The following is a 144,179-nucleotide window of genomic DNA, read 5'->3' on the forward strand; positions in this document are numbered from 1 at the left end:
ATTTCTCATTTTGTTCTTGATCAATTTTGTTAGGTGTTTTTATCCTTTTTTATTAGTTTCCCCCCTCCCCCCAGAGAACTAACTTCTGGTGTTACTGACGTTTTTCGTATTACATATCTGCTATTTCATGGGTTTCGTGTTTTATCTTTTATTCTTACAATTCAGTGTTTTTTAGTATATTCTGTTGTGTAACCATCACATCTATTCTAGAACATTCTTATCACCCCAAAAGAAACCCCTATACACTGGCAATCATTTCCCAATTCTGCGCCTCCACTCTGTCCCCATCCTAGGCTCTTGTGACTGCTAATCCCTTTTCTGTCTCTATGGTTTGCCTATTCTGGACATTTCACATAAATGGAATCATAATGTGTGGTCTTTTGCAACAGGCTTCTTTCTCTTAGCCTGTGTTCCAGGTTCATCCGTGTGGTTGCACATATCAGTAATAATTCTTAATTTTCAAATAATTTTTCATTGTATGTATATAGTACATTTATTTATCCACCCATTGGTTAATGGACATTTAGGTCGTTTCCATTTTTGGCTAGGATGAATAACACCACTATAAATATTTAAAGAAAAAATGTGTGTATATATGTTTTGCTTCTCTTGGGTGTATACCTAGGAGTGGAAATGCTGGGTCATATGCTCACCCTTGATTTAACTTTCTGAAGAACTGCACTACTGTTTTTCTAAAGTGACTTCACTATTTTATATCCCCACCAACGATTTAAGATTTCCATTTCCTCCACATCTTTGCCAACACTCGTTACTATCTAGCTTTCTGATTTTAGACATCCTAGGGTAGGTGAAGTGGTATCTCATGGTTTTTAGTTTAATTTCCCTAATGACTAATTTTGTTAAGCATGTTTTCGTGTGTTTACTGGCCATTTATGTATCATCTTTGGAGATATCTCTCTTCAAATCATTTGCCCATTTAAAAATATTTTTAATTTTATAAGGTTTCTTTATATATTCTGGATACAAATTCCTTATGAGGTATGGTTTTCAAGTATTTTCTCCCATTCTGTGGGCTGTCATCTCACCTTCCTGATGGTGTCCTTTGATACACAAAGGTTTTAATTTTGATGAAGTTCAATTTATCTTTGCTGCTGCTGTTGTTTTTGGTACTCTAAGAAACCACCGTCTAACCCATTAGATGGATTTGATGATGAGGATTGTTTTTTCTTTTATAGTTTTAGCTCTTACAATTAGATCTCTGATCATTTTAAGTTAACTTTTACAGATGGTGTGTAAAGTCCAAATTTGTTTTGCATGTCAGTATCTCTTTTTATCTCATTATTTACTTTACTTTCAGTTTTGTTTTTGAGATGAAAGCTTATTTTTCTAATTTCCAAACTTTCTATTTTCTACCATATTTACTTAAAGTTATACATTTCCCTCTAAGCACTGCTTTATTTACATTCCACAATTTTTACTATGTACTATTTTCATTATCATTCAGTAAAAAATATGTTCTAATTCCCAGTGCAATTCCACTTTGACCCTTGGGTTATTCAGAAGTGTGCTGCTTAATTTCCAGACTTTTGGGGATTTTCTAAGTTTGTTTTATGGTCCAGCATATAGTCTGTTTTGGTAAGTGTCCCACTTGGACATGAAAAGAAAATGTATCTGCAGTTGTTTGTTTGATCTCAGTTAGATCAAGCTAAGGTCCCAGTCATGCCAGTTGTTGTCAGTTAGATCAAGCTAAGGTCCCAGTCATGCCAGTCATATGAGTTAAGAAACCTACAGTTTCCCAGCTGGGCCTCCAGATTGAGAGGCAGATAAGCCATGCCCACTGTATTCTGTTCAAACTCCTGAGCCACAGGCTTTGTAAAATGATTATGTTGTGGAATTTTGGGATGGTTTGTTATGAAGCAACTGTAAGGAGAAATGACTACACTGTAGGCTCAATGTCTGAGAAGAATCTATGCTTTTTCATAATCCTTATGGAATTTAGGACCAGAGTTAGAGATTAAATCTAGTATAATGTGTTTTACAGCCATTTGGTAATAGGCAAGATGTACCAAAAATACACTTTACAGCTGTAACTGTAGTAGCTAGTATCACACTCCTGAACACAGTGCTACCAAAAGTTGTTATATATAAAATTTTGTGCTACTTTTTTCCTATGCTAAAATCTAATCATTGTGATTGTTAATGTCTATAAAAATATAAATAAAACCCCCAAGAGACTTAGAGAGGAAATACATATTCAACTATACTGTTGAAGGTAAAAGTTCAGTTCTAAAATTCCTAAGAGGATATCTTGTTGGCTTCTCAAGTGAAGGAAAGAAAGTATTTTCTGGCTATTCACATCTCAAATTGCTGGGCAACAAACCTATCATCAACATATATAGTAAATCTCTCTCAGTGAACAGGATGGGGCTTCTGCAACTTTGTCCACTGATGCAGACAGCTGCCCGTCAGGTTCTGGTGCTCCTGGCTGTCTGAGGAGTTACAGAAGTCCTAGGTAAGCATAAGGTTTGGTGTCCCTGTCGAGGGGTCGTGTGCATCCGGTAGGCATCTGTTCTATGCTGTGCTCTCAGGGTTACTGGGCAGAATCATTTAAAAGTATTTATTTTGAGCCATGAATGTGAAAAATCAAGGATATAGTTGAAGAAAAAAAAGTGTTTATTTAGGCCATCCACTAGGATCATAATAAATAATGCAATATACTAATGTAATAACAGATGTTCTCATGCATTTATCACATTTAAAATATACAAGAAAGCTGGCTTACGGGGCTGTTAGGACAAATTTGGAGAAGTGTATTTGGCAATACAGTGAAAGCTGACAGTCTAAGACTATCAGATTCTCTTTCCTCTATATGTCTGTGAATAAATGGTAATGTTCCCTTATAGCTTCTACTTTTTATAAACATGCCAGAGCTAAGCCAATTGTCAAAGGTCCAGGTTGACAATTTGTTATTTATCAATGTTTCTAATGGAAACCAGATTTTAGAAAATAACAAAGATAGATAAACTCTTTTGCATTTCAGTGTGGAGGCTGATATATTGCATGCCAGAATCATTTAAACAATAAACTGTGCCTGAATGAAATAAAACCCCAAAGTAGAAGTTTATAAATAGTAACTTTGATGCTCAATATAAAAATGTTATAATACAATGCTTGATAAATGACCAAATTATCTGACTGCAACAGTGATAAACTTTGATTACAGCTTAGTTTTGCTAGTAAATTTCACATGAAGAGTTTAAATAGGGTAACCTTTAACTTAAAGCTTTAAAACAAATAATTTAAACATATCTTAAACACTGAAAATGTGTTTTCAATTGTTATTTACAGTTAATCAATGATACCAGTGTATAGCTTAATTGAGCCAATCGCCAGTCTTTCATCCCTCTTTCAACATCTGCTATTACAATCTTCCTTATAAATACTTCGGCAAATCAGTTTAGTGAAGGAGACCGATCTGTGGTCCAGAGTAATTCAATGTATGGCCATTTGGTTTGGAGACAGCGTTTAATAGGAGTGTCATCTGTCTGTAGCATGGGATCTTCAAAACCCATAACAACTGCGGTTCCTTCCACATACATTACCTGTTGAACAAAATAAAGCCACAAGGTCAGTCAATCAATATTCTTAGCAAAGTCTTGTGAGGGATACAGAGCTTTTCATAGGCTACAAACAAACAGGGCACTGTGTACTGTTTCATATGGAACTTTATATCTAGTTTTATTCTGATAGAAATTATAAGCTAGAATATCAGCTTCCTGATTAATGTGAAAATAAATCTGGAAATGAGATGGTGAAACAATTTTAACTACTAGCTGAATTTAGATTGTAAGATCATGATTTATAAGAAGTGTATGCAAATCCCAAGAACATACTATTTCTGATAAAAGAAAAATCATTCTTCCAGTAATATATTTTCTTTATATAACAACATTTACTTAGTTCCTATTGCTTTAATATGGAGGCACTCAGCTATATATTCTGAGAAGGACTTATTTTCTTCTTTCAATCTAAATGTTGAATTTCCAGAGCTGCAAGCAAACTGGATGTTTGTCAATGAAATTTTCTATTATTGTACTAAATACTTCTGAAATACTATTCATGAATATACTTTGTTCTGCATGAAAAATCATGGAGAAAAAAAATTAAAGGACGTCAGGTCAGAAACAAAAATCTCTATATGTAATGGCAATGACTATTAAAAAGATACACTGGCAGGTGGATAGATGTCAGAAAAGTTTTATTCTGATTTCTTTAAACAACTTTTAGAAGTCATTTGTGAAGTAACATACTAGCTAAAGCCCTACCTCATTATAAGTGCCCACCGTATACATTAAAGCATTCAGTCATGAATTTCGCTTTGTACCAAGAGAAATTCTAACTGCATAATTTAAAAGGAACAGATACAGACGACTACCCTCTTCCAAAGTATGTGTAATGATTTTTACACTCAGTGGCTGATACACATGATTGTAATTACGTTCTTCCAAGATAAAAGCTATAAACTATTTGACCAAGGAGCCAAGAGAAACAACCTGATTAGCCTTAAGTTGGAGTCTCCTTAAAATACATTAAATATGGGAATATTTTCTATTGCTAGGCCAGATAATTTGGTTTCATAAATCTCTTTTTAGGAGGCTCTAAAGACATACTTTAATGTGAAACAAATACTTTTACTTTTTTGCATCTGTACTTCGGTTGCTGTAGTACTTTCTAGTTTTGATGGAATAAATTTACTATTAGAACTGTTAAGTCATGCTTTTCAGCTCTCCAAAGCAAAACTTTTCTCTGAAAATCCCTTGCTCATGGTGTTAGAGCAGACCTGCTTGGGTGGAGTACCCCGACCTACCTGTGTGGCCTCCCTGGCCTGTGCCCCCTGGTGGGTCACATTCCCTTCCGCTTGGCCAGCCTTCTGTTGTCTGTTTCCTCAGATACTTTTAGTAGTACCTTACTCTGTGGTCTACCAGATTTCTAGCTCCTGAGTAACTTTACGGTATACCTCTGCAACTTAATGGCATACATGCTTCGTGTTAAGAGTGCTTACATACTACTGTCATGTTAATAGTTCATCTTTGATTTCTGACCTCTTTGTTAGTATGTCAGACGCTTGTCATGAGCACGACTTGAAAACTTACTATATACAGGTAGCGTGGTCAAGCAGACCAAGGACACGATTGGGAATCAGGAACTCAGTTCCAATCCCTGCTCTGCCAATGACTTGCTGTGTGACCCTGGGTGAGTCACTTAATCTCCCTGTCTCAGAGGCCTCATCTGTAAAATATGGATAATATGTGACTGACCTACCTTGCAGGGATTGTATGGGCAAGGAACTAAGTAGTGACTATAAAGTACCTTCTATGACAAGGCTACATAAAACTTCAAACTCTAGAGGAAGCACTCATTCACACACATTAGAACAGAGCATACAAGCTGGCTTACTGACAATTTATATTTTGCTATAGATATCAGTCAATCATTTTACTATGAAAAAGATCTTCAAACCTAATGTAACAAAAGTTCTAATTTATATTGTTATGAAAATAAGTTTTAGTCGCAGGTTTAGATTTGCTCTAACTGAAATTATGCATCTAATATGCATTATGATCTATTTTCTCTAGCCATCCCCAATTTAGATACATCTGAAACCAGCACGGGTATTTCAAATTAAAAAGGCATGTTAGCCACCAAATGTGAAACAGCTAGTGGGAAGCAGCCGCACAGGGAGATCAGCTCGGTGCTTTGTGACCACCTAGAGGTGTGGGATAGCGAGGGTGGGAGGGAGACGCAAGAGGGAGGAGATATGGGGATACATGTATGTGTATAGCTGATTCACTTTGTTATAAAGCAGAAACTGACACACCATTGTAGAGCAATTACACTCTAGTACAGAGGTTAATCGTTTAAGGTATTAAAAACGGAACCACTTGCTTCAGGACAATGGGGCCAGTTGCTGGCACTGGAAGAAGACACCCCCTGCCACAGTATTTCAAGACACCGGAGGCCATTCGTGAGGGAAGTAAACAGCGGTTCAGCACCAACTGTCTCTATGGCACCTTCCAACTCAAAAGCCAGTGGGAGCTCCCAACTGTGAGGGGTGAGTCTGTTGACGCTGCCGGGAATCGCCCTGCTCTCTGAAACACAGCGTGCTCAATTATCACCCTTTCTGTCATCATTTGTTCAAGTCTTCCTTTACTCCCTTAGTACAGTTTTATGGTTTATTATTTTATTTGTATAAATACTTGGTTTTTTGGTTTGGTTTCTGCTTTCTGAGATTTAAAAGTTATAGTAAAATAAAGGAATAACTTCTGTATTCCCACACACACACACAAAAGGCACGTTAGGCTTTACACCTTCTAATATTAGCTATAGCTACTGTGACTGTTACTGGCATAAATGCAAACACAGGAGCTGTATCTTAGGTGTAGGCAAAGCTCATTAATCAAAGAGGGTGAATGGGCGAGACCAAAGTTTTGATTTAAAGCCGGTGCGTATATCTGGACGTGAAGCACTGATGTGCCTTTGTCCGTGGAGCAAAGCACAGCGGGTGAGCCGCGGGCTCTAGCTGCTTACCTCTCCCATGCGGCAGTTTCCTCCACTGTAAAAGGGGGATATACAGGCAATACTTACTTCATGGGATGGTGTTAAACTTCAGATAAAACAAAGTGCTTAAGCCAATTCCAGGTAAATGCTCAATAAATGCTAGGTGTTATGGATGTTAATTTAAATCCTTTAAAATATTTTTCTAAATCAAAAATCTCACTCTTACCCCTTCTTTCTCCATAAACAGATCAGTAACTTTCAGCACACTAAACTTGATTTGGTAGTATCTACAACACCCAAGGGTAACAACATGTATGTAGATGGAGTTATCTTGTCCCAGTGACACTACTGCTCCAACATTCCAATGAAGAGCTCACTGAGTCCAGGTCTAAAATATGCTCTGATAGTGAAGAGACTCCTAGAATAATCTCCTTCCTGAGGTGGCAAGTTTATGGGAATCAAACACTGTTATATACTCCTATATTTTATCAAGCCAGGTGAAGACAAATTACAACGTGAGTTACCATACCTTTTCATTGTAATTTGATTGCTTCAGTCCATTGTAGTGGTAGACAGTAAAAGACTCTGGACCACTGGAACCCTGTTATAAACAAAGAACAATTAAAACTTTAAATCTTTATATCAGGCAATTTCTAATTAGCAATTGAAATTAAAATGGAAGTTTCTTAATTCCACCTCCTTTGATTACGGAATCTGACAAAGCAAGACACTTAGACTTATGCAGTTAACTACCATAAAATCTAAAAGCTGAAATTTGCTTCTGGGGAAGAGACTGGAAATTGGGGGAGTGCTGATTTTTAAGCTCTTCTACAGTTTATATTTTTAAATAAGTGCATATATTACTGTAATTTTTTTTAAAAAAGGACACAGTTCTAAAATGCAAAAAAATTTCCTAAAATGTATCTCTGCTTTTTTTCTGCTTATAATTTGTTCCTCTCAATAAATAGAGAAAGGCAGTGATACCACTTTCACTCAGATTCCAAACATATGCACCAATACTTCCAATTCGGTCCATAGTACCAAATTGGGGGTTTCCATCCCCACAAATATCTTCTGAATATTGTGAACCTTAACTGTGAAAAGGAAACATAGGGCTGAGAGATTTAACATTCAATAGAGAAAGGAAACTGAATAAATCATTATACTAACTTCCAGAGAAAGTGATCATGTCATTCCCACTGTTCTTTGGTTCTCAGTTCGCTAAAGCTCAAGTTCACCTCCCTAAATGTAGCCTTGAAGGCCGTTAACGGTCGGGCCCCCTGCAGGTGCCCATCCCCCTTAAGGATCTTCCTGGCCATATCTGATTGTGACAAAAGTTGGTCCAGTGTCCCTCCTTGGAATTTTTTCCAGTTGGAAGCAAGAGAAGGAGCTCCTTTCCAACGAGAAGGGATGAGACTCCTTCCAGCCCCAGAGGCTCCTGGCACCACCTTCCAGGCGCTGCTTCCTCTGTCCTCCCATTGCTGTGAGCTACTCCTCCCAATTCCTATCTTTCTGGCCCACGTCAGGCAGTTCAGGCTGGGATTTGCAACTAAGAAGCCTAAACTACAGGACCTAACCTACCCTTCCAGTCTTATCTCCAACCACTCACCTTCCTGAATTCTGTTTGAGACAAGCATATTCTTCATCTTCCCATGAAGAGACCTTTGGTTGTTGGCTCTTTGCACATTTGTGATTTTTCTGAAGTCTTTTCTCATTTTTCAAGATCTGGTTCAAATCTTACTTGGTAAAGTTTGCCTTAAACACACTATTTGGGTTCCCTATTACTTTGGGGTCTTTCTAACAATCGTCTCAATTAATTGGTGAATCATATACTACTTTGCATTATCTCTTCAGCTGTTATTTTGAAAGACTGTTTACATTTTTAAAACTGTTTTCCACTTTTCATGTCTAAAATCTAAGCTCTCATAATTTTTTGTATCCCCTTCAAATGCCTTACAAAATAGAAAACTCTAGAATTTATTCAATCATCTTAATTGTACACGTGAGTCAGTGCAATTAGTCGCTTAGATAATTTGGCTGTTGATTTTCAGAGTTAGTTAATATACTTTAACCTACAAAATAAATATTTTACTACAATTGAATACAATTTACATATCTCCAGTTCTAGTAACTAACAACTGATATAAAATAAATAGCAACGAAAGGTAGTGTAAAACAGTGGTTAAAGTACTTTGTCTCTTTGCTTGGATAACCTACACTGAATCCTGAATTGGCCTCATGCTAGCAGTATGACGTTAAACCATTTTCTTAAGTTCTCTAATCCTCTGTTTCCTCATTGACAAAAATGGGGGGAAAATAATACCTAATTTGTAGGGCACACGGTGCCTGGGTGCATAGTACATGCTCAATAAATGGTAGCTGCGCCCGCTAGTCTTACCATAAACCATGCTGGTATCTGATGAAATGATCACAATACACCTGGCTAAATAATTTGGGTGGGTGGTAAAACCCTGCACTCAGATAGGAAGACAAGCCAGGTGTAGGCTGTAGAATTAGCCAATGACACAGACATAACCTGAGCATACTGAGACGGGTATAGATAGATCCTTCTAACTCAGCTCCTTCACAGCCAGTGGAAGGCATGTCCCAGCACGAAGCAGCACAGCTCCACTCCAGTAAAAGGCTTTCCTTTTTACTCAACTAAAATTCTCCTCGAACTTACACTGGTAGCAGTTCGCACTACATGCAGGCTCCTTTACCTTCTTTGCTAGTATTTAGAAAGTTCTAAAAAGATACATACCAATCAATTAACAACAGTTACCCGAGAGAAGGAAAACAGGGGTGGGAGTGGTTTAAGAGAATCTTTCGGTTTAAGAGAATCTTTCTCTTTTTACTCCACAAACTTCTGAATTTGAATCTTCCTTTAGAAAAACAATATCAATGTGTCTATATTGGTGTATATACTCTCTTCCACCACCCCTGTCCCCCAAAGTTTTGTGTTGCTGTATTGGAACACACAACTCTTCTATCCTCTCTGTTGGGAAAGTATTTACATGATAATAGTGCTTTATTAGTCTAATATCTGCATGTGAGAACATTTTTAACTAGTAGAAAAAAATGCTGAAACAATCATAATATGATCCTCCCAACAGAACAAAACAATAAATATATTTCTTCAGCTATGTTACCTGATCAGGAAAAAATTCTTGAAGAAATGGACCCAATAATATGATTCCTAATCCTTCTGGATCTAATTTATTCTTCATGAGATTTATACTATGGGGAGAGAAAAAAGAAAAACAGTGGATACCAATGGGAAAAAAGCTTATTTTTCTTCTTCCATGATTAAATTACTGTAACACATCTGACTGCCAAAAATCCTGACAGCTGTTCTTTTTAAACCCTTAATGACAAATACACAGGATGACATCTAATTTGCCAAAACTTGGTTATTTTTAAACCAGAGTAATCTGTTACTATTTAGAATTTAAATTATGATGATGACTTTGGAATATTGTTCCTTATTAGGTAAAGTAACTTAAAAACCCAGGCTTGTGAAAACAGGCTTTTAACCTCCCAAAGGCAGTCTCTTTGCTTCATGGCTATGCCTGAATTTAACTATCAAAAGAGGCATTTAACTTAAAATAAACCTTTTTTTTTTTTAAGCCCAAAGAGAAAAAGAAACAGCATCGAAAGCAGTGGTACATCAGATAAACAGAAACATCTCCGAAAAAGCTTACTTTCAAGAACCAAATGAGGTGGAGGCTTAAAATTCTTACAGTGTAAACTGAAGGTTAAAAAAGGTAAGATAATTCTCAAAGAGCTGAAGTATAGGTGTAATGATCAGGTGTAGCCCAGGCTGCTGACAGGTATTATGTGTGACTAGAAAGAAGGCGGAGAAAAGTGGACTGCAGTTTGAAGAGAGTTTTAAAAATGAAAATGGTCTTTGCAGAAAATTTTCATTCTCCATGTTATCTTTCAAACTATAAATGTCAGGTTAAATACAACTTATTATACAGTTGACCCTTGAATAATATGGGTTTGAACTGCACAGGTCCACGTATATGTGGATTTTTTTTTCAATAAATACATACATGTACCATAAATAAATTCTCTTCCTTATGATTTTCCTAATAACATTTTCTTTTCTTTAGCTTACTTTAAGAATACAGTAATATAATATATATAACATACAAAATATGTGTTAATAGACTGTTTGTTACTGGTAAGGTTTCTAGTTAACAGTAAGCTATTAGTAGTTAAGTTTTGGGGGAGTCAAAAGTTACACACGGATTTTCATCTGTGCGGGGGTCAGTGCCCCTAACCCCTGTGTTGTCCAAGGGTCAACTGTACAACATGCAAAGGATATGACACTTTAATGGGTCTGAGTAATGCCAGGAGGTTATGACATGAAACAGAGAAAGGCAAGGTCATATTATATTTAATATAATTTACTAGTCCTTGATAATAAGGCCCTGTTAATGGGCCATCACATATTATAAACGTGACTAGACCAAAGGACCGAATAAATAACTCAGTGCAATCTTTCAGCTACTTCTAGAAAAACAATTTGACTCTACTGTGCTAACTTTAAAATTCAGGGTATGTTATGTATTCTGATAAAACAAGGAAAATTAAGTAGCTGACATATAGGCATCTACGTAAGAATCTGAAACAAAAAACCAACTTTGCCTTTTTCCTCCTTCCCATCTTAAGAATTGTTAGTAACCAAAATTACCTCAGTTCAATTTCCTTTTGCATATTAGAGCAATGTAAACAAGGTCTCCACTTGGAAATCAGTTAAGAAGTACGGTAGTTACTATTATCTCATTTATTGGACTAGTTCAACTGTCTCTGAATTTCTCCTCTTTAAGTTGGAATCAACAATTATGTCTACTAAGTAAGGGTAACATCACAGCGCTAGGTACTGACATTGAGACATATTAATTCAGATGTGATTAGTCTGCAAATGTTTATATGTATTTCATACTTTTGAAGAAAATACACGCTAACTATTTAAAAGCAGAACAGGATCAAGTTCTAAAAACTGTGTACCAATATGTTTTATGCTGCTTTTGCTGAATCCTTTCCTTAAATGTTTGTAAGCTAAAGTTTGTTCACTGTCAGATACATTTTCAGAAGGGGGAAAAAACAAAAGACAACTGTGCAGAAAAAGGAAAACATAGTGTAGATCAAATGTGATTTTTAAATCACCTATATTTGATTAATATATTATATATTTGATTACCATATTTGATCAAAAGATCTATCCACTTAACCAGAGAGAGCTTTTCCCATGGATAATAAAGATCCCAAATTTATGGAAGAAGTTATAGATGTAATAATGTACATTATTAACGAAGACAACGACTGATATTAATGTTAGGCAATACTGAAAATTATATTCTGTAACATACTGGGGCCACTTGCAAAGGTTTCAGATCATTTAGAATGTTCAGGGTCTTTAAGACTGAATGTCAAAGGCCTGCTGGTTATTTAAGCGGGACGACTAGCAATACAGACATTCTACATACCTGTCACTACTTTTGCTGAAGGTGCTAAAGACATGCACAAAATTTCAAAATACGGAAGAAGTTTCACAGTGAGAAAAATAAGGAAAAAGGCATTTACATTTTTAGGACCCTTTTTAAAAAACTAGACTGTAAGTGCAGAGTGGAAAAGGAAGCTCACTTTAAGTAAGTCAAGTCTCTGCTATAATACTGATTGGTCTGACTGCTTCCTAAATCGTTGCTTAATATCAAGTGCTATGCTTCATATATGCATAAACACTTAGATGTTTTAAAAAAGGCAATAATGTGTGTATAACGTTTTACATTTAAAAGAATCAAGAGTTGGTTAAGTAATACTTCGTATGTAGCTTACTATTCAGGATCTGAAACAAGGTCCAATGCTTTCATCACATCTTCTAGGAGTGAATCAGGTATGAATCCATTATCTGGAAAAGAATTACAGAAGCAATTTGGATTAAGTTTACTTCAAGAAATGCTATTATTGCTGCTCAGCCAGACTCCAGTGGAGAATCACATAAGAGGGATACAAAGAATCAAGAAACAGCATATTAAGTTTATTTGGGGCACAATATTATTATTAGGTACTCTCTTAGTTTTCTTGGGCACATAGGTAAAGATTTATTTTCAAGGTTAGTTTTCTAATACAAAAATGAACCACATGACTTCTCCCTGAGAACTCCAAGGAAACCTGAAAGCCAAATTACTTCTTAAACAGGCTTACAAATTTAAATGAGACAAGTTTTTTCCTACTTAAGGTTTTAGCAGTTATCCAATTAAAATAAATCTTTACCAGTAAATTCTTTTTGTCGCAATGTTATTTTAGCTTCTTGCAAGAATGTTCATGAACCACTGTTATTTAGATCTCTGACAATATACGATCAAGAAGAGATATCTCCTGACTTAAATCAACAGACCTGATTTAAATAAAAGCCATAGATTTAATAGCGAAAAAAATTCAAAGTTGGAACGCAGAGTAGAATCAAATGTTGATGCAGAGTAGTTTATGGAAAATGTTCCTTTTCTTGGGCTCGATGAGGAAATAGCATTGGTAAATGGCCCAAACTCAGATGATGCAATAGGACGTGATACACACAAAAAGCTTGTAGGGCAGTTTGAAACCACAGTACTTATAAACAAGCAACTTGATTCCCTTAAATGTACAATTCCCTTAAATGTACAATTCCTCTACCCATTTATTCTTTCCTGAAGACTGTCTCAGCTTTAAAGCAACTTCCAACACAATAACCTTTTCAGGGATTAGGATAATTAAGGAAAAAAACCAAAAACAACCTTGTCCTGGAGGACAAGATGCCCAAAAGCCCTGCTTCTATAATCAAACCATAGAATAAAGTGGAGTTGCTCTTTCTGCACACAGTGTGTACGCTATCAGCAAGGAAATAAAGTTAAGATTTTTTTGAAAGTCTTTTCTTAAACCTCATAAGCACATGCTTACCCATGTGAAGACAGATTGGCTTTGACTAAAAGGCTAAGAATCATTTAGGATAATTAAAAATTATCCTAAATATAATTTTAGAAAGTGAACATTTAGAATAATTCCAGTTTGTCAGGTTACCAATAACTGAAGGTATAGAGAATAAAAAAACTTGTTTGAAGGCACCTGTGAAAAACATTCAAGCTTTGTAAGCCTCGGCTGATGAGTCTGAAAGGCAGAAAATTACTCCTTTTGCTTAGTTAGGTCACAGCTAAAAGCTTAGCATTTCCGAATGTAAAACAGGCTTTATGTGGCTACTGGCGGCCAGCAACAGTTATCCGGATAGGTTTCCATGTTTACGGGCTGTCATGTATATCCACTTGACAGAAGCAGTGTGTATTACAATATTCTTCTGAAGCATTGAATGGCAGGCAGCCTTATCTCTTCTTACTGTAACCCGAGACTCAGCTCCCATCCCCAGAAAGGGCTAATGGGCTGTATACGGACACAAACAACAACTAGGAAAACAACACAATGACCTCCTTAACTCAAACGTGATTAACCTCAAGCTTAAACATTCCAACACATTTTTAAGGGGCCTAAGAGATTTACAACGTGTACACACGGACATTCTGGAGTACAGCAATGACTACACCAAGCCAGTGACGCTAGTTTTTGTACATACAGTATTTTATAACTAGAGACTGCAGAACCATTTTTTTCAATACCTCAAAGACTTTTAATACACCCAAGATTAGAAGAGGAGATTTGGAATTACTTTTTAAAACACTAATTTTGAAATTACTTTATTCTTTAATAATCATACCTGTCAAGACAAATTCTTTAGAAAAAGCAGCCTTAAGTCTAAGCAGATCGAAACTCACTCCATCTAGTATTTAGTCAGCTGGTTCCTCAGAGAATATGGAAACAGAGACACAATGATAAGACCTCAATACCAACAGCAGAGGAAATCTGAGCGTACAATTTGCTGATTGCTCAAGCCGACCTAAGAAGCACCAAAGGAAAAAGCAGAACTTAAATGCATCGGTAATTTAACCACATGAATATAAAATGGCCTTGTACAGGCTTTCAAGCTCAGAAGAACGGGGAGGATGGGCGGGGAGGGCAAGGAGGCAGTGCCCGCGGTTGTGACGGTACGCAGCTACGGTGCCAACATTCACATACAGTTAAATTGTGTTTAAGACATTTGAAAAGGAGGAAAAAAGCTGTTCGTTTATAAATTTAAAAAAGAGGGTTTTTTTTTGTTTCTTTAAAACCCAGTAAACAGACGGCAAGAAGCGCCCAGCTCCTAGAGCTCGGGAAGAGGAACTCTGCGCAGAGCAGCGCTGGGTAGGGGCACAACGGTGAAGTGAGTTAGCAATTTGCTGGGTAGGAGGACCAGTTCAGAATAGTGAAGAAGTCGAGCTGGCCTCGAAGGAGAAGGAAGGACCCATCGTGATTCCCATTTGGAAAGACGGTGGGGAGCTTGGCAGGCCTCCTAGCAGAGGCACCAGCTGAAGGGAGAGCTGCAGGAGAGAGCAGGTGTCAGGAAGCCACAGCGGGACAAGAAACAGCATGAGAGGAGATGGGGACCCAGCAATGGGGACCGTTAACGTTTTCAAACCCCCGTAGGTGAGAAAGAGTACAGTTTCTTAGGAACAGAGGAGACAATCAAGATCAAGTTGAGAATTTAAGTGCTGTTGTTTTTAGTAAAAAATTAACAAATTATTTTATTTTTACTCAATGTTGTATCATACTTTACCTAGCTATTATTATTGACGCTTTAATAACATATCCCTACAATTTAATAGAACTGTTAGTGAAAAAAAATATTTGGCTTTTGCCCAGAGGCAAGGTTAGGGCATTTTCGTAGTCGCGCTTGCCCTGGTCTCCTGGCTTGTGTCTCTCTGCTGCTTCGCGCCTCAGGCCCCGTAAACAGAGGCCACGGACAGCAGGGATGCCATGACCCAGGGGCCGAGCACGGTGCTTAACACAAGTAGCTGCTCAATAACATTTGTTACATTCAATTATTCAAGCTAATCCTAACTTCAGATTTAAACAAACTGCTCTGTTCAGGCACCATGGTTCAACCAAAAACAGCTCTGTGAATTGTACCTAGAAAGTTTACAAAGAAATGAGTAGCTGCTTTACGGCCTGTCCTGCAGAACCACTTCAATTATGTGATGGGAAAGTTGCAAACCAAACTAAACAAGGTGCACAGGATAAAGAAAAAACTATGGCTGGGGCAGCAGGAAACGGTGATGAGAATGGTACAGCAAGGTGAATGGAAGTGACGGAAGGGATGCAAAGGTAGAGAGAAGACAACGTGATTTAAAAGGAAGAGAAAAGACAGAATTAAACAAAAGGCAACTTCTAGATAATGTCTAAGGATGGGTGAATACTAAACTATCTACAACAAGTAAAATTATTCTTAAAGATGAAAAAAATGTACCACACTGAAATCATTCAGACAAAAGATGCTCTCAATATATTTTAGCAACCTACAAAGAATACAAGGGCTCTTTAAAATTAAAATATATATCCCTTGTCCAAACAGGGTTGATGAAGTCTACAACGGGGCGGGGTGAAGAAAGAATAAGAGGGAGAGAGAGAGAAGAAAACAAAACAAACCCCATTACGGGTGATGCTAAAAATTTCAAATACCATCTGTGTAGAATTCAGTTCTTTGGAGATTACTGAATAAGCTCTATGCTACACAGTTTTGGATTTTTTTCTGTTTTAAACAACAGTATGGTCAACTTATTGAGTACCTGAATAATGATGTAAAGTAGATACAAAGGCCATCTTACAGCTGAGGAAACTGAGGTTAAGGAACTTGCCCAACATCACACAGCTGAGTTTACAGAGGTGGGATTTAAATCCAGGTTGTCTGATACCCACTGGAATGCTTTTAGCATTTTAGAAAGCCATTTTCTGATACCTGGAGGCATTCCAAAATTCCTCTCTTGTCCAGTATCTTTGATCACATTGATCAATTTACCTCTGTCCCTACTCTTTTGTTTTTAAAAATTACTATAAAATATGTATCTGAATACAAACCAAATATCCAAACTTTCCCCCACAAAAGAGATGTAAAAACCAAAATGAAACGAAACAAAACGTAAAAACAACGCCACCCCCCAACCCAAATCCCCAGGAAACAAAACTATGGACTTTCTCTAAAGCCCATATGTAACACTTTATATAGGACCAGTACCTGATTCTCTTTAGGATCTGAGCACACACACTAGTGTTCATTTCCATTTCTGAATTTGGGATTCTTCATTAAAGGGACCATGTAATTAGAGATGGTATGTCAAGGTCCTGCTTGAAATTAAAATTCTGGAAGTATTACAAAGGAGAAACTAACAGCTAAAAATACATTTTTGAACTTATTTTATATGTACGCGTGGCGTCAAAATAATGATTGAGCTCCTTAGATCCTAAAGACTCTGAAGTAGAGACTAACTGCTCAGTGGGAATGACAGTCAATATCATATCCTTATTCCAATAAATTAAAAATAGTTAAAAGTAGACAAAGAGGTTAAAACACAGCTCTTTATGACCTCAGCCTTTTAAAAAGGTACTGGTAGTGGAGAGAGGGGGAAAGATTGCTTGACCTTCTGGAAGAACACCTCGAATCTGGTCTCAGTTCTCACAACTAGGCATACAGCTCTGAAGAAGTGAACTAAACCCTCACAAGGTTGGTTTTTCTTAAGAACAAAATGGTGCTGGTCATCCCTGCTTATCTCCTAGGTTTATGGTAAGGTTTTAATGAGACCACGCAGGTAAACTGCTTTATAAACTGTGATGTTTCATGCAAAGGCCAGCCATCATGATTATTACTATTTTTAGACAGGTCCTCAGTTACTGATGGTCTTTTGAAACCTAAACCTGATTTATAAGTCACCTGTTTAGAACACTGAACATACAGTCTCACGGAGGCAATGCTGTAAATGGTGATTAGCCTGCAACTGCATTTAATTCATAAGATGCCTAAAGCAGGAGCTAACAGTGCTGATTACAGGTCTACCTACCTGACAGGCACGTGCAGACACCCGGGGTAGGAGCGAGGCTGAGGTGGGGAGGGTGAGACAGACACCAGAGTACTCACGGGTACCAGAACTTGGATTCTCTTCTCTTTAGCTTCCCTCTAGGTCAGTTTTTCTACAAATATTCTAAAGAGGGTGACAAACGGCAACTGTCACCACACCAGCCCCGGCTAAACGGAAACTGGAACTACCCAGAAACTTGTAAGTACTGTTAATATAGTAAGTGTTCTGAGAAAGCCAGATCTGTTCAGATCCTGAAATATAAGTGTGCTATGTTGGGGAAAGGGGGGATCAAATCAGTAAATTAGCTGATTAGTTTGTGACTAAAAATGAAGAATTTTCTATTTTTAATCTTTCAGCTTCCTAGAGTGGACTGTCAATAGCTAAACCATGAACAGGGATATTCAAATGAGAAAGTGGAGTTTATTTTCTATGTAAGTCATAGACAGAAAGAGATAGCTTTTCTAAGATGACCGAACAAGTTTTGTTTGCTTCTTAACAATTCAGATTATAGTCCTGCTAAGTTGTCACACATAAAACTATATAGATGAAAACTAATTTCTTTAATCAATAATTTTCTCTCTCTAGGAAAAACACAGCAAATTTATTTTCATATGTATTTCTCAGGACTCAATTCTGAAAAACTGCCACTGATCATAAATTGTTTTAATATTGCCAATAAGATAATTTTCCTTGTAATTTAGTAGACAAAATGGAGCCTGCTACCTCATTAATGATTTTAAAAAACTGAAATTGCAAAAAGCAAACAAATCTACTACTTGTGACTATAAGATACTAAAGTTTAGTTTTAGTATCTTTATTCCTGACGGAGTTGTTTCAAACTGGCCTTCTAGATAACATCAGGCTCTTCAGATCCACGCCTCCTACGGCTGTGAACACTCCTTCTTGCTCTGAAGGCGTTTCTCTATGCCTTTGTTCCTTCACAGTTATTATCTCCTAAGACATTCTGATACTCTCCTTGTACATTTCCTTTCTCAAGAAACTCATTCACTTCCAATTTCAATTTCAGTTCTAAAATTCTCACTAAAGGAACTAATGCATAGGGATCCGAAACGCCAGATTACAGAAAAGCCACACGTTTGATTTGAGAATGGCCTGTAGTGGTTACACTGGGGTAAGAGTATGCTTGATATCTGGACAATCATTTCAAATCAAAATTAAGCAGCACTATAAAGACCTGACTGGAAACTCCGGAAAGACACCCAGCTTATCCACGCCACCTTACATACTTCATCCTATAATGCATTCCACTCTAGAAGGACTCCTCCTCTCATACAGTAATTACTATCAATATGGGTAGAAACATGTCACCTAACGTATCTTGAAACACAGCAGGCATTTACATATGTATGTGTATACCACTTCACGACCACTCTCCCCTGGGATGTGAGGTATAGAAAAGGCAAACATCTAGAAGCGGGGTGAGAGAAGGCAGGGGGAAAAAACCTAATACTTTAAATATATCCTTAAGAGGAGGGTATGCCACAGGAAATCGCTTGACTCATTCTCTGAAATATATTTCTTTAAAATATAAATCCAAGCCTTGACCGTTAGTTTCCTTGATTATTCCAATAACCATCACTTCTCTTTAGTACATGCTACATAATTATTTTTCTTGTGTCCTGTCTTTCCATTCAAGTCAAACACTTTGCTGGCTATTCCTGGTATATAAATTTCTACCTCCTACCTTGTGTTCATAGGTATCATTTTCTCTTCTTTGTGCTTCCATTTGCCAACGTGATCGTACCTCCTCAGGTCTCCATGATAGCTCTCTAGCTAATCTCAGTTCACTTTGATCACATTTCTTTTAATCTTATGTTATTTATATCAATCTTATTTTCATTATAACTTGCTACAGTTTCCAAAAACTGTACTTAAGTTTGATCCTAACTCAAAATATATTAAAAGCATTTAGGAATAGAAATGATTTATTTTCTATCTTTTCCATCAGAGGATTCATATTGGTAAGAGAATGACTGTATTTGTCACCCTCCATGACATAGTTCAATGTGCTACATATCCCAATGATTCCAGCTGAAGTTGTTAACTTACTATAAGACGAATTTCATTCAGTGGTGGGAAGATATAAAGAAGTAAATTACTTTTACTTCTAAAGACTTAGAATGAAATGTTATTGGAATGAAATGTTATTGGAAGTTTAAAAGATTATTAATTCCAAGAAGAAAGCAACATTTATTTTTCTTAAGTTAGGGAAAAGGCATAGTGGAAGAAGCTAACTGAAGGTCAACTCACCAATACCAGCACCAATTAACTTGAGGTGTAGAGAGAGAGGAACTCACATTTATGAAGTACCTACTATGTGTTAAGGACTGGGCAGGTGATTTCTACAATGCTATTCATTTAATCTTCATAAGGACTCTCAAGAAACAGGTGGTTATTACCATCTGATATATAAGAAAACAGATTTATAGACTGAAAAGTAACTAAAGTTATATGGTTACTAAGATTCCTAGAATTTCTATGACTGAAATTTTTAGAGATGGAAAGAGTATATCTCCAAGAGTTAAAAATCTCAAGACAGAAGAAAGTGTGTTTATAAAGATAACTGAGTCCATTCAGGAGTTGATAAGGATTAACCCAACAACGTAGGTTCCTTCCTGGTAATTTACAATGGAACATAAGGCATGGCTCGGTTTTAAAGTTATACTGGAAAAGTCAGTGAGTCAGCTGTCATACTTTAGTCATAACCATTATCGAAGTACATAAATGCAAAGATGATTAAAATAACCTAGCTAACAGTGACGGAGTTGACACTGCAGTGACATATATGTGAACTTTTAAGACCACCTTTGTTAGCGCGGTACAGAGGCTGAGCTCAGGCTCAAGAGAACCCCGAAGACGGTTTTTCTTATCCTTCCCCTGTATTTTCTTCTGGCGCAATCAGTCACACAGAACTATTCTGGGGAGTGGCGCCAGCAAGATGGAGGGCTAGGAGACCCCAACTCATGCCTCCCACACAAGAAGCCAACAAAACAATAAACAGCACAAACTGAAGAAAACCCCCCAGGGAAAGTACTGGGCTACAAGGAAGCAGCAAAAAGCCCTGCAGAGCTCCAAAATAAATCAAGGATAGCTGCACAGGACAGTACAGGAGGTGTACTACCCGAGTCAAGCCATCACCCTGTCAAGAGCAGCCTGGCACCAGGAGGGATGGCCTCAGAGGACGTTCACCACACGGGGAAAAGGAGAACCCCTGCAGGCCTCTCCGCTGGAGACGTGTGCAGCCTCTGCTGCAGTGTCTCCTACCAACATTGCTCCCAGCTGACGGAGCTGACCACAGTGCTTCCCAGCCCCTGCAGCTACTCCCAGAGGCTAGAGCTGTCGCTCAGGAGACCTGCCCTCAGGGACCCCAGTCTCTCTCTGGAATGAGGCGCGCCTCAGCACCTCACCATGTACAGGAAGAGCTCTGGGCCTCAGCCTTGGTTTCAGGGTAGTGGCTTTGTCCCACAGTTACCAGCACAGTGTCTGCTGCCCTGGGCCCCGCCTACTGGATACCAGGTTATAGCTCTGACCCATCATCCACAAGGATGCTACCATCACTGAGCCCTGCCCCCCCCTCCCGCCCCCAGGTTGAGGCTCTGACACATCAGTGCTGAGACTGGGCAGCACTGCCCTGAGCTCGGCTGCTGAAGCTCAGCTTTAACAGATCAGCACTGCAGCTGTGCTGCTGCTACTGCCTTGTGACTGCCGCATGGGGCCAGAAGTGAGACTCCGACCCACCATCCCCAGTCTATGCTGCTACTGCAGCCTGGGCCCAAGCCGCCACCACAGCTTGTCATCCCAGGGCCTGTGCCACTGTCACACCCCCCCACACCCGTAAGCCACTGTGGGGAGCCCCTGAAACTCAGGTCCCAGGTCCACGGAAGAGCTGTACGTATGTATACCGCAGATATCAGTGCCATACCTGCAGCAAGTGCACCTGTACCTCAGGACTACTGTGGTAGTTCTGTACGCACCGGATCCTAGGACCCTGGCTCTGTTACCCCGAATGAATAGCCAAAACGATCTTGAGAAAAAAAGAACAAAGCTGGAGGTAGCACACCTCCTGATTTCAAACTATATTACCAAACTACAGTAATCAAAACGGTATGGTATTGACCTAAAAACAGTCACACAGATCAAAGGAACAAAACAGAGAGCCCAGAGATAAACGTACACTTAAATGGTCAATTAATTTACAACACAGGAGCCATGATATACAATGGAGAAAGGCCAGTCTCTTCAATAAGTGGTACTGGGCAAACTGGACCACTATCTTACACCACACACAAAATTTGATCTATTTTGAGTTAAGACTTGAATGTAAGACCAGAAACATTAAAATTCTTATTATGTAGCAAACACAGGTGGTAAGCTCCATGACATCACTCTTGGCAATGATTTTTTGGATTTAACACCAAAAGTGGGGGAGTAGGTGAAATGAGTGAAAGGTTTCAGAGGTACAAGCTTTCAGTTATAAAATAAGTGAGTCATGGGGATGTAAGGTACAGCATGGTGACTATAGTTTATAATACTGTACTGCTTATTTGAAAGTCTCTAAAAGAACAAATCTTAAAAGTTCTCATCACACACATAAAAAATTTGTAATTATGTATAGTGATGTTAATAGGCCTACTGAGGTGATCATTTTGCAATACATAAAAATATAAAATCATTATGTTGTGCACATGAAAGTAATATAATATTAAACATCAGTTACACCTTAAAAAATAAAAATCCTGTGGTGGTGGTGTGTAAATCACTTTGAACTCTACCATACAGGCTAAGAGACAAGGGTTAAAAATAACTACATCTACAATATTATGTTAATGGATACACAATATAAAGAGATGTATACTGGGACATCAAAATAAATTATGGAGGTCACGTAAATGCATTGAACTTTCTTATGTAATTGAAGTTAAGCTGTTGTTAGCTTAAAACAGTTATAAGACTAAGATGTGTTACAAAAGCCTCATGATAACCAAAGAGCAATAGACAAACCATAAAGAAGAGAATCAAAGCATACTACTATAAAAAAAATCAAGTCACAAAGAAACCAACAGAAGAAGAAAGAAACTACAGAACTACAAAACAATTAATTAACAAAGTGGCAATAGTAATTCCTTACCTATCAACATTTACTGTAAATGTAAATGGTTTTATTTCTCCAATCAAAAGACATAGAGTGGCTGAATGGATAAAAGAACAAAACCCAACTCTATGTGAGTATAAGACTCACTTATGCTTCAAGGACATGGATAGGCTGAAAGTGATGAGACGAAAAAGATATTGCATACAAATGGAAAACAAAAGAGAAGCGGGGTAGTCATCCTTATGTCAGACGAAATACCTTCTAATCAGAAACTGTAACAAGAGACAAAGAAGGTCATTATGTAATGATAAAGGGATGACTATATCAGGAGGCTATAACAACTATAAACATATATGTACCATATATTGTAGCTCCTAAATGTACTAAATAATTATTAACAAATCTGAAGGGAGAACAGAGAGCAATGAAATAAAGTAGGGGACTTCAATACCCCACATTCAACAACAGTTTGATCATGCAGACAGAAAATCAGTAAGGAAATAATGGATGTGAATTACACTTTAGACAGCATGTACCTAACAGACATATACAGAACACTCCATATACCAGCAGCAGAATATGCATTTCTTCTCAAGTGTACGAAAAGGATTCTCCAGGATAGATCACATGACAGGGCATAAAACATGTCTTACCAAATTTAAAAGTATTGAAATCACACCAAGTATTTTTTCCTACCACAATGACAGGAAACTAGAAAAAAAACCACAGGAAGAAAATGCAAAATATATGTAGATTAAACAACATGCTCCTGAACAACCAATGGGTCAAAGAAGAAATCAAAAGGCAAATCAAGAAATATCTTGAAACAAATGAAAACAGAAGTACAATGTATCAAAACTTAGGGATGCTGCAAAAGCAGTTTTAAGAAGGAAGTTTATACTGATAAATGCCTACATTAAGAAACAAAAAGACCTCAAATAAACAACCTCACGTTACACCTTAAGGAACTAAAAAAAGAAGAAAAACTACAACAGAGATATATGAAATAGAGAACAGAAATATAGAAAAAAGCAATAAAACTAACAGCTGATTTTCTGACAAGATAAACAACAGAATTAAAGAAGAGACATTGTAACTGTTACCACAGAAACACAGAGTCAGAAGAGACTGCTATGAACAATAACACACCAACAAACTGGACAAATGAGAAGAAATTGATTAATTCCTAGAAACATAAAACCTAACTAAAACTGACTCATGAGGACAAAGAAAATCTTAATAGAGCAGTAACAAAAAGGAGACTGACAATGTAATCCAAAACCTTCCAACAAAGAAAAGTCCAGGAACAGATGGTTTCACTGGTGAATCTATGAAACAACTAAAGAGGAATTAATGCCAATCCTTCTACAAATCATCCAAAAAAGTAAAGCTGAGGGGATACTTCCAAATTCACTTTGAGACCAGCATTACTCTGATACCAAAGCCAAATACAGACACTACAAGAAAACACATGAGTTCATCCCTGATGAATACAGATACAAAACATTAGCAAACTGAATTCAACAGCAGATTAAAAGGACCATACACTATGATCAAGTGGGATTTATTCCAGGGATGCAAAGATGGTTCAACATATGCAAATCAACAGATCTGATATACCACATTTATAAAAGAAAAAAATTGTATGATCATGTCAGTATGCAGAAAAGGCAGTTGATATAATACAAAATCCTTTCATAATAAAAACACTAAAAAATATGGTACAGAAGGAATGTTCCTCAGTGTAATAAAGGTCATAAACAACAAACCTACAGCTCATATCATACTCAGTGGTGAAAAGTGAAAATCCTTTCCTATGAGAACAGGAAAAAGACAGGATTGCTCACTTTTGCCATTTCTATTCAGCATATTATTGGAAGTCCTAGCCATAGCAATTCGGAACAAAAAGGAAATAAAAGGCATTCATATTGGAAAGGTAAAAGTAAAATGATCTCTGTTTGTGGATAACTTGGTCTTATTATAAACCCTAAAGACTCCACTAAAAAACTGTTAGAAAAATGATTTCAGTAAATTTGGAAGATACAAAATCAACATACTGTTATCAGTTGCATTTCTATACACCAACAAGAACTATCTGAAAGTGAAATTTAAAAAGCAATTGCATTTACAATAGCATCAAAAACAATGAAACGCTCAGGCACACGTTTAACCAAAGAGGTATAAGACACTGAAAACTGTAAGACACCGATGAAAGAGATTGAAGAAAACACAAATGGAAGGATACACTGTGCTCATGGATTATATCAAGAATTAATAGTGTTAAAATGTCCATACTACCCAAAGTGATCTACACAGTCAATGCAATCCTTACCAATATTCCAGTGACATTTTTTCACAGAAATAGAAAAAACTATTCTAAAATTTATTTGGAACCGCAAAAGATACCGCACCATCAAAGCCATCTTGAGAAAGAAGAACAAAGCCAGAGGCATCATGTTACCTGATTTCAAGCTATACTGCAAAGCTCTAATAATCAAAAGAATATGCTACTGGCATAAAAACAAGCACACAGCCCAGTGTAACAGAATAGTAAGCCCTGACATAAATTCATGAATATATGGTCAGCTAATTTTTGATCAGAGTGCCACGAACATACAATTGGGAAAGGACAGTCTCTTCAATAAATGGTGTTGGGAAAAATGGATATCCACATGCAAAAGAATGAAACTGGACCCCTATCTTACAGTATTCACAAAAAACAATTTGAAATGGATCAAACACCTAAGTGTAAGACTTCAAACTGTAAAGCTACTAAAAGAAAATGTAGGGAAAAAGGTCCTTGCCATTGGTCTTGGCAGTGATTTCTTGGATAAGACAGCAAAAGAACAGCCAGCAAAACTAAAATAAACAAGTGGGACAGCATTAAACTAAAGAGGTTCTGCACAGCAAAGGAAATAATAAAACTGCAACCTATAGAGTGGAAGAAAATACTTGCAAGCCATGTATCTGATAATAGGTTAATACACAAAATATATAAAGCAAAATATATAAAGACCTCAAGAGCAAAAACACAAATAATTCAATTAAAAAGTTAGCAATGGACCTGAATAGACATTTTTCTAAAGAAGACATACAAATGGCCAATAGGTATATGAAAAACTGTTCAATATCACTAATCATCAGGAAAATGCAAATCAAAATCATAATGAGGTATCACCTCACACCTGTTAGGATGAACTTTATCAAAAAGACAGGAGACTGGATTTCCCTGGTGGTCCAGTGGTTAGGACTACACGCTCCCAATGCAGGGGGCACGGGTTTGATCCCCGGTCAGGGAAGATCCACACGCCACATGGCATGGCCAAAAAAAAAAAAAAAAAAAAAAAGACGAGATTAAATGTTGGTGAATTTGTGAAGAAAGGGGAAACCTTATGCACTGTTGGTGAAAATATAAAATGGTATCTCTATTAAAGAAAACAGTACAGAGATTCTTCAAACAATTAAAAACAGAACTACCATATGATTCAGCAATTCCACTCCTGGGTATATATCTGAAGGTAGTGAAATCAGCAGTTCAAAGAGACATCTGCACAATCACTGCAATATTATTTACAACAGCCAAGCTATGGAAACAGCCTAAGTGTTTGTCAGTGGATAAAGATTACAGTGTTTATGCTTGTGTACACACACACAATGGGATATTATTTAGCCATGACAAAGAGGGAAATCCTACCTTTTGTGACAACATGGATAAACCTTGAGGACATTATGCTAAGTGAAGTAAATCAGACGTAGAAAGACAAATACTGTATGATATCACTTATATGTGGAATCTAGAAAAGCTGAATTTGTAAAAACAGAGTAGAGTGGTGGTTACCAGGGGCTTGAGGTAGGTTAATTGGGGAGATGTTGTTTAAAGGTAGAAACTTGCAACTAGTAGATAAATAAGTTCTGGAGAACTAATGAACAGCAATGGTGATTACGGTCAACAATACTGTATTATAAACTTCAAAATTGTTAACAGATCAGATCTTAACTGTTTTCACCACAAAAAAGAAGTAATTATGTGATGTGATAGAGGTGTTATACCTAATGCTAAAATAGTAATCATTTTGCAATATATAAATATATCAAAGCAACATGTTGTATACCTTAAACTTACAGAATGTTATATGTCAATTATATCTCAATTATTAAAAAAAGAAATATTCTGAAACATTTATTCATCTGAATAAATAAATAAATGACTTAAGCTCTTTGAAAAGTTATTCAAGAGGTGGTATTTTTCCCTATTTAACACCATCAGAGATCAAGATTCAAGTAACCATAACTTTAGTACCACAAGAAACACAAAACCCTTACACCATGTGAGAATATGATGATCACTGAAGTTTCCTATTTTTTTTGGTTCCCATTTTCACCATTTCCTATTTAAAAATTTCAAGACATGCAAGCCTACATTTCTTTCAATAATCCCATAACTCTTTAAAAATAAAACTCAGGAAAGTATCAATATATTTCAAACATATGAAAATATAAAACAGAGGCAATGTTAATAAAAAATAAAATCTTTTACCTTCTGGATCGTAAGTTTGAAAAACTCTTCTGGCTTGTTCTGAAGGAGCCTCAGGGGCAACTAAAGCCATATCCTGAAAACATAAAAAAGCATGCTATCAACGAGCTACAATGTAATGGCATTGAAAATAATGACTGATAGTTTTGCTTTATATTATTGTCCAAGTAAAAAATCTAACTGGAAGCATACTCTAGTTTTCAAATATTTAAAAATTAAATCCAGAGATACGACAGCAAACAATTACATAGGAATGCAATTGAAATTTACTACTTTAGGAAGTATGTTACATCAATACCTAGGCACAGATCAATAATCAAGTTCTGCATGTTCAGAATTTTAACTTTTATTAAAGGAAATATCGAAAAGGCGGATTTCTTTTTCCCATAAAACTAACTCTCTATCATGACTAGTTTCTTTACAAAGTAAGCAATATTACAATTTACCAAAAATAAGCACAGAATTCACTGTTATCTTGGACTCTTCACAAACCTTTACTCCACATATATCAACCATTATGAAACTCTACACTTGACTGACATGAAACTAGAATCTAGGTTCTAATTGTTTTCCTCTATTCGTAAATCTGGTCCAAGCATCTGCCTGTAATTGTGTTCACTCAGACACACCTCATCAGAGAACAAGTTTCCAAGCATCGCTTTTTACCATCTTGAATCCTTTTTAAGAAGTGGGTATAAAGGGAACATATCTCAACATGATAAAAGCTATTTATGACAAATCCACAGCCAACATAGTACTCAAGGGTGAAAAGCTAAAAGCCTTCCCGCATATAAATTAATGAACTTAGAACACTCCCTCAACACCATACACAAAAATAAACTCAAAATGGCTTAAAGACTTTAATATAAGACATGACACTATAAAACTCCTAGAAGAGAACACAGGCAAAACACTGACATAAACCACAGCAATGTTTTCTTAGGTCAGTCTCCCAAGGCAATAGAAATAAAAGCAAAAATAAACAAATGGGACCTAATCAAACTTATAAGCTTTTGCACAGCAAAGGAAACCATAAAGAAAAAAAAAGACAACCTACAGAATGGGAGAAAATATTTGCAAATGATGCAACTGACAAGAGCTCAATTTCCAAAATATACAAACAGCTCATACAACTCAATAACAAAAAAACAACCCACTCAAAAAATGGGCAGAAGGGGCTTCCCTGGTGGTGCAGTGGTTGAGAGTCCGCCTGCAGATGCAGGGGACACGGGTTTGTGCCCCGGTCTGGGAAGATCCCACATGCCGCGGAGCGGCTAAGCCCGTGAGCCATGGCCGCTGAGCCTGCGCGTCCGGAGCCTGTGCTCCGCAACGGGAGAGGCCACAACAGTGAGAGGCCCGCGTACCACACACACACACACACAAAATATGGGCAGAAGACCTAAATAGACATTTCTCCAAAGAAGATATACAGATGGCCAATAGGCACATGGAAACATGCTCATCGCTAATTATCAGAGAAACGGATTCAGAACTACAATGAGATACAACCTTGCACAAGTCAGAACGGCCACATCATTAAAATGTCTACAAATAATAAATGCTGGAGAGGGTGTGGAGAAAACGGAACCCTCTTGCACTGTTGGTGGGAATGTAAATTGGTGCAGCCACTATGGAGAACAGTGTGGAGGTTCCTTAAAAAACTAAAAATAGAAGTACCATACGACCCAGCAATCCCACTCCTGGGCATATATCCGGGGAAACCCATGGTTTGAAAGGATACATGCACCCCCACGTTCATAGCAGCACTGTTTACAGGAGCCAAGACACGGAAGAAACCTAAATGCCCATTCACAGATGAATGGATAAAAAGATGTGCTGTATACACACACACACACACACACACACACACACACACACACACACACACACACACACACACACACACACACACACAATGGAATACTACCTAGCCATAAAAAAGAATGAAATAATGCCGTTTGCAGTAACCTGGATGCACCTAGAGATTATCATACTAAATTAAGCCAGAAAGTCAAATACTGTATGACATCACTTATATGTGCAATCTAAAATATGATACAAATGAACTTATTTACAAAACAGAAACAGACTCACAGACACAGAAAACAAACTTATGGTTACCAAAGGGGAAAGGGGTGTGGGAGGGATAAATTCGGAGTTTCGGATTAGCTGATACAAACAACTATATATAAAATAGATAAACAACATGGTCTTCTGTACAGCATGGAGAACTATATTCAATATCCTGTAATAAACCATAATGGAAAAGAATATGAAAAAGAGTATATATATTTGTATAACTGAATCGCTTTGCTGTACACCAGAAACTAACTCAACATTGTAAATCAACTATACTTCAATAAATAAAAAAAAAAAAGTTGTGGGGTATAAAAGTCAAAAAGAATTTAAATTGCTGTTTCTCTGTGGAAATACATTTTTGTAAGAAATGCACTAATTAACTTTTGTCCTAATCATCCTGCCCTTACCTCAAAGATGAATAAACTCTAAGAGTCAATTAGAGTAGTTATTTTTAAAAACTTAATTAATTTTTGGCTACATTGGGTCTTCGTTGCTGCATGCGGGCTTTCTCTAGTTGTGGTGAGCAGGGGTTACTCTTCCCTGTGGTGCGCGAGCTTCTCTTGTTCGTGGCTTCTCTTGTTGCAGAGCACGAGCTCTAGGTGCGTGGGCTTCAGTAGTTGTGGCATGTGGGCTCGGTAGCTGTGGTACTTGGGCTCGGTAGCTGTGGCTCGCGGGCTCTAGAGCGCAGGCTCAGTAGTTGTGGCGCACGGGCTTAGTTGCTCTGCAGCATGTGGGATCTTCCTGGACCAGGGCTTGAACCCGTGTCCCCTGCATTGGCAGGCAGATTCTTAACCACTGTGCCACCAGGGAAACCCCTAGAGTAGTTCTTACTGGGCCATGCCTGAACACCTCCTCAATAGTATGTTTGGTTCATATAGGAGTAGAAATCAAATGGATACGGGAATCAAAACAATGGAATATATACAAGCTCCTACACAGTTTTAATGTGTTAAAATAAATGATAAAGTACTTTTTAAAATCTGTTATTTTATAACATAGTAAAATTTGGTAATGTACAATTATTTCCCTTTTACCATCCTGTGTTAGCAACTTTTAGGGTCTCCTTTTCGTGCATTTTCAATGTTATTTTGTAGATAATACACATGTCAAAGGACATGCTTTCATCTGGTTCAACCTTCAATGCCTTTCTGATTTTATGATCCAGTCCTTTACTGCTGGACACTTGGATTGTGTCTAATCTTTTGCCATAACCAATGCTGCACCAAATAAACTTGAACATGTAATTTCATACATGAACAGTTGTATCTGTAGGACAGAGTTCCAGAGTAGGATTGCTGGGCCAAAGAAAGAAGGCATTTAAAATTCTGGTAGAATACTGCCAGATTCTTGGGTTAACTTTGTTCATTTAACCTATTTTTAACAATATTTCTTAAAGTGCTTTTCTGTGTCCACTACATCACCAGGACAGTCTTAGCTCTATAATTACCTTTATATCAAGGCTAGGATTGCAGCGTCAGCTCTCAGATTTAGGGAGCAATTACTAGCACAGGGCTATCGTTATTATTACTCCTTAGCTTCTTTTACCACTCCCAAACCTTAATTGCAAACATTTCTACATGGATTCCAGAATAAGCTTTAGCCCCCTGAACTATTTCCAACTCTCCTTTCTTTTTTCAATTCTTCCCTTTAGAATGGCTGTTGGAATTTGTGGATGAGTGCTGTCACTGAAATTCTCATGGAGGAGAAGGTATACAGCTGGAGATGAGATTTTACGCGAGGGGGAACATTTGGAGACACAAGATGAAGATATAGTCATTCTTCCTATTCACAATCTGTTGCATTTCAACCTTTATTACTAGTAAGTGATGAGCCAAAGTTTGAAATGAGTTTTAAAACATTACTTCAAAATTTCTAAATATTAATTAAAAGTATGATCTAAATAGTAGGAAAGGGAATATTGTTTTTCTTGGTCAAAATAAAACAAACACTCTTTTGGGGGAAGAGGTGGCAGAGAATATAAATGAAGCATCATTTTAATCTTCCTACAAAGTGAAGTTTTGGGAAATTACTACCATTTATAAAGTTGGGGGAACAAGGAAGATTCCATTTTTAGCCAGAGAAAAAGGTCTGCATCAAATTCTCTGGCATTAAAGATTTCAGAAAATGCAGGAGTGCAAAAAAAAAAAAAAAATTTAACGTGAACTACCTGATGCCTCATCTCTAAGTTCCAAGTGCTACAAATAAAAAATATACTATGCTTATGTAGAAAAAAATTAAACTTAATAAAATGTTCACTGCTTATCATCTGCCTCTGGTTATGAACATATAAAAAAAATTAGGCTTCAGAAAATGTGTTCTTAGCTCTTGTTCGAATAGGCCTGGCCTGATATAGAAAGATCAGTTGAAGGCTAGGGAAAACTCCAGGCATACTCTGGTTTAACAAGTGTTCATTTAGAGTAAGGGCTGCCACATGTTTTCTGTAATGGGCCAAAAAGTAAATATTTTTGGCTTTGCAGGCCATAAGGTAGCATGATAATACAATGCATAGGCAGCAAGATGGTACGATATATAAACAAATGCACATGGCTATGTTCCAATAAATTACAAAATAGGTGGTAGGGCTTGATTTGGCCTGTGGGCCATAGTTTGCTGACCCATGATTTAGAGAATATATTTTTTCCCCAAATGCTCTAACACTGAGTAAACATGCCTTCTTTTGACTCATCTGCAGATATAATGATATCTTAATCACCTTACTAGGTTTTACCAAGATGATATTTTGGGTCTCATCTGAGAGAGAAAAGAGGGTAGGAAGTTCTAGCTGGCAGGAACAGAATCATGAGAGGCAGAAAGATGTGAATTAGTGTAGCACAAGGGGAACTGACAGAGCTGAAGAGGACTGAGAACTGTGAGAGGCAAGGAGTAGTTAGGCAGGGAAATCAGTGTCGATGGGAGAACGAACTGACTCTGAACGTGCAGGGTTTGCAGGTGACGCACGTGGCTGTCTTAATGCTCAGCACACTACGATCACCCAGGGCTGCCCATCATAGGCTTCTCATGCGCCAGGAGAAAGAGGCCATGGGCCCTAGAGGAGGTCAAGGCTGGAGAGCCTGCCAGGTAAGACACGGAAACAGGTGAACACAGATTACTTCAAAGACGTCAGAATAGAGTATTTCCAAAAAGGAATTTAGAGAAGTTCTTGCTTGAAGCTTAAAAGTGTGAAACAAGTATCTCAAAACGCTGTGAGGAAACAACAAAAAACCTCCAGATGTAAACTACCAAAACAGAAATTCCTTTTTTCCTCTCAAAATACAACCCAGTGGTAGTGGTCAGGTTCCACATAATAAAACCATCAACTCTAAGTGTCATGACTAATAAAGCGAATTGTGTCTTGAACGATTAAGAAACAAAAATCTTGCTTGCTCCTTTGGTCTCAGTGATATACTAATAGCTAATAGGCTAAACTCCTTAGGAATTAACCATTCTTAATCATATCACTTATTTTAAGATGTGTTTATACAAGAGGGGTGAAAAAAAACAAAGGCCAAAACAAAAAAGATTACAGTAAATTCTAATGAAAACATTCCAAAAGTTTTCATCCACAAATCAAAACCAGTACAATCTTCCAAATTGATTATTGCTTGCTTATTCTGAATGTTTACAATGCTTTTTAGATTATTATAGAAAAAGATCTCTTAGTTAAAGCTTGTTTAAATTTATATAATGTTTAAACGTTTATAGATGAAATCAGGACAAGTTACGAAACCACCTTCTCTTCCCATTAAAGTGCTTCATCCTGAACTCCTTTTACCTTTCTAATTCGATTTAAAATAACAAATTCCAACACTCACTTTTACCAATTTATTTAACTTAAACACTTCTGAACAAGGCTTCCGGTTTAAGACCTGGAGCAGAATGATCCATGTAGTAATTTTGGTAATATATTAATATTATATATATTTCGTATTTGCATAGCAAGTTTGAACAGCAAGTATAGAATTCCATTAATTGAGAAAGAGTCCTTTACAACCTTAAGATATACAACTGTGTGAGATGTAACTGCCAAATTTTTCTCATTGCACATGAAATGATTTAACTAGAAAGGATAAAGTAAAATAGAACTCTTACGTAAAGACTGTGTAGGTGTGAATAATAATACAAAGAAGAGGATTCTACCCTCAGATTTTCCATTTCCAAAACTTAATATGGCAATAGCTTTCAGATTACATATTTATTTTTCCCATATAACTATCCACACGGCCATAATGTTTTGATACTGTCAAGCCTATTAGATGACATAAAGACCTAGTCTATACATTTAATGTCACAATCTAATGGAAGAGAGAAAAATATGTTCCTATGTTTCCACAAATATTATTATTATCTTAAAATTGCCTTCTCAAATAACATTCAAACATACATTAATCCCCCACCCTCAAAAAACTGTTGAGTTATAAATAAGTAGAGATTCCAATGATGTAATTCCAAATTATCTAAGTCAGCAAGGATACTTGTAAGCATTTTCTTTTTTTTCATCCCCAGTTGTAGCACTTAGGAGAAGACTTCACTGTGTACTGCACCTGAAACTCTTTAAGGTACTCCCACTAGCAAGAGATTCTAAACATGAGTCTAATATTTAAATAATATTTTAATTCACTATGCTTTTAAACTCTGATTTATCATCAACATTATTGTTAACTTTAAAAGTAGTTCTCTACATTAGTCAAATATAATCAGATGCTTTCATCACAGGACTGTTAGGGCAAACAACCCCTTCTCAGCCAATTTACTGGTCAACAGGGATTGCTAAACAATATAGTGTTTAAAATTATCTAGCCTCACCCAACTTCCCTTAACTGGCAAAGTGCTACAGAAGAGAAGAGGGGAGAAAAAACCCCCAAAAGCCAACAAACAAACCAAAAAACCACCAAGGTGTAACGGGACTATCTAATATCCTAGAGTCATGAAACAAATATCTTTTTCATGTAGCACTGTCTGTTCACCATAAACCTTTTAAAATGTTGTAAAATTAGCTACCCTTCTAAACACCTACAGAAATATAAGGAAGGCCCGTGTTCAGCTCGTTAGCTAGGTGTAAGTATGTAGCTCATTACTGGAAAGGTCTTTAAAGCTTATTTATTATACCTTTCATCATTATCAGGAGCAATCTGCTGTCAGGAGTAATCAAGGAGCCTCTGAGAACTTGTCTTCAGGAATGGTCATGCACACATAGATGACATTCTAGCTTGCAGACAACATCTGATAGTGCTACTAAGAGTCCTTCCAAAAAAATAATAAAGTTAACTGGTATATAATTTCCCTTTAGGCTTTAAGTAAAATTTTGCTTTAAAAATCACTTTATTGGGCTTCCCTGGTGGCGCAGTGGTTGAGAGTCCGCCTGCCGATGCAGGGGACGCGGGTTCGTGCCCCGGTCCAGGGAGATCCCACATGCCGCGGAGCGGCTGGGCCCGTGAGCCATGGCCGCTGAGCCTGCGCGTCCGGCGCCTGTGCTCCGCGATGGGAGGGGCCACAACAGTGAGAGGCCCGTGTGCCACAAGGCCCGTGTACCGCAAAAAAAAAAAAAAAAAAAAAAAAATCACTTTATTGTATGTTCCATATTGACTCTTCACTACCTACCTAGGAAAATAATTTGGGAACCAGTGTGAAACATATTGTAAATCAGTTGTCAAATGCTCTCAAGTATATAATGTTCTTCAGTGCCAGTGTCAGAAACAGAATTCAGTTAATGCCATTAATTGAAAGTAGGTAGGACAGTGGTCTTTTTTCTTACTCTTCCATGATTTCCCAAACAATGCGCAAAAGGCCCAGCTACTCCAAAACAGCCCACTGCTGACTTGTGTTGTGTCAGCAGAGAAGTCAGGGTAGGAAACATAAAGCAAAGCCCTTTGGGATTCTTTCTACACAGGAACATACACTCTAAATGTGTAAGTGAAATAAGGTAGTAGGAGGAAAGTCTCCGACAGATATGATCTGCCATGATCATTACAATTATTATAATATTAACCACTGGCCTTCTTTTTCTCCCTATTGCCACGACTGTACAACTCACAGTAGGGACCCCTCTAGCCTTTCTCCAGTGGTTTCTGCCAGAGAATTCATCCCTCAGGCCCAAGGCGTCCACTCTCTTATGCATCTAGAATCACTTTCTGTGTTCTCTCGTTTACTATGAAGAACCGGACGGAGAGAAGCTCTTTGCCATTTAACTACTGTATGTCATTAAAGAAACAGCTAACACAGCCATTACTCTCTAGGCACATGGACACCTACAAAATTCAAGAAAAATGATTATCTGACTTTTTTAAATGGTAGAAATTAATACTATATAATCACCTGGGCAAAAATCAATCTGACAGTCAAAAATTCCTCCTTATTTCTAGGCAAAGACTCTTTATATCCTTTAAATTAAACTCTGTTAAATCACGTGGACCCACAGTTACCCATGGTGGTAGATTTGGTACTGTTGTTCTCAATTCCTTGCGCTTCCCTGTAAGAGTACAATCGCTGCTTTTTGCTATGGGACACGTAGTACCTCTTTGTGGGTGTCTACTTCCTAGCCGCACTGACATCAGGGATTAGCCAGGTGCCTTTTTTGGCCAGAGAAATACAAGCGAAGTGACATTCTGCCAGCTCCTGGAAGAAGCTTTAAGTGTCATCAGTGGCTGGGCCAGGCATCTTCCTCTTCTCCCTCTGCCAGGAGAACTGCCCCTTCCTGACAGAGGCTACTCCTCGGTCCAGATCACCGCAGGGGAGAGGCACCTGGAGGACACGTGCAGCCAGCATACAAATTAAGAGAAAGAAGCTTCGGTGTGTGTGTGTGGGGAGAGGGCTATGGTGGGAACAGTGTGCCCCAGCACAGGCAAAAAGACGGTGCACTGTTTGCAGTTCAAACATAATAAAACTCACTTTGTCAAATTCCTCTTTATCATCATCCCATGCAGGCAGTTCTAGACAATTTCAGTGGTCAAACATCCCACCTACTTGGGGTGGACTGCTCTCATTGCCTCCCCTCCCCACTTCTTGACTACTACTGCGTAAATCACTCAAATTTTAGGATTGTTTGTGACTTCAGGAAGCTGGCAAAAAGAATTAAACCCTGATATTCTGGCTGGGGTTTCAGCTCGCTTATGTCACATGTATAATATCTGCTCGTCCCATTCAAACTTGACCTATTTTTTCCTCTTCTATTCTTCCATGCTACCCACTGACACTGATTTTAACAATACAAGCTGCATATGGAGAATCTCCACATATACACACTTCCTGTGTTTCCTATGAAAATGGATGCCTAGAAAAATGACTGACATAGTAGTCCACACAACACTGGTCATTTAAGCTTGGTAGGCTTGGATTAGTATAAATGCAAAGTGAGGGACGTCCCTGACCCTACATTCCCCCAAATCCTACCTCCTTTTCTATTATTTTAAACAGGGTTTGACCGTGAAAAATAGTGAAAATACTCAATTTTTAATACTCTTAAGTTTTATCAAGCTTCACAGAGAAGTTCTTACTGTTCATTAAGTAACTGTTCTACTTCCATGAATAGGCTTTACATTCATGACTTGAATGTTCATGTTTAGCCTTTCATATCAAGATAAGCATGCAAACATAGTATAGATGGGGGGCTTCCCTGGTGGTGCAGTCATTGAGAGTCCGCCTGCCGATGCAGGGGACACGGGTTCGTGTCCCGGTTCGGGAAGATCCCACGTGCCGCGGAGCGGCTGGGCCCGTGAGCCATGGCCGCTGCGCCTGCGCGTCCGGAGCCTGTGCTCCGCAACGGGAGAGGCCACGACAGTGAGAGGCCCGCGTACCGCAAAAACAAAAAAACAAAACAAAACAAAACAAACATAGTATAGATGGTCTGGGGAGAAATGATTATTTCAGCTGGTACTGTACCTGATCCCAATTTTTGCTTCCATCTTAATCTCCTAGCATAACGAGTATGGTTCAGCCATACTGAACCAATTACTATTCTCCAAATATAGCCCGAAGTTTCCCATCCCACATCTCTTGCCTTTTTGCTTACGCTTTTCCCAAGGCTAGAATACATTCTTCATTTCATCTAAGTCTAATACACATCATGTCCTTTAATTCAAGTATCATCCCTCTGCACCCCCCTCCCCTCTTTCAATCTCTGTTTCACACTACAATAAAAATTTGCTTGTTTTCCTAAGGGACAGAAGTAGCTAAAAGCTCGGGAGACAGAATCCTTGCTTTAGCCAGTAGGTGTTAGTTTTCTCTGGCCCCAGAGTATAAAATGTAGATGAAAACGGAACGTATTTTACAGGGTTGCATTGAGGATTGAATGACAAATGCATGTAAGATGCTTATCACAGTGCCTGATACGGAGCAAGCACTCAGTAGAATTACCTAGTAAACTATTATAATGTATTATTATTACTATTTTTGGCCTCACGGCGTGGCATTCGGGATCTTAGTTCCCCGACCAGGGACTGAACCCGCACCCCCTGCAGTGGAAGCGTGGAGTCTTAACCACTGGACTGCCAGGGACGTCCCTACAATGTTATTATGAATCCTTGCATTTCAACAGTACTTAGCACCATGCCCAGTGTTTGCTCTACTAGGTACTGGGGGAAAGCAGATACATCAGGTAGTACCCTGAGCATAAGGAGGCAGGAAGTTTAAAGAAATTCCAGGAGCATAAGGGAGTGAGAGAATCAGCAATCACATCACGAGAGATGTCAAGCAAGGCTGGACCATGAATGCTGAGCAGGACTGTGATCACAACCTGGGCAGATGATAACATAAACAAAAGCACAGGAAAATAAACAAAATCATAAACTTGTTAATACTTACTATCATACATTAAGTATATGCTATAAGGCCTTTTCTGCTACCCACTCCATTTGCTACAATTATTTTCATCAATTCTAGACGGACAGGTAGAGATGTGGACTCATCAATGCTGATTCTAATGGAAACTCACGGACTTCACTCATAACAGAATGCCTTTAGGCCTTTATATCAGCGATACTTTATCTTGCTTGGACAACTGTTTGGGTTCTACTGTAACAAAAAGTTGTAAGAAACAAATTCAAATGGAAAGAGGAACTAATTTCAGTAAGCTGGGTGACATCACTGACATGATTAACTAAGAGAAAAAAAATTCATAAAAACCAATACAGAAACATGACAAGTTATGATTTAAACTATAAAAATTAATACTTTAGCTCTTTTTTTTTTTTTTTTGCGGTACGCGGGCCTCTCACTGTTGTGGCCTCTCCCATTGCGGACCACACGCTCCGGAAGCGCAGGCTCAGCGGCCATGGCTCACAGGCCCAGCCGTTTCGCGGCATGTGAGATCTTCCCGGACTGGAGCACGAACTTGTGTCCCCTGCATCGGCAGGCGGACTCTCAACCACTGCGCCACCAGGGAAGCCCAATACTTTAGCTCTTAAATCCATTTCCTTTCTGTAGCAGATAAGGCATGAAATTTAAACAAATGTACAAACTCTAAAATATACTTAGGATAAACGGATGGGATGACTAAACCGCGTTAATACATAGGAAAAGCCTATTATTTTACAAAATGCCCAACTGTGAATCTAATTATATTCCAACTCCCAAGACTTTTACCCAGTAATTAAAGATACACAGAAGTGAATATTCTTTATAATAAGATCTACAAAGCATCATTTTACTTCATTTCCTTAAAACTGTGGATACATGTAGAGGAATGTATTAATGGTAAAGTAGAACTGTCCAACTTCTGAACACCCTCAAAAAGGGCTCTATCATGTAACTGCAGTAGTCTTGTTAATGTTACACTGAAGAGTGATACACAAAGGAGCTTGCTCTGTAGAAAGAATTCTATCTAGATTCCCAGGAACAGATACCACTGTAAGAACAGTCTGCTCATGCAGGAACAGTTAAATGTTTTGTTTCTCCTTTGCATGAAATTCAGTTTCTCTATATACTGTGCCTTTAAACAGAAGTGTGTTCTCATGTGTTCTTATCTAAAAGGAAAACTGCTTTATCATAGGAAAGGTCAAAGGTGACACTCTGTATACACATACAAAGAGTCCTTTTATAACCATAAGAGAGAACAAAAAGGAATGTAAAACTCATCTTCCCAACTTCAAAAGGAAGTCTGAAATGGATTACCAAGGAAATTAGTCACTGATCTTCTGAAGATGAAATTAGATGTTACAGGTAGGTTCCAACTACTTTTATGTTGTCCCAGCAGCTGTCATCCCAGAGATTCAAATGCACAAAACCAAAAACGACAAATTTATTTGTCTAACACTTTATATATATATAATTCTAATAATATTAAAGTATCATATTTTCAAATTTAAAGCCCTCGTCTTGAATTTGCATTGAAAATAAGTCCATAATTAGTTCCAATTCAAGGGGAAAATATGAAAGTGACCCAAGTAATTTAATCTTAGGCCCCAAATATAAAAAAAGGAAGTCAATGAGGCAAAGGGAAAAATGATGATTAGAGAGATGAAAAACATAACAGGACAAATGTCCAAATGTTCTATCAGGTAATACTTGGGCATTTAAAGTATATTAACATGTCTCAGTACGAAAAGGCCTGGCTTCTAAAAGAAGAAGAGATTTAATATATTATAAAACAAATGCTACACCACCTTGTTTTAACAATAAAGTTCTAAATTCCTTAAGCATCTACTGTTCAAAATCATTTCTTCTACCTGTTCAGGAGATCTGCAGGTTTTCAACTAACTCATGAAGAGTACCATGGTATATGTGAACACCCTGCCCATGCACACAGGGCTCGCTCCCTCCCAAGGTACAGATCGAAGGTTTTACTCTGCCATCGTTCAGAAGGCCTTCTTGGAGCATTCTCTACCTTACTTAACAGAAACTGTCTCCTTCTTTGACGAGGTCCATGTATGTACACTGTACTACAATTCACTTCCCCCACATCCTTCCCCCCCACAAGGTCGTTTTATTGTCAAACCATAAGTACAACACTGAGATGAAATCATTTAAGCAACTGATCCTCCCTAACCATTAAAATGATGTCTTTTTGCCTTGGCATCAACCAACTGGGAAATAATGTTGCAAGAATTCAGGGTGTAGGGGGTGCTGAATTTCCGGCAGGGGCTTTTGGCGATTTAAGGAACCAAGTGGAACTTTCCTCTTCTCCCTAGGAATGTCCCACTTTTGGACAAGAACAGACAGGTAAAAAGAGCAACATTTAAACAGCTCAGTTTTAAATTTTATTACCTTGTAAAAATCTTTTTTTTTTTTCTTTTTCTTTTTCTGTTCCTTTCCTCCATTTGACATCAGTAAAAGTTTTAAACACCACAAAACTGATTTGGGTGTAAATGGCAAACGGTACCAAAACGAAATGAAACCAAAAATCCAAAGGACAAACAGAAAAAAAGCCTAAATAAACCCTCAAGTTTGGTCTTGGGGGTTTACATATCACAAGAACCGTCAACTCAACCCCCGGGCAACGTGACTCCTTGGAGAACTGCTGGGTCCACACCAATGACACAGGAGACCGGAAACAACGTCTTTTGTTAATTAACACAGCAAGGGTGACACTGGGTAACTTGTTTTTTTAATACAGTACATTGTACACAGGTCCCAAGAAAACCCTGCATAAGCCCCTTGTGGAGACTTGAGCCAAAGCACTGGCTGTTTATAAAAATACTGTGTTGCTACAAAAGTATAAATTAATGCTACGGTACTAAGAAATATTAAACACATAAAACTTCCAAGGATTAAGAAAAACATTCATTAGTACCTGTAGAAAACTCTGGCCTAAAAAGATTTTTTTGTGTTTCTTTTCTTGTAAATTTTTTTTTGGTATTTTTTAAGATGGCTTGAGTTTCTTGCACTGAGAGAGAGACACACAGTCAGCTGTGCCTATGGCATTGCCTAGAACGTCTTAACTTCTGAGAAAGGCTGGGGGTGCACACGCATGGGTACTGAGTGGGGCCCAGGAGGGAGGGGCACCAAGGCTTTATCAAGATTTACCTGATGTGAAAGAATCACTGATGCGAAGTCACGGGGAAAAGAAAAAGGCAGGATCATCACAGCACCACTGAGAATAATTTATGCTTTTTAAAAAATATCTCTGCTTCAGGTGGTTGCACAAAATGATTTCCTGATGCTTGGCATCTGAATGGCCCTGGACGCACTGCCCGGCGGGGCCGGGAGACTCCAGCCCCGTGCCCGTCCACGAGCTCGCTCACCGCTTTGGAACCCAGCCCCCTGGCTGGGTGGGAGGGAAAGGTCCCAGGTAGGGACCGGCTGCCACCTGGGTTGCTGGAGGAGCCCCCCTTCCGGCTGGCCTCAGACCCCATGGTCTCTTGCCAACCTGGACTTCAGGAAGCGCCACAGGGATCCCAGACCCCTGAGGCTGCGGACCAGGCCAGGCTGTGCCCCTTTAAGGAACTTTGGATCGAAGAGTCAAGGTGCCCGGTGGGACGCGTGGGTGGGGAAGACACCCATGGGTCCTGATGCTGACACCCAACTAACTGCAAACATAGCAAATCCTTCTCTGTACAGGAGCTGAACCTTTAAAGCATCGCCCGTGGTGGTGGAGGGGCATGAATATAACAAACGGCAACCCGCTGCCCTTCACCCTCATCAAAGTGGGAGCAGGTGCCTCTTCGCACAGAAACCACAGGGTCCCTCCAGGGGATGGTGGGGCTCCACTGACCACGATCCTCAAACGCAAATGAGAGAGGAAGAAAAACAACAACAACAAAATCCTCCAGAAAACCGTGAAAAGGGGACACTGGGAGGGAAACAGAAGAGGGAAGACACTGCGTCACTGTTTGCACCTAGCAAACATTAGCCACAGTGAAGAGGGGGCAGGCCCCTTCCCAGTTCTCCCACTGGCCCGGCTGGATACAGGGGGCTGAGGTGGGGCTGGCGGGGCTGAGACAGGAGCCCCCAGCCACTGTCTCCAGCGGACAGCCTGAGCCTTACTTAGCCTCCTGGTTTCATCTAAACCAGCAGCCTTTCTAGAGGCCCTCCCTCAGGTACGTCCCAGGGACAGAGGCACTGCTGCCGTGCCCAAGGCACGGGCAGAGCTTTGAACCTGCCCGGCTCAGTGGGCAGGAGGAGACTGCTGGCCGCGCTTTGGGTGCTTCCTCTTCCCGTCTCTGCAGGCACATGCATCGTCACAGCAACCCTCAAGTACAGTCCCCTTCCGGGCCATGGCTCACAGGACCTCCCTGCTCCATCTGCATCCCAGGTTCATTCCAAACCTGTCTTGTGAACCTGTGCCCACAAGGGCGCATGCTGCATCCCTGACAGCTCTTCAGGTGCCCACTTTCCAAGGAGTCTAGTCCAAGTCCAGGCGCAAGCCTAGGGGACCCCTAAAGGCAGAGGGTCTGCTTCACAGTGGAAAACACGCCTTGCAGAGTTTTTCTCTGGTGTTTCTCGGAAGTGCAGGGGAGAAAGGAGCAAACTGAAGGAGAAGACGCTTGCCAGCCTACAGAGCTGGTGTCAAAAAAAGTCCTTCCCAGAAATCTGGAGATGCAGAACGTCTCAACTGTGTCATCGGACTGTCCTCTCTTCACCAAGAAACCTTCTATTGGCGGGTTCTGTGAAACCCCTGCTGCTTGATGACTCTGAGCTCCTAAAAGGTCCCTGCAGTTAGATTCTGTGCTTTTCCCCCTCAATATTAACTAGAAAAGTCCTATTTACATAGGATAGCAAGCTACATTTTTTCCAACCACGTTCTCTAAAATACGTCAGAGTACAATATCATGTTTGTTGCTTCACACAGATGCTAAGATTAAAAAGATGACCATGTCTACACTGGATAGAAAAGATGACTTATAAAACATGGCAGAGTTCAATTTAAAAATTTAAAGATTACATAGAGAAGATGGTCATAAATTATCTGAAGTTTTACAACCTGTTCATAAAGGTTATTAAAATTTATTTTCAACATTGACATTCAAATAAAACTCAATTGTGAAAAATCTCTCCCAGTCCTACAAAATGTGTTCAGTGATTCTCTACGGGTCAAGAAGACAGTTCCAATGATATAAAAGTAAGTTCTGGGCCACTGGACATCTCAAATATCAAGTGATTTTATTAAGGAAACAGATGGCACTGAAATTTAAAATGACAAACTTATAACTCTTTTTAAAAAATTGTAATTACTTAGACTCCTAAAGATAAGCTGTTCATCTCGAAAAGAAAAACCAAAACAGTTATTTCACTGAATAGAAACAATTTTCTTACCCATCCTCAACCATGAAGGCAAATTTTAAATATGATAGCGTATATAATGTGACAATGTTTACTTACAAATACTCATCAAAATTGTTTTTATTCACTAATCTGGAGAAAGAATCTGTGTATGTTATGTGTATTTAAGTTGATCAGGCAGAAGAATAAAAGCAAGTTATTCTGTTTTTGTCTCCATATAGGATACTGCATGCATTAACTGTTATTTCTTGATTTATAAGCTTAAGAGCTACTGAATAATTTTTTTAACAACCTTATGGGAGTATATATAATTGCTTTACAATGGTATGTTAACTTCTGCTTTATAACAAAATGAATCAGCTATACATATACATATATCCCCATATCTCCTCCCTCTTGCGTCTCCCTCCCACCCTCCCTATCCCATCACTCAGGGTGGTCACAAAGCACATGGCTGCTTCCCACTAGCTATCTATTTTACATTTGGTAGTGTATATATGTCCATGCCACTCTCTCACTTTGTCACAACTTACCCTTCCCCCTCCCTGTGTCCTCAAGTCCATTCTCTATGTCTGCGTCTTTATTCCTGTCCTGGCCCTACGTTCATCAGAACCATTTTTTTTTTCGATTCCATATATATGTGTTAGCATATGGTATTTGTTTTTCTCCTTCTGACTTACTTCACTCTGTATGACAGACTCTAGGTCCATCCACGTCTCTACAAATAACTCAATTGCGTTTCTTTTTATGGCTGAGTAATATTCCATGGTATATATGTGCCACATCTTATTTATCCATTCATCTGTCGATGGATACTTAGGTTGCTTCCATGTCCTGGCTATTGTAAATAGAGCTGCAATGAACATTGTGGTACATGACTCTTTTTGAATTATGGTTTTCTCAGGGTGTATGCCCAGTAGTGGGATTGCTAGGTCATATGGTAGTTCTATTTGCAGTTTTCTAAGGAACCTCCATACTGTTCTCCACAGTGGCTGTATCACTTTACATTCCCACCAACAGTGCAAAGGGTTCCCTTTTCTCCACACCCTCTCCAGCATTTATTGTTTGTAAATTTTTTGATGACGGCCATTCTGACTGGTGTGAGGTGATACCTCATTGTAGTTTTGATCTGCATTTCTCTAATGATTAGTGATGTGGAGCATCCTTTCATGTGTTTGTTGGCAATCTGTTTATCTTCTTTGGAGAAATGTCTATTTAGGTCTTCTGCCCATTTTTGGATTGGGTCGTTTGTTTTTTTGATATTCAGCTGCATGAACTGCTTGTAAATTTTGGAGATTAATCCTTTGTCAGTTGCTTCATTTGCAAATATTTTCTCCCATTCTGAGGGTTGTCTTTTCGTCTTGTTTATGGTTTCCTTTGCTGTGCAAAAGCTTTTAAGTTTCATTAGGTCCCATTTGTTTATTTTTGTTTTTATCTCCATTTCTCTAGGAGGTGGGTCAAAAAGGATCTTGCTGTGATTTCTGTCATAGGTGTTCTGCCTATGTTTTTCTCTAAGAGTTTTATAGTGTCTGGCCTTACATTTAGCTCTTTAATCTCTTTTGAGTTTATTTTTGTGTCTGGTGTTAGGGAGTGTCCTAATTTCATTCTTTTACATGTAGCTGTCCAGTTTTCCCAGCACCACAGATTGAAGAGGCTGTCTTTTCTCCACTGTATATTCTTCCCTCCTTTATCAAAAATAAGGTGACTGTAGGTGCATGGGTTTATCTCTGGGCTTTCTATCCACTGACATATATTTCTGTTTTTGTGCCAGTACCATACTGTCTTGATGACTGTAGCTTTGTAGTACAGTCTGAAGTCTGGGAGCCTGATTCCTCCAGCTCCATTTTTCTTTCTCAAGATTGCTTTGGCTAGTTGGGATCTTTTGTGTTTCCATACAAATTGTGAAACTTATTGTTCTAGTTCTGTGAAAAATGCCATTGGTAGTTTGATAGGGATTGGACTGAATCTGTAGATTGCCTTGGGTAGTATAGTCATTTTCGCAATGTTGATTCTTCCAACCAAGGTAACAGTATAGCTCTCCATCTGTTAGTATCATCTTTAATTTCTTTCATCAGTGTCTTATAGTTTTCTGCATACAGACCTTTTGTCTCCTTAGGTAGGTTTATTCCTAGGTATTTTATTCTTTTTGTTGCAGTGGTAAATGGGAGTGTTTCCTTAATTTCTATTTCAGATTTTTCATCATTAGTGTATAGGAATGCAAGAGATTTCTGTGCATTAATTTTGTATCCTGCTACTTTACCAAATTCATTGATTAGCTCTAGTAGTTTTCTGGTAGCATCTTTAGGATTCTCTATGTGTAGTATCATCTCATCTGCAAACAGTGACAGTTTTACTTCTTCTTTTCCGATTTGGATTCCTTTATCTTCTCTTATTGCCATGGCTAAAATTTCCAAAACTTTGGTGAATAATAGTGGTGAGGGCTGACAACCTTGTCTTGTTCCTGATCTTAGAGGAAATGGTTTCAGTTTTTCACCACTGAGAACGATGTTGGCTGTGGGTTTGTCACATATGGCCTTTATTATGTCGAGGTAGGTTCCCTGTATGCCTACTTTCTGGAGAGTTTTTTTAATCAAAATGGCTGCTGAATTTTGTCGAAAGCTTTTTCTGCATTTATTGAGATGATCATATGGTTTTTCTCCTTCAATTTGTTAATATGGTGTATCACACTGATTGATTTGTGTATACTGAAGAATCCTTGCATTCCTGGGATAAGCCCCACTTGATCATGGTGTATGATTGTTTGGATTAATGTGCTGTTGGATTCTGTTTGCTAGTATTTTGTGGGAGATTTTTGCATGTATATTCATCACTGATATTGGCCTGTAGTTTTCTTTCTTTGTGACATCTTTGGTTTCGGTAACAGGGTGACGGTGGCCTCGTAGAGTGAGTTTGGGAGTGTTCCTCCCTCTGCTATATTTTGGAAGAGTTTGAGAAGGATAGGTGTTAGCTCTTCTTTAAATGTTTGATAGAATTTGCCTGTGAAGCCCTCTGGTCCTTAGCTTTTGTTTGTTGGAAGATTTTTAATTACAGTCTCAATTTCAGTGCTTGTGATTGGTCTGTTTATATGTTCTATCTCTTCCTGGTTCAGTCTTGGAAGATTGTGCTTTCCTAAGAATTTGTCCATTTCTTCCAGGTCGTCCATTTTATTGGCATATAGTTGCCTGTAGTAATCTTTCATGATCCTTTGTATTTCTGCATTGTCAGTTGTTACTTCTCCTTTTTCATTTCTAATTCTGTTGATTTGAGTCTTCCTTTTTTTCCTGATGAGTCTGGCTAATGGTTTATCAATTTTGTTTATCTTCTCAATGAAACAGCTGTTAGTTTTATTGATCTTTGCTATTGTTTCCTTCATTTATTTTTCATTTATTTCTGATCTGACCTTTATGATTTCTTTCCTTCTGCTAATTTTGGGTTTTGTTTTTTTCTTTCTTTCTCTTAATGCTTTAGGTGAATGGTTAGGTTGTTTATTTGAGATTTTCTTGTTTCTTGACATAGGACTGTATTGCTATAGACTTCCTCTTAGAACTGCTTTTGCTGCATCCCATAAGTTTTGGGTGGTTGTGTTTTCGTTGTCATTTGTCTCTAGGTATTTTTTGATTTCCTCTTTGATTTCCTCAGTGATCTCTTGGTTATTTAGTAGCATATTGTTTAGCCACCATGTGTTTGTAGTTTTTACAGTTTTTTTCTTGTAACTGATACCTAGTCTCACAGCACTGTGGTCTCAAAAGATACTTAATATGATTTCAATATTCTTAAATTTACCAAGGCTTGATTTGTGACCCAAATATGATCTATCCTGGAGAATGTTCCATGAGCACTTGAGAAGAAAGTGTATTCTGCTGTTTTCGGATGGAATGTCCTATAAATATCAATTAAGTCCATCTTGTTTAATGTATCATTTAAAGCTTGCGTTTCCTTATTTTCATTTTGGATGATCTGTCCATTGGTGAAAGTGCAGTGTTAAAGTCCCCTACTATGACTGTGTTACTGTCGATTTCCCCTTTTATGGCTGTTAGTATTTGCCTTATGTATTGAGGTGCTCCTATGTTGGGTGCATAAATATTTATTTACAATTGTTATATCTTCTTCTTGGATTGATCCCTTGATCATTATGTAGTGTCCTTCTTTGTCTCTTCTAACAGTCTTTATTTTAAAATCTATTTTGTCTGATAGGAGAATTGCTACTCCAGCTTTCTTTTGATTTCCATTTGCATGGAATATCTTTTTCCATCCCCTCACTTTCAGTCTGTATGTGTCCCTGGGTCTGAAGTGGGTCTCTTGTAGACAGCAGATATATGGGTCTTATTTTTGTGTCCATTCAGCCAGTCTATGTCTTTTGGTTGGAGCATTTAATCCACTTACATTTAAGGTAGTTATTGATATATATGTTCCTATTACCCTTTTCTTAATTGTTCTGGGTTTGTTATTGTAGGTCTTTTCCTTCTCTTGTGGTTTCCTGCCTAAAGAAGTTCCTTTAGCATGTTTTGTAAAGCTGGTTTGCTGGTGCTGAATTCTCTTAGCTTTTGCCTAGCTGTAAAGGTTTTAATTTCTCCTTCGAATCTGAATGAGATCCTTGCTACGTACAGTAATCTTGGTTGTAGGTTTTTCCCTTTCATCACTTTAAATATGTCCTGCCACTCCCTTCTGGTTTGCAGAGTTTCTGCTGAAAGATTAGCTGTTAACCTTATATGAATTCCCCTGTATGTTACTTGTTGTTTTTCCCTTGCTGCTTTTAATATTTTTTCTTTGTATTTAATTTTTGTGATTAATATGTGTCTTGGCATATTCCTCCTTGGATTTATCCTGTGTGGGACTCTCTGCGCTTCCTAGCCTTGATTGACTATTTCCTTTCCCATATTAGGGAAGTTTTCAATAATCTCTTCAAATATTTTCTCAGTCCCTTTATTTTTCTCTTCTTTTTCTGGGATCCCTATAATTTGAATGTTGGTGCATTTAATGTTTTCCCAGAGGTCTCTGAGACTGTCCTCGATTCTTTTCATTCTTTTTTCTTTATTCTTCTCTGTGGTATTATTTCCACTATTTTATCTTCCAGGTCACTTATCTGTTCTTCTGCCTCAGTTATTCTGCTATTGATTTCTTTTAGAGACTTTTAAATTTCATTTATTATGTTGTTTATCATTGTTTGTTTGCTCTTTAGGTCTTCTAGGTCCTTGTTAAACGTTTCTCATATTTTCTCCATTCTATTTCCAAGATTTTGGATCATCTTTACTATCATTACTCTGAATTCTTTTTCAGGTAGACTATTTCCTCTTCATTTGTTTGGTCTGGTGGGTTTTTACCTTGTTCCTTCATCTGCTGTGTGTTTCTCTGCCTTCTCATTTTGCTTAACTTACTGTGTTTAGGGTCTCCTTTTTGCAGGTTCGTAGTTCCCATTGTTTTTGGTGTCTGCCCCCAGTGGGTAAGGTTGGTTCAATGGGTTGTGTAGGCTTCCCGGTGGAGGGGACTGGTGCCCGTGTTCTGGTAGATGAGGATGGATCTTGTCTTTCTGGTGGGCAGGACTGCATCCAGTGGTGTGTTTTGAGGTGTCTATGTCCTTATTATGATTTTAGGCAGCCTCTCTGCTAATGGGTGGGGTTGTGTTCCTGTCTTGCAGTTGTTTGGCATAGGGTGCCCAGCACTACAGCTTGCTGGTCGTTGAATGGAGCTGGGTCTTAGTGTTGAGATGGAGATCTCTGGGAGAGCTTTTGCCGTTTGATATTACGTGGAGCTGGGAGGTCACTGGTGGACCAGTGTCCTGAACTCGGCTCTCCCACCTCAGAGCCACAGGCCTGACACCCGGCCGGAGCATGAAGAGCCTGTCAGCCACATGGCAGGGATCAGCTCCACGGACTGCAGGGGGCTTCAGGGGCACCCAGGCGCCAGGGGGGGGGACCATCCTCCCACAGCAGCCTCTAGGGTAGGGCCCGTGTCAGACCACCGGGATCTACTGAATTCTTGTAATCAAAGACAACTTGGCACACTTACGTCCCCTTTTCCCCCTTTATCAAGTACTAACATGCTTATATCACAATGTGAAATAAATCTTCGGTGTTTTCTGCTAATTTATTTCTTTAACAGCAATCTATAGAGCATGAACACTGTGCCTGACACTGTTCTTGGTGTTAGGAAACAGAAACAAAACAGACCCAAATCCTGCTGTCATAAAGCTTACTAGTGAGGCAGGTAATACATAAAACAAATAACTAAGATATATAGTATGTGCCTAGTAACCAGGATTTATTAAAACCTTTCATTTCAATAAAAAGACAAACAACCTAATTCAAAAATAGACAAGGGACCTGAATAGACAATTCTCCAAAGAAGATATACAAATGGCCAAAAAGCATGTAAAAAGATGATCAACATCATCAGTCATGAGGAAAATGTAAATCAAACCACAAAGACCACTTAGCTGCAACTAAGAGTCCACATGCTGCAAGTAAGAAGTCTACGTGCTGCAACTAAGAGCCCGCAGGCTGCAACCAACACCCAGTGTGGCCAAAATAAATAAATAATATTTTTTAAAAAAATCTGTTTTTGAGGGAATTCCCTGGTGGTACAGTGGTCGGGACTCCTCACTTTCACTGCCAATGGTGTGGGCTCAATCCCTGGACAGGGAACCAAAATCCCGCAAGCTGCGTGGTGCGGCACGGCCCCCGCCAAAAATAAATCTATTTTCGAGAATGAGCGGGAGAGAGAATCTTAATGAAAAGGGGGAAAGGATGGGGTTGAGCTTTTAGAAAAGGTGGCTAGAGAAGGCCTCACTAAGGAGGTGACACTTGAATGCTGACCTGAAGGTAGGAAGGAATCCTTTATACAGACATCTGATGCAAGATCCTAAAGGGAAGAGCAGGGGCAGAGGGCTTGCCTCACTTTTGAGGCAGAGGGAAGGCCACCGTGGCCAAGCAAGACAGGAGGGGAGAGTAGTAGGAAATGAGATTAGAGGGCAACAGGGAATCTGATTAGCAAAGGAAGGGCCTAGGGGGTCATTCTAAGGACTTTGGCTTTTACTCTTAGTGAAAAGGGAGCCAATGACGTGAAGTGACTTACATTTTAATGGGCTCCTTTTAGTCCTGAATTGAGAAGCTACTACAGACCCATGAAGGGCAACAGCATGGTCTAGTCATCAGTTAGGAAGCTAGAGCAATGATGGAGGAAAGAGAATTCTCCAATTTGTCTTTCAATTCTTTCAGTAAGTTTTCAGTTTCTCTTTCGTCCTTCAAATGTTCTGTCCTTATCGCCTCCATAGTTTCATGGATATAATAACTTCTCTTACGGTTTTTGGTTTTTTGAAGTTTTTCTTTCATGCCTTTTCGGTCTGTCTCTGATCTTTTCGGTTCCTTTTTCCTTATTTGCTCTTATTTCTGTTTTTCTTTTTCTTTTTTTTTTGGCCAAGCCACTTGGCTTGCAGTATCTTAGTTCCCCAATCAGGGACTGAACCCGTGCCTCCTGCAGTGAGAGCGTGGAGTTCTAACCACTGGAATGCCAGGGAAGTCCTTGATTTCTGTTTTTCACGTTAGCATTCCTCAAATATCTGATGATCCTTGGTGGTCTGCTAATATGTGGAAAAACTAAAAAGCACTGTCTGTGTGGGCAGGACTTGGAAACCTCACTGTGAGATTATTTGGTTGGGCCGTTTCATTGCAGTATCTTGACCTGGTCAATTTGGCCAAAGAAAAATAAATTGCTTTAATCATGAGTGGGTACATTCAACAAGTGAAAAGCTGCTGAGATCTAATCATTAAAAACACACATCTCATGAGGCTTCTCACCCCTCATCTATCCGAGCCACTCTATCACCAAGTCCTGTCAGCTTAACTCGGGTATAAATCTCTCAAATTTATATACAGTTGATCCTTGAACAATGCAGGGGTTGGGGGTGCTGACCCTCACTCAGCACCATCGAAAACTCACATTTAACTTATAATCGGTCCTATGTATCCATGGTTCCTCTGTATCCGTGGTTCCGCATCCACGGATTCAACCACCTGGGGATCCAACCAACTGGGAAGTGTGTAGGATTTACTATGGAAAAATAATCCGTGTGTAAGTGGACCCGCTCAGTTCAAACCCGGTGTTGTTCAAGTTGTACTTCTATCCATCTCTATCATCATTCCCCTGGACCAAACTACACTTTGCTCACCAGGAAGACTACGGGAGTCTTGTTCACCTACTCCTAGGATATCCTTCAGTGTCTGTCTTCCACAACTGGCCAGAGTGATCTTTACAAAGTGCATTTTTAGTCCTGCTCCCTTCCTTCATATCTCGCCCCCAAACTACTCCCACCGATTTTTAAAGTCTAGTGGCGGTCCTTACTCTTAGAAGAGAGTCGCATGGGCTGCCTACCTCTGCAGCCTCCTCCCGCCCCCGGTCCCGCCCCCAGTTCTCAGCGCTCCTGCTCTCCTCTCCGTTGTTCACACCACAGTCCTTTCTTCTATGGCTGTTTGCTTGCTCCAACTGTTTCTTTAAGTAGGGAATGCTCTTTTTTCCCTCTCCCTGTAGTTTCATCTTACTGATGCCTCAGGGCTCACTTTCAACATCAATTCCTCAAGGAGAGGTTCCTAATCTTCCTTAAAGCTTTACAGACCTGTGTTTTGTTAGCATCCATCACAGCTGTCATTTTATAAGTGTGACTCTTTGATTAATGCCTCCCCCGTTAAAAGCACACTTCCATAAAAACAGGTGCCTAATCCTTTCCCTTACCATGTATTCACAGCACCCTGCATAATACCAGGCACATATTATACACCCTGTAAATATCTGACAAATGGGTATATATGTGAAGGCAGAGAACTGCAACTATTACCACCTCCAGTGTGTAAGTCACATGAAGAAGGTGACTGCTTTTCAAAGGCATTTTACAATGCCAAATTACAGACTGCCTTGAAAACTTTGACCTTAAAACATGCTTTTTTACTTCATCGTAATCAGGACAAAGAAATCAGCACACAAAATACATTTCCAGACAAACACACACACCAGTTTTACAGAAAAAGATATAAACATTCACATTAAGGTCTGGGGCAGGTGGGGGGCCGGGAACAAAACTCTGTTGTTCATTTCAGGCCAAGAACATAAAGTGAACCTACCTACCAGAAACAAAGAAACCAAAAATCAAACAGAATAACAAAAACAAAGCCATAGCTAAAATTACTTGTGCAAATACATAAATATCCAAGAAAGAATGACCAAATAATGGATCTTGTTGTAACATAAAGAAAAGCAAAATTGACAGTATTTTCTATATGCTAAAGACTATATATAAATACTGCTTCATTTAAAAAAACTTAAAATTGGACCTAGTAAATGCTATCAAGTATCATCAATGTTATTTACCATTTACATGTTCTTCCAGCTTTAGAATACTTTATTTCAAAGGGAAAATTTTTTTACCTGTAACTCTATAAAGATAACATGTTCAAGCAATCCAAATTCAATTGTGCTAAAATTCATGGAAAAGGAAGTACCCGTGCTTTTAAGAAGCTTCAGAGTGAGTCATGAGGACATATTTTTAGAAGATATAAACGTCACTGGAACCCAACTGTAGGAAATTCGTGCAAAGGCTTTATCCACTAAACTAATGAATCTCTCTGCAGTATGTGCCGGTCTATATACCAGATGGGGAGAACACAAAGGTAAGTGTCAAAACAATCAGTACAAAATTTAAGAGCTCTAAAAGAGAGATAAGGTATTTGGAATACCTGGTCTTTATGATTTATAACAGTAGAAGAACCTGAAATCTTAACGTAAGCTTTTCTAGAATTACTTTATGTATGTGTGCACTTTCCTATCAGGATTATTAGCAGCTTCAAGGATGCAAATACATGAAGACAGATTTAAAAACCCTGACTGACATCCACGGTGTACGCTGAGTGTGTTTTGTCAGGTCCACAACTGGTGTGGCAGGGTTTTTAAAGTTTTTCTATGTACTTCATGGCTCAATTCCACTTTTCAATGCAGTGGCTGGGGCCTACGGATAAGAAGATGAATGAGAGAGTCCGTGCCCCACTGCTGACCACGGGCCATGCAAAGAAAGGCGCGGGTAGTAGCAACGGTGCATCATGTGATAAATGCAACAGCACAATGGACCCACTGCTATGGGAACAACAAAGAATACCAGGACAGGTAGGTAAGGAGTGTCTACTCCATAGAAAGGTGGGTATCATTCACTCCCATGACTCTCTCAACATACCTAACATTTCGATGTTTGAAAACAAAATGTCTGCATATTTACATAGTGCAAGTGACACTGTTCCTTCTATTAACCTCCCGTGAAACCTCTTCTGCTGTTTTGACAACAAAATCATTTCTTAAATATCAATCATAAAATTTAAGGTTTAAAATATTTTTATCTTACTATCTTTTATATTTGACACATATAGTTTGATAGAATTTATTAGTTTTCCTAATGTTAACGAATAGGCTTGGTGATAAAAATAATAATTGGCTTGAAAATACATTTCTGTATGTGAATTGGAATTGATTTCCTTTTCTGGAAATTTATAACACTTGACACTAAAATGAGTCAAATGATGAAATCCTCACAGGCAGGAATTAGTTGTTTAGGTTCTGTAGTTTACATTTGCTTTTAACTTCTTCCTCTCTACTTCAGGAGGAAAATATATAGCAAAAGCTGTCAGACGAAATGTAACAAATCAGTATGGTCTGTACTCTTATGGTTGTATTTTATAGCTTTCCCTGTTTAAGGAAAGGTAAGTATGTTTCTTTCACTAAATCCACTAGCTGGATGTTTGCCAGCACAATAAAAGTGAATACAGTAATAAATAATGAAATAGATCCACAAAACTTAGCACTGTCAGTTCAGTCTTTGGTACAATTTATACAATTCATACTTCTTACAGAAACAAATGAAGTACTTTAACAAGTACAAGCTGAAAAAGCACACTGAGTAATCAGGAAAGTGCAACAGAATTAAGAAACATCAAAAATATAATTATATATTTTCTTCCTTTAGTCCAACATCTAGCAACTCTATGTAGGCATACCAGAAATGTTTAATAAATGTACAATAATGAAAACGGCAATGATGATGATGACAACAGCTAAGATATACTGGGCATTTAACTTGTACTAGGTACTGCTAATTGTTTAATATTTAAGCCTGACAACAATCCTAAGAGCAAGGCACTATTATTAAACCCTATTTTAAAGACATGGGAGAAGAGGCTGAGCCATGTTAGGAAGTGGCATGGTTGGGATTCTAACGAAGGCTGTCTGACTTCAAGGCTCTTAACCACTCAATTGTGGAAAAAGAAACATTATAAAGGCTGGGATTTAGCAACAGTTTTGTTGCAAGAATTTTATAACAAACATATTCAAATGTATTTAATCTATTTCAATATTGTAATATTGTATCTACTAAAACTGTAGGAAATAGTCCATCCTGAAAGAGCAACTGACTTGTATACCACTGAACTATTAATAGATTTTAAAATGCTTTTTCCTAGATGTTGTAACTAAAACTATTTTATATCACGTTAGATTCTTATCCTCTCTGCAAAAGAGTAAACCAAAACATTTAATTGCAATTATTTTCACCATGACACAAGGTGATTTCTGAAAAAAATCAAGAGCCAAAGTTCTAAAGTTGGAAAAGATAAAGAAATTATAAGTAAATCATGACTGATTTTACTGAAATGATTCCAAAACCAAAGCAGCACAACAGTACGTCCTTTAGTATAACGGTTTTGAAACAATCCACTTCACAGTGGGAATACACTGAAGTCTGTTCAAAGATCCAAACTAAACATGGACTTATATTACTTGTTTGCCTGATGTCATACTTACCAAAAAAAAAAAAAAAATCCTGCAATAAGCATACCTTGGCAAAAAATACGGTGAGGTGAGTTTCACTGCCAACAATCCAAATAGGGAATTTTGGAGATTTCAAGTAAGAACCAACCTAGAACAAATGTAGCAAAATAAATAAACAAATGAAAATTTTATACTGCCTGTTAAATCTCTGCCAACAAATATATGAAGCATAACTGAAGTGTCTAATTCATATTGAGAGGGAGTAATGGATTGCGCCAGAATGCCTTACCCGTAACGGTCAAATGCTGAGTGTGAAAGAGGAAAGTTACGGAGACGGCCAGGGCCAAGTTTTTACTACACCTTTCCACCAGAAGAATAATACAGATTTAACACAGCTAAAAATAATTAGTTTAGCTCTAAGAATCATTCTCAGGTTTCACTAAAGATCCTAGATAAAATGACCACTTCTAGAATTTCAGCTTAGTACCTCAAACCCTAAAACTATAACCTTGACAACAATTATCAGGAAAATAATTATAAATTAACAAGTGAGTAGATATATGAATAAATAAGGGGAAAAACCTTAAGAATATTCTGTCTTCAAAGAACCTGGGGCAACACAGTAGTCTCTCTAAAGCAAAACACACACTCCCAAACATTTAAGAATATAAAAGAATCCTGTCATTTGATTCTTCATGGTAGAAAGTAAATTCAAAGTTTTACAGTATTAAGTCTCTTTAAAATATCGGGCTTCCCTGGTGGCGCAGTGGTTGAGAGTCCGCCTGCCAATGCGGGGGACACGGGTTCGTGCCCCGGTCTGGGAGGATCCCGCGTGCCGCGGAGCGGCTGGGCCCGTGAGCCACGGATGCTGAGCCTGCACGTCCGGAGCCTGTGCTCCGCAATGGGAGAGACCAAAACAGTGAGAGGCCCGCGTACCGCAAAAAAAAAAAAAAAAAAATATGTAAGAAGTTATACTTTATAGCCTGCCTTCGAGGTTATATATTTAATATAAAAATGACAGTACCCCAAATTTGAGAGTATCATTTTTTTGTGCGTGACCGAGGGAAAAAAAGCTTAAAATTCAAGACTTGTGAACTCGGATCACGTTCACATGAATCACCCACACTCTTAGATGGACAAAGACTCTGACAACTAACCTTACCAATCACACGTGCTGAATTTTCTTTTCTCACACAGACTCCCTAGAACTGGAAAATTCCAAGTGGCTGCTCGCAGCAGTCAGGGCCAACCATTCGACCCTAAGCAGCCAAAAGCCCTGCTCTGGTGCCCGGCTTTCAACCACCCTTTGGAACTGACTGCTATCATTAGGCGGGAAATGGGAAAGAGGCGGGTACTCTTTTGTATTCGGGGATCGTAAAGCTAGTATCTTTGACCTACGAGGACGGGGAGGGATGAGCGGATGTGCTAACAGCAGTGGTGAACCAGCAGAGGAGGAAGGATGGTTTGAGGACAAGAGAAAAGTGTTAACAGCACAAGGACAAAGAAACAGGAAAAGCTCTGGTCACAGTTCAGAGTGAAGGGATTTTAGAGGTGTTCAGTGCAAGGCCTTCCACTTTACATAAGGAAGCTGCAAACTCCACAGGACCCGTGCTTGGCCGGAATTCAGACAGCTAACTAGTACAGAGCTGGGGTCAAAGCTCAGGTTTTATAATTCCTCATGTGGCAGCTTTCTATTACATCACGCTGCCTCTTGCAGTGAAAAGTTCAGGTGCTGTTTAACTTCTCCTTTAGAAAAAGTGTGTGTGTGTATATATGTGTGTGCGTTTAAGGTAGAAGTAAAACATGAGGATAAAATTACAAACAGTGGGATCAAAGGGTAAATGAGTGCTGAGCTCACGAAGTGTCTGTAATAAGAAAAATAAATAAAAGAAGGCATAAATGGAGCAACCACTTTGGAAAACAGTTTGACAGTTCCTCCAAAAGCTACGTATATAACTATCATATGACCAAGTAATTTCACTCCTGGGTATACACTCAAGACAAATAAAAACATGCTCACTAAAGACTTATATATTAATGTTCATAGCAGTATTATGCGTAATAGTCAAAAATCAGAAACAAGCCAAATGTCCATCAACTGATAAATAGAAAAATGAAACTGATATAAACTGATATATCATACAATAGAATATTATTTGGTCATACAAAGGAATGAAGTACTAATACGTGTTAAAACATGAATGAACACTGAGAACATTATGCTAAGTGAAAGAAGCCAGACACTAAAGGCCACATACTGTAGGATTCCATTTAAATTTAATGAAATGTCCAAAACAGGCAAAATTGCAGAGACAGAAAGTTGCCAGGGGCTGGGGAGGAACGAGGTGACAGCTAAAGGGTTTAGAGCAGGAGTCCCCAACCTTTTTGGCCGGTTACGTGGAAGACAATTTTTCCATGGACTGGGGTTGCAGGGGAGTGGGGGGAATGGGGGCGGGGGCGGATGGCTCAGGTGGTAATGCGAGCAATGGGGAGCAGTGGGGAGTGGCAGATGAAGCTTCGCTCGGTTGCTCGCTCGCCTGCCGCTTACTTCCTGCTGTGAGGCCTGGGGTTTGGGGACCCCTGGTTTAGAGGATCTTTTTGGAGAGAGGAAAGCATACTGGAATAAGATAGTGGTCATAATGGCACAGCCCTATGAATATACGAAAAACCACTCAAGAGCACACTTTAAAATGGTGAATTTTATGCATGAGTTATGTATGAGTTTTTTAAAATGTGCACAGCCAAAAGCACTGAGTCACCTTTTATCTCGCGCGCGTGCGCACGCATACAGGGGCAGGAGAGGGAAAGAGAGAGAGAGACACCTAAAGAGACCGTGAGAGAGACTGTTTCATTTGTCTTAATGAACACATATGAGCAGAATGATATGAAAATGTTAATTTCAATTCTAAAGGGCAATTTGCTGCACTATCAAAGAACAGGGAGATGTTCAGATTCACAAAACTAATACAAACACAATTATTCCCTTAAGGCCATTTCTCTAAATAAGTGAATGTATATATATTTTCAGAAGGATATCTACAGTTATATACAGATGAGCACCAGAGTGTAAGAGAGAGTGTTTTTTTGTTTTTGTTTTGTTTCTTTAATGCTGTCTTAACTCAGCTTTGAGGCCCTGACTGGGGGCTGGTCAATTCCCTTAGAAAACACAGCTCATTTAAGTCCAAACCCCAGACACCTGACATGTCTCCTCACCCCAGGCCACTCTGCATGGCCCTAATCGCTCTGGAGTCAGGCCCCAGACAACAAGGGACAACTCCCAAGCCCAGGGCTCACCCAAACTATTCAAACCAGCCAGGTCACAGGGAGCCCGGGCAACCCAGCTAACTCCATCCCAATTTCCACACGTAAGCTGCTCCCTAGGGCTGCAGCCTGCTGTTGCCTTGTCCCCAGGTATAATTCTCTTCTTGGCCCTGCCTGGTAGCATTCTCTTGTTTGGAGCTGTAGGTCACAGAGTTCTGCCTTTCATCTATCTGAGTATCAGTGTGCTGTATCCCACCATTAAAAATATCTTTAAACCTAGAAAACACCATAGTTACCGCTAGAACACTAGAGCAGTAACACTAGGTTGGCACTAGAGCAATAATACTGGAGTAACAGGAGAATATACAGCAGCTAATGACTTCCCACTAAGATCTTGGGGATAAAACAGACATTCCTCTGTTCTATCTAACAGTTAAAGAAAAGCAAATGCACATATTTAGAAAATTACAATTCTGGTGAAATTGTCTGCTCATTCATTCAACAAATATTGACTGAGCATCTAATATGTACCCAGAAAGACAATGTGCCTGCCTTCAAAGAGCTCACATTCCATTAGGGACAACAGAAAAACAAATTCAAGATTAAAAAAAGATAACTAAATCAATAAAAAAGATCACTGCAAAGTGATTATTCCTATGAAATAATGTGAAAGAGTCACTGAGGGAATGGTCCAGGAAAGGGTCTCTGAGGCACAGTGTGAAGTAGAGTCTGAAGGAGAGAGTGAGCCATCCATTTAAGAGCTGGAGTATTCCACGCAGAAATGAAGGAAGTACGAAGGCTCACCAGGTAGGAAAGGGCCTGGCGTGTATGAAAAACTGACAGGAGGCCAGCGTGGCTGGAGCACAGCAATGGAGAGAGTGCAACGCAACTCTGGAAGGACAGACAGAATCCAGACCATCAGGGCCTTAAGGCCACAGGGTGAAGATTTCAAAATATATCATCTTCACACCCTATCTGTCTGCAAAACACACACCACACAGTTTTTAGAAAACAGCTTCACTGACGTATCTTTGACATACAAAAATTGTATGTATTTAAGGTGTACAACTTGATACCTGGATATATGTACACACCGTAAAAAGATCACCACAATCAAGCTAAGTAACATATCCACCGCTTCTGTGTGGTCACCATTTTTTACGTGCACACACACTTTTAGGAATATGAGCGTCTGCGGGTGTGCTGGGGAGGAGACGCAGTTTGATTCTCCAGTCGCTAGGCTGCCTCAGAATAGCTTTACCTTGTGTAATTAAAGTCACTGAAAATATAAGAGTTGCTACTGTTTGACAGTACAATTACTACTAATGAATAAGGGCAGGATGACACCTATTTGATTATCATATCCCTGTCACCCCTGTCCAAGTGTTGTCATGAAAGAGGAATGCTGTCTGGTAAAAAAGAAAGGGAGGGGAGGAAGGGAAGGAAGGAAGAAAGGAAAAAAGAAAAAAAGGCACTGTTATTGTTACTAAAAATAATCAACCACTGCTATGGAACCACCATTCTAAAATGGAAAAGAATATGAGAGCTACTTCCTTCTTTCCCCCAAATCAGAACATCTTATTAAGCGCAAATCATTAACGATTTAAACTCCATTTAAAACTATTTGGAATATCCAATAGTTATTTCAGAATGTGCAGGAAAGCTATGAAATATATATCAAAAAATGAGAGTTTCATGGCAGTTCCTAATTCCAGCACATGTGTTAAAGAGTTTAATGCTGTGAAGTGCTTGGATTTTGCTTTTTAGTGTGAAATCAGTTTTCAGATGAAAAAGACAAGTTAGAATTTCAGGCATTTAGCAGATTCTTTTTCTTTGCCTGATAAAGTATTATCAGTTTTTTCAGCGAAGCATACTGTTAGTGAGGAACAAACAGGGCATTCTGTCCCCTCAGTTTCCCCAAAACTATATTTATATTCGATAACGGATATCTGTTTTTATAAATTATTTCATGCTGGGTTCTGCCCCCGACCCTCAAAAAGGAACAAGCCTCAAAAAATAAGGAGACTCAGCATGATCAGCCAGCTTAACTCCATCCTTGATAAGCCTGTCAGTTCAGGAAGGGTGGCCAGAAAAGAACTGAGAGTACACACTGTCTGTAGTAAGCTAAAATACGTTGTCCCACGAGAAAAATGCTCTCTGCAACAGTGGACATGTGAATACAAACCATTCAAGGTATCTTAAAAATCAACTTACCTTACAGTATCTTAATGCTTCCATCAGTGTTAAGAATCCTACAGCTGCTTGTTCATGTATACCAAGAAGTTCTGCAACAAAAAAGTTAGCACTGCATTAGCATATAAATCTGAAAAGCACTTCAATGTAAATATATATGTAAACATATATATATATACTCTACACCAGAACTTTTACTTTTACCCAAAACTATACTTTAAAGCTCAGCATATATTTATTGTTAGGAGTGCACATCAAGTCATCGTGACACTACTACTCATTATAAAATACCATTAAATTAGGTAGTGGGTAATGTGATCCTTCAGATGTACATTAAATGTATTTATAAAACTTTATATTCAATGTTAACTTTTGATGGACATTTGATACCATTCCTCTCTCCCATAAACAAACACAAGCAGCATGCTTAAGACTGGGGAAATAAGGATGAATAGAACACAGTAACTGCTTTACAAAGGCTAAGAGCTTATCAAAGGAGGCAGATGAAAAACTTGTGCTCTCTGTTTATATGAACACACACATCTTATAGTTGTATTAAAGCATCTGCTTACTGTGTTAGGGAAGGCGTACACAAGTGGTAACATCTGAATTGAATCTTGTAGCATATGTAGGAATTTTCCAGGCCAAGAAGAGGATAAGAAGAAAATTCAAAGCAGAGGAAATGGTAAAGAACTATGATAAATCAATGTATCTAAGGGGTGAAGAATTTGTCAAAGCTTCCTTAAAGGTTTCTAGACTGGGGAACTTGATAAATGGTGATTAACTAAGGGAAAGAATTAAGAAGAAGTAGGTTCTAAAGGGGCGTGAAGAGAGAATATGAGTTTGGTTTTAGACAAGCTAGGATTGAGGCGCCATTAGGACTTCTAGCTAGAGATGGATACAAAACTAGAAGTAAGGCTCAGGAACACGGAAGAGAAATTAGGGTTGGATGTAAAGTCTGGGGAATCACCTGCATAGAGATGAGAGTTGACATCATGGAAATGGGTAAGAAAGAATAGAAAAAGCACAGAAAATGAAAAGACAGATTATTCCACATCAGAGATGTAACTGTGATGGTAATAAAGTCTTTTCAGACTACAGCTTTCAGCTAAAGTACATCAAGTACCACTATAATAGTAATTTGGGTCCACACATATTTCTAAAAAGCATGTTTTTTTCCGGTTAAAAATTATGTCCACTGTAAACACAATGTATATATAACTCTACATCCTTTTTACCATCTCGTTATATATCATCCATTTTCCTATTAGGATATTATGTTTTTCTTATCAATTAATGTAATAATATCAACGTATTTGCTTCTGTTGTAAATAGTTTACTGTGTGTCCTGAAGTACAACATCCAGATGGTATAAACCAGGAACTTGTTGCTTAAGCTTTACGCTTTGTAAATTCAAAATTAATAGAAGGCACGTATACATAGAGTTTGTATTTTTTCACAAACTTCTTACAGGCAGAGAAGACATAGTGATAGTTCCCAAATTTTGGTTATGATCCTTAGGGATGCCTAAGTCCCTTTTAGAGACTACATGAAACCGAAATGATTTACATGAAAAGACGTTAATTGCCTTTTTCACTCTTACTCTCTCATGAGTGTATAGTGGGGTTTTCCAGAGGCTAACTGATACGTTATTTCCCAACAGATTGAATCTATAAACAGATATGAGAATCCAGCTGTCTGCTAATAAACTAGACATTAAAGAGACTTGCAAAATTTTAAAGCAATGTCACTCTTCTTACGAAATTTTTTTCTTATTTGGGAAGATAGTTTAATTAAAAATACTTATATTTAAAGTAATTTTAAAATGAATACATCTTTTAAAATTTCTCACTCTTAATTTTTAACAAAAAACCCAGTGATTATTATTTTCCTATAAACCAAATAAGCGAGAGCTTTTTGGGATCCTCACTATATTTAATAGTGTAAAGGTCATGAGACCAAAAATTCTGAGAATTGTTGAATTACAGCCTTCAAAGGAAAAAGAGCAGCCCGAACAGGCAGCGATGGTCCTCCACAGCCTTTCGAATTTTTTCCTCCTCTTCCTTCCAAAATGTAAGCAGCACTAAATGTTTTCAAGTTCAAAGAATACATGTTAAGAAACATTTTCACACTTCAATTTCTAAAATCAGTTATCACCACCTAGTGTTACAACTTGATACTACATCATCTATTTCCTTAGAATTGTAAACAAATGTCTAGAATAGTATATTTATAATATCATGCTACTAAATATAGCAAATTAGCTGTTCATAATTCTTGAATAATGAATTGTTCAGATTAAGTCAGTAATCACATGTTTAGGTATGTTGTTTGGATGGTAGCTTTTTAAAAATGTGTTAACTCCTATTTCCTTAAACAGGACATGTACTTATAATTTTTATCTTCTTTTGATAGCTAAAGTGCATCATTAAGAATATTTATTGTACAAAGTTGTAATTATAGTGAGGATACACTACCCTCATATTAAAACTTAAAGAATTTAGTTATAAGAGACTTCATAAGTCTCAAAGAAGTCTGCTTACATTTGCAGAAAATTCTAATAATTAAGTCATTACACATTTCAGAATTTTCTGGCTAACTTCGTTTTCTTAGCCTAGCATTTAAGACTAATCATGGTGATTGTCTACCAACCTTTCCATTCAGTCAGTGGCACTGTACCTAAATGCAGAGTTTTGCATTCCTGAGCTTGCTTTTCTATAGCCTTCTCCTCCACTCCCAACTATCACTTCTCGCTACTGTCAGGGTGTCTACAGAAGTCCTTCTTGGGCCTTTCAACTTGACGCTGACTTGGAAAGCAGGTAACTGCACTACATTTATTTAACAAACGTGCTCTGGGTGCCGAGTATGAAAAAGAACAATGCTAAGCACAGTGCAGGAATACAAAGGTACCACTGGGAATATGAAGACGAAGGAGCAAAGAGCCCCTCTGCAAACCATGTATCTGATGAGGGGTTAATATCCACAATATATAAGGAACTCCTACAACTCAACTGCAAAAGACCAAATAACCCAGAAAGCAAAACAAGACGCCAAAACAAAAAAATCTGGGCAAAGGACTTAAGACATTTCTCTAAAGAATACATAAAACGGCCAACGGTATATGGAAAGATGCTGAACATCACTGATCATCAGAGGGGTGCAAACTGAAACCACAATGTTAGGCTAACCATTCTCAAGAACACAAAAGATAAATGCCGGGGAGGGTGTGTAGAATCTGAATCCTTGTACACTGTTGGTGGGGATCTAAAATGGAAAACAGGATGGAGGTTCCTCAAAAAAATTAAAAATAGAACCACCATATGATCCAACAGTTCCACTTCGGTGTATTTAGTCCAAAAGAATGAAATCAGGATCTCAAAGAGATATCTGCATTCCCATGCTCACTGCAGCGCTGTTCACAATAGCCGAGAAACTGAAACAACCTAAGTGTCTAGCAACAAATGAATGGATACAGAAACTGTGCAATATCCATACAATGGAATATTACTCAGGCTTACAAAAGAAGGGAATCTTATTATATGTGCACATGTATGAACCTCGAGGACCTTATGCTAAGCGACATATGCCAGTCACAGAAGGAGAAATACTGCATGATTCCACTTAGACGAGGTTTCTAAAATAGTCAAACTCCTAGAAGCCGAGAGTACGAGGGTGGTTTTGCCAGGAGCTGGGAGGAGGAGATGGGGTGGGGAACTGCTGTTCCACAGACAGAGACTTTCCGTGATGTAAGACGAATAAGTCGTAAAGATCTGCTACACAATCTTGTACCTACAGTTAATACCATACTTAAAAATTCGTTACAGGATAGATCTCACGTTAAATGTTCTTACTACAGTTAAAAAAATTCAACCCCTCCGCCCCCTCCAAAAAAACCAAAGTAGAATGTGGTAAGTGCCATGAGGGCAAAGTGCTCAGAGGCAGGATGGATGACCTGCAGCTGTGGGAGTCAGGGAGTGCCCCGGGGAAGGGAGGGCACACGAAGTGCGAGCTGAAGGACTGGACAGGCACAGACGCGAGGGATACAGGTCTTCAGGCACAGGGAGCGGCATGAACAAAGACATGAAAGCAAGTAGCATGATTCTGTTCAAGCACAGGTTCATGATGGCTGAAAACTTAAGCTGGGGTGAGATTATGTAGGGTCCTTGAGTAAGTAAGCTAAAGAATCTATAGTTAAAAATATGGAGAAAAAAAGAAAAAAAGGACTTGAAGGATGTTAGAATACCTAAACCAAAAAGCAATACAATACAGAAAAAGGCTTGGTTGTCTCACTTATAGGTAAAGGTACATGCCATCTGAGCCATAAACTTTGTGAAATCTATTTTTGAAGTGAGGAGCTTTTTAAAAACCCCTTATTAGCTGTCTGTCGAATTGCTGAGAAGTCAGGTTGCTCGAGAATTGGTGTCTAGCCAGGGTTGCCAGATCTAGCAAATAAAAACAAAGATGCCCAGTTAAATATAAATTTCAGATACAAAATATAATTTTTCAGTATAAGTATATTCCAAATACTGAACGGGACATACTTACACTAAAAATGATTGTGTATTTGAAATTCAAATTTAAATGGGAGTCCTGCATTTTGTCTGGCAACTTAGTTCTAGCTAACTTAATATATTTTTACAACTAATAGAATTTGGAGAAAAGGAGCACTTCTGACCTTTCCTCACATAAATTCTGATAAACCAAATACATTTCAAATTTGTATAGCACCTGGCCACTAACTGCAATTCACATTAACTACTTAAAAATATGAAAATTTCAAAATGATCTTAATCTTCAGAGTTTAGATTCTCGTACTGTCTATGTATCTTGAGTCTATCAGCTTTCAATTAACTATGCCTGGAAGGACTGCCATAGTGATTTATATCAAAAGAAAAAAGAAACGAAGAATGTGGGTTTCTGATTTATAAGACCTGACTCTATTTCAATCCCATAAAATGAAGAAAACATTAAAATAAAAATAATCATCAAATAAACATACGAAAGCAATAATGTACAATACATACAAAAAGAGAGGGTACGCAAACGCTACGGGATTCGTTTACGAAAGAAAGGAGGCCATGGGAAGACTGATCTATGGGAAAATAAAATCAAAGAAAACCTCAGCTCAAAATACAGGCAACAGTAAAAATGAAGATATCTGGCAGGTTAATAGGGGCCAGACCACAAAAGGATTTTAAGACCCTGCTAAGAAGTTTGGATTTTATTTTAAGTGCATGGGGAAGCCAGCTATTGAATGGTTTTAAGTGAGAGAATATCATGATCTGATTTACTGTTTAAAATACCAGGCTAGTTACTGCGAAGGACTGAGGCGTGGGCAAGAATGAATTCAGTGATTAGTTCTATTGCAGTTTTATTTGTACTCTATGGCAGAAGCAAAAGCTAGTTTTAATAACTGAGGTAGAATAACGTACATGAATTCAAGAACTATATGATCAAAAATATATACTTTCATTTAAAGATATAAAAAACTATCTAGATGGGAAGACCTAATATTGTAAAGATGTCACTTCTCTAAAATAATACACAAATTTACTGTAAGCTCAAGCAAAATGTTTAGAGATTTCTTAAACTAGAAATTAAAAAGCTGGAAAAGCATTTAATTGGAATAGATAGTATGGAAAAGACCATGATAAATTTGAAAAAGTACAATATTAGGGAACGTGCTAATAAATACCAAAGTGTATTATATAACTATGTAACAGTGTAGTTTGGGCATAAGAACTCACAAATAGATTAGTGGAATAGAAGACTCCAAAAAATGACTCATACCTATGGGAAAATCTGTTACTTGATAAAGCAGGTGTTTCATATCTGTGGAGAACTGACTGGAATTAGGAAATTCTTTGGGAAAAAGTAAAAAGGTAGATCCCTACTTCATACCACTCATAAATAAATAACCAGATGGATTAACGAGCTGAACATTAAAAAAAAAAAAAATCTACAAAAGCATTTGAAGAAAATACTAGAGAGTATTAGTTTTAATCTTGGGTAGGAGAAACATAAAACAGATACAAGGAAAAAATTTAAAAACAAAAGCCATAACAGAAGAGATCAAATGATTTAATCTCATAAAAATGAAAAGCTTTGGTATATAAAAGATACCAGTGGCAAAGTTAAAGGAGACAGAAAAGGCTGAGAGAAAATATTTGCAACACAGATTTAACACACAAAGAACGAAGCATTTATAAAGCATCCCTAGAAATTGTAAATAAAAGAAAATAAATAACCTCTCCCCAAAAAATGCCAAAAAATAGAAAGAGACAATTCCCAGAAGAAACACTGAAAGTTGAGAAACATTATGAAAAGATGGTCAACTGCAGCCTCACTAGGAATCAGAGAAACATGAATCAAAACAAGCTACCAGGTGTCAATAAACTGATGGACAAAATATTAAAGATGGAGAGCTCTGAGTGTTGGCCACTATGCAGAAAAACAGGAACTCTCCTACATGCTGGAAGCATAAGTTCATACTTCTCTAGTTGGTAAAGCAAATTTTAGAAGGTAATTTGGCATTATCTATCAAAGTTTAACAGGTGTTCCTTAAAAGGTTAAATAAACACAGAATTATCATATGACCCAGGATTTTCACTCCTGGGAAGATGCTAAAGAAAAATAAAAACATATTCTCACAAACATTTGTACATAAATGTTCCTAACCACATTACTCATCACAACCAAGTGGAAACAAGCCAAATGTCCATCAACTGATGAACGAAAAAAGAAAACGTGGTATAAAGCATACAATGAAATATTGTTCAATAAAATGGAGTGAAGTGCTGGTACATGCTAAAACATGGATGAACCTTGAAAACATTATGCTAAGTGAAATAAGCTGGTACGGAAGACCAGATATTAAAGACATGATTCTGTTACCAGAAATGTCCAGAACAGGCAAACCTACAGAGACAGGAAGCAGATTAATGGCTGCTAAGGGTTTTGCGGAAGTGACTGCTAATGGGTTCAAGGGGTATTGCGGAGATGATACAAACATTCTAAAATTGACGTGGTGATGGCTGCACAACTCTTAAGAACATAACTAAAACCAGTGACTTGTACATTTTAAATGGGAGATGTGTAAGGTATGTGAATTACATCTCAATAAATCCACTTAGTTAAAAAAAAAAAAAAAAAACCACCCAGAAGCCTAAATTTTGTTAACATACGTTCTGCTTTTAGGAATCTATCCTACAGGAATACTTGAATTTGAACAGAGAGATATATACAAAAATGTTCACTGCAGAATTGTTTGTAACAGCCAAAAATGGTAGTACCATCTAAACGTTCATAAAAAATAAACTAGGGGCAAAAGACAAACTGGGGAAAAAATGTTTACTACATATATGACAGATCAAGCATTGATATCCTGTATAAATAAAGGTGAGAAAACTGCCCATTTATCTTTCATTGAAACTTCTTGGCCTTTCCTGGATAAACACGTAATGTCCATTTTCTTTCCCACTGCCAGATTGATGATTATTGCTAGGAAAAAGCCTAATTATAAGCTTTACTGGTTAGATCCACTCTAAATAATTCTATGTAACCTCATCTCAGCTCTTAATTCTGATTGCACATTTAAAAACTTCTTTCATAATCCATCTTTATATTCCTTCTTACAGCAGTTGATTCAAACTCTTTCTCTCCTTTATATGCCTCTAACTTTCTGTCCACTCATTCTCAGCAACTTCAAACTCTCAAGAGTTCTCCCAATTCAAATCTTGCATATTTCAAAATGCCTTTTTCTTTTCTCCAACACATTCTTTCTTCCTGTTTTAGAAGAACTGTGCATCTTTCCAAGGTCCCTGTTACTCTTGACTCCATTTACTATCTCTCCTATTAAAAGCAGTTCCCTTTCTAACAAACAATATAGGTGACTTCTATCCCTTAAAACTATACCTGTGTATACCATCTCTTGGCCTTATTTTGACCAGGCAGTGAACTCCTGTTTCCATCCTTTCACCAGCAAAATTCCCTTGCTTAAACTGCTAAAATATTTACTCCCTATGATATGGCATCTATCTCAACTGCTCTTTTAATTGCTAAATTCATAGCCTCCCCCTAGTCCTCATTCGCCTTGACTGAGGGATACAGCACAGCTCATTCACTAACTGTGTCATGGACAAAAATCTTTGGATTAAATTCTCAATCTCAGCTTCCCTCCATAAATGAGGCAAATAACTACCTCTCAGGGCTACTGTGAAACTTAATAAAACAAACTTCTATCATCCTACATATTTATTTTCACACTGAAGACTCTGTTAAGTATAGTTTAAGAGGCTGTATATCATGATGATTAAGTATGCTGGTTGCAGGGAACCAGACTACTGTGGTTGAAATCCCAGCTCTGCTGTTTACTAAACTGTATGGATGAATCAAGATACTTAATTCAGTGCCTTACTTTCCTTTATTCTATGACCTTCATAGAGTAGTTATAAGAACGAAGTGAGAAAATGGAAAACAAAAGAGACAGTCATTAAATACTAAGAACAGAGCTTGGCGTTGTTAAGATAATGTGTGTCACTGCTGCATAATGGGCGTTCTTAACAATCGTCAACAGTTGTAACTGCTCTTGAAAGAAAATGAAATACTTGAGGAAAAGGATTGTTTTCTGTCACCAAAACATACACAGTGACTTAAAGCTGACTTCCCACGATGTTTCTTTCCCGTGTTCATTTATTCATAAACTTTATTTGAAAACCTACTGGTTATTTGTACCTTACCCTCATCTGTCTAATTCATAGCTGAATTCTACAAATTCTACTTTCCTGTAGGCTCTTTCACAGAGGAAGAGTGGTCCAGGAGGAGAATGTACTACGGGGGACTGAGTACAGGCCTTGGCTATGGTCAAAAGCTGTGTATGCCTGCCGTTGGACACTGGGCGGATTACTAAATTATCTGAGCCTCAGTTTTCTTACCTGTATATATTGAGGTTGAGAAGATACATATTCAAAACATACTGCTTAGCACAAAGTACCTAAATCCTAGTGGCTCTGTTTCTCTTCCTCTGCCATGCCTATTTCATCTCGTTACCTCCCAGCTGTCTTGACTATGTGCTATAGCTTTCGACTTGTCATCCCATCCCATTCCAATGCATTCTACAAGCTGACAGATTAGTGTTCTTATCTTGTGTCTCACGTTATTGCTCTGTTTAAATATCTTCAATGACTCTCTTCATAATGTCTGCCAGCTAATGTTTAAACTTCTTCAAATCAAGATCCTCTGGGTTCTTACCCAGCCCTACGTTTGTGATCTTCCCTCCCACTGTCTCCTTCACAGAAGCCAATTCTCTTGTCTCCTCAAACCTGGCTGCACATTAAACTCATCTAGGGGTAATTTTAAAATGATCCATGTCCAGACCCCACTACCTAGAAATTCTAATTTGTTTATTTATTCTCAGCTGGGGCCTGAGCACTGACTTACTCTTAGGCACCCTAAGTGATAACACAGGGTCGGGATTAAGATACACTGCTCTAATCAGACTCATCTGTCTCCCTGTTCCTAGAGACACAACCTATATTTTTCCCTCTCTCTCATTCCACGTGGCCCCATTAAAAGGGTAACTCTTACTTTATGGCTCTCCACCTATCCCAAAGGTTTTCTCCTTCCCCTGAATTGTATAACACTTTATTTCAACATGCTTCGTTTTACCTCGCATTATAGTTATTTGTGTGCATCTTCCTGTTTTCCTCTTTTGAGGGAAAGCCAAGTTCTTCCCATGGGCCAGCTGAGGCATTTGAGAAATTTAATCTTAGTCTTTACAATCTAACAACCCTTTGAGGAAGATAGTACCTCCCTATTAGCCAAGAGAAGTAAAGCAGCTCGCCTAAAGATTTATAAAACTAGTAACACTTTAATTATAATTTTTCTTTGTATATTACATATATCACAACCTCCTCCCATGTTGTCAGACAGAAAAATATCTAATAAATGCTGAATGAATGTATGGATATTTTAAGTTTGGTGACTGAAATCAGATTCAACCTTAAGTCAACATTCCTAACGATTAAGGGAAAATGCAAGAAATATACCCTGCCTATTTTCTTTTCCAAGATAATTATTTCAAAGTTATTGCTTAGTTTTGATATTTAAACTATACTTTTAAAAAAATCCACAGCAAGACAACAGCTTTGAAAGCTAATATTTCAAGAAACAGAAAAGGATGAATTAGTACACATCAAGAACCTAAACTGGAATAATTGACCAATATCCTGTAAAGGAAGTACACAGCATGAAGAAGAGCCTATGGGAGACTTGAGAGACTGACATGCCTTTAACCAGCAGGATTAAATACTTTCAGCTATCAATCAGAATGAGGGCTCAAGAATAGGATGGGCGATGGGCTCAATTACCAAAAAAAAAAAAAAAAAATAGAGCAAGATAACCTGGCTACTTTTTCTGTCAGTGAATTTTACCAGAAATCACCTAAATTAGGTTCTAATTCTAACCTCATCACTCAGATAATTTTGCATATATTATCTAACGTAGGAAAGAAGGGTAGCTCTTAAATTTCTTAAACAGTAAAATGAAGGGCTGGATTGTGTTAAGGTGCTTTTTAATTTTGAAATTCATTAATTTTTACTGATTTTTTCCCCTTAATATTGTATTCTTTCATGTTTCTGTTAACTATGTGTCTTTCTAAAATTTGAGAGAACTTCAAATTTAAGATCAAGATTCACTCATTTAAATGGGAGCAAAAAGCAGTAACTATTATTTTCTCAATCATAATCTTTGCTTCTGTCACTTGGTGACAGTTTTATCTAACTATAGAAGAAAAAATAAATTTCCCTGTGAACCACAGGAGCCATGATGCTTTCTGTTCTGTACCACATATTTCAAGAGGAGGTACACGGCAGCTATTCAGTAGAAATGAAAGCAGGCTGACTGAGTAAGAACAAACCAAAGGGAATCTCTTCGGGGCTGTGTGTCAGCCCTGCCTACTGGACGGCCTGGCCAAAGGGGTTTCATGCCAACATCCCTGGCAACAACATGAAGCTACAGGCAAGAAATGATGAAGGCCAGAAATGGAGGCGATGGTGGTTTAAAATGCTCGGATAACCTTAAATGTGCCCCACATTTTAAAGGAAATTACGAACATTAAAAGTAATACAGGAAAAAACCCACTAGTCTCTTAAAGCAAATATTTCAAATCACAATACTTGTAATTCTCAATTTCAAGCAAAATGCAATAGTGTTCCAGACTCACAGATACCACTGGATAAATATGTACTAACTTTACGTATACTAAGAGGACTATTCATTACTTTTTCTAAAGAAGTCCTACAATCCTAGTTTTATACTAGAGAAAACTAAAGGCTTGAGAAGTAACTTGACTCAAGTCATACACTTGGGATTTGAATCCAAGTTTGTCTGCCTCCAAAGTCTATGCTCTTCACGTTACAGCACCTTGAAAACTGTAAGGGATTCTCCTATAACAAAGCATTTATCTTAACCTCTAAGTAACGCAGAGCCACTAAACAGATTAATTAACCATCAACTGTATTCTAGTGAAATATTAATCATAAACGAGATAAACACAATGAAGAACATACTTACTCATTCCTGAGCATTCTCTATCACCGTCCCATACGTTAGAAACTGCGTGTCCCGTTAGAAGGAGGTTAATTAAACTTTGGCTATTAATAAAAATTAAAAAGTAATTAAAATATGAATACACTAATATGCAAAACAAATGATTCCTAAGGTAAGGCATAAAATAATGACTTTTTACATTAAATTATATTGTTTAGAAAACCAAGTTAGAGAGAAACCTTACAGTTCTCATTTTATGTACTTTGCTGAACAACCACCTTGCTAAATGTGTCACTTGCTGTATCACCGCAATCGTATCTATTGTTCTACATGTGCATATAAACTTAACAACTTTATCCAAGACATCGTATTTAAATGGATGAAAAAAAAATGATACTTAGACTAACACTTTACTTAATATTTATAATCGCCTTAAAAAATACAGATGTAATTGTAAAATTTGTGTTTGATGGAAGACACGTGAATTTTAACCTCTGAGGCAGAAAGATCTCAAGAAAAGGACTTATGTTTTAGAGTGAGTTAACAATCGATCACTGTGTTATTAATTTTACTACAAATAGCTATAAAGAGCTTGAGAGGGAGGGTATTCTCAGAGAAAAATAAATAAAAATCTTTTTTCACCCAAGCAGGAAAGCATTTACAAATAAGGGTATACTTATTTCTAAGTCGAAATGAGTAAATTTCATCTATTAGAAAATTTCATGAACAGAATATTAAGCAGAATTTGTTAAAATATCCCCAGTGTCATCTTAAAACAAAATATTTCCTATAACAAGTCCAATGCACACATAAACCTAAAGTGGAAATTAACGCTTCATACCTAAAGCAAACACTGCATAAAGCATAAGACTGCTCAAGTTCCTAGACTTTATGCTGCTAGCACTGACAGACAAAATCATCTGACCCAGTAGTGTTTCATCTTAGGTCAAGTCCCTAAAAACCGAAGCCCCTATGAGGAAATAATAGATTTTAGTGAATTACCTGCCATGTCCATACACAGGATCTATCAAAGGTTCACTTGAATCTTCAATTTCATTTTTTATGTTTTCAATGCCCTAAAGAAACCAAGAATTCATTGGCTTATTTTAAAAACTAAAAATGAAAATTATGGTAGTTTAAAAACTGATCAATTTATACTATAAATTAATAAAACACAATTACTTAATTAACTTTTCTCCCAAAGAATTACCCAGATTTGAAATGGGGGGTGCATTTGAGATGATAATGGTGAGTAGTAGTCAGTCTAAGAATCTTTCATTTTCTTCCATGGGCTCTACATAAGAACACAGGTAACAGATCCAATGTTGGTATGTGGGTTAAAGGGGTAGAGAGAGAAAAAGAATGTTTAAGCTTCAAGAGGAGGGAGGAGAAAATTATTGTATCCGAAAGTTAACACTCACTTAACTTCAGGTGAAACTGTATGCAAACCTAATATACCTGCTAAGGCGTCTGATGTATTTTCTTAGATCATTAAAAAAACTTATTGGCACTAAATACATACACACATGAATGCTAATAAAGATATGAATTTAAATACACAAAAGGTGTATCTGGTACATAAGAAAATGGAAGGTTTGCTTCTGATTGTGTGTTCTTACATATTGGTAATTCAAACGTGCACTGACAAAATAAAATGTAGACTAGGGGGGCAGGAAGCTTCCTATTTTTCCTGAAAGCCAATTTTCAGATATTTTTAACCCCCCAAAAGAGCATCCAAATCCCTGAAGTCTAGATACTGGATAAGTACAAGAAGAGCTAGGCGTTTTAACTCCGTCAATTCCAAAATGACAAAGATAAACTGCCATTCATTGTTCTATTCACCTAACTTCAACCTTTGGTTCTATCTGATAACAGGCTATTTCTAAGAATTAAAGAGATGATAATCAGTAATCAAAATAGTAATGATTGTGTAAATATTACAGAAGGATACAAACAAGTGTGAGATCTTGCACTGGCCTTCTTTGTAAACAACTACACAAAACAGACTATGATACAGCCATGATGAATAATATGAACAAATGACATAATCACTGGGGAGAAAGGGCTCATCATTTTAAAGACCAGCTCAAGGAGAACAACTAGACATGATGGTTTTATTGGCTGTAAAGGACAAGGGACAGAGGAGGCATCAAAATTTTTGAGCATAAAAAATTGGGAGAATACTGAACGGTCACGATGAACTCATAAGAAACCAGTCATCTTAGATACCTCCATGACTGCCATTCCCCAACTGCTAATGAACTACCAAGTACTTTAAGTTCTTTCTCTTAAATATTCTTCTAAATGTGTTAAAATTTCTAAGTTTAAAACATGCTCCTTTTCTTTTCCATGGTCACTGCTCTGGCTTAGGTTCACCTATTTCAGTAACTACTTTTCCATTTTTTCCTGACTCTAGTCTTGTACTCCACACACCAACCCCCTCCAGTACAACTCTGATACCAATTTAAAGAATCTTTTATCAACAAAAAGATCTCGTTACCCCATTGTTCACAATTTTTGTTTTGTTCTAAGTTTGGCCACATGAAAGGAAATCTTAAGTATTTCTGCACAGTATACAAGGATCTTCATATTCTGAGTCTTTTCTACGTAAAGGCCCAGTCTCATCTTCCACAATTGCCTTTCTGGTATATTATGCTACACTAATACTGAACTACTTAGAGTTTCCCAAATGTGTGTTATATCCCCAATTATAAAGGCATAATCGTATGCCTTTATACTTGCAGTTTTCACAGCTTGGAACATCTTCCCACAGCTATTCCGTCCAGAAAACTTCTCCTCATCCATCAAATGATCCCTACAATACAAGGTCTGCCCTTGACCTCACCAAATGAAGTTTGGCATCCCTTCACCTATTTCCCACCATGCTTTGTGCATGCAACAAACAAATAAACACCAAAATACACTGCCATGATGGAAGTAACTATTAATGTGTCCACTTTTTTCTTGTTTGTTTACAACACTGAAGAGGAATGACTTAAAAAAACTGTATCCCATATTATAAGTTTAGTTCCTAGCACAGAGTCAATGCCCAATAAACATTTGTCAAATGAATGAAGTCTGATTTCAGATACAGCAAATCTAGCAGGATAACTGAGACTTAACAGGCTGCTAGAGATGTGAGGTTGGCATTTGGGGAAAAGGGTAGGACCGGAAGTGTACATGTTGGAATTAACCACATAAAGGTAAGCTGAGAGAATAAAAGAGGTAAACAACAGGAAAAGATGGAAATGAAGCTATAAGCAAAAATGTAATTATGAGGCATTACAGAAAGAGAACTAGTGATGTATCAGGTAAGTTAAGAAGGGAGTGGGGTTTAGAAAGAGCTTCCAGAAGGGGTTAAGGGGCTGAGTGCCAGAAACTGCTAATATCAAAGAAAATAAAATTCCAAAGAACTGACTGTTCTTCATAATTAGAACATTACTGATAATCTCCGCAGTCCAGAAGATCATGGGTGAAAGCTGGAAAGTGGTTAAGTAACAGATGAGTGAAGAAAGAGAAGTCAATTCTTCATTATCAGCATAAGAGATTTTAATTCTGAGATTTAGAAACAACATGAAGAATAAAATTTCTCTTCACCTCAGGAAAAATACTAAACTCAAACTAATAAAAAACAGAAGAAGTATCTTCTTCAACAAACCTTTGTCAGTAACACAGAATACAGAAAAAGCAATACTCCAAATTTGTTTCCCCACACTGAATACTGGTCCAAGACAGCATCTTTTAATTCTGATAAACTTCTGAATGATCTTTTTCTGGGGAGGGGGAAAAGAATTAAGTATTAACAACATGATGACACTGACTACATTCATAAATAGGAAAAATTTTTAATTGTCTTCTACATTAAAATGCATACATACAAATAGGAGATTTTTGTAAGTGTATCAAATTTTCAAATACAAATTTAGCCATTAAAGGCAAAAGCTACTGCTGACAACTGTCACTATCTATAATAGATACCATTAAAATAGAATGCCTACGTAGTAGGGACCTCTTCATCTCTCAGGCGAACTGTCTGGCAACAACTTCTTCAATGATCATACAGTTATTTAAGGAATGAGGTGGCCGTCTTCTAGGATATGGTTAAGAACAAAGAAAACTTGACTTTTTAAAGCCTGAAAATTATTTAACAAATATCTGAACACCAAAGATAAGGTGTACATTTGTGGCTTCTTTTAACATAATGTTATATTTCAAATCAAATGCCACCCGTAATTCTATCAACATAGCTATCCCTTACCTTTTATTTTATAACAAAAAATTTAAATACTCTGATGAAAATATGGCGTTTTTAATGAAAATTATAGAAAGCGTATTTTGGCAAACAATAAATAATAATGCAAATATTTATCACACTAGAAATCTTTATATTCAGTCAGACAGAAACATTAAGCTAAAATGATTTTTTCATTATAATGATGAAAAAGCTTTTAATGTTATGAAAGGGTATACTTCCATAGTTAATTTGGGAATCAGAATATTTTAAGTACATATTTACAAATTATTTTTTTTTTTGAAATCGGAAAACAAATTAATCCTCAAGCATACAAATCCAACTACCTTTCCACAGTACGAACAGACTTAAAATGGCAATGTGTCCAGAAGGTAAGTATTTTAAATGTTCCAACGTTACTTACTGAATTAATGCATGAAATCGCTCAAAGCCAAGCTCTTCGACAGCCAAGGCAGCTATACATAAAAGACACTTTTCAGCACTACACATGGCAAATAAACGACACAAGATACACACAGCAGGCTGTAAATACTTTCAAGCAATTAAAAGTTTCCCTCTTTCCTTACTCCCTTCAAGTTCTCAGTTTATTTTCAACTTTACTGTAACATAAATTTATATTTCAACATCTTAGTTACCATGATTATAACTAAAATGGATTTAATACTGAGGATGGAGAAGGGTGATTAAATAATAAACATTTCTTTTTTAATTCAGTTGTGCTGAAATCGTTAAAATATGAGAAATTATTGACAATCATAGTGCTTCACACAGTTGTAATGTGTCCTGCGCTTTAAATAATCTTTCAATTCATAGCGCCAAGTAAAATCCTCATAGCTAACCTTCCTCCTACATAATATAAAATCTTTAGGCTTGATGCTTAATTATTAAACAGATGTATATAAAAAGGCAGAGCACTTTGAAAGTACACAGGTTCAACGACAGCTATAAGTTTGTTTCCGCATTTATTTGTATAACTATTGGGAAGTTTTCAGTAACTTATTTAGATTACGTTTATTAATACAGTACAATTATAAGTTTTTAAGAAATCAAAGGTAAAGTTTACTTAACACTTTTCTAAGTGCCAGGCCCCTTTCTAAATGCTCTACGGGCCTTAACCTCATTTAATCCTCAAACAACCCTATTACCCCATTTTACAGAGGAGGAACCTGAAGCCCAGAGAAGAATCCTCCCAAGAGCCCAAAGCAATAAACAGCAGAGCTGAGATCCGAACCCAGATAGTCTCAGCTGCCCAAAGATGAAGTCTTTAAAGATATCCTACACGGATCAAAATGCCTACTCTCATTTATCACAATGAACAATTTCATATATATTTTAAACAGTAAATCTTAGTACTTTCAAATATTAATTCTCACTAGAGAACTGAATTGATTCGTTATGAAATCAAAATTAAAATTTTGATTTACAATGTAAAATGTCACATTATTCTAGCCTTCCAAAGTCCAGTTTTAATTTTCAAATGTTTCAAATTACTTTTTTAAATCTTTAAAAGTCCAAAAGGATTAATTTAAATAATCTTTTGATTTGTGTGTGGGAAACAAACTGAAATTGAACCTGAATATTCACTACTGCAAACAAGTGTGCATTACCAAAAGCCAAAACTACACACCACACAAGCCAATGAAATTAACGTTTGTACAGAATGTAATACTGACAAGGAGGAAAACAGTTCATGTTTAAAATTTCAGGATAAAATAAAAATTCTACCTAATCTTTTCCAAACTGTAATTGTTCTGCAGTGCCTGATTATCTGAATCATTTTACTAGGTATATACTATGCAAGTTGACATCAAGATAGTAATTTAGAGAAAAGAGGCAAGCAAAATAAAAAGCTTAGCAGGCAGGATGGTGGAAAAATATAACACAAGAAAAAGAACATAGCTGGGAATAAAGGAAGGAACAGGTAAAACAGATTGTTATATGGAATAAAAATTTTAATATAAGTTCATTTCATTGTCAACATGTAAGGTGAATTTTCAAATTTTCAGTTACCAAAACTTTTCAAATTTACACCACATTAAAAACGAATATAAAATATAGCTTCATTTCATGTCCATTTTTAAAATGAGACAAAGTAAACTGGAAAATTACTAAACTATGTTTTTTGGAGGGGAATTCAATATAATATGCCCACCTAAATTAACTACTGAAGTGCCAAAGTTAATGAATCATGAGGCCATTTAACCTAAAGCTTTTTAACCTATCAACACAGAAATGTACAGCACATCCCAGGGAGCACACAGTATACTAAGATACTAATGAAAAATGTTACAAGAAAAGATCTCACTATTTTCTTACAAATTAATACGCAGACCAGTTTTAAGCGCATATTCTTTAAAACCACTTCTAACTAGTTCAATTATTCCTATTAAAATTTTAGTATCTTAAACAACACTTTTAACCATGCTTACATGCAAGCCAGTAAAACCTGGAAAGTGTTTTAAAACCAGTGTCAATGACACATTTTTTGACTATCAATCTTGTGAATACTTTCCACTTGTTTTCTTCAACTGTCATTATCAACTCCAAAAATATATTAAATTCTCTTTGAAAGGCTATGTTTGAAAGGCCTGAAAAGGAAATGCCATTCAACTGTTTAAATTTTAAAAATTCTTCCTTGCAAATGCACTATTAGTAGAATCTGCCACTGTAACTGCAAAGGTGAGAGAGAGAAGGCGCTGACATCACAGAGATGGTTCAGCTCAAGGAGGCAATGTGCCTCACAATCCCACCAGGAAAGCCAGGTGTGCGTCTCAAGCAACTGAAATCTACTTTCTAGAAACTGGGTGTCTAGTTTCTCTAAAAACAAGTTCCGCAGAGATGATGGTTAATGGATTGCACCACAGGTAGATTAAGTCACTTATTCAATATAAGCACCTGGAACTACCAATTATCAAAAGCAACCTACTGGCAAGTTAATTCCTGCAAAGAAAACCAGAAAAGCAACTCTTTTTATCTAGTTTCTGTACCATCAGAAGTCTCCATTTTACTAGCTCATTTTGGCAGTTTTTAGGTCAACTATGTAAGAATTGTCAAATACTAAAGACCATAGAATTCTTGTGAATGAGAACAGCTGTTATTTGTCTTAAAGAGAAATCTTCAAAGTATGAAAAACTTAAATGAATGCAAAATTAAAACTCATAATTAAAACTATCTTAAAATAATTCATCCATAGTAACCATGTCCAAAAAGTTCAGGAGGAAAAGAAACAACACGTAGTGAAGAAAAACGTCCCCTTCTTTACTTTAGGAAACAACTAAAGATATTTAAGACATTTTCCAATGTTAAAAAAAAAAAAAATCTCATTTTTCCCCAATACCAGAGAAAACATTAAGGTATCTGAAATGAAAGAATATAGAAACATGTTATTTAAGCTTTCTAAAGGAGAGTTCCAAAGCTCAAAAGAGATTGTCATCAAGCAGAAGTCAACTAGAAATTTTACCTAAGTTTATTTTTAGAGATGCATTTCCTGTTTTTTCAAAAATGAAAGAAAAAATAAACAATGTAACATCCTCTAGTTAATTTAAAATAATCAAAAGGGAAATGAAAAATACTAAGAAAGCTCATGAATTAAGCTTAGGCTAAAAAAGAGACCTTATAAAATGTTTAAAGCTTTTTTCCTTTAAAATTTTCAATAGTTTTATTTAAACAAACATACAAGAAATTACTTCAGGAAATCAAAGTGTATCTTACAAGAATGGTCCATTTGGCAACTAGACTGTGCAGGACTCCCAGGAAGACCAGCAGTCTCCTCAGCCGTCTTTCCTCTTAACCATGAAGCCAAGCAGTATGGGCCAGAGTCGCTACAACAAGCACTTTCTAAAATAGCACATAAGGTGTGACAAAGGAGTTCCTTCCGCTCTCCCTCTAAAAATAACCAAAGGGTAAGTTATAACGGTTGTCTGTAGGGAAAAAAATCCTGTCATAAATAACAATATTAAGAATGCATTAATTTAATGGTGAAAATCAAGCATTTTTAGTGGAGGAAAAATCCATAAACCACCGATCTTAAACTACAGTTCAGAAAAATGTGCTTGAGGGTTAAAATGTCACCTCTGTTAAATATTTCCATTAATGAGAAAAAGAATCCTGGAAAATGCAGAATTAAACATAAGAAGAAAGAATATGCTACGTGGAATAACCTGATACTGATCGCCCCTTTCTTAGGCTGCAAATGGAGCCTTTCAGCCATGAGGATTCCTTTATTGTAGAACCAGGCCAGCGTATGGGCCTGCTGAGACCTCTGTTTTTCCCCATTTCTGAATTAGTCTAACGTCTTTAATCTCCCAGTTCCAGAGGGGTAAGGATAATAAGATAACACACCGTCAGCACACACAATACCACCATCCGTTACATTAGCAGAAGCCACAGCGGTTATGCTGCATAATACAGAAACCACCGATACTGTATTGCAGTGATTTGAGCATTAGACATTTACAGAAAATAGCACAAATGCACAATTTCTTCCTGAACCTTAGCCACCCTCCCCCTTTCAAGCAGTATTAATCTCCAGAAGTAGTACCATTTTCTGAAACTTTCAAACAAAGGGGATAAGATGTATACACATCCTATGTAAAATTTTATGCCGGAACAAGCTTTCTCTCTCTCCTAATTAAAAGTTCTTTAAAGACAGGAACTGTGCCATTCACCCTCTAGCCACCAGAGCGTTTACGACATTTATGACAATGCTACATAAATTTTTTTATCCATATGAATATATTTCTGTGCAAGGAATATTATAAATTGTATTAATAAAATCTTCATGTAAATAATAGTATTTTTTGAATAGTTTCTTCTCCCTTCAAATTTATTTTGCATTTTGGCTATTAATTAATTAAAAATACATGACAGTGACACTTTTAACTCAAGTTCACAACCACTAGTAGAGTCTACCTGCATGGTTTGGAATGGAAGCTGTTTTGCCCTTATATACAAAACCGCAATTATAATATATCCCACCTTCTTTCAGCGGTTACTGTGAGTTCACATAAAACTGTGCAAGTGAAGGAAATATCTTTGTAAACTGTCAAGCAGGATGCAAATGTCTGTTCTTATCAGGTAGCACATACAGTTCTCTGACTTAATCATATTGCAGAAGCCATGAAAGCTTCATTTGCAATTTAATTCAGAATTACTTGAGGTATTATCTGAATTGTGTAAGGCGTTATACTAAAAGATGCAGGAATACAAAGATAATTCTGACTTTTTGCTCAAAGCTAAATAAGACAAAACAAACATAAATGACTATCCTCATAGTATACTATCATTTAACAGGTCAGGGAAATGCCCCAAGGGATTTTTCCCTTAGGGTAATATCCTGTCTTACACCTCTTAGGAAAGACAAATTTGGAAATATACATTTTAAAATTTGGAGTCATCCATGAAACTTTCTGAGACATTTAAAAAGTAAATCTCAGGAAAAAGTAACCCACTCATAGTTTACTTTTTAAGACAGATAATTTCAACTAAATTACTGCCAATGAATACTGCATGGATCATCTATAAAATAGAAGATGGAGTAAAAGTTGATAAAAGACAGCTATCATACCTTGGCAATCCCTCCAAGAAGACTTCTCAGAAGAAAACAGGAGCTTCTTCAAAAGAAATGCCTTTATAAATTAAAGCAATAATTATTAGAATGTATTATAAACATACCTTACATCATTCTTTTATTTTAAAATGGAAAATAAAACTAATTTGCACCTCCTTTCTGATCTTTTGAATAGTGCTATAAAAATTTCAAATGGCTTCCCTTCACGTTCAACAGTAACTGAGCATAATTACTTACTCTGAATAGACTACTATAAGCTTGATTCTACATGCATACAATTCTTCCTCCTTTGTAATACATATTTCTGTCAAAGAGAAAAATTGACTCAAAATAATAACCACATAACTGGAAAATTAAAGAAATTTACTGCTCCATTCACAGAGTGAAGGCCCTTTAGACCAGGAAAAAATCTGTATTTCTCTTTGATTCCTTAGAGGAAAAGAAATCTAAATACAAAAGTGGTTCTGCTCTCCTAGCTCTGATTTATGACACAAGATGACCAAGGTGTGGGTCATCACTTTGTTATAAGGAGTCCTAACTTCCTGGTTTAACTCATAAAGCTTTAAGATTCCAAAGAAACAAACTCATTTCTAACCTTTCCTTAAGTGAGCCAACTATGTTACATTGGTGATTTGATAGATAACAGTTCAGTGTGTAACAGTGTTTCCTTCTCAAAGTGTAGCTCAAGGACTATTTGCATCCTAGCCACCTGACTTGTTTATTTAAACGGCAGATTCTGACACTCCACCTATTTTATCTCTAGGGGGCAGATTCAAGAAAAAAGAGGTTACTATGGTGATTCTTACTCACAGGTGTTTGAAAACAGTAGTATTCAGATAAGAGGACTGCTTATAGTCAGACAGACCTAGATTTGAATCCTGGTTTCATTACTTTACTAATTAAAAATAATAATAGCACAAACTTTAAAAGGTTGTAGTGAGGATTATATGAGATAAACTATTAATACACTTAGCACAGTACCTGGTACCTAATAAGCAATCAATTCAAAGTATTTTAAAAAAAAATAAGTAACGTTCTGTAATATTCACGTTGAAATAAAATCTACAAATACTACAACCAAGTGCTTCTGATTCCCCTCCCCCGACCCAATAACAAAAGCCATAAAACTAATATAACTACACTTGAAAACTTTGGAATGGTGAATGGGACAACCATTATTTCAACACTAATAGAACCACCATTAGCATTTTGATATACTTCCTTCCAGTCTTCCTTTCATACCTGTTTTAAATTTTATTTTAAGTGAGAAGCATAATGGGTACGTGATTGTTTTCCACTTTTCTGTTTTCCCACACAATTCATAACTTTAACTCTTAATCTCTACATGTCTATTCAAGCTATTAAAATTTATTTAAACATTAGTCCATGTTTAAACTACATTACTGTGCATTACGTTGTTTGCAATTTTTTTATACTATAAAATATATAATATATATATAAATATATGTTTTATATATATATAAATATATATAAAATATATCTGGACTTGCTCTAAAAAAAGCTTCTTCTTGAATACAACCTTTTCCATATTAAGGATTATTTCTTTAGGAAAGATCCACAGAAGTACAATTATTCTCATCAAAGAAGCTGCATTATCATGGTTCCAATTATAACGTAAAATTCCTTCTCTAGGTCAAAGTACCAATTTGTACTACATAGAGGTATCTGAGTATGCCAGCATCACCCTACCCTTACATGCACTGCCAATTACTTCATAAAGATTAGAAAGAGTAAGCATAGAATCTAGTTAAAGTTTTATTTGTACTTTCTTGGATTCCTAGCGAGGTTGGACATCTCGATTCCTTGGTTGTCCAGCATCATACCACCTGTCATGACTGCATACACTTGCCCGTTTCACCTCTGAGGTTTTAGTGTTTTTCTAACCAATTTGTAGTTCTCTGTATAAGAAAGACACTGATTTATTGCTAATATTACCTCACATTTTTTTCTGAGCCTGGAACTCATCTTTTATCTTAGTTGGTAATGCATTATTTTCAGCTTTCTGTGCTTATTATATCAAGAATAAACTTGGTATATGCTACAAATGACCTAAATTCAGTTTTTCCCCTCAAATTATCAACCAGTCCTATCAGTGACACTTAGTAAACATTTTATTTCACCACTGATTTATATTCCTTCTTATCATGGTATGTGATTAATTCTTGGTAAATTATTATATGTAATGTGGTCTACTACTGTATTATCTATCGGGTTCCACAATATGCCTATTCTTCTAGCAAAAGTGTCATGTTCTAGTTTATATAGTTTAAAAAAGTTTTAATATCTGGACTCGCACATTTCCCTTCATCACTCTTAGTAATTTAGTTTTGACTTTTACATTGAAATATTAATATAAACAAAATCTTCTATGAATGAAAACATTTATATGACTATGAAGCTAAATTACTACCTCAAAGATACATCACGGTTTTGAACATTACAATTAACCCTTGTTACATAGCAACCCCACTTGTAAAAATAACTACCATTTTGGAATACACTAAATTTTATAAACATGAAACTGCTGTGGTTTACTTTGATTTAACTGTATTCAAAGACTTGAAATAAAGACCCTAAGGGTATTATTATTATGGTCCAAGAGGGGCTATGTTAATATAATCTAACATGCATATGAACAGGACAAGTAATCTTCAAATTCAGGTAAGATTCCTACTAGCAACCGAAATCTGTCTCAATTACTCAAAATAACAGCCTCATAACTAATTTATAGTTAAATTTTATTCCTTATACTCTGTAACTCCCAGGCAAAGCTCAAACATTCAAGTTTTTCTTAAATTTTTTTTGTAAATCTACTAATGAAAAAAAATGTATCAACTTTACTCTTCAAAGAAATAAAACAACGACCTACAAAGGATATATTTTAGAATGAACCATAAAGGAAAACTTCTTTTCTCCTTCAGAAAATACATTTTAAATTTAATAATGTAAGTGTATGGAGTATAAGGTTTGAGAGACAAATTTACTTTGCAGCTAACAGTTCAGGAATGCATTCTTTATGCCCAATGCATAATAAATACCACATTAAATATGTATTTTCAAAATGTGCTGATTAAAACAAACAATAAATTCAAGCTTCTTTTATAACAGTTCTAAAGTTATACTCCTGTTCAGACATTGTAAATATTATAGCAAACTGAAAACTCAATTCTCCATTTTAATAACGTAATGGTTTATAGCAAATCAGCCTCTGAATTTCAAACAATGCAACACAAAAAGATTCAAAATCAAATACATACATTGAGATTCACTCTACCTTTTGCCCAAAGAAAAAACCTTTTTTTTATTTTGGGGATTCTGTTTGAAATTGGTTGCTACTAATTTTATTTTAAAGACCAAAGCTAGAGCCTAAAACAGTATATACTGTCAACTTATTTTAAAATTTGATAAAGTTTTAGGCCATGAAAATATTAATGCATCTTCAACTTTTTAGAAAAACCGTTTTTAAAGATAGAACAAATGTAAATAGTACCACTGCTACGGTGTCACTATCTTTGGCATAAAATGTTATTACTCAACAGATCACTGTATAAGAAAGATGCCATGATCATTAACTCCAAATTTTCTGAAAGTCAGAGAACACCTACTATGTTTTCTTGAAAATAAAGAGAGCCAAATGGCTATTGCTGTGTAACCTACTCATGTTCTGAAATCATTTTTATTTTGGATATTTAAAGCAATTGACAAGAACAAAAGTTAAGAGGTAACTGATCATGCCTCATGATTACAGAGTACAGGTATTAGAAAACAGAAAGTAAAGCATGAAACGTTTGAACACGTCCCTCTAAGGAGTTGGTAAAGTAGCAGTCTATGTTACCTGAACGGGTGCAATAACAGCACAGGGGCCACCTTCAAACTGTTCTAATGCAGATCCCTCTGATTCACTAAACACAAACCCTAAAAATGAAAGCAAGTAGCAAAGATTAAAAATGTAATTCAAGTAGTAGCTAAAAGAATTTTTAAGGTACTTTGCTTTGAGAAAGATCACTTATCACAACAGCAAAATATCCTCAAGTCAGTCAAGTGCAGTGGTTCTTAACCTTTTGGAGGATAAAGGAGCTCTTTGAAAAAAGATATGGAACCTAGGCTCCCTGCCAAATGCACATAACACACACACACACACACACACACACACACACACACACACACGCACAATTTTGCATCCAGGGACCCCACTAAGTGGACCAGAGAGATAAAGTGTGGCCTTCAGTAAAAGGACACTAAATCTGATTTTTAAATAATTTACTGAAAGGAAGACTTGACAGTCTACATACTGAATTTAAACAGATATTTTAGGACCCTTTTCAGAAAGTATCTTTTTTAGTTTCAATCTTTGAGTCACATTCTCTAAGCTAAAAATTAAAGAACATCATACACAGTTGCATGTGGCCATATTGGTTCTATCTTAATTTAAACACTACCCAACTAGCACTGACTGAGTATCTAGTACAAGTTCCCGCAGAGAGCACCGGCACACTGCAGAGAGCTTGGGGCCGGAAGTCAGGAGAAGTGAGTTACTATCTGTATAAGCTTCAGGAAATCATTTCACCTCCCTAGGCCTCATACTTAGCTTTAAAATGATCACTTCCAATTCCAACATGCTAGGAATGTGTGAAATTTCACTAATGGTCATAATTCTTACATTTATTTAACAAACATTTAATGACCCTGAGATACTATACCAAGCATCTACGATATATAAATGACGTGAACGACAAAGTCCCTAGTCTGGAGAAGCCAACAGTCCAGGTGAAGACAGACATCTGAACAAATAATTACTAAGATGAAGGGATAAACGAATGTTATAACAGAAGTATGAAGTGTTGAGGATACACAAAGTAGTGACTTGATCTGAGTCAAGTCATACCAGCTAACTTTAAGGCTGACCTTGAACAGAAATTTATCAGAGAGGCAAGGGTGGCAGAATGACTTTCTTTCAGGTAAAGAAAATACCTTTATTAAAGGAAAGAGGTTTCGTAAGAGCAGGACAAGTTTATGGATCAGAGGGAACGTTAATGCAGCCAAAGGGCAGTATGGAGGCACACGGGAGAGATGGGAAAGGGGAGGAGGGAGAGCTGACAGGATGTTAATACTGGGAAGGGCCACACCATGACAAGTACTAATTAAAGGAGTAATACAATCATACTGGTATTTTTTCCTTTTTTAAAGGACCAGAATGGGGAAGAGGCCGTTTCAACACACCTATACAGTGCCAAACTAATAAAAGAAACTTAAGTGTGGAGGGAAGACACTATATCCAAACAGTATTTCTAAGGTAAAAATTAATATTTGATGAATATGTGCAAGTGGGGAAAGGCTTGGGACATAAGAAATTAGAACTGACTGACGTTTCTAGCTTGAGACACTAGATAGCAGGACAGATAAGAAACAGTATGAAGCTTCCCATTCCATCCCACCTCCTCTCTCTTTACCCTTCAATCTCTCTTTCAAACAGTATTTAAATGTATCTCACATATTTAAAAACAAAAAAAAATTCTCTTCAAGATTCTACCAAAAGGTCCTTGGTATTTACCCAAAGGAGTTGAAAACTTATGTCCACACACAAAAACCTGCACACATTGTTTACTGCACCTTTATTCCTAATTGCCAAAACCTGCAAGCAGCCAAGATGTCCTTCAGTAGGTGAATGGATAAATAGTACATATTATTCAGCATTTAAAAAATATTAGCTTGCAAGTTGTGAAAAGACATGGAGGAACCTTAATTACATATTACTAAGTGAAAGAAACCAATCTGAAAAGGCTACATACCATATGATTCTAACCATATGACAGTCTGAAAAAGGCCAAACTATGCAGACAGTAAGAAGATCAGTGGCTGCCAAGAGGAGGGGAGTGGGTGAAGGGTTGAACAGACAAGGCACAGAGGATTTTTAGGGCAGTGAAAATACTCTGATCTTATGATGACGGATACATTCCATTACACATTTGTCTCGACCCACAGGATGTGCCACACCAAGAATGAAACTGTGGACTTTGGGTGATAATGATGAGTCCACGCAGGTTCAACACTGTAACAACCAACGTACTACTCTGGTGGGGGACACTGACAGTGGGGTGGGGGGCTGTGCATGTTGAGGGAGCAGGAGGTATGTGGGAAATCTCTGTATCTTGCCCACAGTTTTGCTGTGAACCTAAGATTGTTCTAAAAAGTAAAGTCTTAATTTAAAAAATCATTTGACCATAGAAACAACCACCACCACCTTCCACCCAAAACTCCAAACACCACTCTCTCAAAGCCCACCTAATTGTCTACATGCACTGTCTCAATTTCCTTACCTCCTAATTTACCCAACCCACAATAATTTGGTTTTCAACCTGTGACTGCACCAAACTCATTCTCACCAAATTCATCAATGATCAGACAGGCTATTTCTCAAGTCTTTCTTATTTCAGATGAATCTCCCAGAGAATCATCTGAAACGCTGACCACTGACTTCTGAAAATCTTTTGGCCCTTGGCTCTAGTGGTACATCTTGTTCCAAATTTTCCTTTTCTGTTTCTTCTCAGTATGAGCGGTGATCAATTCCTTCTAAATGCTAATGTTCCTCAGGTCTTGGCTTTAGAATCTTTTTTCTTTGCATTCTCCCTGTGTAACTCATCTACTCACAAGGTTTCCATTATGGGTGATAATCCCAATAGAGCTCAGATTAGAACTCCAGACACAGACAGAATCCAAATTCCTCAACGTGGTCTTGCATGGTCCGGCTTCTGCCTATACCTCCTCCCTCATCCTTTGCCACTCTCCTTCTTTAGGCTCTAGGCATGCTGAACTTCTTCCAGGCCCTCAAATGTCCATTTTCTCTCTGGTTTCTTATACTTTGAACATGTTGTTCCCTCCGCATGAAACACTTGCTAACACTTTCTCTGAAAAAATCGGACTTATCTTTAAGGCTTCACCTTAAGGTAAGGTCCTCTCTTGGTTCAAGGACCCAAAACATATCTCTACCCCATTTCTAGTCCACCTTCAGGTTCAAACCACCATCATCTTTCACTTAGAACACTGTTAAGAGTTTCCAACCAGGTCCCCCCATTCTGCCCACATTCCCACTCCCACCCCACCCCTTATTTATTCACCATAGTTACCAGAGAAATATTTTAGAAACAGACATCAGGTTTTGTCACAGCCCAATGGCTTCTCATTGCAATTGCAATAAAACTCCTTTTCATGGCCTAAGAGACACTGTACGATCTATCAACCCCACCTTCCCTCAGTTCACTCTTACCTTCATCATCTACAGTGATCTTAGGCCCTCAGAACATCCCAAGGTCTTTACCTGGGGTCTTGATGCTTGCTGTTCCCTCTGCACGAAATGCTCTTTTTCCTTCTCTTGTCAAATAGCTGAATCCTTCTCATCCTTAAAGACCCAGTTTAGGTATTAACTCCTCAGAGAGATATTCCCTGATAGGCCTATCTAAGTAGATCTTTCCCACCATCCCTCAGCACAACCAGTACTTATCATCATCTGTAATTATATGATTGTTCACTTGTTTATTGTTTGTCTTGCCTTACAAGTATCTTGCCTGCTCTATTAACTGTTTTCCTAGTATGTTATACAGTTAATAATAAATGCTTGCTGAAGTTTTGGGAGTGAAGATAATGGGGATGTTTGTTTCTAAATTCAGTCTCTAAAATGTGAAACAACAATTTGGTTGGGGAAACATGGGTCTGGAGCCCAGGGCAGGGTTTAGGATTAGAGATAGCAAGTTGAATCACCTTAAACATGGCAGTTAAAGTGAATGAGAACATGTAGAACACAGATAATGAAGCCGGTTAACATTAAAAAAAAAAAAAAAAAAAGTGAGCAGACGCTGAAGCAGCAAAGGAGATTGACAAAGACTTGAAAGGTAAGAGAAAAAACACACTGAGGTCCTAGAAAGGAAAAATCAGCAGTCACCTGTTACAAATGCCGAGTGGAATAAAAACATTAAATGAAAATACTGGATTAAGCATGTCACTGGGAATACTAAAAAAAGAAATTTAGAGTGCTGGGAAGAGCAGCCAAATTTTAAAGGGCTGAGGCATGATTCAGAATACAAGGAGAAAGAGAAAAGGCAAACTATTTGTTAAACAAGTGAAGGGGAAAAGGATGATGGCTTGAAGGGTAGTTGGATAAAGCATTATTATTTTACAGAGGGAAGGGCATGAGTTTAAAAGAAGGAAAAGAGTGATTAAATGGGAAAGAGAGAGTTTAAGGACTCCAAGTCCTGAAAGAACTGAGACAGTGCGGTGTGGTGGTGGTGGTCGTGGACTGAATAAAGATAGGTTCTCAAGGTGTGGCCTACAGACCCCGGGAAGTTCCAGAGACCCTTTAGGGGACCTGCTAGAGGTGAAAATCATTTTTATTATAATACTAACATATTTGCCCTTTTCACTGTGTTGATATTCACAGCGATGGTACAAAATGAACAGCAGGTTACATTACTGGTGCCTTAGCCCACATTAAGTGACATTAAGCTGTACCAGCAGTCACTGTACTAGGAAACACCACAATATGCTCTCAAACACACAAAAAAGCCAATTTAACTTTAAAAAGCCCTTACTAATGCTAATCTTATTAAATCTTGACTTTGAATACAATGTACTTTAAAAAAATAGTCTGTGTGACAAAATGGGAACTACCCATAAAGCACCTCTGCTACATACCTTGAGCGATGATTGACAGATTCTCAAAGCACATGTGTAATTTTTTTGAACTGTGAGCTGAGCTAACAGCTTTTCTGTGGAATGCTGTTTTTACTTTGAAGAGCTACTAACAAATTATGATTATTTAGACTTTTTCTCAGAAGTGAATGAAGTGAGCCTGATACTTCAAGGAAAATAACTTGACAGTATTTCTGCCAGTGATAAAACCTCAAGCTTTCAAGTAACAACTAAACTTCTGGAAAACTCACGTCCAGCACTGTAGCTTGACAGCTTCTCAATACTCAGAGATTTTTCTGACAAGATCAGAAATAATGTGACTTTTGATATGGTATAACTATATGTGTTAACATTTAGAAGATCTGCATAAACCAGCAGACGGATAACTTCCAAATGACCAATGCACGCTGTTACAAATTAACGCATGGGTAAAAGATCCAGTCAAAGTACAAGACAAACCAATGAATTTCAATTTAACAGAGGACGAAAAGTTCACTGATGTGGCTTCAGATTCTGTATTTCAAGTAACTGCTAAGAAACTACCACTTGTTGAGTTTTGGTGTAGTGTCAAAGAAGAATATCCACAATTATCTGAAAAGACTATTACAAGACTCCTATATTACCAACTGCATATCTGTGTGAAGCTGGATTTTCCGCAGATACTTCAACCGAAACAACATATTGTAACATACTGAAACAACATATTGTAACATATTGTTAAGACAGAACGGAGAAGCAAGTGGGAGAATCCACCTGTCTTCCTATGAGCTAGACACTGAAGAGATTTTTTAAAATGTAAAATAATGCCACAGGCCTCATTATTTTTTTTTAATTTTTCATATTGAAGCCTGTAATAGTTTTTAAGAATGTAACAGGGCCCTGAGTTTAACAAACTTGAGAAACAGGAAATCTTAGCAGGCTTCCAAGTTAGACATGCAGGCAAAGAGGAAGGGAAGAGATGCTGCTGATGGCGAGTGGGGGGCATGAGGGCATAGAAAATTGAGGATAATGTTAATTCCAAAACACATAAGAAAAGCAGACAGGATAAAGAACTAAGAGAAATACTGAGGGCTCAGCTAAGGTTTAATTCCTACATGTGTATTGATGCTGACCACAATTTTCCCCAGCAACACACACCACCACCTTGGGAGAAACAGAATAGAGGATAAGAAAAATGCAGGATAAGAAATAGGTATGGTGGATGGGGCAAATTTAATAAGGACAAATGAGAACTGAGGGTGCTGGTTATCACAGCAAGACAACCAAATCTGAGAGCCAATCTAGAAACAAGAGGTGAAGCCAAGGGGCCTCTGCTCTTCGTCTACCTCTTCTACTGGGAAGAAAGGGTCATTGGTGTTGGGCCTAAGTGCAGAGGTGAAACTAGGCTCTTTCAAACTTCCAGCGTTATGCGATAAACAGGTCTCGGTAATGGATTCTTGCCTTCCTTAAAATGACTAATAATGTAACTCAATTTTCAAGATCCATGGGTGGGGCTTTTAGATGGAAATGCATTCTGATAAGTTGCTTTTGTACTTTAGAGATAAAAACCCCAGGGAGAGAATTCTAGGCAGATCTGCTTTATGCCAAATTCCGTTTAATTACAGTATATATACTTGAGTGTGTTATTTGATAATGAACAAAGGCTCTTAGAGCTCAAAAATGAAATAAAGTTAGACAAATGGAAATTATTCTATCCTAAAACAGGATAATGCTAAGTAGGCACCCTCTTTTATAATAAGGTTTCACTTGAGTTTGAATTTTTTAGGATACAGAGTTATTTTTCTTGTCAAGTGTTCTCATATTCATCTTATTTCCTAGTTTTAAGAGGAATTAACTTATCACAAAATGGCTGTCTTCCTAATTAGATCTGAAATAGGCCATCTAAAGCATCTGATCTTAAATATACGATTTTGTATCACATTCCACAGCACTACAGACATAGAAGTCTTTCTCAGTTCTACAGCTCATAACTAATTTAAACCTGAGTCATGAACCTCTTTGCAATTTCCCAGTCTTTTATTTTCATATGACTGACTTAAATTATTCAAACCAGTTTGACAACTACTGCCTCTATAGTTCTAGCCTTCCATGTTAACAAAAGGCCACAGAAAGACTTCACTTGTCACTATATGTCAGATAATACTGGTTGAGTGGAATCTGAACTGAGCCTTAGTTTCCTCATCTACAAAAGGAGGATAACTATTGATACATTTATCTTTTGCTACCTCTTGGGGTTGCTGTAAGATTTTCAAAACCTGTAAAGCCTAATACAGACGTAAGGTATCATGATAGATGCGTTGAGCTGAAAAACACATTATGTACTCAAAAGTACCGAGAAATTAACTTTGTCACATAAGCTTCCAAATTGTGAGTTTAAAAAAATTGGTTTTTAGGTGACATATGATGTAGGTAGGTGGGAGAAAGTAAAACCTATATTTGAAATAAAAGGATCCCATCAACAACAAAATCTCTGAAATGATATGACCCACAATATTAATTTACCTTCACTTTGGAGGACAAATTAACGATACTGGCGTATCATTTTAGTACTTTGGTAAAATGTTAAATCACATTATAATAGACATCATACTTTTGGACTTTAATCCAAATGCTTTAACTCCTGCATACAATTTATGCTTATATTTTAACTGATCCCTCACTTTTCCAAAGTTACTTAGAATCTTTTTTTTCCATATTACATAACAAAAATTGTCCTATACCGGAAAGTCCAAAACTCTAATTTCAATCCACTACAGCTCCCTCCCCATCTCCACCCCAAAACACCACTGAACTGCTATAAACTGACAAATTGGGCTTCTCTTCTAGCTAATCTTTAGGTGAAACAACGAAGTAACTTAAAACTTGAAGGAAGGGGGCCAAGAAAAGGAAAAAATGGGTTCTCAGAGTTTATAATTTAGACCAGGGTTGGCCTGTTTTTTAAATGCAGTTTTGGAACACAGCCATGCCCTTATTATCCAGGGCTGCTTTTGCTGCAATGGCAGAGATGAGACAGAGACAATAGAGGCACTGGCCCTTTAAAGAAAACATTTGCCAAACACTGGCTAGACAATCAGTACTGAAAAGAAAACAAATTCTCAATAAGTCAAAATGTTTGCCTTTGTAATAAGATTAACACTTACTTTTGTTAGATCTAGATGACTCTTATTTTGCTTCTGCTGGGATGATGTCAATGTGACCATTTCCTACTATCCTGGTCTAAGCCACGGTCTTTTACCCTTGGATTACTGCAACTGTCTCTCATTAGGTCTTGCTGTCTCACTCAATACACTACTGTCTATCCTCAAACTTAGCAGTCAGATCAGCCCTTTAAAAACCTGTCCTGTCGTGTCTCTCCTCTGCTCCAAACCTTCCAATGACCTCTCATCTCATTTAGAAGAAAAACCAAAGTTCTTACAACGGCCTATAAAATCTTAGTGATTTGGGCCATATTATTTCTTACACCATCTTTTTCACTGTCCCGTTCCCTCATTCCCTCTCCAGCCAAACTAACCTCCTTCCTGTTCCTTGAACAAAAAGCCAGACGTATTCTGCATAAGTCATTAAGTCTTTTACGATGGCCATCCTCACTGCCTGGAACACTCTTCAGATACCTGCATGACTAACTCACTTACTTCAATAGTCTGCTCAAATCTCACCTTAAAATGAGGCCCGTCCAGGCTACTTCACCCTGTAATTCCTTATTTCTCTCCCTTCTAGTATATATGCTTAACTTATGCTATATTATGTTTATCATTTGTCTTCCCTCCCACCCTATCAAGTCTAGGTCTGGAACACTGGTCAGTTTGTGGGAGAAGGGAAAGAAGGATAAATGTGCTTACAAATAAGGAGGTAGAAAATATACGCTTTTCTTTAAAAAGTATTATAGGCAATTGAGCAGGAGGGAAGCAGGCAGGAGTAGGGAGTAAATTTCCAAGTTAAAAAACAAAACAACTTCAAAGCTTTAAATAATGTGACTTATTGCCTTTAAACTAAAAACTGTTAAGAAAAAAAAAACCCAAACCAAAACCCTATTTTTTTCTTCTCTTAAGAAAAAGTATTTGCAGAAGAGAATGATCTAAAACTGTCAAATGAATTTTAAACAAACAAAAAAATATTATGTGCCACTCTTGCACTTACTGCTTTAACCTATTATCTAAAACTGCCGTAGCATTAAAAGAGAAAAACAAACAAAAATCCCAACTGCTGCAGCTGTTTAACATATCAAAGGAATTTAACACGACCAATTAACATGACCATTTAACCTGACCAATCAGTAAATGGAATATCCCTGGACATAGTTCTATGTCTCTTTACCCCAAACACCTCACACCTATAACTTGCTTCCAAAAGACTAATGAGCTTACAGCTGTCAATTCAAAGCACAGATAGATGATGAAATAAAGACAAAGCTGATGTCACAGTACGAACGCAGTAAGGCAAGCACACCAAAGTAGTGTCCTGTGCCCGTTCCCACAATCCCAAGTCATGGCCACAGCAATCGTCAGCAATGGTCTCTGCCTCCTCTAAGAATGGATAAATGAATACAAAGTTAACACAGCAAGATCGATGACAACATCCCTCTGAGTCAGAGGTGACAACTTAAAAGTACATATTTGGTTGCCTTAAAAATCATGATCACTTTAAGACCTTGAAGAATTACATGGCCACAATATAACCGCACTCTCTGTAGAGCAATAATCCTTTATTTTGAAATGGTATTGATTGAACAAATCTTGTAAAGGAACTTCTGTATGACTACAAGGTGGCAGAGCATTCTCATATGTCATTACGAAGTTCTCTTTTAGTGATTATCCATCAAATTAACAATAACTTCTTGCAACTGTCAGGGCATGGCCAGAGAGCGATCTTCGGCTTGGTTTACAATTAAACACTTTTTAAATCAAGCTACCCTTTTCTGAGCATCTACTCCATGTCAGATATTGTGCTAAGTGCCTAAACGAATTCACCTGCCTTTAATCCTCACAACAACCCTGTAAGATTGGCACTACTATTATCTGCACTCTACAGAGAAGGAAACTGAGGCTTAAGTAAGCTAAAAACCTTGAACCTAGAACCCAAGTATGCCTATTCCAAAGCCTGTTCTTCACCATTATTAGAACTGCCTCTCTGAATTCTCCTTGCCTCTGCATCACAGTACTAAAATAAATGAGGCTGAATATCACCTTATTCTGTGTTGTATTACTAATTAGTTAACAGGAAGGAAAACTTTTCTCAATCCTTCACAGTCTTGCGTACTTTAGGGCTGTTCACTGTTAGGATAAGTAAGACAAACTGGAAAATAAATTTTAAAATCTGCAAATGTGGATGTCCAACATTTCAGAAAATATTAGTTAAGCGACATAATTAAATCTGTAAAAAAAAAAAAATAGCCAAACTAATTACATGCCTGGTTGAGCCACACAAAGGAAAACAACAAAGACAGCTGAATTAGGAAATGGGAGAGTTGGAATTCGTTCCCAGTTCTATCAATTTGTGCATCTTTGGCCTGGTCATTTAACCCTTCACAACTCATTTTTCTCATCTTCAGAACAAGAGTAATGAACTAAATAACCTACCTGGCTGTAATATATTACGATTCTAATTTTACCAGCTTTTACCAGTATCCGGGAGGAAGGAAGGGATTACTTAAACCCTGAACTTTTGTTACTAAATACACATTACGAAGTAAGGACTTAGATTTACTATGCTAAACTTCCCCCAAACCCTCTGAGAATCGGTATTTTCTAAATAAATATTTTAATAACAAAATGTTTTAGTAATAGTACTAACTAGCTATTATTTGTGTGCTTGGGATGTTTTACATACGTCCATTACTCATCCTCCTGACTCCAAACACTATGCTCTTAACCTCAACCTCACCATTGTCCCTTTTAAGTCACCTGAAAGTAATATGCTCGTTGTGTTTTAATACTGAAACTTACGAGTTAGGGATGATCACTAATAAATATAAATAGATGGTGTTTTTTCATTTCACAGTTACTCGCAGTATTAACAAAACTTCTTATATAACTCAAAAGCCTGTCTGGGTAATTAGATCGGCCCAGGAAGTCCTATGGACCATATTCCTTTGAGCTGGAACAGATCCCACACCACCTCAAAACCGGGGACACTTCGGGTCAAGGGAACAAACACTCCGCAGCCGCAACATTACATTTCTGCACCGAGTACCACGCCTAACCCCGCCTAACTGAAATACAAGCAACACAATCGCTTTCTGGAATTAACCACTGCGACTTTCACGTGGACTTCCCTCTCTCCAAAATGAGACCAAACGACCAGACTCGTTAGCGGGTAAAGATCCAGGCGGCCGGAGCCCTGCTGGAGGAACGGACGCCGGGGCACAGGGCACACCTTCAGTGTCACCCGCTGCAGCCCGGCAGCCGCCCCCTCCTCCTCTCCAACCCAAAGGCAGCCCAGGGAGTGGCAGGGGCGTCTCGGGTCTTTGGCGGCCCGCTGGCACTGTTCCCCTACTTAGCCTCTAACCCTCAAGGCAGGGAGGGCTCTTCTAGAAGTCCCGTTTCTGGGCTGAGCAGGGGAAACGGTACGGAGTGCGGGGCACGCGAGCGGGGTGCCGCGAGCGGGGTGTCACGGCTCGACTCTCGCGGGGCTAAAGGGAGCGGCGGCCGGAAGCCAGAGTCCAGCCAGGGTACCTTGCGTCCAGCGGCAGAAGATGGTGTCAGAGAGACCGGGGCTGCTCTTGGCGCCCCACACCAGCTCCATCAGCTCTTTAGTCAGTTCGGACATGATGGGGTACCGGCGAGCGGGTCTTGGCTTTCCGGACTCCTGCCCCGGCACATGGGGAAGGGGCGGCTTCGGAGACCGGCGTGGCGGGACGGCAGCGGCAAACGAGCTGGAAGGTTAGACGCAAGGAAAGCAACAGGAGAGAGACCTACTTGCAGGGACCGAGCCCGTCAAGCCCCCTCGGAACCGCAGTGAGGAGTTTCCCGCACCGGAAGTACTGGGGCCACTTCCGGCTTCTCTTTCACTACCGCCCCCAAGGCCGGAGGGCCAGGCGGTGCCTCCCCGGAAGCGGAAGTGGGGGGCGGTGTTGGGAAGAGCCGAGGGCGGCTTGGCGAGCACCTGGCGATTTGTGAGCTCAGTCCCAGGGCCCGGTGGTGCGATGGCGTCTTTTGTGTTGGGAGAAGCGTCGCGTCCCGTGGGCGCTGGCATATTCCTACACCTGGAGTACCCCCTTCCTGTCCGCGCTGCTTTGGCCTTAGCTGGGGTGTCTGAGGCCCAAGCCCTAAGGCCCAGAAACATGGCCTGTACCTTAAAATGTGTAATAGTAATTCTGCCAAACCAGAGCTCTGAGACGATGGTTGAATCTCCGGGAGGAAACATCTGTGTCTGTGTCGAGGAGCCGCCAGTAAATTGAAGGCTGTCAGCCTCTTGCTCAGTCATATAAAGTCAAACCAACTATTAACAGAACCGAAAAATGTCGCGTAATGGGCACTGGAGATGCCTCTCCCAGGTGTCTAACGCAGAATTACAAAGCTACTTAGAGGAAAACAGATTCAAAGCGGCCTGTTTGTAAATGGTAGTGCAATTTCATCTACAGCTTTCTAGACTGTAGGGTGTGTGGGCTAAAGACCAGGTTATAAATCATTGACAAGCATTCAGTTAAATTTAGTTTGGGTGAAAACTTCTCTGTGCTGCTTCAAAAGAAGGGAATTTATTCTGGCTGAGCTTTGAATTTACAACGAAAAGGCAAACTCTGATGGGTTTCTTTCAGGTAGCAAGTAAGAGGGTGTGCTAATTTATACTTTATTTCCGACTTAGGCAACCCTTGCTGTAGTTAAAAGGAACTGTTCAAAGTGCCTGAACCATACCCATAGCCTTCCTCCTAATTGTTATTCCCTTCGGAATATCCTTTATCTTAACTATTTTTTCAAACCAAATCTTACCCATTCTTCAGGACGTAGTATAAGTTGGCACTTTGTAGTAAAGCTTTCTCCAGTTATTAAAACCTAAAGGAAAAATTGTAGCTTCTGAAATTTCATACTACCTTATCTATAACTTGCTTATATTTGCAAAGAATTATTTACTCTTCTCATGCGGTATATGTTTATGGAAGCTAAGGAGCTGTCTTATTATTCATGGCACCTAATACAGAGCCTTGAATATACCTGGGTCTCAGTACCTGTTAGATGACAGAATGAAACTTGTCTTTATTGGAACTTAAGAATTCACTATCTTTCAGTAAGTGAGGGAACCAGGGGAAGTTTGGACCATTGACTGGTCCAATTAAATATTTAATATTTGCATGGGTGATTTACAATTTGCATAATTATTTCACTTCCTGAAAGACAGAGAAGGGTCAATGTTCATAGATCCTGTAAGTGGCAGAACTCTTAAGTTGAGGTGTTTGCCACATTTGGTTTCCTTCCATTAATATACAGATAGTAGTTATAGATTTGACTAACTGTCCATAGATAGAAAGAAAAAGCTATACTTTCAAAATATTTTTGAAAATGAATTATTTCTTGATCTGTGATTTTTCTTAGTTTCGGGCTATGGGGAAGCTGGCAAAATCTTGGGTAGACATTGATATGTATGTTCTTTCCACCTTTAGATTGTAGTCTTTATTTGCAGTGTTCTGCATTTTTTAATTAGCAGGACATATTTTTAAGTAGGAATATTTGATTAATGTTAAATTATTTATGTTCCTTAATTATTCATTACTTACTGCATTTAAATCGTGAACTTGCTTAAATTAGAGTAAAAATGCAAATTAATCGTCTTTTAAAATGTTCTTATTCAGTAATTACCTAGAAAAATAAAAATTGCAACAGTCAAGTTTGTTGCATATATTTCTGGTACAGGACAATAAAGCCTTTTTCTTTTTTTATAATGACTTGAAAATTATGTAAATTTCCTTCGGAGTATTTATCTTACTCCATACTTTAGCATACTATTATTTTTTTTCCTTAGGACCATCTATGGTTTTGATTAAATTGATGTGTCTCATTAAGATGCACATAGGTTGCATAAAAGATCTTTAATCCTAAAACAGAGTTTCCTGTTCACACATTAAGTTTTATTTGTGGTATTTCTCTTTCTTTCAAATTCAAGTCAGGGCACTTCCATAAAACTGGGTTTAGATTTCCATAATAATTAATTCTCTTTAGCCATCTTTACTACTTCACAGAAGCAGTATTAATTACTCATTATCAGACACTAACTCTGTGCTTAATTATCTTTTTGTCTTTCCCCAAATTTGCCTGTCAACTAAAAGCAAAACAGCTTCATTACCAGGTTCTTAGCAAGTATCATGAAAAGAACAATTCTCTAACTAGAAGCCCTTGACTCCTAATTTAGTGTATTTGCACTACCACTTATTTAGGAGAAATCAATCTTTCAAAAAACCTGCCCTTCAATAAGATTAATAAGTTCTAGGCAGGTTGCTAAGACAATCCCCTACTCATTTATTAATAAAACTATTTAATTTATATGCCCTATGTCTTCCAATAACAGTGTAAATCTATCAAGCAAATGAAACTCTTTCCTTTGCATGACCCTAACCTCATCTCAGCAGGATAATTTTCCTATCAAGCATACCAAGTTCCTTTTAAACCCACCATTGTCATACTCAAGTATAACACAGCGTGTCATTTCCCAAAGCATTGCCTACGAACATTAATACCTGGTGGAAAAGGGGTTCTATCATTAAATGCGGGGTTAAGTAAACTTAAACAAGAGATGGGATTATATTCAGGGTTAAAAGACACCTAAGTGTCCATTATCGGATGAATGGATAAAGAAGATGTGGCACATATATACAATGGAATATTACTCAGCCATAAAAAGAAACGAAATTGAGCTATTTGTAATGAGGTGGATGGACCTGTATGAAGTCTGTCATACAGAGTGAAGTAAGTCAGAAAGAGAAAGACAAATACCGTATGCTAACACATATATATGGAATTTAAGAAAACAAAATGTCATGAAGAACCTAGGGGTAAGACAGGAATAAAGACACAGACCTACTAGAGAATGGACTTGAGGATATGGGGAGGGGGAAGGGTAAGCTGTGACAAAGCGAGAGAGAGGCATGGACATATATACAGTACCAAACGTAAGGTAGATAGCTAGTGGGAAGCAGGCGCATAGCACAGGGAGATCAGCTTGGTGCTTTGTGACCGCCTGGAGGGGTGGGATAGGGAGGGTGGGAGGGAGGGAGATGCAAGAGGGAAGAGATATGGGAACATACGTATATGTATAACTGATTCACTTTGTTATAAAGCAGAAACCATTGTAAAGCAATTATACTCCAATTAAAAAAAAAGGACACATTTGAATCATTTTGTTCACTGAGCTTCTCATAGTTTATGTTCTGCAGAATACTGTTTGGGAATCACTGATATAATGGAATAGACTTTTGATAGGAATTAGAAAACTGAATGTTAGTTTTTATTTGGGTACTGTGACCTTGGATGAGTCACTTAACTCGCCATACTGTGCTTTCTTCATCTATAGAGAGGACTAACTGATCATCTCAATATCCCATTTACTTTAGATACTGCTCAACTTCTATGATTTAAAAAATTGGCTGTTTAGAAGTTTAAATATATGGAAGGAGTGAGAAGGAAAAGAATGTTGAGCAAGCATAAAGAGTAAACAAATAATTTAACATTATTCTTCACTAACACATAGAATAAAAGAAGTTAATTTGCCACTGGTCACTTACTTGTGCTAACATTTTAACTAAGATCCAATCCAAACTTGCGAATTAATCCAGAACCAGCTATATTAGATGAGTACATAATATATGCACACTTGGATGTGTCATAGGTGCTTCAAACTCAGTATGTGCCAAATCAAACATCTTTCCCCATAAAACCTGCTCCCCTTTCAATGTTTCATAATCAGTGAATGGTGCCATTATCCATAAAAAAGCACATTTTTAAAAACATCTTCATTGGAGTATAATTGTTTTACAATGGTGTGTTAGTTTCTGCTATATAACAAAGTGAATCAGCTATACATATATCTCCATATCCCCGCCCTCTTGCGACTCCCTCCCACCCTCCCTATCCCACCCCTCTAGGTGGTCACAAAGCACCGAGCTGATCTCCCCGTGCGATGCAGCAAAAGCACATTTTTTAATGGTACCAATAAATAACTTCTTTGAGCCTCAGTTGCCACATATATAAAATAAGCTTATTAATAAGAATTACATCGTACAGCGATTATGGGATTTAACAGAGTACGTAAAAGATATATGCACGATGAAAAATCCTATTCTTATATTAATGGTTTGAACAAGGAAGCATCGGAGGAAAGGTGGAAGATGAATTATTCCTGCATTTGAGCTGGAGAAGGCGTCAGAGAAGTTTGAACTGGATAGAATTTTGACTAGAGAAGAAAGGGAGGATGTACATTTAGGCATTAAATAACCCATTGTGGCAGGAGCCTGGTATTTGTGTCACTAGAGAGAGATGAGTTAAGAATATCAGGTTGAGGAGGGTGCCGTAGACTGAATTGTGTCTCTTCTGAATTCATATGTTGAAGTCCTCACCTCAATGTGACTGAATTTGGAGATCGCGCCTTTAAAGAGGTAAATAAGGTTAAATGAGGTCATAAAAATAGGGCCCTAATCCGATAGAACTGGTGTCCTAATAAGAGGAAGAAACACCCGGTCTCTCCCTCTCTCTACTTTTCTGTCTCTCTGTCTCTCTGTCTGTCTCTCTCTCTCTCTCTCTCTCTCTCTCTCTGTCTCTCTCTGTCTCCATATGTACACAGAGAAAAGGCCATGTGAGGGCACAGTAAAAAGGCAGCATTCTCTAAGCCAGGAAGAGAGGCTTTACCATTAATCAATGCTGACAGCACCTTGGTCTTGTACTTGCAGCTTCCAGAACTGCGAGAACATTAATATCTATTGTTTAGACCACTCAATTTCTGGCATTTTGTTAGGGCAGTCTGAATAGAATAATATCGAGAGCCAGAATCTTAAGAATGTTGAATACTATCTTACACAATTATAGAAGCAAGTATTGACTGAGCACAAACTTCCAGTTCCTGTAGTAAGCTCCTTACATGTATTACAGTACACACCCCTCAAAACGCAGTGAAGTACTACAATGATCTCCTAGAAGCATAAGGACTTTGCCCTGAATCATGCAGTAAATGGAAAAACCAGGAGGCAAACCTAGGTTTCTCTGACCTAGAATCTGTGCTGAAACAAGGTTCAGAACACAGGCGATTTGATTCCAGGGTCTATGGCCTCGGTTCTTGATAAACAAACTTTATTCTAAATATAACAGGAGCTAGTTAAGATTTTTTAATAGGGGAGTGATAACATCATCTTTCAATTTTATAATGATACCTGGAAGAAGGCAGTGAGATGAGAAAGCCTGGAAACATCTAAACCAGTTAGGAAGGAAGCTATTGGAATAAATGCAATCATGAAGAGATGCTTAGCACTTGAACTAGAGCAGTCCATGGAGATTTCAAGGAGGGGCAAATTCCGTGGACATTTTAGAAGCACAACAGATAAAACCTGGTGATTGACTAAGAAAAGACGGTGCTATTAAAAAGTTAATAAAACACAACTAGGTGTCAATACAAAATTAGCATTTCTGTTGACCAGAAACATAATAGAAGCATGAATGGGGATTAAAGCTGGAGGTTCCAAGTGTGGGAATAGGACTAGATGAGCAGGAAGTTGACTTCTGAAGGCTGAAGTTGACTGAAGCCAGTACATGAAAACTGGAGTTGAAGGAGGGAACACCTTGCCCATTAAAGGAAGCTACGACCTCTGACTAAAAGTGTGTCCCTGGTAATAAAGAGGGTAGAGGAGAACAGGCAGATCTGAGGAGAATGGGGAGGAAGTGTGTCAGTTTTCTGTGCAGTCTAATAACCTACCACAAAATTTAGTAGCTTAAACAACACAAATGTATTACCTTAGTTCTGCAGGTCAGAAGTCTGAAATGGGTCTCAGCAGCCTAAAGTCAAAGCATTAGCAGGGTTGTTCTCCTTTCTGTAGGTTTGGGGAAGAGTTCATCTCCTCGCCTCTTCCAGCTTGTAGGGGCTGCCTGCATTCCAAGCCTTGTCACCCCTTCCTCCATCTTGAAAGCTGCCGGAAACCCAGGTGTTGAGTCCTTCTGCTATCCCATCACGTCACTCTGAGCTCCTCCTCTTGTTCGTCTTCCACCTTTAAGGACTCATGATTACATTGAGCCCGTCCAGCTACCCTGGGATAATCTCCTTATTTTAAGGTCAGCTAATCAGCAATCTTAATTTTTATCTGAAGCCTGATTCCCCAATTACATAGGTTATACCCCCAAATTGTAGGGATTAGGACATGAGCATCTTTGGAGGGGTGCACGCCTCTGCCTATCGCAGGGCATGGGAGATAATGACTGATCAGTGTCTTGGAAGCAATGAGATGAAGATATTCATTAGGCAATTAAAATCTGGGGTCATTCACCCAATAACTATATATATATATATATATATATATATATATATATATATATACATACACATATAGGATCAAGCAGTTTAAAAAAATGGAAAAATATACTTGCCCTCATTGAATTTACGCTTTAATGGGAATGACATGGAGAAAAACAGATAAATGAAGTATATAGTGTGTTACGTTAAATTCTCTAGGAAAAAATAAAGCAGAGAAAGAAGAATAGAGTGTTGGGTGAGGAGTAGAGGACTGCAATATTAAATAGAGCCCATTCCTGACTCACAATAAAGTGGTGTGTAAGCAGACGTGTAAGCGTGAGCCAAGATGTGTGAGGAAGGAGTATTTCAGGCAGAGGAAATAGCAAATGCAAAGAAAAATCGAGAGTTTGCCAGGACAGTTGGCAAAGCTGCAAGGAGAATCCTGACGTGGAGGACAAGTGAGGAACTGACCTTTGTTCTGTGCTGCAAATTTCCTACTGGGGTGCATTGCGGGTCCACCCAGCTTTTTTCTTCCCCACAGATATGTTATCTTGGGAACCACAAGGGCTGTAAGATTATATGGAGGAAGGGGCAGAGTTGCTTTAACTGTAGCCTGACCTTGCAGCAAGGTACCTTCTTGCTCTAGGCTCCACTCAAAACTTCTGTTTCACATGATGAATGAGACAGAACATTATACTCACGTATGGAATGTATTGCTTCTGAAGCATAAAGCAAGCTACTCAGCATTGTTCTTCCTCAGTGGCAGGAGGTGCAAGGTACAATAACTTGTCCTTTATTTTGGAGGGATGTCTTGAAATGCCCAGACAGTGGAACCCATTAAGATTTCACCGATTTGGTAGGCCCTTGAATCTTTGTAGAGTTTATCTCTTAACCTCTTCAGGCATCCAGAGTACTTGCCACTTCTTAGTTAACAGGTCCAGTTAACAGAATGTCCTGTGCAGTAGCTAGCCTCCAAGGATGTCCCCAGTGGTTCTCTCTTTCCGCTACTCCTGCATGTGTGTATTCCCTCTTCACAATGAATACAGCTATCATTCCCAAGTCAAGGTCATGAAAGTTTCTTCCTTACTTTCTTAGGGGATGTGAGCTGCTATGTTACAAAGACACTCAAGTAGCCCTTAGGAGAGATCCATGTGATGAGGAACTGAGGTTTTCTGTCTATAGCTAGCACCCACTCACCAGTCATGTGTGTGAGCCTAGGTGAAAGTGGGACCTCTACCACCAGGCAAGACATCAGATGACTGCCGTCCTGACCAACACCTTGAATGTAAACTCATCAGAGACCCTGAGCCACAACCTCGGAGCTAAGGTGCTCCCAAATTCCTGACCAACAGAAACTACCTGAGATAATAAATATTTATTGTCATTTTAAGTCACTAAGCTTCGGGATCCTTTGTTACGCAGCAGTAGATAATGCACCATCGATATACTGTATCCATGTTCTGTTCTGTGCAATTTCTAGATAGTCCCAATCTCTTGGGGTATACAGTAACAGAGAGCAGCAAAATAAATACAAATTTGGGGCCAGACAGTGCATAGGTACTGTTGTCCGTCCTGTGTGAATGTGAACTCTCTCCGATCCTCCTTCCAGATAGGTAATGACAAGACACATTCATCACGTCAATAGCCATGTTCCATGTACCCAAAGTCGTTTTAATCAACTGTGGTAAAGATACCACAGCCTGTGTAGCAGCTGCAATCAGGGCCACTCTTTAGCTAAGTTTGTAGTAATCTGCTGACATCCACCTTTATCCATCCAGTTTCGGGAGGGGCCAGACTGGTGAATGCAATGGAGAACATGCTGGCCACCATTACCCCAGCATCCTTTAAGTCTTCTAGTGTGGCACTCATCTTTGACATTCCCCTAGGATGCCATATTGTACTTGATGTTCTGTCTCAGCTGGAGAAGTCTCAGGGGCTTCCACTTGACCTTTCCTACTCTTATTCTGTGACTAGAAACCCAAATATGAAAAGTCTGATGAATGTCAAGTATGTCTGGGGCGGCCAGCCTCCAAGAGGGCTCCCAGTGACCCTTACCTCTTGCTGTTCATGTCCTACGTAGTCCCTTCCAAGAAATGACCAATAAGATGTTGCACAAGTGACACTGTGCGATTTCTGCAGCTAAGTCATAAAGGGGACTGCAGTTTCCGCGTTTGTTCTTTAGGTTCCCCCCACGTCAGGGAGAAGCCAGCTGCTGTGTCATGAGCATGAGGATAGTCCAGTGGAAAGGCTCACATAGAGAAGAACTAAAACGTTCCCCCAGCAGCCAAACACCTCGGCAGCCGTGTGAGTGAGTCACCTTGACGTGGATGCCCCAGTCCCACTCCTGTCCTGGGATCACTGCAGCCTCAGCTGACATCTGACTGAACCTCATGAGAACCGCTCAGCCAGAATTGCCCAGGCAAGCTGCACCCAAATTCCTGCCTAAAGAAGCTAGCACGTGATACATGTTTATTTTTATTCTAAATCATGAAATCTGAAGGTAATTGGTTATGTGGCAATAGATAATTAGTACAGGTTTTGATACTGGGAGTATGGTGCTACTCTAAAATTCTAAAAAAATATAGGAATTGCTTTGAGTCTAGGCAGTGGGGAAAAGCAGAAGGCCTTTTTTTTTTTTTTTTTTTTTTTTTTTTTTGCGGTACGCGGGCCTCTCGCTGTTGTGGCCTCTCCCGTTGCGGAGCACAGGCTCCGGACGCGCAGGCTCAGCGGCCATGGCTCACGGGCCCAGCCGCTCCGCGGCATGTGAGATCTTCCCGGACCGGGGCACGAACCCGTGTCCCCTGCATCGGCAGGCGGACTCAACCACTGCGCCACCAGGGAAGCCCCAGAAGGCCTTTTTAATTTTTTTTTCTACATCTTTATTGGAGTATAAATGCTTTGCAACGTCGTGTTAGTTTCTGCTGTACAACAGTGTGTATCAGCTCTATGTATACATATACCTATCCCCATATAACCACATATCTCCTCCCGCTTGCGTCTCCCTCCCACCCTCCCTATCCCACCCCTCTAGGTGGTCACAAAGCACCGAGCTGATCTCCCTGTGCTATGCTGCTGCTTCCCGCTAGCCATCCATTTTACATTTGGTAGTGTGTATACGTCAATGCTACTCTCACTTCATCCCAGCATCCCCCCACGCCCTCAACGCCGTTCTCTATGTCTGCGTCTTATTTCCTGCCTTGCCACTAGGTTCATCAGTACCGCTTTTTAAAATTCCATATATATGCATTAGCATACAGTATTTGTTTTTCTCTTTCTGACTTACTTCACTCTGTATGACAGATTCTAGGTCCATCCATCTCACTACAAATAACTCAATTTCATTTCTTTTTATGGCTGAGTAATATTCCATTGTATATATGTGCCACATAGAAGGCCTTTAAAAGGAATGTTAGTGAAAGCCTAAATGGTAGCAAAGAGACTGTTAGTGGAAGCCTGGTGGTTCCAAGGAGACCAACAGTGAGGAAAGTGAGAAAAATATTGGAAACTACAGAGAAAGGGATCCCTGTGTAACATGCTATCTCCTGCGGTAATGCGGAAAGTAGAAAATTTCCTTAGTGAACCAGGTGATCTAGCTGAGAAGATTTCCAGGCACCGTGTTGAATGTGCCGGTTGGCTTCTCCTTGTCACCTGTAGTAAAATGCCAGAGGAGAGCAATACGGTCCGGAAATAACGGTTAAGCATAAAAGAGCTAGGCCTTGCCGATTTGGAGAATCCCTAGACTTTCCATATGACAAACGATGTAAAAGTTAAGAAACGGCTTCCAGGTGAAGATTAAATACAGGGAAATGTAAAAACACATGATCTAAAGATGAAAAGAAGAATGTGACTGTAAAAACCTTAGAAAAACCAAGCAAGCAAAAGACCCTCTGAAGATTTTAAGGGTGTGTGTCTCACGGATCTTCTACTTTAAACAGAAGGGCTTCTAAGAGTCTGAAGTATGTTATGTTTCAGCAGCCCCACTGGGAAGTCCAATTAGAAAAGGGCTTATCTCCAAGAGAGCCACAGTCTGGCTAGTCTGACTATTTTCCAATAGATTAAACTCTGATAAGATTCACAGGAGACCCACAAAGTTTAAAAAATAATCATACTTATGGAAACAGCACCAGTTTAGACAGGAAGGAATAGAGACAACAAAAATAAAAGTTGGACTTTGAACCCTTAAATGTATATAGGAAGAAGGCTGAGAAAACTACCTAGCTGTAAACATGAGATACCTTTCATGGTAAAAGGAAGGGTGACAAAAAAAACCAAGAGCTCAGAGAGCAGACCCAAAACTACAGTGAATCATCCCCAGGACTTAAGTCCTAAATCAAGGAACTATCAACACATGTCCCATTGTGTCCTTCTATATTTCAGAAATGTTAGGGACCCATAACTCCTGAATACCTCCTTTTTTACCAGTTTTGGATGGAAGAGATTATTGTGATTATCCTATCCTGCCCCACCATTGTGACGGGTGTATGGACCAGGCAACTTGTCTCAGCTCCCAAGTTTTCAGAAACTACAGGCGAGGAAGCTCATACCCACCTAATTTAGATAAGGTTCATGGAGTTCAAGCTGATGCCATAATGGTATGAGACTCTTAGGGCCTTTAGGCAGGGGATAAATAGATGTTACCTGTAGGAGAGACTTACTATTAGAGGACAAAGGGTGGTCTGTGGGACCTCCAAGATGGCAACCAGTGATCCCTGCCCTTGAGTAGTCCCATACTACACTGAATGGGGCTGAACTGTGTGACCCACACAGTATTGTGGAAGTAATGATACGTGATTTCTAAAACTCAGTCATGAAAGGTACTGCAGTTCTGCCTGATCTCTTAGACATTCCACTTTGTGGGAAGCCAACTGCCGTGATGTGAGGATACTCAAGCTGTCTGTGAACAGGCACACATATTGAGGAACTGAGGCTAGATACGTCCTTCCCAAATCTCTGAATCCCACTTCTTTATGATCAGGGCCTGGACTTGGGCAAGGAGAATTTGGCCTTCTCTGAAGTTCAGCTACTCTCACAAATAAATTATATATCTGGCCTTCAGGTTTGTTTGTTCCCTCATTGCAGAAAATGAGTTTTGGGGGGTTTTTTTTTTAAATGCTGCCTAGGAGAATTTTTGAGTCGCATACTTTGTCTTAGATTGCTGATTAATGGACATGAGCCTACATGTTCTTCAGTGTCTCATTGGTATTTACAAAGTGTTCAGTCTTTGCAATCCCGTGTGTGTCAGTCATTCGACACTGGTTGCCCCAGGGGCTCCAGTTGGGTCAAGGGTAATTCTTTGTAGAAAGGGGCAACTGTCAACTTTAACTGACAATAATTTCCAGTAGCTGGGGAATGACTACACTGACCGGTTCAATGAAAGGAACCTAGGTAGGGTCTAATAGCATCCGTTACAGGTACCAAAAACAAAAAAGCCTTTGGCAACATCATACTTAGTGGAGGAACTAGAACATTTCCCCTTTCAGACTGGCAACAAATTACAGATGCCTACTATCATCACTTTCGTTCAACGCAAAAAGGAGGTCCTAGTCAGCAAGGCAAGAAAAAGAAATGAAAGGATTGATAAAGTGGAAACAAAACTATCATTATTCATAGCCTGCCTCATGTTTTATTCTACAGATAGCGCTTTTTTCTGGAGTTCTATAGCACAGTTTGCCTTTAATGCTCAAGACCTTTCTTTCTTGTTGTTACTAGTGATTTCTTCTAGGGCTTGTCTGAGTTCCTCACAGCATTTACTGAATCCCCTTTGGGCAGGTTGAGATTGTAATAAATGAATATGGAATTGAGCTGCTTAATTTTTGCCAGTCTAATATCTAATTCTTCATCTATATTCTGGAAGAAGAATGGTAATTTCTGTTGGGTAAAGCTCAGAAACTGGATGAACGGGACAGCCAGAAAAGAACATGCTACTGGTTTTAAATGAAGTCAGCAGTGGTAAAACTGGATAGGAAAATTGGTTCCCTAAGTTGAAGCTGCTTTTAATTTTATCCTGGACTGTCTCTGCAGTTTTTCTGGATATCTTCAGTAGGAGCTGTCCAAGTCTGCTGGACTCAGAGTTGACATTGGAATGCTGTGTACAAAACCAGAGGAGGAAAAGGTGTATGATCATCAACTCTCTGGTTCATTTAGTGTCAGGATGATGAGCAGGGCTTCTGCTCAGGCAGAATGCCACACTCGCTGAAGGATGAACGACGTCTTCTCCTGAATCTTTTGGTGCTACACGTTCTGCAACATTGGGAGGCAGCCATAGGTGAGACTGGAGTCTAGACAGACAGAGGTCTGGTTCACATTAACCCCTTCTAAAGCAAACAACAGTAGAGCCCCAAGGCGGCTTCTATTTTCTTTGGTTTTCACTTGTGAAACTTGTTACTATAAAAAAAATTTTAAACATACAAAAAAAAAAAGAGAAGAGGATTATAAATATCTCTCTCCTAGATTTAACAATGAAGTCATTTGTTTCATCTCTTTTTGGTAAATTTTTGAATATAAATTACAGACATTGTAACAAGATACCTGTAATTATTTCAGTATGCATCTCTAAATTTAAGATACTTTTCTACATAATCATAACAGCATCATCACTCCTAACAAAATTAATAATAGTTCCCTAAAATAATATTATTTCACATTACTCACATGTCTCCATTAGTTCATACAATGCTCTTTAAAGCTAGTTGCTTCAGACCATGGTTCAATCAATGACAATATATGGCATTTCTCTAAAGAATATGTTAATATAGAATATTCCTCTTCTCTCTCCTTTTTCCATTACATTAATGTTTTGAAGAGACTGGATCAATTTTACTTTAGAATATTTGATTTTTTAAAAATGTGTATGATTGTTTCCTTGTGGGAATTATTTGACTTGTACCTTACTATACATTTTGATACTTCCTGTAAATTGAAAGTTTAGGGGTAAAAATTTTATTTGATTTGAATAAATTAATTCGATGGCAAAACACTTCTTTGTAAGAATACTTCAAGCATAAAGCTATGTATTTCTCATTGTATCACATCAAAGGGCTGGGTGTCTAATTATTGTTGTTAAAATTGATCACTCGAGTAAGGTGTCACCAGTGGGTAATCTGTGGGCTCTACTTTAGCTCTGTGTCCATTCAATTTTCTGTCAACCTTTTATCTAATGGTTAAGCGTCCACTGAAATCCTTGCGTGAGTCAATTAATTCATTAGGAGTTGCAAAATGATCATGTTCTGGTTTTTTGTTGTTCTTTTTCCTAACTTCTTGAGATGAATGGTTAGTTCATTATTTTTCAATCTTTTTAATGTAGCATTTAGTGCTACAAAATTACTATCTAAGAATTATACAGGTTTTGATATATAGCATGTTCATAATTATCATTCAGTTCAAATATTTAATGATTCCCATGATTTTTCTTTCTTAACTCGTTATTTCCAAGTAACTTTTAAATCTTCAAATATTTCTTAGAGGAATCTATTTATTATTAATTTCTAGTTTAATTATATTCTGTTCAGCAGACACACATTTCTGTGATCCTGATACTCTGGTATTTGGTGAGACTTGCTTTCAGGCTTAGTTCATGGTGAATTTTTATAAAAGTTTTGTGCATGATTGAGAAGAGTATCTGCTCTCTGGTTTTTTGGTACAAGCTTCTGTGTATTACTAGTAAATTAATATGTCAGTTCATTGTTTTATACATCCACAGCCTTAAAACTTTAAAAAAATCTAGTTTATTAGTCATCTGGGGAGGAGGATGTTAGCTCTTCCATGGTTAATATAGATTTGTCAGTATTTTTTCTTATATCAAGCATTGCTTTATATATATATTCCTATATTATATATTAGGTGTTTACACATTTGGAATTGTTATGTCTATCTGGAAAATTATCCTTTTATCTGTAAGTAATGAACTGAATAAGTAGTGGTGGTGTCCAATACTTAGTTTTCCCTTGTTTAAGTCATCTATAAATTATGTTTCTCTTTTTTATACTTAAGGTTTATTTTTGTTTACCATCCCTTCCTTTAGGATTTAACTTCTTACTTCCTAAAGCATATCTTTTCTGAATTCTGCTAATGAGAAGCTTTTTGTGGTCACTACATATTTGTTTGTAAAAATGTCTTCTTTTTCAGTGATAATTTCGTTAGGTACAAAATACAAGTTCAGGTTCTTCCTTGCTATATGACTTTGAGAATACTACTTTACTTCGATGTTCCTCAATTTTCTCATCAGTGAAATGACAGTTTAAAATTGTACCTACGTTATGGCCTTATGAGGCTTAAATTATGTCCGTTAAATGGGTTAACATTTGTAAGGTCCTCAAGAGTGCTGGCTCATGGGAAGGGCCATGTAAATGTTCGTTAAATAAAAATAAAATGTATGAATAAGGTGGGAGTTGTTTTCTCTTACTCCTTAAAGATAACATTCTACAGTTGTCTGTAGTTTATTGTTACTTTTGAGAAGTCTTTAGTTTATCTAATGGTCATTTATTTTTAGGAAATCTGTCTTGTCTCTCTGTTTGCATTTGAGAACATGTCTTTATCTTTGGTTTTCTATTGTGTTATCTCAGTGTGGTTCACTTCTATTTATCCTGCTTGGTGTTGTACATTTTCAAATGGGAAATTCAGGTCTTTCATCAATTTGGGAAAGGTTCCAGCCATTTAATTTTTAATATTTTCTCTCAGTCATTATTTATTTATTTATTTTTAAAATTTATTTATTTTTGGCTGTGTTGGGTCTTTGTTGCTGCGCACGGGCTTTCTCTAGTAGTGGCGAGAGGAGACTACTCTTCGTTGCGGTGTGCGGGCTTCCTATTGCGGTGGCTTGTTGCAGAGCAAGGGCTGTAGGCATGTGAGCTTCAGTAGTTGGGGCACGTGGGCTCAGTAGTTGTGGCGCACAGGCTTAGTTGCTCCGCGGCATGTGGGATCTTCCCGGACCGGGGATCGAACCCGTGTCCCCTGCATTGGCAGGCGGATTCTTAACTACTGCGCCACCAGGCAAGTCCCTCTCTCAGTCATTATTGTCCCTCTCTGGAAATCTGAAGAGACATACGTTGGGTTTAGTCATTCCATCTTCTATGCCTCAACTTGTCTTCTGTATTTTCTGTTTATTTTTCTCTACAAAATTATATATAATTTTGTGAAATAAAGTCTTCTATTTATTAATCTCTGCTTACCTCTGTCTTTCCTGCTTTTAGCCAGCTTAATTGAATTTTAAATCAATTATTTTATTTTTATTTATACAAATCAAAACCTTTGATTGTTTTCCAGATTTTCCAGAACTTTTATAATAGTATTTTCTGACTCACTTATGAGGAAATGTTTTCTTGTTAGTTTTATGATTTGGATTATGAGGACTTTTTTTTTTTTGGCCACGCTGTGTGGCTTATGGTATCTCAGGTCCTTGACCAGGTATTGACCCCAGGCCACAGCAGTGAAAGCCCAGAATCCTAACCACTAGGCCACCCAAGCTTATTTTCAATTAAGTTTTATTTGTGGGAATCTTGTATGGCTGTATTATCTAGATCGAGTATTTGTCCCCCAAAGAGATTTTGAATTTGGAGTATTGTGCAGCCATAGACCGATTTTAAGTTACTTTCTGAGCGGAAATATTCCTGGACAACACAGATAGTGGAAATAAGAACTTCATCCTATGTGAGGAAAACCTCTTATCACAAATTCTCAAATCTGACTTTTTATTGATCCATCTAGATTCTGTGTCAAGAGAGACAAGCTTACTTATTTGTTTTTCGAGTGTTGGGCATATTTTCTTTTTATTCTATGCTTTCACTAAAGGTACAGCCATTTGAAAGTCTCAGTTTCAATTAGTGACATCACACAAGTCCAAGTTATCATCTTTTGATTTGATGCCTTAAAAACCCAAGAATTTTGTTTTTATATCTTTATTGGAGTATAATTACTTTACAATGCTGTGTTAGTTTCTGCTGTACAACAAAGCAAATCAGCTATATGTATACTGTATCCCCTGTATCCCCTCGCTCTTGAGCCTCCCTCCCACCCTCCCTATCCTACCCCGCTAGGTCGTCCCAAAGCATCGAACTGATTTCCCTGTGCTATGCAGCAGCTTCCCACTAGCCATCCATTTTACATTTGGTAGTGTATATATGTCCATGCTACTCTTTCACTTCATCCCTGCTTCCCCTTCCCACCGTGTTTTCAAGTCCGTTCTCTATGTCTGTGTCTTTATTCCTGCCCTGCCACCAGGTTCATCAGTACCGTTTTTTAAGATTCCATATATGTGTGTTAGCATACTGTATTTGTTTTTCTCTTTCTGACTTACTTCACTCTGTATGACAGACTCTAGGTCCATCCACCTCATTACAAATAATTCAGTTTTGTTCCTTTTATGGCTGAGTAATATCCCATTGTATATATGTGCCACATCTGTCAATGGACACTTAGGTTGCTTCCATGACCTGGCTATTGTAAATAGTGTGGCAATGAACATTGTGGTACATGACTCTTTCTGAATTATGAAAACCCAAGAATTTTGAAAGCAAACCCCAACCCCTAACACACACATGTCTTCTTCCAGGACAGCTGGGGAATATCCAACTCATTGGATTATTGGTCTTTTTTCGGAGCTCTTCTTTAGGTTTGGTCCATGGGGTTATCTCTTATTTTCTTGCAAGTACTAGTATGCTGCTGAGAGTATGTTTTATAAAGTTATTTTTAAACATTCTGCAGATTCCGAATGTTCAATCCAATGTCACTATGTCTTATATAAAAAAATCAATCTTACAGTATTTTTCTTCTAAAATTTGCTTTAAAATTTATGTAAGGAAACTAATCTTGAGTTATCTGTAGTGACGTTGATGGACCTAGACTCTGTCATACAGAGTGAAGTCAGAAAGAGAAAAACAAATACCATATGCTAACACATATATATGGAATCTAAAAAAAAAAAAAAAATTATTTATTCCTGGCAGGGCAGGAATAAAGACGTAGACATAGAGAATGGATTGAGGACGTGGGGTGGGGGAGATGGAAGCTGGGGTGAAGTGAGAGTAGAAGCGACAAATAGACACTACCAAATGTAAAACAGTTAGCTAGCGTGAAGCAGCAGCATAGCACAGGGAAATCAATTCGATGTTTTGTGACAACCTAGAGGGGTGGGGTAGGGAGGGTGGGAGGGAGATGCAAGAGGGAGGGGATATGGGGATATATGTATGCATGTGGCTGATTTACTTTGTTGTACAACAGAAACTAACACAGTATTGTGAAGCAATTATACTCCAATAAAGATCTATAAAAAAGAATAGAAAACTAATCTTACATCACAACAAAGTAGGATTCATCCCAGGTTCACAAGGTTGCTTCAACATATGCACATGAATCAATGTGATGCACCACATAAACAAAAGAAAAGATAAAAACCACATGATCATTTCAATAAATTCAGAAAAAGCATCTGACAAAATTGAACACCCATTCATGATTAAAAATTCTTACCAAAGTGGGTGTAGAAGGAACATATCTCAATATAATAAAAGCTATTTATGACAAACCCACATCCAATATAATACTCAATGGTGAAAAGCTGAAGGCCTTCCCACTAAAATCTGCAACAAGATAAGGATGCCCACTCTCACCTCTTCTATTCAACATAGTATTGGAAGTCCTAGCCACAGCAATCAGACAAGAAAAAGAAATAAATGGTATCCAAATTGGAAAGGAAGAAGTAAAATTTTCATTATATGCAAATGATATGATACTATATATAGAAAGCCCTAAAGACTCCACACAAAAACTACTAGAACTGATAAATGATTTCAGCAAGTTAGCAGGATACAAGATTAGCATACAGAAATTGGTTGCATTTTTTTACACCAAAATGAAATATCAGAAATGGAATGTAAAAAAAAAAATACCTTTTAAAATCGCACCCCCAAAAATAAAATACTTAGGAATAAACCTGACCAAGGAGGTGAAAAACTTATACACTGAGAATTATAAAACATTAATAAAGGAATTGGAAGATGATTCAAAGAAATGGAAAGATATTCCATGCTCTTGCATTGTAAGAATACTGTTAAAATGGCCATACTACCCAAAGTCATCTACAGATTTAATGCAATCCTTATCAAATTACCTAAGACATTTTTCACAGAACTAGAACAAATAATCCTAAAATTCATGTGGAACCATAAAAGACTGAGAATTGCCAATCTCAATTGTAATCCTGAAGAAAAAGAACAAGTCAGGAGGCATAACCCTACCAGACTTCAGACAATACTGCAAAGCTACAGTAATCAAAACAGTGTGGTGCTGGCACAAAAACAGACATACAAATCAATGGAACAGAATGAGAGCCCATAAATACACACACACATCTATGGCCAATTAATCTTCAACAGAGGAGGCAAGAGAATATACCATGGGAAATAGGCAGTCCCTTCAGCAAGTGGTGTTGGGAAAGTTGGACAGCTGTATGTAAATCAATGAAGTTAGAACACACCCTCTCACCATACTCAAAAATAAACTCAATATGGCTTAAAGACCTAAACATAAGACATGAAACCATAAAACTCCTAGAAGAGATCATAGGCAAAACATTCTCTGACATAAATCGTACCAATGTTTTCTTAGGTCAGTTTCCCAAGGCAATACAAATAAAAACAAAAATAAACAAATGAGACCCAATCAAACTTATAAGCTTTTGCACAGCAAAGGAAACCATAAACAAAACAAAAAGCCAACCTACAGAATGGGAAAAAATATTTGCAAATGATGCAACTGACAAGGGCTTAATTTCCAAAATAGATGAACAGCTCATACAACTCAACAACAAAAAAATAAACAACCCAATCAAAAAATGGGCAGAAGACCTAAATAGACATTTCTCCAAAGAAGAAATACACATGGCCAACAGACATATGAAACGATGCTCAACATGGCTAATTATAAGAGAAATGCAAATTAAAGTTACAGTGTGGTACCACCTCATACCGGTCAGAAGGGCTATCATTAAAAAGTCTACAAATAACAAACTCTGGAGAGGGTGTGGCAAAAAGGGAACCCTCCTACACTGTTGGTGGGAATGTAAGTTGGTGTAACAACTTACATTCTGAGAAACAGTATGGAGGTTCCTCTGAAAACTAAACTAGAATTACCATATGATCCAGCAACCCTACTCCTGGACATATATCCAGACAAAACTATGACTCAAAAAGATACATGCACACCTATGTTCATAGCAGCACTATTCACAATAGCCAAGACATGGAAACAACCTAAATGTCCATCAACAGATGAATGGATAAAGAAGATGTGGTACATATACACAATGGAATACTACTCAGCCATAAAATGTGAAATACAGCCATGTGCAGCAACATGGATGCAACTAGAGATTATCATACTAAGTGAAGTAAGTCAGAAGGAGAAAGACAAATATCATATGATATCACTTAGATATGACACAATGAACCTACCTATGAAACAAAAACATAATAACAGACTGGTGGTTGCCAAGGGGGAGGGGGTTGGGGGAAGGATGGAGTGGGAGGTTGGGGTGAGCAGATGTAAACTTGTATATATAGGATGGATAAACAACAAAGTCCTACTGTATGGCATAGAGAACTATATTCAATATCCCATGATAAACCATAATGTGAAATAATATATTAAAAAGAATATATATATGTGTATGTATAACTGAATTACTTTGCTATAAAACAGAACTTAACACAACATTGTGAATCAACTATACTTCAGTTTAAAAATATTGAAAACTGATCTTAATTATATATTTTCTTTTTTAAATTAAATTAATTTATTTTTAACATCTTTATTAGAGTATAATTGCTTTACAATGGTGTGTTAGTTTCTGCTTTATAACAAAGTGAATCAGTTATACATATACATACATTCCCCATATCTCCTCCCTCTTGTGCCTCCCTCCCACCCTCTCTATCCCAGCCCTCTAGGTGGTCACAAAGCACCGAGCTATCTCCCTGTGTTATGCGGCTGCTTCCCACTCGCTATCTGTTTTACATTTGGTAGTTATATATTTTCTTATGATCAAGAAATGATTAGCTCTTGAAGAAATGCTGTGCCATATCACAGAATGCCAGAAAGTCAAAGAACAATTGATGTAAGCAAATCAGTTGCCACCTAAGCCTCTCACTGATAGATGCCATCTAATCACTGATCAGTGATGTACGTTCTATAACTTGATTTATACGTCCAATAAATATTTGATATTGCGTTGTTTGTAATTTTAGGATTTCAATTCTGCCATTCCACCAACAGGTGGTGCCACTGTACTATAGTTTGAATTTTGTGGGGGGGCGGGGGAAACCCTTTTGGATTAGTTGCACCTATGAGTATCTCCCCTTTTCTAGAGGCTTCTGTCATTGCTTTTGTACCTTAAGAACTTTGATTTTATGGCTTCTTAAAAAAAAATTTATATTGTTAAAATTATCTTGTGGAATAAACTTGGCTGGATTCTTCTAATATATATTATACTTCTAGAAATTACAGGACATATGTATGTTATTTTGTTTACAAAGCAATTAATAACCAAAAATAATAGCTATGCATTCTGATATCTACAGGACCAATGAATGCTTTCTAATTTTAGATTATCACAAGTTCTCATTTTATAAAGAAAACTACAGGCCAATATCCCTGATGAATATAGATGTAAAAACACTCAATAAAATACTAGCCAACAGAATTCAGAAGCACATTAAAAGAATCATTCACCATGAGCAAGTGAGATTTATCCCTGGGATGCAAGGATGGTTCAACATACACAAATCAATCAATGTGATCCATCACATTAATAGAATAAAAAAAAAGAATCATATGATCATCTCAATAGGCACAGAAAAAGCATGTGACAAAATTCAACATCGATTCATGATAAAAACTCTTAAATTAGGCATAGAAGGAACATATTTCAACATAAAAGGCCATATATGACAAGGCCACAGAAAATTTTATAATATTTAAAATACTCCTTTGTACTTGTAACAAAAAACTCTTCATTTTTTTTATACTGAGAAAAGCAAGTCAATACCCAATGCCTATTTGTGTGTGTATGTTTTTTTAATGATGCTTTCAAATATTACATTGGTCACAGCTCTGTCAAAAGATCTGTTTCTAGTTAAGTGTTCCCAGAAATAACACCACTGGGAAGATTCCTTCATGTTGCAGCAAGTCATGCAGGGTCAGCTTGGAATGGAATGGTCAACCCCATATGCACTGGCATAAAGAGAATGAAAGGCTTTATCCCTTTCCGTGTTCTGCCTTTGGTTCACTATGTAAACTGGCAAAGTTATTTCCTCAAGGGTGCTTGTCAAAGTCACAGCATGATCACAGAAGGTGGTAATAAGGCGTTGGGACTCACTGACAGAGAGATTACTTTGAGGTTTCTTGTGATTCTCTTCAGTGATTTCAGGAACAGCTAGCTCTTCTTTTTTTTTAATAAATTTATTTATATTTATTTTTGGCTATGTTGGGTCTTTGTTGCTGCGTGTGGGCTTTCTCTAGTTGCGGTGAGTGGGGGCTACTCTTTGTTGCAGTGCGCGGGCTTCTCATTGCGGTGGCTTCTCTTGTTGCAGAGCACGGGCTCTAGGCACACAGGCTTCAGTAGTTGTGGCATGTGGGTTCAGTAGTTGTGGCTCGAGGGCTCTAGAGCGCAGGCTCAGTAGTTGTGGCGCACGGGCTTATTTACTCCACGGCATGTGGGATCTTCAGGGCTCAAACCTGTGTCTCCTGCATTGGCAGGTGGATTCTTAACCACCGCACCACCAGGGAAGTCCCAGGAACAGCTACCTCCTAAGAGGCCCCATCTCCAAATAGGCCTGGCTCTTTCTAGTAGATTCAAGCTGTATCTTGCAGCTCATTCAAAGCACAGGCCTTTTCTTCCTTTATCAGACCCAGCACGTTCCTGACTGTGTTATATTGTGACTTATCCTTGTTATAGGCCTGGACACCTGAGAGGAGGCGGGACAGATCTTGGGAAGGCACTAAAAAACTTAGTAACTAAGGAAGGAATAAAATGACCCTCATGTGAACAAATACTCTACTGCTCTAGAGATCAAAGGACTACACCATAAAATAAGATACTGTCTTCCTTCCTACTGGCAATAATTTTAAATCTTTATAGCTATTTTGATGAATTGTTACACATTTCTTTGGACAATTTGTCAACATGCCTCAAAAGTCTTACAAGAAGTACCTACGTTTTGATCCAGCATGTGTGCTACTATAAATTATCCTAAGGAAATTATAAAATAATTGATAATTATCTAGTGTGCAAAAATATATATGTAAGGATTTTTTGAGGGCAGAAACTGTACAAAAATAGGAATTGGTTGAATAAATTATGGAGCATTTATTAACACAAAACTATACAGTAACTAAAGTAGATGAAGTAAAAGTATATTTATTAATATAAAGATATTCTTGGTATTACTGAAAGATAAAGGGTAGGTTATTAAATGTGTGTGTGCATATGTATGTGTACATATATCTGCATAGGAAAGAAACCAAGTTGAGCTAGCTAAAGCAAAAGAAAGGGAATTTATCATAAATAAAGAGATGTCTCCAAGATAACAAAGCTAATTTTTAGGAGAAACTTCTTAGGAAAAGGCTAAACCACATATTAAAAACTTATAAACATTCTTCATCTCTCATCTCTGTTTCTCTATACCTATGTGCTTACTCCATGATCCATGTGATGAATTTGTTTATCCTAGAACTCCCTATTTTATATATTAAAGTCCAGCTATACCTAGAAACTGCCTGGTGTTCTGTAAATTCCAGCTCCAAATTCCTAGAGAGATTTTGGTCTAAGAATACATGAATATATGATGTCATTCCTTAGTGTATTAAGTATGGCCAGAGGAATAAAATTGTGTCAGACAAATGTGGCTGCCAGGAACCCACTAGGTTTAGAAAGTTGATGTCATCACTTGAAAAAGGGGAATGATTATGGGTGGGCAGAAAACCCACGGGAGGTATTATAAAATATGTAGATGTATTATTAATAAAAAGCTGAATCACCTATTGGTCTTCATTCAAATAAATGGCAGTATAAAATTCTCCAACAATTTGAAAATACATTTTAAAGTTTATAGTGACATACTCAGCACACATTTCTTAAAGTTACCCCCACCATACATACACCCCACACCTGATACTAAAAACTTTATCCTTCCTCTTTCCAGATCATCTAAATTCTCTCTATATACAATCTTCTTTTTCTCTTCCTTCCATATCCCAGATCTATTTCATTCTCTTTCAATGCGCTTTCTGATGTAAAGCATTCAAATCAGTCTTGCTTCTTTTTTAAAAAAATTGTGGTAAGAACACGACACTAGATCTACTCTCAACACCTCAAATGTTTAGGTGCACAATGTAGTATTGTTCATTATGGGTATGGTGGTACAGCAGATCTCTAGAACTTATTCATCTTGTGCAACTGAAATTTTATACCCATTAAATGGCAACATCTCATTATCTTTTCCCTGCAGCTCCTGGCTACCACCATTCTACTCTTTGTTACTGAGTTTGACTATTTCAGATACCTCATGTAAGTGGAATCATGCAATATTTCTCCTTCTGTGACTGGCTAATAAATGGAAAGATATCCCATGGTTGTGGATTAGAACACTTAATATTGTTAAAATGTCCATACTACCCAGAGAGATCTATAGATTCAATACAATCACTATCAAAATCTCAATGGCATTTTTTACAGAAACAGAAAAAAACCCCCAGCAAAACTCTAAAATTTATATGGAACCACAAAAGGCACTGAATACACAAAACAATCTTGAAAAAGAACAAACCTGGAGGGATCACATTTCCTGATTTCAAAATACATTAGAAAGATACAGTAATTAAAACAGTATGGTACTGGAATAAAAATAGACTTATCAGCCAATAGAATAGAATGCATATACTGTCAACTGATTTTCCACAAGGTACCAAGAATACAATTGGAAAAGGATAGTCTCCTGAACAAATAATGTTGGGGAAACTCAACATCCACTTGCAAAAGAATGAAACTGGGCCCTTACACCATATACAAAAACAATTCAAAATGGTTTAAAGATTAAATGTATGACCTGAATCTATAAAACTCCTGGAAAAAAACATAGGGGAAAAGCTTCGTGATATTGGTCTAAGGCAATGATTTTTTGAATATGATACCAAAAGCACAAGAAATAAAAGGAGACAAGAGGTAAGTGATATTACCATCTTGCTTCCTTCATGTCTCCTGTCTCCTACGACTGTACCCTGCACCAAGGAGCTCCTCTGACACATTCTGAGCCAGCACAGGACTACTGATGTTTTATTTTTTCCTTGCCACATATGTAGGGGAAAAAATGGAAAGATATAAAGTAAAGCCTTACTACTGTTTATCACTAGAATGTGAAATTATGGATAATTAAAAAATGCATTTTATTTTTCTTATCTGTTTTTCTACTTTCTTAAAATGATAAGTATGCATTAGTTGTAAAATAAATTAAAATCCATGTATGGAAAATAAACATATAGATACTTATCTTGTGCCAATGATTCTCATTAATATTGCTAACCTATTTTAATTTCATCTCTATTTTATCCCAAGCAGATCAAAGCGTTCAAATCAAATACCTAGCAAAACTCCTTACTTATAAGAGTGGTTTAATAAATAATCATTTTAAAAATGAACAAGTAAATACACAAATGCATAAAATAAAACTTAATCCTATAGTTTACATGGCAGTCAAAACAGAAATACCTACAGAAATCATGTAACCAGGGCTAATACTGCTTTAAGTCACAAAAAGACCTAATGTAACCCTTATATAAAATTGATTTCTACCAAGAAGTAACTCCATCATTTTGCAAAATGTTGTCAAAAATTATTACCCTATACTCAGCTGGAGTTGGATAAGAGTTTAACAAAATCCACTATTAGAAATAATATAATGTACCAAGCTAGAAGCTATCCACTTACTGTGGAGTTCTGTTGCTACATGTTGTTAAAAATTGAGTTTTGTATTTTGTTTTAGGACTTTACTTTCAATATACTTTTTAACATTGTGAGAAATCTTGGAATGAAACTGGACCCTTACCTTACACCATATGCAAAAATCAACCCAAAATGGATTTGAGACTTGGGAATTTTCCACTGGGGCATCCACCTCTCTTTGTCCCTGGCAGCTGTCCCTCCCCCTTCTGTTTTATTTGACTTTAACCAGTAACTATTCCTCTCCATTCCTCCTGATAGAATCAAGCTGTGTGAACAATGGCTGCTAACATGCAGGAACAATTCCTTCACTCCCAGCACTAGCTGACTTTGGTGATGTTCTCCCCCTAGATCCTTGTAAAACATCCTGCCCTTCTTTCCAAGAGAAGACACCTCTTGGAAGCCTTCTCTTGCCAGGCATTGATGAACAAAGGCTTAGGCTAAGAGTGTTCTGGAATAGTTTCTTCCAAAATATGAATAATGATTAATATTAAGGGAATTCAGTTAAAAGAGGACATTCTTAAAACATTTGCTGATAGAACAAGGCTTCTATCTGATTTCAAGGAGTGGGTCTTAGAACAGTAGAACCGACTCAGTATAGGCATGATAGCATTATTTTCAATATGTCTATATTGCATGCAAAATGTAAGATTAGGTACCTCAACACCAAGAAAATCACTCATAAACCATCTTCCATTGCTCTTGGTAGCAAGAGTAGAAGCTATTTGCCAGACAGCAGACCTCCAACCAAAAGATAGGTGTTCTAGTCTGCACTAAACTTTTGTGAATTTGGACCTTGTTGGTAGCTTAAATGAATTGAATTTTACTCTTGAAGTGGGGAAGGGTGTCCTGAACTGTGTTGGTGATTGAAAGGACAATTACATAAATAATTTGAATACAAAAAAGAAGGGGCTAAGCGCTCTAGAAAGGCAAAAATCAATCAGATTCTTCAGAGGAGGAAGATATAGTATGTGGTTGGGAAGATCGTTTCATTCACAAGAGCCAAGATATGGAAACAACCTCAACCGACGAAGATAAAGAAGATGTGGTATAAACATGTACACAATGGAAAATTATTTAGCCGTGAGAAAGAAGGAAATACTTTCAACTACATGGGTGGACCTTGGAGGTATTATACTAAGTGAAATAAGTCAGACAGAGCAGGACAAATATTGTATGATTTCAATAAAAAAGCTGAAATCATAGGAAGAGAGAGTAGAATGGTGGTTACTAGGGGCTGGGGGTGTGGGAAATGGGACATGTTGGTTAAAGAATACAAACTTCCAGTTATAAGATGAATAAGTTCTGGGGGTCTAAAGTACAGCATGGTGACTATAGTTAATAATAATTTTTTATATGTGTGAAAGTTGGTAAGAGAATAAACCTTAAATGTTTTCACCATAAAACAACAATTATGTGATATGATGGAGGTGTTACCTAACACCATGGTGGTAATCATTTTGCAATATGTAAGTGTATCACATCAACACGTTGTACACTTTACATTTACACAATACTGTATGCCAGCTATGTCTCAATAAAGCTGAAACAAAATGAAAAAGCAAAAAAATATATTTTTAAAAAGCTTCCCATGGTGGGCTGGCATCTGAAGGTTGAATAGAACTCCTAACACTCTATTCCAAAACAGAATCTGACAAGGTGGCTTGTTCTCTATTGTATTTCCCATGCCTAGTATAATACTGTCACACAGTAGGTCCTCAGAAAATATTTTTGGTTGAATAAAATAAAATTTTTTTTGAGAAATTTAGATATTTCAGAAGGTAATTTTTAGAAGCTCTAAATTTTCCCATTACCTTATAGCAATATGAATTTCTGAAATTATATCTACAGGGAAGATGACATTATGCTTCTTTAAATTTTTACTAATACTTTGGTTTTTGATCTTTCCTATTTAAAAATGTTCACCTATCTTTTTGTAAGTCAGGAAGCTTGAATGCTCAGGCTCCTTTATTTCTCTACCTCATGGATTTTGACGATGAACTCCATTCTGGGGAAAGAATAGTTGAGCTTAAACTTCAAATAGAATCTCATGAGTCATACACATGTCTGCTAACAGGAGGGAGACAAGGAGAGATGTACAAGTACAGAAGATAATGGGGAGGGAGTTGCTTACTTTATTTTCTTCTCCTCTTAATCAGGAAGTAGTTGTTCCTTCCCCACTTTTATTTTTTTGAACAATATATTTCACCGACAAGAAGAAACTTAATGATGAGTCAATTTCAGGAAGCAGGAATTTGATTTTTTAAATACTTAGTTCTTTATAGTTAGCAGAGATCCAATGGTGACATTTAAAAATGATTCTGTTTCTGTAACTTGGCTACTCTTTAAAATAAAAGGACGATGTATGTGGAATGGTGTACACCTACACAATAATTCATGTCAACCATGCACTTACTACAAACTCTCAAACACTTCCTCACATAAATCAGTTCTAAGACCTAAGAATCTCACTCATTAAAATTTACTTGAGGTTCCTGTAACCTTTTCTCAGGAAGCAACAGCAGGTATAAAATGTGCAGATTTTTTTTTTAATGTGTGTAAAGCTTTAATTCCAGTCTATAAAAGAAAACATTTTCTGGTGGGTAGTTGAAAGCCTGGCAGAGGGTGGGGTGGAAAGTCATGGAATTTTGGAAGTATCACATGGTAGATTATGGCAAATTAGAAATTTGTCAAAGAATACTGATGGAGTAGATGCCAGGCTGAGTCAGATTTTCCCAGTGCTTGGGCAATGATCTGGTTATAAATTAGGCTCCTTTTAAAACTTCACTAACATTTTTGGTCCCTAGGTTATTAGAATTCACTTCTCCCAAATGCAGCAATGATAATAGTCAGTTCGCATATGGTGTAGCTGGTGTTATACTATTTATTGCTAGTGATAATTTCATAAACTGGGTGTCAAGTGTTTGGAAAAATCTCATATCATTCTTTTGTTTAGTAACTACCAATGACTCTGTTTCAGCTACAGAATAAAAATTCTGAAGCCTGACATGCAAAGCCCCCTGGGGTCTGGTATGTTGCTTAGATCTTATCACCTCATTCTACTACTCACCCAGCTCCTACATCAAGATTCAGATCCATGTCTCCCTTCTTTACTCCACTGTGGTACCTTTAGAGTCGCTGTTACTGCATTCATCACAGTAAATACTTATTCAGAAGTTAATCTCCCTGAGGGAAGGAGCTATGGTTTACTAATCTTTGTATCAACAGCACCCAGTACACAGTTGGAGTGTTATAAATGTTTGTTGAGTTAATAAATTTATTCTCAGTCTTTAAAAAAAAAAAGCATAATTTGACATATGCGGTAGGCAGACTCTAAGAAGGACCCTAGTAATCCTCACCTTTGTGTACTCCCCTCCCCTTTAAATGTGGTCACACCTCTGCATGTCATGAGATACCACTCCCATGATTATATTATCATGATTATGTTACATGGCAGAAGGGAGATGATCTGGTTGGGCCTAATCTAATTTCACAAGCTCTTTAAAAGCAGAGTGTCAACTGACTGGTGGGAGAAAAGGAAGTCAGAGATCCCAAGTTTGAGGGACATTGGATGCATCATTATTGGTTTTGAAGATGGAGGGGACCCCATGCCAAGGAATGCTGGTGACCTTGGGGAGCTAATGGTGGCTCCCAGCTGACAGCCAGCCAGGAAACGGGGACCTCAGTCTTACACCCACAAAGGAACTGGATTCTGCCAACAACCTGAATGAACGGGGAAGTGGATTCTCCTCGATCCTTCAGATAATGGACCAGCCCGCTGATACCTGGATTTCAGCCTTGTGAGAACCTAAGTACACAATCCAGTCATGTCGTCCCAGACTTCTGACCTACCCAACCAGGAGATAAACAATGGGTACTGTCGAAAGCCAGTAAGTTTGTAGTAATTTGCTTTGCAGCAACAGAAAACAAGTAGAGCTAGTGTGCAACCTCATCAGACAAATTAGATACATATATTCTCCTCTGTTTTGGTTTATTAATTTAATTAATGGAAAATAGGTGTACCCACATCCAGTTTATACTGGTTAACTAGGTAACAATGCTTAGTCCAAGGCAGTTTGGTCATTTAAAATAAAGTAACAAACTGTTACCAAATATACTCCACATTTCATGCACTAGGTGGGGTTCTGGCTGAAATTCAGTTCTGAGTATAATATTCCGAGTCAGAACAGCTTGATGTTCTAGCTCACAATAGCAGGGACATCACTGCAGACAAACATTTGATGTCGAAGTCAACACGATAGCCTTTACGTTTGAATATTCAGGGGGCTTCTGCTGTAGCAAGTACATTTGTTTTATAATTACTGAAGTTCTGTTCGGTTCTGTGTCAAATATGCCCGACATTTAAAATTTTTAAAAATTTTTGGAAAATATCTTCTCTTATTTTTAAGAAATAGACCTAAATATTTCTAATACTAAAAAAACAAACAAAAAACAAACAAAAAAACTCCATTTATCACGATTATGAGATAATTGGAAATTCGAATACTGGATATTTAATAATATTAAGGAATGTTTTAGATGTAATATTGTATTTGGTTTTGTTAAAAGAAGAAAGTCATTCCTTTTAGAAATTCATATGTAAATACATATAGATGATATAAGGGATTTGCTTTCAAATAATACTGGCTGGTGGGAAGTGGATGGCAGTTTGGATAAGGCCATGGGTTGGCTATAGGTTGATGATTGCTGGACTAAGTGATGGGTACATGGGAGGTTATTTTTTAAAATGCTGTCTTTGATACATCCAAAAGGATATTTACTAATTTTTACATAGCACTTATAATGCTTTAGTGTTGGTATTTTCAGGTTAACTGGTTAGTTGTATAGCTAGGAATGAAAGTATTAATGAATTCTTTAGGTTTGGAATTGGTGAAGAAGTGACTTTATGTTAAGTAAAGTATGCTTCTCTTGAAGCCATATATATATATATATATATATATATATATATATATATATATATATGCACTGTACCCTAGCAGCCTGAAAACATTCATGTGATATTATCAAAATGCTGAATTTATAGTCCCTTTAATATCTTTGGACTAGAAATAGTAGGCAACAGATGATGATCACTCGTGACTGTGGTAAACTCCTCCAGTATTTATCAGAGATTTAGAGTACACTAAATCATGATAGGTCCCATGGTGTACACAGAAGCTAAAATACCTGGACATTTCAGTTGGGTGGCCAAGACCTACCTCTAACACACATAGCACTGGCCATGAGGTAGGCTGGCCCTACAACTGTACTCTTACACCTGTAGGGTGTGCTGAGCAGCAGAAGAAAATTTCTAAGACCGAGAAGATCTTATTACAAAGACTTTTCTAAGAATATGCACTGTGTGTGGTTGGAATAAATATTTTTGAGTAACTCCTTGATGGTAAGAACAGGAGTGAGATCCCTAGAGGGCATGCCATACTGCAGGGCTTGTGTTTTGGGGAGCGGGGTAGGACAGTTTTGGGAAGAGTAGAACAGTGGCTGGGCTCTGTGGTCCTCCTGTATTCTTCCCCTGTAACACATCAGTCTCTCCTTTACAAAATGGTTGAACTAATTTTTAACTAGTATGATTTAGAATCCTGCCAAATCGTTAGCCTGCCAGGGGTGCATGCATACACTTGGCCCATAAATTGATAAGAAACCAGTAAATACTCTACGGCATTTGGGAACAAGACTGAAACATGAAGAACATACAGGATTCAGAGAGTTAAGACCATGGTAAGTCATAAAAGTCAGTACAGGAGGTGTTGAGACTTGAGGTAGACATCAGAAGAAGTGGAGAAGTAACATTTTCCTGCAGGGGTAATTGTTCTGTGGGGAGATGCATGGCAGAGTGGGGACCAATGAAAGAGAAGCCCAGCTGGCATCGGGGCTTTGGATGGGGATGTGAGCAAATGTGATGAGACCAGCTGGTGGAGAGCCTGAATTCCTGCCTGGGGGAGGTTTTAGAGTTGATCTAATAGACAATAGGGAGCCGCTTGCTTTAGCAGCAAGTGAGTAGCTGAAGAGTTTTAGTTTATTAAAGAAGATTTGCACTGGAGAAGCGTTTCCCAAACTGGTCTGAGAAGAATCCCTCGGGGACAATTGTGAAAAGCGCACACTGGCAAGTCCCTCTTCTAGTGCTGGTGTTTTAGTGGATTTGGGATAAAAACAGGGTTTTTATAAGCTCTCAGAGTGAGTCATTTATACATAACTCTCTTCTAGGTAGTTAGAAAATGAATCTAGTAACAGATTTAGTGTTTGCTGTGACTTTCAGTGGGATTAGGCAGAAAAGGCAAGGGTGGTGTGGAAGAAAGAACTTTGGTGAGCTTCAGTTAACCACTTTGACATTTTCCAATTAATGGCTTTAAATGCTTCCCCTGACTTTTTGAGTCATTTCTCTTACTAACAAGTTTCTGAATTGTGGTATACAGAAAAAAAGAAAACGTATGTTTAGCTTAAAAGAATATATTCCAAGATATTGCTATCATTACCAGGCAGTTTATAATGAAATGTCCAGTCTTTGTTCTAACCCATTACATTTATTTCTGAAATCAACTGAGGATTTTCTAGTTTTGACCAGTAGAGAGAGCTATAACTCTTGCTATAAATAGTCGTCTTTTTTTCCAGGCAGAAATACCAACACCAACCTATAGTATATTACTGAACTATTATACCCTAGAATTTATAATAAATATCCTAGAAGTGAAATGTGGTATATCCTTCATAATTTATAACTTGGGTCTTGTACATACATTGTTTATGTTCCTTTTTACGTATCTCCCAGTATGAACTCCTTTGCTAGTCAAAATGGACTACATTACCAGAATATTTTTGGCCCTTTCTTTCCCATCCACATTTATGTAGGCTTTCCCCCTTTTCTGGAACAGAAATGGTTATCATTTGTCTAAATTTGACTTGTTTGCTTGAGACCTAATTCAGAAACAACTCTTTAATGAATCCTTCTCTGATCTCCCACCTCTCAACTTGTATTACACGGTATCTCGAAACCTGAATCATAAGCACTTTGATTGCAGAGTTTTTGCCTTGTCAACTCATAGTGGTTGTTAAATCAATGAAATGGTCAAAATGTAATATGTGGTTAAATTATGACAATACAAAGGATTACTACTTTTAAACACAGTAATAAATTATCTACATCAGTATTGCACTAATGTGTTGACAGTGAATTTTTAGTCATTCCAAAAAAGAAAATAGTTGTAAGAAAGAACTCTGTGCTAATTAGAAACTTAAGGATTTAAAAATGAAAATTGGAGGGAACATTTGAAAGATATTCAAGTGTCTTAAAATAACTCTTTCAGTGGTTAAGAAACATTATGTGGTTAAGAAACTTCTCTTGCAGAATGATTATGGATTTCTTTCAAGGAAAAAAAGTGTATTATAAAAGATGCACTGTGTTGAATCAAGAAATAAGTTATACAAAGACAGTACCTATGCTACTCATTGTACTTTGCCTTTGAAAAGGACAGAAAAAGTGTTGTATAAGAACTACTCTGTTTAAAGAAATAAATTCTGTGTACTTAATCTTAAATATCTGTAAGACTGGTTGCCTTAAACCAAACCTAGGGTATTTCTCTACCAATTTCTTAAGCTTTTTGACTTACTAACCTAGAAAAGATAGAGCAAACATTCATAATTTTTCTCTATCAAAATGTAAATACTGTATAGTTTTTAAAACCTCCTTTAAACAGTTGAAAGGCATATGTTGGAAAATCTTATGACCAAGTTCCATTATACTCAGTGTGAAATGACATTAGTATGTAGAGAGATGAAATTATACTGATACAGCCAATTTAAAAGCATAGTAGTCTAAAACAATTGATTCACACACACACACAGACACACACACACTCACAAGTGACAGAAAGGTAAAAACAATTTAAATCTCATTAGTAACAAATATACTTTATAATAACAATGTGATAAAATTCTTCACCTATTAGCTACAATGAAAAAAAAAGATACTGCTCACTATTGGCAATACTTATAGACTGTTGGTGGGTGTGAGAACTGGTACACTCTCTCTAGGAAGAATCTTGGTTATTACAGTATATTACTTGTATATTACTTGTATATGTATATATATATATATATATATATACACTTGTATATTGTATATTACTTGTATATTACTTGTATATTGCAGACCTTAAAATATTACAATATTTACTTGTATATTACTTGTATATATACACATTTGTATATTGTATATTACTTGTATATTACTTGTATATTACAGACCTTAAAAAATTCTACACTTTACCTAGTAAGAGCCCTTTATAAATTCTTGCTAAGAAGGTATACAGAAAATCATACAAAGGCCAATGTGCAGATAATCCCATTACATTTTGAGGAAGGAAGGGGTGTTCACGGTTCTTGATGATGGGGCCGGAAGTCACTCTTGGAGCCCCCTTACTGGCCTCTTCTGCTCTTGGTCAACAGGCTATATGGGCCCAAGGTACGCCTTTTCACATGGGATTCTTCATTTCTGGCCCCTGCTGTTGCCTCCCATTGAGATCTACTCCCCCTGCCCCCCTTCCCTTGTATCTTAATCCTCAGCCCTCCTGTGTGGATGACATTATGGGGGTCATAGCACTCCTGGGTGGCTATAAACAAGACACACTTATTTTTCACAGTTCTGGAGGCTGTAAGGCTGAGGCCAAGGCACCTGCAGATTCTGTGTCTGGTGAGGGCCCTCTTCTTTGTAGATGACATCTTCTCACTGTGTCCTCACGTGGTAGAATGGGTGAGGGAGATCCATGAAGTCTGGAGACTCTTTTCTGGGGGACGGGGGGGGGGGGGGCGTGTCTCGTGTGGGATCTTAGTTCCCTGACCAGGGACTGAACTCGCGCCCCCTGCTGTGGAAGTGCGGAGTCTTAACCACTGGACCTCTAAGGAAGTCTCTATGGAATCTCTTCTTAAAAGGGCATGATCCTATTCATGTGGGTTCCACCTTCATGACCTAATCACCTCCCAAATGCCCTGCCTCCAAATGCCATCACATTGAGGATTAGGTTTCAACATGTGACTTCTGGGTGGACACCAATATTCAGTCTCTAGTGCACTGGGGAGGGAGTGGCATAGAGGCCGACTTTGCTTCTATTCTTGTGGCCTGGGCAGAGGGACGCTTTCCTCCATCCCTTTTCAGGGTGACAACTGAGACAGATTGGAGGTGTCAAGATTAGGAACTACATGTCCATCTGTACTGACCCCTACAGCGGACTGGAGGAAGCACAAAGGGCTGATGGAAAAGTGGACATCCGGGTAGATTTTCCCAGTGTTCAGGACGGATGGCAGTAGATTCAACTTGGTGCCTCTGACAACTCTTACACTCCTAGTTCCCTGATCTAAGGGAGGTTGTAATTGAAGTCTTTTCCATAATTATATTTTTCTCTGAGAATAAGGTCCACTCCACCCCTTTGTCAACCGTATCATATGCATACTGTGTAATTTGTAGACATTCAAATTTGAAATGCAGGCTTCCCTGGTGATGCAGTGGTTAAGAATCCACTTGCCAATGAAGGAGACATGGTTTTGAGCCCTGGTCCGGGAAGATACCACATGCTGCGGAGCAACTATGCCCATGCGCCACAACTACTGAGCCTGTACTCTAGAGCCTGCGAGCCACAACTACTGAGCCTGCATGCCACAAATACTGAAGCCTGCACGCCTAGAGCCCGAGCTCCGCAAGAAGAGAAGCCACTGCAGTGAGAAGCCTGCGCACCGCAACGAAGAGTAGCTCCTGCTCGCCGCAACTAGAGAAAGCCTGAGCATAGCAATGGAGACCCAATGCAAAAACAAATAAATAAATAAATAAATTTGAAAAATTTGAAAAACAAATAAATAAATTTGAAAAATTTGAAATGCATTTTCATGAGAAACTTTAAAATTGCTAGTCTTTCAATTTAAAATTGGGGACTGGGAATCCTAAATTGAACAATTTCCAGCCCCCCACAGCCTGCTGTTTTACAAATAAATCTTCCAAATTGTATTCAGCAATTTTGTAGACCTTTTGGTATTCCAACCACATTCAGCATTCTTCCAATGTATTTAATTAATTTTTTTCTGCTGTTACAATAGAATAATTTATTTCCACATTGTTCCTTACGGTCATTAAAAATTTAAAATATCAGGTATCTGGTTCTTCCCTGTTCAAAATGAATCCAGATGTTCACCTACGGAAAGGGTGCCAGTGGTTTGTTTTCTATCATACATTTAACTTTGGAGAATAAATTTGGAACAGTTCTGTAGGGACTATTGGTCGCAGATGGCTGAGTGATAATAAATCCTCAGGTTGAGATACAGTCCTTCTGGATTGCAGCACTTGAACTGATTTTAATAATTCAGAGTACTCTTCATCATCCAAGTAAACAAAAGGTATCTCTTAAGTATTTCTTTTTTTTTAAAAAAAGATACGTAATTAGCTTATGACACCTTATTTTTTTTCTTACTCTTAATTTCTTTCTTACTTTTAATTCAGCACTCCGACGTTTCCTCCAGGATTGTTGCTCCTTTCTTCCAGGCCATAAAAGTGTTCAATTTCTTCCATGTTCAAAAAAAAAAAAAAATCCCTCTTCCTGCAGGAAGCTTTCACTTGTATCCTAGGCTGAGTTTTTATAATTCTTTCTCTCTTACGTATCATCATATTTGCCACACGGCTTACGCATCTGAGCTCCTTAGAGGTGGGGACTGTTTCTTATCAACTTTTGCATCTCCACAGCTTAGCAGTGTGCCGGATATACAGTAGATGCTCAATAAAAAATGAAGGATAGTCCTTTAAGTCAGAGGTTGATATCGAGTCACTGATATTGTCCAGTGAAGGACCTAATCACGTCCCCAAAAGTCCTACCTGATACCATCACCTTTGGGGGTTAGGATTTCAACATATGAATTTTGGAGGGGGGGCACATAAACATTCAGACCATAGAATTAACAGATTATGTAACTGATGACCCTGTACCTCTAAAGAAAAGTACTAATATTAAAACCTTGACTTCTTGATCTATCTCTGTGTAGCTTTGGGATGTATTTTGCCCCACCTACGTAGCTTTTGCTGGTCAATTTCCACTACAATATATGGCCTTTGAGAAGTACCATGTTCCTTTTATTCTTTGTATTCTCAGCTTCTAACACAGTGTGTGGCAAGTGGTTAAAGCTCACTATGTATTTGTTGACTAGATGAGGTTACTATGTCTGGGGAAAAGATAGGTTTCCCATCTCATTACTGACTAGATCCTATTCTAAGTGTTTCCATTCCTCCTCTTATGATTTTCCCTTTCAATGACAACAAAGCAGAATTCTGATTTGTAAGAACTTGTAACCTGGTGAAAACATGTCATGCAACAGTGCTTTTCTGTTGCAGTGGCAGTAAATGTGATGCTTATTCTCCATGTTTTGATCAGAGTAAGAGATACAGAATGAGCCATTAGACATGTCACCTAGTGGACTTCTTTGTGTCGCCTTTGTTATTTAAGGCAGATTCAATGTCAAGTCATAAAATGATAAGCATATGGTCTTATTATTAGTTTTCTCTGGAATCCAGTCTCTTTATATATGACAAAAATCTGTTACTAATACTTTTTGAGCCAAAGAGTCTCTATAACCTGTAAATTTAAATCTGATCTTGACTGTAGTATATGCCTCCTGTAGGTAGAAAAGATGTTCCTATTAACACTGGTACAGTTCCTTTGGATTATGATTTTCAGTGTCATGTTTTTTTAAATAAAGCGTTTTAATTTTCTTTCATCTGAGCACTGCAAGCTTTATTTTTAGGACCAAAGATTTAATTCCAACAGGATATGTTTAGAACTCTCATGTACTGGCTTTCTGAAAACACTGAGTTTCATCTTATTATGAAACGTGTAAACAGGTTATAGCTCAGAAACAGGTGCTAGAACACTCAGCTCTTTGAACTTCATAGGGATGTCTTCCAGCAGCGCACAGCGGACCGTTCACATGTGATTTCAAAGAGCACTGCATTTAAATCTCACATCTTTCTATCCTTTTCCGCCCTTTGTTTGTTAGCTGGCAATACACAACGTAAACTTCATTCATATGTTAAATGAAAAAGCATCCCCTTCCCGATTTTGTCAACATACTTCCAAAGGAGACCACTTGTCAAACTAAGCAAAGGAAATCTTTCAAGGAAAATTTTCACAAACAATTGTGATTTAGTACAAGTGTGTCCTCCCCTTTTTGACCTGTAACAATGTTTACTGAGCATCCACTAAGTGCCATGTATTCTTCAAAGGAGAAGGGTACAATTGTAAATATGACAGGCAAGATCCCACATCTCACAGAACTTGCATTTTGAAGGAAGGAGATGAGTGAGCAACCAATCAACCAAATAACGAAACAACCAAACAACCAAGACTTTACAGCTAATGACAACTATCATGGAGAAAATAACACAACACTTGCTAGAGGGTGACCTAGGACTGGGTGCCTGGGAGGGTGTGGGGCAGTTAGAATAAGGACACTCTTTTTTTTTTTTTGCGGTACGCGGGCTTCTCACTGTTGTGGCCTCTCCCGTTGCGGAGCACAGGCTCCGGACGCACAGGCTCAGCGGCCATGGCTCACGGGCCCAGCCGCTCTGCGGCATGTGGGATCTTCCCGGACCGGGGCACGAACCCGCGTCCCCTGCATCGGCAGGCAGACTCTCAACCTCTGCGCCACCAGGGAAGCCCCCAAGGCACTTTTTTTAATGCTTGTTATTCAAAAGCATTTAAAAGCAATTTCCTGATGCTATAATATTTCCCACGTAAAAAATGAATATGCATTTTGGAAAAGTAAAGACAGTATACCACATAGACAAAATAACATAACATTATCATACTTAATAAAATTAATAATTATTCCTTAGTGTTATCTAATAGTCAATCCATATTTACATTTCCCCTATTGTTCCCCAAATGTCCTTCACAGTTGGTTTGTATGAACATTATTGAAACCAGGGCCACATATTGAATTTTATGTCTCTTTTAATCAAAAACTATTTCATGACACAGGAACCTAACTGCGTCTTGTGGAATATTCTACCTATGGACATTACCTCATTTCTTCTGCATGCTGTAATTTAACTTTATAATTTAATAGCTTCTATTTCCTGAAACCTAGAATTTAGTTTGTCTTGATTAGATTGAGTTAAGCATTTTTAGGTAGAATGCATCATAAGTGATGTCGTATATTTCATAATGCATTATATCTGGAAACACATAATATCTGGTTGTCCTACCATTTTTTAAAATAAAAATTGGCCACCAGGTTAGGAAGAATACAGCCTTGTTCCTTTATTGCACATTAAAAATTCCCTTTCTAACCAGGAAATAATCTGTGTAGTATACTTTGGCACTATATACACATCCATTTCTTAATCAACGATTTGTGTAATGGTTTTAAAATCAATTTGTAATCCTTGTCTGGATACATAATTTCATTGGCCTTTGAAAAATGGTGACTCTTTTCTAATTTTATGCTTCCTTCTGTGATTATTTGCTGGTCATCTTAGGTAAAGTAGAGGTTTTCCTCATGAACTAGGGTCATATGGTTACTTCAAAATACAGTTCCTATTGAAAAGGCAAAGATACATGCGTTTAATTTTTCTTTTTGATTTCTAATTTTCAAAGAAAAAATTGATTTAATAGCCAATGTAAAAGGAAGCAATGAGCTTTTTCCCCCATTTTTTCCCTTTTTTGGGGGTATTATTACAGATTAATGGATTTTTACAGATTTAATGTTTTATCAAACATTCAACAATCCTATCATCTTATTCTTTTCAATGCTCAAAACTGTAACAGTTTTGGCCAGTGGAATACTCTTAAGGCTGATTTGGGTCCTTTTAACATGGCTTCATTGTGGCATTGGTTAGGAAAAATTTTCATAAAGAAATCACATTCCTAAAATTAAAAAAAATTGATAAAATAGGCTTCATTAAAAAAAACAAAAACCTTTGCTTATATAGAAAAAGTCAAAAAATTACAACATCCTTTCATGATAAAAGCCTTCAACACATTGGGTATAGAAGGAACATACCTTAACATAATAAAGGCCATATATGACAGATGCTCAGCTAACATTATATTCAACAGAGAGAAAATTTCCTCTAAGATTAGGAAAAAGACAAAGATGTCACTCTCACCACTCTTATTCAATATAGTACTGCAAGTCCTCACTAGAGAAATTATGCACACAAAGAAATACAAGGCATCCAAATAGGAAAGAAGTAATAAAATTTTTGCTATTTGCAGATGATATAATTTTGTATACAGAAAATCCCGAAGAATCAACCAGAAAGGTTTTGGAACTAATCAGTGATTTCCGTAAAGCTCCAGTATATAAAATCAACATACAAAAATCAGTTGCATTTCTATACACTAATAAAGAAGCATCTGAAAAAATAAATAAAATGATCTCATTCACAATAGCATCAAAATCAATAAACTACCTAGGAATACATTTAACCAAGGAAGTGAAATATCTGCAGAATAAAACTATGAGACTTTGCGGAAAGGAACTGAATACACAAAAAAATGGAACGATACCCTGGTTCATGGATTGAAAGAATATTGATAAACTGTTTATACTACTCAAAGCCATCTATAGATTCAACATAATCCCCACCAAAATACCCATGATATTCTTCACAGAAGTATAAAAAAAATTCTAAAATCTTTATGGAACCACAAAAGACCCCAGAGAGCCAAAGCAAACCTGAGGAAAAAGAACAAAGCCTGAGGTATCACACTTTCTGATTTCAAGTTATACTACAAAGTTTTAGTAATAAAAACAGTATGGGACTAGCATAAAAATAAACACATAGACCAATGGAACAGAATAGAGAGCCCAGAATTAAACCTCTTCATATCGTCAACTAATATTCAACAAGAAAGCCAAGAACACACAATGGGGAAAAACAAATGGTGCTGGAAAAACAGGATAAACACATGCAGAACAATGATATTTCACCCTTATCTTATATATACCACTCACAAAAATTAACTCCAAGTGGATCAAGGACTTAAACATAAGATGAAATACCATAAAATTCCTAGAAGAAAACATAGGGAAGAAGCTCCTCAACACTGGTCTTGGCGATGATTTTCTGGATATGACACCAAAAGCACAAACAACAAGAATAAAAATCAACAAATGGGATTACATCAAACTTAAAAGGTTCTACATAGCAAAAGAAACAATTAAAATGAAAAGGTAAACTACAGAATGGGAGAAAAGTTTGCAAACCGTATATCAGATAAAGGGTTAATATCTAAAATACATAAAAAATGCATGCAACTCAATAACAAAAACAAAAAACCAAACAATCTAATTTAAAAATGGGCTGAGGAACTAAACAGATATTTTTCCAAAGGAGATATCCAATGACCAAGAGGTACATGAAAAGATGCTCAACATCACTAATTATTAGGAAGTGTAAATCAACACCACAGTGACATATCACTTCACATGTTAGAATGGGTATCATCAAGAAAACAGAAGATGAGTGCTGGTGAGGGTGTGGAGAAAAGGGAACCCTTGTAGACTGTTGGTGGGAATGAAAATTGCTTTGACCATTATGGAAAACAGTATGGTGGTCCCTCAAAAAATTAAAATAGAACTACCATATGATGTATCAATTCCTCTTTTCCATATATATATATATATATCTCCATCCAAAGGAAGTGAAAATAGGATATCAAAGAGATATATGCACTCCCATGTTCACTGCGCCATTATTCACAAGAGCCAAGATATGGAAACAAGTGCCCTTCAACGGATGAATGGATAAAAAATATATATACAATGGAATATTATTCAGCTATGAGACATAAGGGCATCCTGCCATTTGCATCAACAAGTATGGACCTTGAGCGTTTTATGCTAAGTGATATAAGTCAGACAGAGAAAGACAAATACTGTATGATACCCCTTAACATAAAAAAGCCAAACTCATAAAAACAGAAAGTAAAATGGTGGTTACCAGGGGTTGGGGAATAGAGGATAGGACAGATGTAGTTTAAGGGTACAACCTTGCAATAAGCAGTAAATAAGCACTAGAATATAGACAACTATATAACATTATAATCATCAAACTTGTTAAGAGACTAGAACATAATGATTCCAACCACTTGAAAGAAAGGATAATTATGTAATGTGCTAGATGTGCTAATTATTGCTACAATGGTAATCATATTATATAAAGTATCAAATTAACATACTGTATACCTTAAAGCTACACAATATTATATGTCAAATATATTTCAATAAAAAATAAAATTTTAAAAGAGAAAAAAATCTTGTTCTTCCCAAGACATCATTAGCATAATGTAAACACATTTACTGAATAGATCTAGGGTCAGTAAACTACCTTGATGTGCCAATTTCAGCCCACCACATGTGCTTATAAATAAAGTTTTATTGAAACACAGACACATTCATCATTTAGGATTGTCTCTGGCTGCTTTCCTGCTACAACAGCAGAGTTGAGTAATCTTGTCAGAGACCTTATGTTCTAACCTAAGCCTAACATATTTACTATCTGCCCTTTTGCAGATAGTTTGCTGACCCCCAGTTGGGACCATGAAAATTTCAAGCAATATGACATTTTTTGTTTGATGTTGTTTCATGGGTTCATCTTGTTTTTTTCTAACCAAATTTTTAGCTGCTACTTAAGAGCAGGAATGGTGTCTTACATTTTGTCTGTATCTTTCATTATCCCCAGGCACTCCGTAAATACTTGATTGGTTTATCTACTGAAAGGGTACTTTCACAGATGTTTTTTCATTTGCTTTTAACAAAGAATATCTGTTGATTCAAAGTAATGAAGCATCTAGACACATGTGCATATTCAGTGTATTGGAAAAATATGTGAATGTCCTGGAATTATTGTGAGTGAAAGAAATCGATTTTCTGTACCCTTTATATTACATTACAGAGATGACCCTACATTTCTACCTATTCCACAAATTTGCATTTTAGAGGAGAGTAATTTCTTTCACCAACTCACTGAAGTCATTGTTATTTCACGACTAGGTAATAAGAGATGACTTCAGTCTTTAGAATGAAATTTCTGTACTGGAAAAGCCTTTAACTTTGCAGGGGGAAACACTAAGGTCAGTGTCTGTGGCTCTCAAGGGCTTTTGCTCAGCTTGACATAGAAAGAAATTAAAAAGAAAGAAATCCATACTGGACAGAGCAATAAAAATTAGTGCACAGTTTAACTCTAAGGAAGACTCTCACTGGGCATAGACAGAAAATTCACTGAAAGGACAGAAGCCACCATCGACTTTAAACAACCTGTTTTACCTTTTCTATGTGCAGAGTGCCTGTGGATTTATATATGAACAACTTTGCTAAAATTCAGTGCAAGGATAGGCTGTGTCTATTTGCAATGGAAATGTTGGAAGAACTTGAATTTATTTCTGTTGGTCCTTCTGTGTTTAGTGGTTTATCTTGTTTGGCATCTTGTTTGGCAAAAGTGATAGCCAAGCACCCACTGGTGTACATTCAGATTTTTTCCACATCTTGGCTAATGTGAACAGTGCTGTAATGACCATATGACCACAGGAATACTGATATTTCTTTGAGATCCTGAATTCATTTCTTTTGGATAAATACCCAGCAGTGGGATTGCTTGATCATCTGGTAGTTCTATTTTTAATTTTTTGAGGAATCTCCATACTGTTTTCCATCATTTTATATTCCCACCAGCAGTGTACAAGGGTCCTAATTTCTCCACATCTTCACCAGTACTTGTTATATTTAGTATATATATATTTTTGGATAATACTAAATTGTACACTTAAATTTGTTAAAAAGGTAGATCCCATATTAAGTGTTCTTATCACAATAAAATAAAATTTAAAAGAAGTGACAACCAACAGCGGGGGTCTATTACTGCGGTTGGTACTTGTAGTATTTGTTATGTATGTGTATTAGAATTAATGATTTGCTCAGTGCAAATCACAATTTAGCTTCTCGTTTTGAAGTAGTGACATCTATATGGAACGAAAGTCTATTAAATAAATACAATTTCTGTGCAACAAGCAAATTATTTCTTGTGCTATTGTTCATAAATAATGAAGAACTGTAAAATGAATACTTAAAGAAATATAGACCTATTAAAATAATGCAGCATTTGCCTAAGTTCAGGCAGTTACAGGATTTACTATGACTGTAAATTATCTCAAAACTGATTGCAGTGTTCCATAAATTTAACGTGTGGATAGTTTGGCAAGCAGCTTATTAACAAAACAGGAGAAGCACCAACTCGTTTCATCTACTTTCCCTAAGTTAGAAGTATAAACCACTGTTTGTCATGTTAAAGACTTCTATAGACAGTCTAATAATATATTTGATACTTAACTTTTCTGTAAAATTATATCTGAGTGCTATACATATCTGTGTGTATAGATATATATACATAAGTATGTGTGTATGTATATATATGTGTGTGTTTATAGATATACATATATATACATATATGTGTATATATGTATATATATGTCTGTATATATGCATACACATATATATGTGAATGTGTATATGTATATAAATATGTATGTGTGTTTATGTGTGTGTGTATATATATCTTTATATCATGAAAAAAGTTCTTAGATTACAAAGAGTCTTTATTTTTCTTTTTTTAAAACTTTGGTTTATACATCTTAAAACTTAAACTGGATCATGTTTTTGTTTTTGTTTTTGTTTTTGCCCTGGGACTACTGCTCTTGGGTTAGTTCCATTTTGATGAAATCTGTTGTTGATAAAAGAGAGTTCAAACTCCTCTAAACGAATTAAAATGTTTTTGCCTCAGGAAGTAAATAAAAGCACATGATAGAACTAAAGCAGAATGGAGTGGTAATCAGTATAGTAGTTCAGTATTGAACAATATTGAACACTGTAACAATAACACCTAATAAATCATTCTGAAAGGTACATTGGATATATTTTCTCCAAGGACAAATAAAGTATACTCATAAGGATCAAAAAGATGCCTGTGTTACTTTTATGGTCTATTTTAGAAAGCATTGAAGATTTCTTCTAATGTAAACTTTAAATTCCTTTATTATATGAAACATTCCTCAAAATATTTGAAACCTGTCATAGTATGTTTACATACATTATGAATTGAGATGTAAATCGATTTAGAGATTTATGTAAATCTATTTGGAACCCTACTTAAATAATTTTAAAGCCTTTATGTTTAAAAAATATTTGTACTACTTTGATCACAAAAGACTTTTTAGTGTTGAATGCAAAGCATAGCTGTTACTAATTTTTCTTTCCAGAATATATTTTTCATTTAGTTTCAGAAAACAGAACTGTTAAAATTGTTTTCATAATAAAATTGACACTAATGGTTTGCTTCTGCCTTTTCTTACTGCTTTTTTTTGATAAGAATTTTCCAATTATCTATGGCTTAATGATTATCATGCCACGATTAGAAGATCATGACTTTGAGAGAGGCTATAAACATAGCGGTTTTTAAGAAACATGTTTGGTTCATTCATTCATTTATCCATCCGTCCTTCCATCTATTCATCTATTCATTCTATCACCTATTCATCATCTAACAACTCACCCATCCTCCTATCTACCTATCAATCATCCATCCATTCATCCTTCCATCTGTCCATCCATCTATTCACCCATCCATCCTTCCACCTAGCCTCCAATGTTTTTGAGCCCCTGCTATGACAAGCACTTTTTTTTTTCCTGGCAAATGACTTTACTAATAGAAACAGAAGGAAATCCTGAATTCCACAGTAATTTTGGAAGGAATATAGCATGCAGGACAAATGTTAGTTAACTTATTTCATGTTTGATGGGAAGCATACGTACTTGAGAGAAAATATCTTCCTTAACCAGATACTTAGGACTGCTATTTAAAGAAAACTGGTTAAAACTTCAATAGCACTTTTCTCTAACAAATTTTTATAAATATTTAGATATGTTAAGAATTTGGTACAGAACTAGCTCTGTAACTTAGTTATAGTAATGTAATTGCACTAATTAAAGCAAGATAAAAATTCTCTTCCACACAAATTAAGTACAATAATGACTGTGAAAGCCTTGAATGCTGTGTTCATACAATGTACGAGAATGGTTATTTCTTCACACTCTTGCCAACAGTGGGTATTATCATTCTTTTTATCCTTGCTAGTATAAATGGAAAAAATTCCACTCTTCTCCTAATTAAAATTTCTCTGATTATTTATGATGCTAAGCAGTGTATACTTAGTGGTCACTTGCATTTCTATTTCAGTAAATTGTGTATTCATGCATTGATATTTGCCCATTTTTCTATTTATGTCTTTTTATCTGACTGATTCATGAGAGCACATTGTATACTAAAGACACTCTTGGTCATCTATATTGCAAATATATAAAATATGTTTATTTTAATTTCACATATACATCAGTTTAAGCTTTCTATGGTCAAATTTATTAATATTTATAAATTAATATTTTATTGCTATTTTGGTGTTATGCTTAAAAAAGATCTTCCCACATTATACAGATATCTGTGTGTATTTTATTCTAATAAAATACAATTTCAATTTTTACATGTAACTTGTCATTTTCCTGAAAATAATGCCAGTTTGTTATGCTAGGTGGGGAGCACTCTTTATTTTTTATCATCCTAAACTTCCAAGGTCATGTCCTTAACTAAAGTCCAAAAATGAAGCTGTATTCTCTAGCCCAATTTGGCCTCTCTATATTGTGATTTTAGTCCCTACATTCAAATCGTTATGTATTTCTCAGTGTTCCCTACCCATGGTGCTGGATTATAATACCACCATGAGATGAATTTACTATCCCCTTCCCCAAACTTCCCATCAAGGGGAGAGCCTATCTCTTTAAATCTTATGGTTTGGATGAGACAGCAGAACATTGGCCTCCTGTGGGCAGCTGGGTCCCTTCCATTTGAGAAAAAGGGATGATTGACAAGCAAAAGGTAGCAGCATTCTGTGAGTCGTGCTCTTGCATGGGGGACAAGAGCAGGAAGGGGAAGCAGCTTTTTCTCCTCCACCCCCTCCTGTCCTTGTTTATTGGCTTGCTTGAG

General features: G+C 37.5%; 1 protein-coding gene and 1 long non-coding RNA gene across 5 annotated transcripts; one reads left to right on the plus strand and one right to left on the minus strand.

The window, feature by feature from the left end:
* Positions 1–2,616: 2,616 nt before the first annotated feature.
* MINDY3 (MINDY lysine 48 deubiquitinase 3) lies at positions 2,617–97,680 on the minus strand. 4 transcript variants are annotated; one of them, XM_060162532.1, is made up of 15 exons: positions 97,368–97,680; positions 85,850–85,929; positions 81,991–82,051; positions 80,136–80,261; positions 76,828–76,879; positions 75,831–75,945; positions 73,175–73,248; positions 72,197–72,276; positions 60,647–60,717; positions 55,239–55,319; positions 27,149–27,221; positions 12,364–12,436; positions 9,669–9,756; positions 7,049–7,120; positions 2,617–3,563 (listed from the first exon to the last, which is right to left on the minus strand). In XM_060162532.1, the coding sequence occupies exons 1-15, from the start codon at positions 97,459–97,461 to the stop codon at positions 3,414–3,416; spliced, it is 1,290 nt and encodes a 429-aa protein (XP_060018515.1). In that variant the 5' UTR covers positions 97,462–97,680; the 3' UTR covers positions 2,617–3,413. The 4 variants fall into 4 exon arrangements, with proteins under 4 accessions (XP_060018515.1, XP_060018506.1, XP_060018521.1 ...); XM_060162523.1 differs by having other exon boundaries at positions 80,136–80,309; XM_060162538.1 differs by lacking the exon at positions 85,850–85,929 and having other exon boundaries at positions 80,136–80,309; positions 97,368–97,438.
* LOC132527222 (uncharacterized) lies at positions 10,161–30,982 on the plus strand. The gene is made up of 3 exons (XR_009542913.1): positions 10,161–10,283; positions 17,590–17,696; positions 30,876–30,982. It is a non-coding gene; the product is annotated as an uncharacterized LOC132527222 (long non-coding RNA).
* Positions 97,681–144,179: the final 46,499 nt, after the last annotated feature.

The sequence above is a fragment of the Lagenorhynchus albirostris genome, chromosome 1 (assembly GCF_949774975.1).
Source record: "Lagenorhynchus albirostris chromosome 1, mLagAlb1.1, whole genome shotgun sequence".
NCBI lineage: Eukaryota > Metazoa > Chordata > Mammalia > Artiodactyla > Delphinidae > Lagenorhynchus > Lagenorhynchus albirostris.

What these genes read in the sequence shown, in the direction of transcription:
- MINDY3 (XM_060162523.1), bottom strand. Translation starts at nt 97,461, where the DNA reads ATGTCCGAACTGACTAAAGAGCTGATGGAGCTGGTGTGGGGCGCCAAG. An exon ending in CGATTTCATGCATTAATTCA is followed by an intron (nt 75,946 to 76,827) that starts GTAAGTAACGTT and finishes CCCCCTCCCCAG; the next exon opens with AAAAAGATCATTCAGAAGTT. An exon ending in TCAAACTTACGATCCAGAAG is followed by an intron (nt 12,437 to 27,148) that starts GTAAAAGATTTT and finishes ATTCTTTTCCAG; the next exon opens with ATAATGGATTCATACCTGAT.